Here is a 110,466-nt window from a genome sequence, read left to right as displayed (position 1 = left end):
GGGGGGGGAAGGACGAGGAGGGGGAAGAAAAAAATAGTTCACAAAAATAAACATCAAAGGATGTAGAAAAATCTAGTTCTTGACATGCAGAGAGAGAGAGAGAAAAGGGGGGACACACTAAAATACAACAGAACCAAAATACCATTGTGCCAAACCACATGAGGATGTAGAAGAGTAACAATGTTTGCTGAAAAGCACACAGTAATAATGTATAGTGTTTAGTGCCAACCACAGCCTGAGGCTGTGTGTTAAAAATGCTCAAGTCCATACTTGTGAGAGCACCATGTGTGTGCGTACACACACTTGTGTAAGGTTTCTCTATAGGAGTGTTCAATAGTGGGTGTGAGGGGCCACAGACCAGCACACAAAGACACGCGGAAGATGGAGGCGTTCCAAGCCCCAGAGATCCAGAGGTCTCCCTCAGAGTGCAGACACCAGGGACACTGCCGCTTAATCGGCTCTACTAAAGATGTATAGCGGCTGATGCAACCAAATTTATCAAAAAACGTAAAAATCGGTCCGATATGTCATTCTATCGTCCATGTGTAATGTTTGGCTTATCTGTTTTGAAATCTCGGATTTTTCTTAGTGTCTGATGTTGGAACCACTGGTTTGAAAACTATAAAGTCAAAGCGTTCCTGTAAATAATTATAAAACAAAGGATTTCCACACACAGCTTATACAGAAATGTTCTTTGCTCTGATCATCATTGTACAGAAGTGTTAATACCAAGGTTGTCTCATTTGTCAAAACTTTCATATGATTTACTTCAAATAAACCATGAATTTGTGACTCCTGACTGAATTTCTGAGTGAAAAAAATTAAATCAATTAATTAAATCTGAGCTCCTAAAAAATTAAAGCCAATAAATTTGAGCTCCAGACTCCTTTGTGGGTCTCCATTTAATTTATCTTCATTTCTCAAAAGAAGGCGACGTGATGGAAAGTGTTATTGCAGAAATATTTATTGAAATAAATATGGCATGGATACAGATTGATATAATATCACATAAATACTGAATTTAGGCAATGTTTTTTAAAACTCCATTTAAATGTGTAGGAATTAAGATTTGTTTTAATCCAATTGGCTCATTCTCACTAAAAACACCATAGAGACACTTTTCTATTAAAACTTTCTGTTAGTAGACAGACAGACATGTCATGGGTCACACCTTAAGAGTAGTACACGCTGCTTTTAGCTGAAGGTTTTACCGTTCTCATGCTGAATCGAGGGTAAGGTGTTCACATCTACTGATGTACCAACAGCAATCATATACTGTCAACATGTAATATTTACAGTCTCAGAAAACAGCAAATAAAAGCTTCGGATATATTGTGTAAAGATATCTTGATATATAAAATTTAAAGGACTTAAAGAAATACTTATTAGCTTTAGGAGTAAATCCAACCTCTACTATGCCGCCAAAGCCTAACGCCACAATGGAACGGTCTACTCTAAGATCTTTTTTTATTGTAAAAGAGTCATGCTACTATCCACACACCGATTTAAATGTCATTCTGTACAAGGAACAAGGAAAATTAAGTAATATTTAGAGTTAGGAGTCTGTTTTTATTTCCTGTGGCAAATTGTTAAGACTGCATATGATAAGAGTTTGGAGAAAATGCTTCACACTGCTCATCGTTTTAGTGTAAATATGCACGCGACAGGGGACTAAAATCTCAGATGGACTGTGATGGCTTCATGAAGAGCCGAACAAGGAATGCACAGTTAGATCCACAAATATTTTCTTTCTGAAATATTTGAACACGAACCCCCTCAAAAAAACAGAAAAGAAACAAAATATTCTCTTACAGCTTTAAAAGTACACAGTATTTTCAGTGCATGCACCACTTCAAGATGGCTTGTCACCTTCTTTCTTCAGACGGCTAAAGAAATATGAATATATAATTAAAAATACATGAATGTGACAAAAAAGCTTAGATTTTGGCTCCAAAATCAGATGAATCTCTCACCTGTAATAATCTTCTGGATTTGACAGAGGGCCTCCGTGCAGGTGGTGCCCATGCAGCCACTGCTGCTCCAGCGCCATCCTCTGCAGCTCTGCAGACTGAGCGTGCATGGCCTGGAGCTGATGCGAGGCAGACATTTGAGGAATTGGACCCTGCAGCTCTCGCGGGTACGCGGCTCCTGTGGAAAGAAGACATGTTGAACTTAAACCTGCTTAAACGCACACGAGGACACGTGGAGAGATGAGATCACAAACCAAAGAGTGGGTGGCGCAACATCTCATGATCGTGAGGAAGATCGGCGAGCAAGGGGTTTGGGATTGGCCCGGTGGGGAAGGGGAATCGGGCCAGTCGTGGTCCTGTTGCTAGGGGATCTACTAGAGGATGAGGGCTCGAACCTGAGAGAAGATGTGAAATCAGTACAAATATGTTTAAAATATTTTAGTGAGCTACTGCTGACCAAAGAGCTTCACCTTGACTGAGAGGGTCCTGTTGGTGGAGGTGCAGGTGGGAGTGAATGTGGGAGTGTTGGTGATGATGAGGAGTTACGTTGAGCATCTGTAGTCGAGCAGCTGGGTCTGTGGCTACAGACACCATCCTCTCTGCGTGAAGCCGCTCTGCAGTGAGCCGTTCAGCGTAACTCAGCTCTGGGCGAAGCTGGGGACCTGCCAGGGCAAGCCTCTCTCGCTCCAGATGACTCAGACCAGGGTGAAAGGGCACAAAGGGGTGAGAGGGGCCAGGTATGTGGGGCAGTCCCAGCGCCCCTTGTCTCACAAAATGCTCCATGGGGTTGGCCGATGAGTGCAATGCTTCCAGATCTGGGGGTTTGACCTCGAAGCCGGGCTTCATCCTCTCGCGGAGCTCTCGGTCGCGGAGGTTCCTCAGCTCACGCTCCCTAAGGCTGGGCTCAACGCTGTACAGGCCAGGCATGTGGTAGGCCAGCAGGGGGTCTCCAGGGCTCAGAGACACGTAGAAAGGATGGTTGCGGTTGCCAGGGGACATGACATGGGGGTGCGCATAGTCGTTCAGGGTGCGAATGGCTGGGGTGTCTGGACCAATATAGGGTGGCACGGCTGCGACGGTGGCAGGCGGCGGCTCAAAGGACAGGCGTCCGTGGACCTGAGCCACCATTTGAACCTCACTCATCCGACTGTCGTGAGAAGAGCTGGAGGCTCTCTGCTGGGAGAGGACAACAACATTAGACAAACTACAAAAGATCAATCAAAAATATAAAAAATAAAGTGTTACACTGACAGAGTTTCTATCGGCATCCCGTTCACGGTCTCTCTCCCTGTCCCTCTCCCTCTCTTGCTCTTGGCGAGCGTTTTGCTCTGCCTCCCTCCTGGACCGTTCTATGGCCTCCTCCCTTTTCTTGGCCAGCTTGGAGGACGACAGAGGGGTGAAGAAAAAGTCTGTCCTCGCACACGAGTTGTAGCCACGATCCAAATGTTTGATAAACCTGAAAGAATCAGACATGCTGTTGTAAACACAAATGCTGAAGGGACTGGAAGAACATGGCTTAATATTTAAACCCAAATCTTATATCCAGATTTATATAGGTGTAAATCACAGTAATTAAACAGGCCATAAGCAGAACAAAAACAAGATCACAGATTCTAAAACTCCAGCTGGACGTAAACATGCACATGAGGAAATTTACTAAGCAGGAGTAACTTCTACTGAACACCAGGATCAGAGCACTCAGCCGCTTTCAACCATCCTCAACGTGCAGCTGAGTTATTGATCAGTTAATGCACTTCTCAGAAAACACGCTAAAACAAACATTTAGGATTAGAATACATTTTAAATGGAGACGAATAGTAATAACTACAGCCAGTCAATAAAGGACCTAAAGGTCTTAACCCTCTCAGGCTCAAAATAAGTTTTGATAAAAGGACGAACAACTAAATTCTTCAGGGGTACTTCTGAGTTAAAAAATGCTCATGAAATACGTATGTGGAGTAACCAGGTAGGTAGGTTTTAACAGTTGCACATCTGCAACACCTGCCTCCAGAGGATTATGAAATGCTCACAATATTTAAGTGATTTATCCCACCATCATATGTGAAGTTGAGTGGAGACACAAAATATGTGCTGCTGCCAAAAGTCTTAATTAGTCTCAACTGTTCCAAAACTTGGCTTTTTATGGTTTTTAACACATTCCTCAAATAATAATAAAACATGTTCATTTCTTTTTTCAAATAAGATGCTATTGTTTTTTATTACTGAATGCAACCGTGGTGTTAAACGCACCGTGCTGACTGACTGGCGTGGCACGCCATGTTGACCACCGTGGGTTCTGGTGAGGGACTCCGGGGAGGAGGCGGTGGGCTCTCAGCTTCTTCCACCTCATCTGGCGGCTCCTCCTTAATCTGAACTTGTGACCCTCCTGCAGCGGTGCTGGGTGAGGCTCTGAGAGGAAGAGTTTGGAAGGACGCCTGCAGGCTCGGGATGGGACCACCAGCAGAAGGTGTTACGGAGGTGAGGGGGAAGGTGGCTGCAGCTGCTGGGTGGGACGGGGCCGTGCTTTTACCGGGAGGATTCTGCAGCTGGGGAGGGACTGGAGGTTGGGTTTGAAGAGAATGTGCAGGAAGAGGATGAGGCATGAGCTGGAGAGGAGGAGGAGGGGCACCTGGGGGATGCTGGTTAGGCAGAGTTTTGAGGGGCTTTAAAGCAGGAGGAGGGGGCAGATTAGAGGGCATCTGAGGGAAAGGAGCTGCAGACGGGTGAGGAAGCTGCTTGTGTGAAGGCGGAATGGGGGTGGTGGGAGGGGGCTTGACTTGGGGGACAGTAAGAGGAGGCTGAGCCTCTCTGAAGAAGGGCAGAGAACGCTGGGAGGATTGAGGTGGTGGTTCGTTGGACTGTGGGGGCGGTGCTGAGCTGAGAGGAGGTGAGATCTGAAATGCAGGAGAGAGAGGAGTGTCCTGCACCGGTGCTGCTGGTGGAGCCCGTGGCCCAGGCAGGGCCTGAACCACTGGCTGCACTCGACTGTTAGAGCCTGCAGATGGACCGGACGGAGGGGGGTCAAGAGAGGATGGAGGAGGGCTCCGAGGTGGGTCAGCTGAGGGGATGCTTTCTGATGGCTGAGGAGTGATGGGGGGACCCTGAGAGGGGAGGGTCTGCAGGACTGGTGTGTCAGAGGGGGCAGCTGGTTCTAATGGGATCCCGTTCGGCTGAGAAAAAGAGTCGGAGTCGCTCTCGTTGCCCTGCTGGGGGCTGGAAATGCTGGGGGAGGAGCTGCGGTTGTCCTGATCAATGTCTTTGGTGTCGCTGCCGTCATCCTGAGCGCTGCGGCTTTCTGAAGAGCTTTCCTCCTCTGCCTCCCCCTCGTACCGGGAGCTCAGTGGATCCTGGAGGAACACAAACCGGGTTTTAGATAGCCAAAACTTTTACGTAGCTTAAGTGGTCGGTTCTGTCACCTGTGTTTTGGGCCTTTTAGGTGTGATCTTTTCAGGCTCATCAGGCTCCAGAGCAGGACTTTCTCGTACACGTTTTGTTGTTTTTGGCGCCGCCACTTCCTCCTTTATCCTCTACACGAAAAAGCATAATCACAGAGGGATTAACGACTACAATGACTGCATTGTTACTTGCTGATGTGGCAGATTTTCGTAAGTGCCTGTATCGTAACACAATTTATTAGAGTGAGTTTCACAAAAGAAAACAATGTCCAGTCAGATATGATTTAAGATCAGTAAACAGCGTCATTACTGCTAACATTGTGTTGCATTTATTTAAGGTAGTTAAATTATCTGGGAGTTTTCAAAGCAATGACTCGTATTTACCTTATTTGCTCTCCTTGAGGATTCGTTTTTGTCTGTAGATCTGGACGCCATCCCACTTGTGAAGGACAGGTGATCCTCATTGTTTGGGGGGCCTGTGAACCTCCTGAGGCCACTTCTTAAAGATGACATTTGCTTTAAAAATAAATAAAAAGTCACCAAAATGACTAAAAACTAACTACAGTGATCAGATCAGTTCCACGTGTTTGTCTTTTACGTAATTCTTATAAAAATGTGCTTGGTGCATATATTTTACTGCAAATGCATGACTAATAGAAGAGAACAGTGAAACGTGACGTGCAGCCTTACAGGTGCTTTGCTCTGTCGAGTCCTCATGCCGTGCTTGTTGTTCACCTCCTCCTCTGCTTTAACAGGTTTGAACATGAATGACGAGGTGGCAGATTTTGGAGCTGGCGGCAAACATCCATGTTTGTTTTCATAAGTGCGGCAAGTCGTGCAGAGCAAAGGATAGTCTCTCCCGCCCTGGTGCCAGTCCTTAGAGGCTGTTAAAGGAACACCGTCATAAGTAGAGGTTTCAAAGTTCAGTTTGAAGCTCCTCGTTTGGCTAAATAAACCAAAACTCACTCGTTGTTCTACAGTAGCTGCAGCTCTTTACTTCCTGTTCACTGTCCTCACTGTCCAGATCGTCCTCGCTGGCAGAACTTGCCTCCACTGAAGAAGAGAAATGTCACTTTAGACTAGAAGAGACCCCATCTGACACAAGTATTGTTTCTTTTTTTTTTTTGCTTTTTCTTCAATAAAACATCTTAAGAATCTCACCTGAATAATTTCGAGACGGTGCACTGACAGGAGCCGCTGCAGATCGCGTCTTGGCTTTGCGAGACGACGGCTGCCGACGCTGTTGTCGGTACGCTCTCGTTCCTGCAGCCTCTGGAGTTTTCTTCCAGTGGTAGTAAAAAGTGATTAGCTCCCCCTGATAAAAGCACACATTTATTAATTAATTAAAGCCATTGTCGACATTTAAAAAGCATGAAAAAAAAAGAAAACCAAACAACTTTTGCACGCACCGTCTTCTTGCTAGGCAGAAAGTCTTTTCGAATTCGGAAGAAATTCTTCCCATATTGTCTCAGGCCTTTGATGAAGCGTTTCTGTTAGAAAAACAGGAAATCCATTTTTAAAATGTATTTTTTGTGTGTTTATATGTAAACACTTCCACATGCCACCTTAGAATGCACAACCCTAAGTCTCACCACATCCTCCTCTGACCAACATTTTTCAATAAGTTTTGGGAGTGGCCTCTTGACCAGACGCTGTAGAGCTTTTGCTGCATCATAGTGGCTTGCATGGAGCTAAAGTTAAGAGGAGAGAGAAACAAAGATGTCTTCTTATTTCTTATCCAATCATGTTATTTTTGTAGTATTAGTTGCACAATCCAGGTTGTGCTCCGCACCATGTTGAGAGCGTTAAGGGTGGTGTCATCCCGAGAGGCTGCCAAACATCCGTCTTCTGTGGCTCCACCATCACACATTCCTGCAAATGCCGCCATGCTCCTATAAAAAAAAAATAAAACCAACATATCATTGTTTTTCAAGCAAATTAACACAGAATAAAGTGAAACTTTGATTAATATGATTTGAATTCAAATGTTTTTTCAGCAGAGAAGCAGCATTTATGCTCACCACACAACCAGAACCCGACTACACTGACCTGGCTGCTCTGAGGTACATGAGGAGGTCACAGTCGTTGACTCCAGGTGTCCACATGAGCTCCTCATTCTCCACCTGAGCCTGTGGTCCAGGCGCAGGTCGAAGCTGTAACTCTGGGAGTTTGGCCTGCAAAAAATAAAAGAAAAAGAAAAAAAGGTTAAAAAAAAAGTGAAGGTAATAATCACATGAAAATAACATTTAGCAGCTGTGAAGTAAACTGAAAATTCTAAAAGGTCAAATGCCCAAAATAGCATGTGTAATCATATCAGGGTCCTCTAAGGAGGAGTTTCTTATCACAGCCCAAAGATGTTTGAATAAAGTTTTTTCATTTAGTCTTTCCATAGTTTAATCTTTTTGGTGTCACAATAATTCTGAGATTTGCAGTTTTGTGTACAAAACCTTAAGTCTTCATAGGGGTTTGAATGAAGGCAACTGGACCTCTTTGGTTTCTATTGATCAAGACCATTTATAGATAAGAGTTGGTGCCTTGAAAGCAAAATAAAGAAACTAGAACTGGAAACTTTTGAACAGTTCCAGCTGATATTGAGGTTTATGAGGCTTGTTTACTAATCACCCAGTTTCTGTGATGAGTTACATTTTTCAAGTAGAACATTTTTATAACACTAAAGATGTACCTGATGACTTGGCCCCACTCTTATCTCGCCTTGTGTGCTGTTCAGGCTCCTGTAATCATTAAAACGTGTAAATATCAATCTAAAAAAATAAGTTACATTAAACTCAAGAGAATGTGGTAACACAGATGTAACACGAGCTACCAAAGCTAACGGCGTATATGTTTGAGCATCTTCCCGAATCAGCTTCCCTCCCATCTCCATGCACTGATTTCAGCAGGACGAGGTCCCGCCCCTTCACTCCTCTCAGCCAATCACCGCCCTCTGTTTCTAATATTACATGAATGAAATCCGACTCCACAGCGGTCGCAAAACACTGTCAATCAATCATACACAAGCTGCAAATTTCTACGGTCACCATTACAGAACAGATTTGGCTGCCTAACAGGTTGACAGCGGCGTCAGCAAAGGACTTGCCCCACGTAGTTAACCGCAGCTAAAGTACGCAACCAATAATAAATACCGATGTTAGCGTGCACAAATGAGCCACACAGATACAGTCTCGCCCCAAGAAGGGGGTCATTTATTTAACAGTCGACTTATTAAACATGTTTACTTTTAGTGTTTAATAACACCGTTTGAGTTACAAATGTACAAAAAAGCGCTGGTTATTTATGTTGGTTACAGCGAGCAGGAAGGCACAGGAGCTGCTAGCTGCTAACCAGGCATATCACCGTAGCTTGTTAGCCACACACGAACTTCGTGACCACTGACACTCCGACTAATGCGCACAAACGGCTCTTAAAGTACCGCTGGCAAACACCGAAAAGCTCATTCGGCACAAATGGACAGCAAATACATCGTGCGGGACAAGTAAACGAAGTTACCTGCGCGGACTGAACAGGTCGTCCATGTCAAAGGATGTTTGGTTGTAGCTTGTTGACACTACAGCGGCGCAGTGGGCGATACACACACAGCAACTATGCGAATCCCCTATTACATGGCTATTCAAAATGGAGGCGGTGTAGTGTTTTTTTTCTCCTCAGTGCGGTGACCTCAGCAGCAGCAACCACAGCTCATCCCTCAGATGTGTCTGGATGTACATAACTGAGCATGTGCCGCGGATCATCACACACACACACGCGCGCACACGGAAGCTCCTTGATCAGTTATGCCGCTTCTGCTGCTGCTCCGTCGGCCATGAATCAAACTGGGAACCACACTGCTGCGGTCATTTACACGCGCGCGTACACACACACATTTGGTAGGCACTTGTCAGGATTGAACTGACAACGCACATATACAGGTCCTTCTAAAAAAATTAGCATAGCGTGATAAAGTTCATTATTGTCTGTAATGTACTGATAAACATTAGACTTCCATATATATTAGATTCATTACACACAACTGTTCAAGCCTTTTATTGTTTCTAATATTGATGATTTTGGCATACAGCTCATGAAAACACAAAATTCCTAACTCAGCAAATTAGCATATCATGAAAATGTTCTCTAAATGAGCTATTAACTCATCTGAGTCAACTAATTAACTCTAAACACCTGCAAAAGATCCCTGAGGCTTTTAAAAACTCCCAGCCTGGTTCATTACTCAAAACCGCAATCATCGGTAAGACTGCTGACCTGACTGCTGTCCAGAAGGCCATCATTGACACCCTCAAGCAAGAGGGTAAGACACAGAAAGAAATTTCTGAATGAATAGGCTGTTCCCAGAGTGCTGTATCAAGGCACCTCAGTGGGAAGTCTGTGGGAAGGAAAAAGTGTGGCAGAAAACGTTGCACAACGAGAAGAGGTGACCGGACCCTGAGGAAGATTGTGGAGAAGGACCGATTCCAGACCTTGGGGTACCTGCAGAAACAGTGGACTAAGTCTGGAGTAGAAACATCCAGAGCCACCGTGTACAGGCGTGTGCAGGAAATGGGCTACAGTTGCCGCATTCCCCAGGCCAAGCCACTTTAGAACCAGAAACAGCGACAGAAGTGCCTGACCTGGGCTACAGAGAAGCAGCACTGGACTGTTGCTCAGTGGTCCAAAGTACTTTTTTCAGATGAAAGCAAATTTTGCATGTCATTCGGAAATCAAGGTGCCAGAGTCTGGAGGAAGACTGGGCAGAGGGAAATGCCAAAATGCCTGAAGTCCAGTGTCAAGTACCCACAGTCAGTGATGTCTGGGGTGCCATGTCAGCTGCTGGTGTTGGTCCACTGTGTTTTATCAAGGGCATGGTCAATGCAGCTAGCTATCAGGAGATTTTGGAGCACTTCATGCTTCCATCTGCTGAAAAGCTTTATGGAGATGAAGATTTCATTTTTCTGCACAACCTGGCACCTGCTCACAGTGCCAAAACCACTGGTAAATGGTTTACTGACCATGGTTTTACTGTGCTCAATGGGCCTGCCAACTCTCCTGACCTGAAACCCATAGAGAATCTGTGGGATTTTGTGAAGAAAGAGTTGAGAGACGCAAGACCCAACACTCTGGATGAGCTTAAGGCCGCTTTCGAAGCATCCTGGGCCTCCATAACACCTCAGCAGTGCCACAGGCTGATTGCCTCCATGCCACGCCGCATTGAAGCAGTCATTTCTACAAAAGGATTCCCGACCAAGTATTGAGTGCATAACTGAACATAATTATTTGAAGGTTGACTTTTTTTGTATTAAAAAGACTTTTCTGTTATTGGTCGGATGAAAATGCTAATTTTTTTAGATAGGAATTTTGGGTTTTCATGAGCTGTATGTATGCCAAAATCATCAACATTATAAACAATAAAAGGCTTGAACTACTTCAGTTGTGTGTAATAAATCTAATATATATGAAAGTCTAATGTTTATCAGTACATTACAGACAATAATGAACTTAATCACGATATGCAATTTTTTAGAAGTACCTGTATAAGGTAGATTTGCATTCAGAAAGAATCATTAATAACATTATATAAATTTTGATATGTTTATCATCCCATTGTTAGTTGTAAATGCACCTTTTTTATTTCAAGTCTATAACATTTAAATATGCACTTTGAGGAGAGGAGCTAAAGGGGTCAAGATGTTTGTAGTAAAAAAGAAACAACTTCAGATAATGGCTTTTTTTTCTTTCCAAGTCAGAACAGCTCTCTGGATGATGCCCACATATGATAGTAAGCAGATCCCCCTCCAGCACAACTCATATCACTAGTTTAATCGTGGTACAACATTAATCTACAGTGTTTGCAATGTTAGCACGTTTAGAATAGACTTTATTGATCCCACAGTGGGAAAATTCACTTGTTACAGCAACACCATATATATATGAAATTTAAATTTAATAGGGTAAAACCCAGTGCATTTAACATAATGCTGCACTTTAGAAAATGGGTTGAAATATAACATGATGGTGGAGCTGGGTTCCGACTATCGGCTTGTGGAGCTCTCGGGAGACCGTTGTTTTCCACCCGGTACTCCCCTTCCCGCAGCTCGGCGCATCTCTGTCTGATCGCGGCTCCTGCTTGATGCACGGGCTGACAGCTTGTGGAGCTCTGGGATGGAAACCTTTCCACCCGGTTCTCCCCAGCGGCAGCTCTGCGCACCTCAGATCGCAGCGGCGCTTGTCTGCTGTGCGGCTGCCGGCTTGTGGAGGTCTCGGAGACCTCTGTGTTCCACCCGGTTTTACCCAGCGGTCAGCCCGGCGTATCTCTGACTCAGAAGCTCTGGTGTTGTGCACAGTTAACTCCGGTTGTAACTAGGTTGCTATCTCCGTTAGCTTAGCTCCCACCTCCGCCTTAGCTTTGGGTTAGCCAGGGTTAGCTTCAGGTTAGCTTGTAGCTAGTTGACCGGGTGTCGTCAGTTGATCCCAGCCTTACAGCCCCACCCTCAGCTCCTCCTCTCTTCCCTTTTATGGAGGTGTCTGGGCTTGACGGAACCTGTGACACGGTCAAAATGGCGGTGGTGGCCACCTCCCATTTGGCCTCAATAACATAATATTGGAGCCTATGGAAAGGAGATGTCCAGTATATTTATGTCAATGGTTCCGACTATCGGCTTGTGGAGCTCTCGGTAGACCTCTGTTTTCCACCCGGTTCTCCCCGCAGCTCGGCGCATCTCTGTCTGATCGCTGCTCCTGACTGCTGCGCGGGCTTTCGGCTTGTGGAGCTCTGGATGGAAACCGATGTTTTCCACCCGTTTCTCCCCTCCCCGCAGCTCGGCGCATCTCTGTCTGATCGCGGCTCCTGACTGCTGCGCGGGCTGTCGGCTTGTGGAACTCTGGATGGAAACCAATGTTTTCCACCCGGTTCTCCCCTCCCCGCAGCTCGGCACATCTCTGTCTGATCGCGGCTTCTGTCTGCTGCGCGGGCTGCCGGCTTGTGGAGCTCTGGGATGGAAACCTTTCCACCCGGTTCTCCCCAGCGGCAGCTCTGCGCATCTCAGATCGCAGTGGCGCTTGTCTGTTGTGCGGCTGCCGGCTTGTGGAGCTCTCGGGAGACCTCTGTGTTCCACCCGGTTTTACCCAGTGGTCAGCCCGGTGTATCTCTGACTCAGAAGCTCTGGTGTTGTGCACAGTTAACTCCGGTTGTAGCTAGGTTGCTACCTCCGTTAGTTTAGCTCCCACCTCTGCGTTAGCTTTGGGTTAGCTTGTAGCTAGTTCGGCCGGGTGTCGTCAGTTGATCCCAGCCTTACAGCCCCATTCTCAGCTCCACCTCTCTTCCCTTTTATGGAATTGTCTGGGCTTGACGGAACCTGTGACCAGCGCTGGACTGACCATAGGGCATAGGGCAACTGCCCGCTGGGCCGACCCTTTCATCTTTTATGGGCCGGTGTCTGTTTTTTTTTTTTGTTTTTTTTCCTGGCCTCTAGTTGTTGCGGACAACTTGTCCGCGCCGCCCCACGCGACGCCTCGTAAAAGTTGGTGGATTGGCCAATTGGTAATAATACACTCTGGGCTGGACCAATAGCCAGAGGTCTGATGCACCCGCCAGTTGTTTGTGAATCTCAGTAAACAGACAGACGAGCTTTACAAAATGGAGAACAAAAAACGGAAAGGAGGAGCGGAGAAAATTCGACTAAAAAAGAAACTGGCCCTTCAGGCTGATGCTGGCACATGTGTTAAAATCTCACAGTTGTTTGGTAGTGAAGGTTCAAGTAAAATCAATTTAGGAAGTGATGGAGCCTCAGCCCAGCGACAGGTTGGAGAAGAAAAGAGGGAGGAGGAGAAACCCGAGCCGGTGTTGTGCCATAAATTGACTCGCTGCCAAAAAATGATTAGCCACCGCGGGATCGCGCACGGTTAGGTAATTGCATTTCTAGACAAAATTCCCCAGGATTTCGCCCTAAAACTCAGCATATCTAGCAGACATTCAGAAAGCAAAGATAACCTCTTCCGGTACTTAAATAGATGTTTATCGCGGATATTAGTGTGGCAGTGTTTGTGGCACCCTGCGCGGGAACACGAGGACGTGCTTGTGGAAAGAGGGAGGAAGATGTGGCAGTGTGGTGAGCATCCACAATGTCCCGATTGATCATGCGCCCTGTCTACTTGGCCAAGGAGATGTCCCTTTGGCTGACTGGTTAGAGCGTTTGACTCTCACTCGGGAGTCTGGGGATCGAATCCCGCCCGGGCACTCGTTTCTGCACCTTGCCACATTAGTTTTTCCAGTTCGGAAGTTGTTTTAAGTGTTGCTATTTGTCTTTAACGTTCACAATGAGGATATATTAATCCTTTTTGCAATATTTGCGATTGAAAGATGGTTTGTGCCACAAACTCTGTGGTAAGAACTGGCTTTCTTTATGTTACAGCTTTGATACTAAAAAAAATAAATAAACAATGTAAAATGGCACCCTGTATTGAATGTAAACGTTGTATAAATGGAAATAAACAATTCTCCAGCAATTTAATTTTTTCCCCTTCCTTTCTTTAGTCCACTTGACATGGAGCCACAGTTAACTAGTTTGGGGCACATTTTTACTTGAAAAAAAGTATTTAAAATGATCAAGCTTTGGCTTTAATGACACTGTGTAGGTTACTATCTATACATTACGTTGCTCTATTTAAAAGTAACAAGATAAAAGCACTTCAGCACATAAAATTAAGATTGTCACTTGCCAAATAGACTACACCCTCCCGTTTACCTATAAGAAATGCCTCAAAATATCTTTAAATTCTTTATTGATGATTTAATTGTAGACAACTAAAATGGCATTTTACTTGCCAAAAAGTGATTGAATTGTTAAGATTTTCATGGAGGCTAAAATTGACCAAATAAGGGTTTTATGTATTATCTGTTGATGTTACTGTACTCATACTGCCTACTGTATCATCATAAACACCCCAAAAATGGCAACAAAAAAAAAAGAAAAAAAAAAGATAATTTCCATTGCCAAAAATTGATTACAGTGTCCTGGTCACCTGTAAAGGGTTACATTTACCTAAATATTACTTTATTTATTATCTCTTGATGTTATTAGTGCCATCACAGGATGCTGGGTGTCTTTCACATTCATAAACACCTCAAAAATGGCAACAAATGATCATTTCCCTTGCCAAAAATTGATTACAGTGTCCTGGTCACGTGTAAAGGGTTAAATTGACCTAAATATTACCTTATTTATTATGATGCTGGGTGTGTTCCACAATCATATTCGAATAAACATGAAAATATTCTGTCCGAATATCTGTTTCTTGTTATAAATATAACAGCTAGAAGGATTTACAGTTAAAATAGGAGAAGCACGTGACTCCCCAGGAAGGGTCGTAACACCACTTGCCTCATGCACATAAGTGAACAAAACAAAGCAGCATGGAGACACTCCGTCTCCAACCACCTCTCAGGCAGCAGCCTGCACTCCCAAGTTCTACACGTCACCAGAACATAAACAACCGCAACACAATAAAAGCAGTGTTATACAAAATGGAAGGCCTGTAGTGTTTATTCTCTTACAGTAACAACTTATCAACTTTTTGGAGGAATTTATTTGAGAATTTTTTGGTTTTTAGTAATTGTGCAATAGAAAAGTAATCGCTAGATTAATCATCTAAATAGTCATTAGAATAGTCGACTATTCGATAAAATAATCATCAGAATAATCGTTTTAAAAATAATCAGTTACCCCCAACCCTACTTTTTAGAATACCAGGATAGGAAGGATGGTGTAGGTTTACGTTTATTAGATTGATACATAAATACTACCAATAAGAAAGTGTACGTTGGTGTGTGTCAGAAACAGTGTAAGGCTTAATGTCTTTTCCAAAAAAAAAAAACAGGTGATGGGCCGGTCTCCAGTCAAAATGCCCGGGCTGAATTTTTGTCCCAGTCCAGCCCTGCCTGTGACACGGTCAAAATGGCGGTGGTGGCCACCTCCCATTTATCTTCAAAAATGTGATATTGGAGCCTATGGAAACCCATTGTCCAATATTTATCCGTCGATGCTCTACACTGAAGTTCCCTGTGCTGTGCTCTCTCTCCTCTCCTGAGTTTCACTGATGATCCTCACTTCCTGGGTGTGGACCTATGACTCGTCATCGGATTCTGCTCCTCCTGATGGGTGTTGCGGCTCGTAGGACCTGGACGTCCATTTGTTCCGGCATGGCTGCTGGGATACTTTGCTCGCTGGGACCTGACCTGCCTGCTGCTCTTTCCCGCACTGAATCACGATAAGTGCAATTACAAAGATCAATATACTATTTTGGAAGTATTTGTTTGTATTATGTAAAGAAAGAGACATGGAGCTTGTTGAACCGACAACTGTATTTTTTTCTATTTATTCTAGAACTGGCGCCAACACAAAGAATCTAACCACTTCCCCACTGGGTCGTACCACTCTACATCTGAGGAGAGGGGAAACAAGGGCGCTACTATTTCCTTAACATGACATCTTACAGTATTCCCTACCGGTGTATATATAAGTTTTGCTCCTGCTTTGAATGATTACCTCCACGTGGAATACATGAAGAATTAAAGGAACTAAAACTTAATAAATGCAAATTTCCTACAGCAGCTTTAATCTGCTGTCTCATTTAATTTCACTGCCAGACAATTTCTCCCCTTGTTCTGATCACAATGTCCGCTAATCGGAGATCTGAAAAAGTTTCTACATTTTGTCAGACGCCAGAAAGATTCAATTGATGACAAACAATATTTTTAAAGTGTTCAAAATGCAGCTTTGAATTCAACGGGTACTGCACACCAGTTCATGTCCACCCGGGTGTGATTGTCATCAGCTGAACTCCCTTGTCTTGGTTAGGGTTAGGGTTTCCGTTTTTTATTTGGGCACTTATTTTACTACCAAGTACTGATAGGCAGTTAATGTCTCAAATTGAGGGATTTCTCTAAAACCCTTTCCCTATCAGCCACTAAATGTGACACAGTTTATAGTTCAAATTATTTTAATCACCAGATACCAGAAATTAAATATTTGGGTCGTGTCCAATGTTTTGATGTACGAATTATGAAACCTTCAACCTTAATCATTTAACAATTATTCTCATTCGTCTTTGTGTGTGAATGTAACAAATTTCAACAAATATTGTTTGTAACACTGAATAATGTGCAAATTATTTATTACTTGTTCACCTCAGTGTACAGAACAAATAAGTAAATTACAATTTTGAGAAGCCGTTCAAATTATATTTTCCATTTTCATTTTCTAGTTATAACCTTCAGGCCTCAATTGATAAGACCTTATTAGCTCAGAGCACAGCTGCGGATGTTTTGATTTTCATGTAGGCCTTGCCTCGTCTGTCTCACATTTTCAACCCTTTTTTTCTCTCTACCGCACTGTGCTCCCTCGCAGCATAATACATTTGTGACACGTCAGCGGTTTTCAAAAACACGCCTTCCATCAATTCTCTGATAATTTTCAGATCTTTTCCACACATACTCAATCAACACTTTCATCCATATTTACTCAAAAGGTATGTTGTGAGTTATATTTCCCCCCATACATAGATACCACGCGTAGAACGCTTTCCATACTGTCATTTATCCAGTCGACATTTTAAACAGACAACATCCAACACAACAAACAACAACAACAAGATAACCAGAACAACATTTCTATTCAAGGCAAATTTTACATCCATGGACCTACTTGACTGTACGACATGGCTAATTTCACACCCATGGACCTACTGCACAGTACTGCACGGATCCTGTTCCAAAAACCAATCTAACCTCTTAGTTATCACACCAGGGTTGAATTTATATTTCGGCAAAAACGCTCAAAAACCCAAGCCAATTCAGTATTCCCGGAATCTGTTTATCTTTCTCTCTGACCACACAACCATGAATGACAACTCAAGTTGTGTTTGTATTAGAGGCTAAACGCTCAAAAGCCAGGCCACCTCTCACTTAGGTCACCCCTCAGTTATCACCCTGGTCCATTCTCTACCAAAATAGCATTCCAGGAATCTGTTTGCATTTATATTTTCCGGCAAAATGCTCAAAACCCGAATTTAGCCCCTGGTCACCTAGGATTTTCTCTCAGTACCACAAGACAAAGCTACAAAAAGACAACAACAAACTTGTCTCACCGAATCTCTCTCCACTCATGGCTTGAGTAGTTCGTGGGTCTGCCGTCAAGGCCTCACCGACACCCCAGCAAACTCAGCACTGGAGGAGATTAGGTTGTCGACAGTCCTCCGGCATCGGCTCTTGGCGACGCGAGGTGATGGGACCCCGGCTCTCGAAGGAACAAATAATGTCATGGATTTTCTCTATATGTTTATCAATAACCCATTACCTATAGTGAAGAGAGAAGGAGACAATGAGCAGACAAGTCAAACAGTTATAGCTGTGGCAAGATGCTGAAGCAATTGCCTCGAATATCTGTTCACAAGGTTTATTTATAGGGAGAGGTAAGAGGTAGAGAGTCAGTGTGTGTGTGTGTGTGTGTGTGTGTGTGTGTGTGTGTGTGTGTGTGTGACAAGAATGTGTGTGTATGAGTAAGTGAGCATGCAGAGAGCAATGCATTACATCCAGTTGATTGAGTGCATGATCAGGAATTAATAAACATAGATTTTTCCATAACAATGTATAAAAGAGAATTAAAGACAGATGCATCGCTTCTGTCAGTGCGCCCCAGGGCAGCTGTGGCTTCATCGTAGCTTATCCCCACCAGCGTGTGAATGTGTGTGTGAATGGGTGAATGACTGATTGGGAGCAACCCCTTGGGGGGGGGGGGTCCAGGACTCTAGAGGGCGCCATATCAGATACAGGCCATTTACGTCAGTGATTGATCATTAATTTTCAATATGCATAAAATATATTTCAGCTTTAGAGTTTAGAAAGTTCAAAATATACTGGCGTTGCCGTTTTATAATGTTTCTATATAACTAGCTTTTTTACTATTTAATTTGGTTTCACTTTCAATAGTCCACTATGTTTACGTTTATTTATTTGGCAGATGCTTTTATCCAAAGCGACATACAATTTTTAACCTATAGGGCATGTTGTGATCTGTGGGAGAAACCAGAGTACCTGTGGAGGAAACCCACGCAGGCATTGGGAGAACATGCAACACCACGCAAAAAGGCTACAGCTGAGTTTCAAACCTGCAACCTTCTTGCTACAAGGCAACAGTGCTAACAACAGCACCACCATGCAGCCATACAAATACAGACAAATATGTCAAATGAGAGGTGATTGTGATTGGGGCAGTAGGTTAGTAATTTCTCAATTTGCAAATATGTAAATAACGATTTTGCTGTAAAGTTTGGCTGGATTAAACCTTACATGAAGACACTGTGATTTATACCCAAGAAAGCAGCTCACCTTATATTAATTTGTTCATCTCCTTTAAGCCCCTTGAGATGTCTAAGCTGCAGCTGCTAACTTCTTGGAGTCTGTTAAAACCTGGATGGCTGGGAACTTCTACAGCTGAATGAAGATAAGACTGAGATCCTCATCTGTGCCCCAGACAAGCTGGTTCCCAAAGTCAGAGACTGTCTTGTGGTCAGCTTGCTTCTCACACCAAACCTTCTGTCAGGAATCTTGGTGTGACCTTTGGCCCAGCTCTCACCCTGGATTCTCATGTCAGTTCTCTTGTTCGCTCTTCCTTCTTAGAATACTGCAAGAGGCCGGTTATGGCTTGACCTTCATCACTACCTTCTCCTTATTCAGCTCTTTCTACCTATTTCACTCTGGAAATCCACTCTCTCATTAATTTTCTCTTTCCTTTTCCTCACATTTTTATCACAATTTATTTGTCTCATTTTTATAATATTTTTAATAATTTATTTACTTAATTATTTTCTTAATTTATGTTCATGTGAAGTGCCTTGGGTTTTTTTATCTTGAGAGTTGCTACATAAAATTGTTTCTTCTTCTTTTTTCTAATTTTATGTTTTTAATACAGCCACTCAGATGAACATTTACCACATTAACTGGGTTGTTATTTATATATTGATTTTGTACCATTGTACAAAGGTCTAAAATGCACAATGGAAATAAGGATTTAATCATTCACGTCAAAGAATGCAATGAACAAAGTGCAAGGCGTGTCTGTGTTTAACCAGCAGGGGCGATAGACCTCTTACATACTCTTGTTCCCACAAGTTCTTCTGCTGTTATTACCAGTAGAAGAAGAATTCTCCAGTGAAACGGATTGAATGAATCCATACGGTTGATAAAAACCACACATTTAAAGCTTAATTTATAAGTTTTTCTGGAGTTTATAGCTAGAATTTGGCGTGATAATGTCGGGGATACCTCCAGACACATGGCAGCCCACCACTGTGGCTTTGGAGACGACGTAAGTTATCATTAAAACTAGGAATGCTAACTTTGTTAGCTTCCTCTGTCTGTCTGAGGTCGTTTTTAATTGATCGATTTCGTTTTTGTCTGTAACACAACAGTAAGTGAACAGCAGTTCACGTTGAATGCTATCATTTGTGGCTGATTCAGAGCTGTTGTTTACGTCGTCTGGGTAATGGTAGAAACTGTGTTGCAGGATGGGCACGGTTGTGGTGGAGCTTTACTGGAGTCATGCTCCAAAAACCTGTAAGAACTTCGCCGAACTCTCCAGAAGAGGCTACTACAACAACACGAGGTTTCACCGGATAATCAAAGACTTCATGGTGCAGGGTGGAGACCCGACAGGAACAGGTGCGTTTAGAAGCTGCTGGGACCATCTTCTCAGTACCGTGTATGCATATGCGTGTATGTATAAATAGGAGTTCATTTTACATTCACTGAAACACAAACAATATCAGATCCTCATTTTGTCATTCATGCCCCAATTAAAATGACAATAATCTAGAATGTTGACACACTTTTATTGGTGCTACTATAAATGTTGATAGTTTTTCTTTGTAATAATGGTTAGTTTATCCCAGTAATGTTAAGACATCAAATATTTTTGGTACATGCAGTATTAGATCCAGTGCTGTTCAACATCTCCTGAATTTCTTTTATAGGTGGCATAAGATTCTAATCAAATCACCACCAGACAGATGCACAAGTTTATATTGCACTCCCATATTGCATTGATATGGATCAGTTAATCAGCTAAATGGCCTGCATTTGTATAACACCTTCTTAGGGTTCTACAACCCCCCAAGACGCTTCACACACACATTCATATGCTAGTGTCCTGGGGTCTGACCACAACCAGCAGGTTAAGTGTCTTGGTCAAGGACACAACAGCAGTCGGGATCAAACCTGCAACCTTCCGATTACTGAACAACCTGCTCTACCTCCTGAGCTACTGCTGCCCCTCAGCTACAGCTAAAGCATTGGTATTTGTTCCCTTTGTTTAGGTCGAGGTGGTGCCTCCATTTATGGTAAACAGTTTGAAGATGAGCTGCACCCGGAGCTGAAGTTCACAGGTATTCACAGAGAAAGGTGTTGGCAGAGGAAAACACAGCTGTTATATTTGTTAATGGTGAAAGTTAAACAGGGAAGGAAAAAAAAGCTAATTTAAAGTTTTCTTCCCTTTTATTCATGTGTTAGGAGCAGGGATTCTTGCGATGGCCAACGCCGGACCGGACACCAATGGGAGTCAGTTCTTTCTCACACTGGGACCCGCTCAGTGGTTGGATGGGAAGCACAGTATATTTGGAAGAGTGTGTCAGGGGATTGGAGTGTTGAACCGGATCGGATTAGTGGAAACAAACAGTCAAGATCGTCCAGCTGATGACATCAAAATTGTCAGAGCCACTGTACCCATGTAGACACGTACAAAAATAATTTGTAATTTTTTGTATACATTTTGAAATAAATATGCGAGAAATATCTGAAGTTGTATTTTATGTTCTGTTGTTTTGTTTCTGGATCACAACAGTGAAACTTTCTCATGCTACTGCTGCAAATGATGTTTATTTCATGTTTTTCACTGAATTCCTTTCATTTAAAAACTGTCTGACTTCATTGGCTGGCTTATGTACACTATCATTAAATTTACCAGGCTTTTTATTTAATTTTGTTAACAACTTGCCATTACGGATGTTTCATTTCAAGAGGAATCATCTTTTGAGGACAGTAAACAATGCTCAGTCTCACTCATCTTACCCATACAAATGCACAGTAATCATACTCAGTGTTTGATTATGTCACTCTAAAGTATATAGTTGGGGACACGAGTGTTTATTTTTCTACAAAGGTTTCAGCAGAGCAGAGTGTCACTGTAAGTCAAAATCTACTTGAATCAAAATTTATTTATAAAGCGCTTTTCATACCAAAAGCAGCTCAAAGAGCTGTAGAAAAAAAAAGTAATACAATATCCCCACTGAAACAAGTACACCCCCACGCACACACTTTAAAATATTGCTAAACAAACCTCATTTAGCACATCAAAACAGCTTTAAGGTAACCAAGAGCAAATCTTTAAGGGATTAACTAATATTATTAGTCTTTACATCCTTAACTCTTGGCCACAGCTCAGAGCTCACATACCTGGCCTTTATCTGTACTAATAAGAATGATATGCTGTAATGCCTTGTCTTGTAGAATTTCTTTGGGTCAAGTGTCCCAATAAACCTGTGCACACACCGAAGCCTTGCTCTGCATAGGTCACATTATTTATGCAAAAATGTCCATGATCCTTTATTTGTCATCGTTGTAACTAGCCACTGTAATGCCTGAAAATTTTTGATCTTTTTCTCAATTCTCAAAAAATGTTCCACCTGCAAAATGCTTGTTGCTGCAGCCAAAGCTTTGATCAGTCAAATTTCAAATAGGTTAGATTGTTTTTAAGTAGAATGTCTAGAGCAGGGCTCAGATTAAACATCTCAGCTAAATAAATCATCTAACAAACACTTCAAATTTATCTACTGGAGAAACTTTAGTATTTAAAAAGGAATCCTCATTGTCTTCTGTATGTATTTTAGTGTGAATTAAAAAAAGAAAGCCATTACACAAAAACCATTATCAATGTGTGCATTAATAAAAAAAATACTGTCCAGAACTTTATAGAAGCAAGCAGAAAGTTAAAAGGTTCCATATACAAGCACCACTTACAGATCTGTAAACAGATCTGTTTTGCAATAATGAAGAAATGTTCTCAAGGCATCATCACACCAAAAAGTATGCATAGGTATTTGACAACTAAATAATTAAAGTCTTAGGCTCAGATTAGCCACATTTGTTAAAGGTTAAATCCAAACACTCATCTACAACCCTGCAAGAAGATGCCAGATTTGATCCATCTCAATCCCAATGTGTCAAGCTGTTTGACACAGACAGCAGGCATATGTAAAAGAGATTAAAATCATGGTATAACATGATTGTTATGCTTTTGTTGAGTTGTTACACCCTGCATAGATAAACACCCAACAGCCCAAGTGTTGCAGTGAAAAGCATAGAGCCCTTGCAGATAGACACGCCATCATTTACCAATAAAACATGAGCTAATTAGGGGAATTCCTGATCTATGAGTCTACATCTTATATAATGAAATGATCAGAACTGCACAATAGGTCATTTTGCTCGTCGTTACGAACATGCAGGAAAGAGTTGACCTTTGCCCTTTCCTTCACTGTCACTGGAAGGTCATCTGCTGGCCGGGAGCTGGTCTTAAGTCGCTGGAAAAACAATCACTTTCATAATTGCAATCGTTTTAACATTGAAGGCTTTGTTTATCTCACTGACCTGCCAAAGAGAGACCAAAGCTGTTCTTTGGTCAGCTTGAAGATTATGTTGATTGGGATCATAGAAAGGGACAACATGGCCAGAAACCAGCCAAATCCGTAAGCCCAGTGAGGATACACGTAAGTGTTGTTGAACTTCAATGGGGTGCATCTCAGCAGCAGAAAGAAAAGGGTTCCCTTGAAAAAGGAGACAAAGCATGACACATATAAATAGAATCAAAGTGAAGGAAAATATTCAGAATCACTTCAGAGGCTTACCGTGCAGATTCTTGACTGGTACCAGGCAGCGGGAACACATCACACCGGTTTTAGCAAATCTCCATTGGCTCCCCATCCATCTCCGGATAGAGTTTAAGATCCTGGTTTTTGTGTTTAAATCCCTCAATAACTTAGCACCTGGCTACTTGTCTGAGCTCATTCACCCATATGTCCCTACAAGATCCCTCCGATCAGCTGACCAACACCTCCTACATGTCCCTAGCTCTCGCTGTAAGTCCCGCGGGGAGCGCGCCTTTTCAGTTTGTGCACCGAAGCTCTGGAACCACTTGCCCCTCCCGATCAGACTCTCTTCCTCTCTTTCCCTTTTTAAGTCTTGTTTAAAAACTCACTTTTATTCTCTGGCTTTTAATTCTGTCTAACTTATTCCCTTTCTCCTTTTCTTTTCGAGTTGGATTACTTGATTTTAATGGATTTAGTTTTTATTTTTGATTGTTTTTATTGTGTGTTTTTGTTCAGCACTTTGGTCGGCTCTCATGCCGTGTTTAAATGTGCTATATAAATAAAATTGGTATGGTATGGTATAAGAGGTGTGACATTGAGCCAGCAGTACTTGAGTAGCGGCAAAGGTTTGTAACCAATCATGTCCTCAGTGTTGTCACAGAATCGTCCGGCTCCTAGAAGAAAAGCATCAAGGACACTAAAGATGAGGAGCAATCTGCTGCACTGTCTTCTTTACCAGAAAAGGACTGGCATGTCACAGTCCTGTCTTCGAGTGATGGATCAGAGATGTGGCAAAGTTTCAGTGATGTACAAATCAGTTGACAAAAGTGGAAATTTGCGTTTCCTGCACTCAAAACCGATATAGTAAATGGAAAAAATGCAGAGAGATGTTCTATGATAGAGCAGTTGGTAACATGGTTGACTAGCAGCAAAAAGGTTGCAGGTTTGACTCCCAGCTGTGGCTTTTCTGCGAGGAGCTGGCAAGTTCTCCTTGAGCATGTGGGGGGTAATTCCAGGTGCTATGGTTTCCTCCCACAGACCAAAAACATACATGTTGGGTTAACTGGAGGCTTTTGCCTCTAGACTGCACATTCCTGTACAAGTGTGTGAGAGTGTATACCAATTCTCAAGTGAGGACCTTGCCCCCTCCAACTCTGCACCCTTCATCTGCACCGATGCAGGCTCTGGTAAGGGGTAATACCCACAATTTTAAGAAGAAGGCAGAGAAATGCATTGAGTACCATTTGAAAAAATATATATTTTTGAGTGGAAACAATCAAGTGTTTCTCTGTTGGAAAGATGCATTACATCTTGGTCTAAAGATATGAACTGATAGCGGTACCTGGGTGCATTGTCAGACAACATGCCAGCAATTTAATCACTTGTTTAAATATCATTCAGTTCTCAAACAGCAAAGTGGCACGACCAGTGACCAGCATCCCTCATTTAGAAAGTCATGGAGATACGATGCAGTGGTGCAGGTGGATGACACGACGCTCACTGTCCCAATTCTGCAGTTATTTGCATACTTGTTTACTGGACTGTCAAAGAGAGGACCGTAGGCCGCAGTGTGGGTTTCGAAACTAGGCCTAAATTTTCCCAGTGAATGAGAGAGTGGGTGTTAGTCTCTGTGTGTCCCTGTGATAGACTGAAGACCTGTCCAGTTTGACCCTCTGTCTCTTGCCTGATGACTGCTGGAGTTAAGCCCCAGCTTCCTGCGACCCTGCTGAGTGGCTAAGACAAAGTCTGAGTGCACCTCATGCATTTTCCCAGACCAAATACCTGACTGCGCATGCCTTTATACCTGAATTGATTAGCTAGAAAATAAAAATGAACAGAGCAAATACAGATAGCTTTCGTGTTCCAGTGATGAAGATGAACGTGCATGTTGCATCTTACCATATATCCATCCAATAATCACACACCGAAAGATTGCCATCAGAAGAAGAGTGGGACCACTGCAAACGCAGTGATCAAAGATCTGCAGAATGTACGCTCCCGCCTGAATGATAGTGCACATCAGAATTAGAATGTGTCCCTGTGCATTTCATCTTTTTGAATGTTCTTTCAAAAGATGACAATTTTGATGTCACTCGGCATATATAAATTGAAAATGTCAAAACTCGCCATTCACATGGTATTTTATGGCATAAACTATAAAGCAACATTCAAAATCCTGTAAAACGTCTATGAGATAACTGACCTGTGTGACCAAAAACAGGCCAAAGGCAAAGCTAACAGCACAGATTTGCATCAGACAGAGCTCCCTCCGGTATGCTTTTCTGATCTGGGAAGGACAGAGGTCTGATAAGGAGGTCATGATGCTTTCAGTCCCTGCAAACTGGAGAATAACACAAAAAGAGATGAGCGTACATATTATTAGTTAACCTCAAGAAAACAAATGTGTTATATTATTTAGAAGGATAGAAGCAGGTTATGCTGACCTGACTATCAATACCCAACAAGATGATCATGGAAAAGAAACACACAGACCAGACCTGTGGCCAGGGCAGCAGAGTTGCAGCTTGTGGGTAAACTATGAAGACAAGACCTGGACCTGCAAAATAAACATTAATGTAAGAAAGTAAGCAGCTTTTTTTAGAGCTGATTACACAAATATCTAACTAGTTTTTATTGTGTGAGTTAAAAAAAAATATTTGAAGAAAAAGAGAAATTCCTAGTCTCCGTGAAACATCTGTACCTGATTCAGCCACAGTAGAAATGTCGATGCCTTGTTGTTGAGAAGCAACATGTTTTCTTTAAAGAGTGTTCATGCAGGACTGTAATGTAATCTGTGTTAAACATGAATTTGTTTGTTACCCTCAGGAGGTGTCCTCTGTGGCAGCCGTCTTGAACCAGCTAAAGAGGAAGCCCACCTCTAATGCTGCCTTTTTATAGTAAAATGCCTGAGTGGAGAACTTTTAAAGAAAAGCATAGAATGAATTATTTGTAAATTTGTGATTTACATGTAGACTAATTATTGAATAGCTGAAGGTGGTATGAATGTTAACTTTCTTTTCTTCTGTGAAAGGCTGAGGTGATTGGCTGACCTGAATTGGAGGGGGGGTCGGAGGGTATATAGGTGGACTGCTGGGTGTGGCAAGAGATCTATCTCTGAAAGTGACTGAGACTGGAAGAGAGATGGATGGGTGGCCATTTTGAAGATGGCTGGATTCTCTGTATTTTTTTTGACCAGACGAAATTAAACTGGTTTTCCTTGTTCATCAACCAAGTCATCATGTCTCTTTTGTCCTCACTACACTTCACTGTGTAACACTTGTTTTAACTACATGTAGCCCAGAATTGAGAAAATGGCAAATCCAGACATGAAGCTGGTCCCGCTGTTCAGCAAGCAGAGATAGGAGTCCCTGAAATCAGAATAGGAGAAAGTTCATGTTTATTGAATTAAGACATAAAATTGTCTGGTATGACTGCGATAAAGACATCAAGCTGCAATTAAAATAATTTTACTTAGAGACAAGTAGCTTTTACTCTCTTCTGCCCAAACTTGATATCCTATAAAATCTTATTTATCATTTTCACTTATGAACAACGAATTTTGAAGGTTCAGTCAACTCAGTGGACTGGAATCAAACCGAAACAAGGCAAGAATAAAGCAAACACGTTTTTGAGAATGTACTGCACTGGTTGACTAAGGGCCTTTTGAGAATTTATCTCAAATTAAATATTTTCAGAGGCGGTTTGTTCAGTTTTTCTCTTCCCCGATGGCAACAGCTCAAAAAGGCAACAACTAGGATGTGATGAGTCCTGTGAGGTATTTAGGGTTTTTGTTCTGCGATCGGGAAGTGTTGATTAGTTCCAGGGAGGGTACAGTTGATCATTTTCCCCACTGCCCTGATGACCCCCTTGGGGCACTTCCCTTTCTGAAGAAGGTCTAACCTTGAAGAATGATTGGGAGCTGTGCCCACCTTTAAAGAGCTACTCTTATTTTTGAAAAAGTTAAATAAAACAATGCTGAAAAAACAAAGCTGTGGAGAATAGAATAGGAAACTGGAATCTTCACATGGGCTGAAGTTCAAACTCCTCTGTAGATGGCAACCAATCTGGCCATTGAAAGGCCAGAAGATGCCAGAACCGAGAGTAGAGAAGAACGTCTGTTTTCTCCTTAGCAGAACAGCGCCTAAAGAAGATATAAAAATACTTCCGAGATCGAGAGCTATCCTTTTAGAAGATTGGGAAGACAACCAGTTCTGGAAGAAGTGGAGTCAGTTTGCTGGACAACCAAATTTGTCTTTAAGATGGAAAGACAAAGAATTAGTCCCGTGCGACCTTCCTGGCTAAGGTTTTTTCAAGTTTGGGCTGAGGAAAGTAGAAAGAACTTCATAGGTGATAACTAGAAGCATCTTCTTGGTTAATCAGTGAGATTCATCGTCCTCTGTGTGCATTTGAGGCTAAGGCTTTGAGTGGGAGAGACCAATCCTGATCATCAAGAGCTCCTATCCAGCGTGGTTTAGTTGTTTCCTCTCTGCAGAAACTAAATAATAACACACTGGTTAAAATCAGACGTGTTGAAGCAAAGACACCCCCTAAAAATCAGAAGTAGACACTCCCATAAACCATTGACAATTGGAGGTGTTTCAGGTCTAATTAAAAGCTTCCTCTGGTGTCCCAGATTTTACTATTTCTATTATATTTGTTATGGAAAAATTTATGTTTATTAATTCTTGATCATGGACTCAATCAACTGAATGTAAATGTATTGCTCTATGCCTCTCTGCATGCTCACTCATTCAGACACACACACACACACACACATACACACACACACACACACACACACACACACACACACACACACACACACACACACACACACACACACACACACACACTCCCTCTCTATAAGTAAACTCTGTAACCGGATGTTCGGTGCATTTTGCCTTGTGCATCTGCCACAGTTATAACTGTTTGACTTGTTGTCTCCCTTTTCTCTCCGACTATAGGAAATGGGTTATTGATAAACATATTGATGAAATCAATGACAATATTGTAGCATATCTTCCTCTCCTAGTGGTGACCCCTGTGTTTGCAAGTTAAGTAGAAGAAAGGTAAGTCCAGTTAGGACAGCTGGTTGTGGTATAGTTAACCAGGTAGACACTCAAAACACATACAAGTAGCTAACTCTAGTCATTTTAACATCTCAGAAAGTCTAAGTATTGGATATCCCTCTCAGAACCTCCTAGACACCAAAGGGGGATGTAACACATACATTGGAATATTTAATTTTTTTACCCCTAAATCCTGATAGATCTGCTCAGATATTTTACGAGGATAAAGCCCCTTGAGATGAAACATCTGGTTTTTGAGAGGGACCTCCTTAACATACAACAGAAAATTAGAAAACCAGTAGAACAGATAAGTATTCGAGAGAAATATATAAATAAACTTAGATAAATAATCAAGATAAAAAACTAGATAGATAAATAAAGATATGATATGCGCTCTCTTCGCTCAGCTAACCAAGATTTGCTCATCGTCACAAAAACAAGAGTGAAAGCCAGATGTGATGTGGCCTTTTCTGTCCTAGCTCCGAAACAATGGAGCAGGCTCCCACTTGTTGTCAAACAATCCCCATCTCTGCAGGTCTTTGAGTCGTTTGAAGACTGATTTTTATCGCTTGGCTTTTATGTAATAAGGATTTTTAGAATTTTAGTCTTTTATCGTATCTGTTTTGTTATTTTAGTTACTCTTTTATGCAGTTTTAATCTGTCTTGTAGTCTCTTTGCTCTTTTGTTGTTTTGATGTTATGTTTCAGCACCTTGGGCTTCTGTAAAGGCAGTGGAAGGTGCTATACAAATAAGATTTGATTGATTGATTGATTGATTGATGATTGATTGATTGATTGATTGATTGATTGATTGATTGATTGATTGATTGATTGATTGACTATATGTATAAATAAAAATTTTCCATTTTCTTTTTTTTTTATTTTACACAGTTTAGGCAAGGCAGCTTTATTTGTATAGCACATTTGAAACACAAAAGCAATTCTTTACAGAAGCAAGAACAGCAAACACAGTAAATCAAACAAAGAAATGTAGATATTTTAGATTCAACAAACATTTAAAAGGCATAGTCAAAAGGGATGCAGTTACAGTGCAGAAAGTGCAGCATAAGAAGCATTTATTCAAAGGCTGATGATTACACGAAGGTTTTTAATTTTGATTTAAACTGCCTGCGTCCTCCTTGCTGATGACACTGTCCCATGTGTGATCCAATGTGAATACTCTATTTTCTCTGTTCATGGTTTTGTGTCCATGTCTCCTTATTTCTATCATTTCTTTGATTCACCTTTTTTATTTTTGTTTTTCTGTTTGTGATCTTTGTGCTGTCCTAGTCCATCATAAGATTTTCTCTTGTGCAGCGGTATGTTCCAGCTGATTTCTTTATTGTACTGTCTGCTTCTTGTCTGGCTGCTCTTGTGTGTCTTCGACTTGTCCATAATGAATGTTGGTCTAACATGACACCAACTGCTTGAAAATTTATTTTACCCTTTGTCTGAGCTTGATTTCATTCCTTTACCCCAAAGTGAACTTGATCAACTACTGAGTGTACACAGGTCTCTCCGACCACCACCAGCAGGCACGGCAGGTTAAGTGTCTTGCCCAAGGACACAACAGCAGCATTCTCTAGTCGGAGTCGAGATCGAAGTCGCTCTACCTCCTGAACTACTGCTGTTCCCTACATAATTTAACAGGTCTAGGACTAAATCACAGTTTGCATGTTCTCCCTACGGACGCATGGGTTTTCTCCGGGTACTCCGACGTCCTCCCGCAGGCCAAAAACATGATTATCAGGTTAATTGTCTGTCTAAATTGTCCTTAGGTGTGAGTGTGTGTGTCTGTGTGTCATGTTTGTCTCTGTGTTGCCCTGCAATGGACTGGCAACCTGTCTGGGGTGTACCCTGCCTGTTTGCCTGTTGACTGCTGGAGATAGGCACCAGATCCCCCGCGATCCTGCATGGACAAGCGGGTTCAGATGATGGATGGATGAGACTAAATCACTTACTCTAAAACCAACAATGGTTGGATGTCGTCTCGGCTGCCTCGCTTCTCTTGTTGTGATGGGCAGCCGGTATGCCAGGCGCTGGGTTCAGCCTCTGTCAGTGCGCCCCAGGACAGCTGTGGCTACATCAAAGCTCATCACCATCAATGTGTGAATGTGTGTGTGAATTGATGAATGATACACTGTAGTGTCAAGCACTATACAAGTGAGGGTCATTTATCATTCAAATAATTCCACTCAGGCTGCTCTGAGTTGTTTGTCTTTTTTACTGGTCCACAAAGCTGCTTCAGTTTCTGTGGCAACAAAATCAACAGCGTTTGATCACCTGAGATCCTCCCGATTTCACCGTTCTGTCAGCAGGTAAACACACAGGAAATATGGATTCCTATAGGATCAAAATAATGCTCCTTCATGTTTTTACACAATGCTCTGATTTTCCTCCTCTAACCCTGAAATGAACTCAGACATTGAACAGAAAGCATCTTGAGTGGATTTTCTAGTGAGATTTGGTGCAGATAGTATTTTCTCTTTTGAGATGAATATCATGATCCCTTAGTTCCTGCTGGTTTATAGAAAGATTTAGTGTGAGTTATTTTGCCAGCCATAACTTAAAGTTGAATTAGTGTTTTACCAGCGTCAGCATACTGAACATCAGAGTAATCTAACCGATAATTATCAGTATTTTATTAGCCTGTGTGTGTGTGTGTGTGTGTGTGTGTGTGTGTGTGTGTGTGTGTGTGTGTGTGTGTGTGTGTGTGTGTGTGTGTGTGTGTGTGTGTGCGTGCGTGTGTGCGTGTGTGTGTGAGAGAGAGAGAGAGAGAGAAAGAGAGAGAGAGAGAGAGAGAGAGAGAGAGAGAGAGAGAGAGAGAGAGAGAGAGAGAGAGAGAGAGAGAGAGAGAGAGAGAGAGAAAGAGAGAGGTTCAGCAATATCAGATAAGGAGAAACAGTCGGCTGCTACCACTTCAACTTTAGGACAAACTACTACAGTCCCAAAAAGAAAAACACCATTCGAAGTCACGGACAAAAAAGATGTTTGGACCTAAAAATGGCAACTGATGTTTAACACATTCTCATATCCTTTGGCAAATATGGGTTTCCGGTTCTGGTGGATGCAGATTCAGGGAAGATACCCGAGGGGAGGGGTGTATGTTCTGTAACCGTATTTGTGTTCAAAACCTAGCTTGTTTGCAGATTTGCCATATCAGCTGTAAAAACAGAGCGATTATGTGATCAGCAGCACTTCCTGACTTTCCCTTCACCCAGCAGCATCGTGTTCAGACTTCATCACCCAGATCAGACAGCAGCTGCTTAAACAGGAAAAATTTAACTTTCTCTTATCTGTTTGATCCTCCTCTCTGCCTAACTGGGAATTTGAATGAAAAATAAAAGTGGTGTCTGGCCCTCAGGGAAACTAACATCTTTATCTGGATTTTGTACCTTCAACACTTCTCACGCTCAAAAAAAAAAAAAACTTGCTTGAACTATTATTCCACCTTAAACTGCCATCACACTTTCATTTGTGAAGTTGTTCTTTTAATTAAAAAACGAACAGTTAATCTTCATGATTTTTCTTCATAAATTATTGATTGTTATCAAGTCACAGTATTTAGTGTTGTAAATAATCTAATAACACAATGTTGATAGTGGTTTAAAAGTTTAATAATGTTTGCGTGAACTGCTGTGAACTTTTTGAGGTTAGAGTTGTTTCAAGACTTCAAAAACACTTTATAACAAAGGCACTACATCTGAGATTATTGCACTTCATCAGCAGAGATATTTGAGTTGAAACTTATGCAGCAAATGGTCTGTATTTGTATAGCATCTTCTAAGGGTTCTACAACCCCCAAGGCGCTGCACAACACACCCATTCACACACTGGTGGGGATGATGAGCTACGATGTAGCCACAGCTGCCCTGGGGCACACTGACAGCTGACCACTGGCGCCACCAGTCCCTCCAACCAACACCAGCAAGCAAGGAGCATTAACTGTCTTGCCCAAAGACACAACAGCAGCATTCTCTGGTCGGAGCCGGGATCAAACCTGCAAACTTCTGATTACTGGACAACCCGCTCTACCTCCTGAGCTACTGCTGTCCCAAGTGGGAAACTGGAAAGCTCAGATGATCAGATTTCCACTCTTTAAAAAATAAATATAAAGCTTTAGCTTCACATTCACGAGCCAGTGCATAGCCCAGAAGTAGCCTAAAACTCTGATTTATTTGTCAAAAGATGAAATTTAATTCTCAAGTCACAAAAAATAAAAGAGCTTTTCACTTATCACATTAAAAAATGGTTGTTTTTTTTATTTAATTTGTTTAAAAGAATTTAATTTTATTGTTGACATGATTAAGTCTAATTTATCAAAATAGTCTTAAGGCTTTTTGTGACTTTGGGGAAAAAAACTGTATCTTTCTTAATGAAGAATCGCTGAAATCTGAAATGGAAACACTTTGCTCAGTTAAAAAACTTTTTTTTTTTACACTTTCTAAATAAAGGACACTGTTAGAGACACGGCCTGTTTTTATAGCTTCATTTTAATATTAGAATTACATGTACATTTACATTTTGCTGGACAAATCCACAGTCTATAGTTGATAAAATCCAGGATAAAATTCACCAAATGTCTGGCTCATTTTTTTTGGATGAAGCAGAGTTCAGATAAACACACAAATTTTTGTGTGGAATGATTGAAGAAGAACATGACCCAAATGTTTTTTTTTCTGAGTCCAAAAAAATAAAGTAGATCTACTCCCCCCCCCCTATGGTACATGATAAGACCACCACTGTCTGCAATTATAAGCCATGGATGGACATAGAAACGTACAACAAATATCTTGAAGAATTTTTTTTTTTCAAAAACAAGGCAAAAACTTTAAAGTTTTCTCGCTTTCAACAAAAATATTGAGCATGATTAAACTTCCGGCTGTGAATTCAAATTTTTACATCAGCAGTGAGTCACTCGAGTCTCTCATAAAAGGTTACCTCCATGTCCTCTCAGGTAACTGATTTTATCATGCTCAGGCATATTTGGCACTCATTCGATTCATAAATTCATTTAATAATAATAGTCACAAAGATTTAATTCCCAACTGCACATAAATACACAAAATCTGTCACAAAAAGAAAAAAATGTACAGCTTAGGCCCGTACATACACATCACCCTCTGGTGGCAAATTGCAGCCTGTAGCAGAAAAAAAATGAATAAAAAGTAAAATACACGTAATAACATGAGATATTACAGATTTCTGATGCTTTCAGTATTTGACAGATTTATCTCACAGCATGAACAGCAAGTTGAGGTTTTACATTACATTACATGGCAGATTCTATAGCAGATATTTCTTTTTTTAGAAAGTATGCACAAAATCACAGAAGTGATGAATAAAACCCAGTAATGCTGCTGCTGATGGTGATGATGACGATGACGTAACTGCTGGCCTTGCCTTTCTGTTCTCACTGCGGTCTGAAAATCTGACCTACTGCACATCCTGGTTTTCATCTTAAATGCTGATCAGATAAAAACAGGAAAAGTTCCCGCTAAAACAAATCACCTCTACATTCTAAATCGTGATGAGAACAAAAGTCAGCTGATGAGAAATCAGATTGTCGTGAGTTCTGTATGACAGAAAGCTAAATGAAACACAAAAAGCAGCACACTCATGAGTTTGGCTTTTTAAAAACACACCGTGTTCTTTCTCATCAGGTCTTGTAGATGCTGGTTCATTCTGTGTTGTTCACCAGATTTTACAAAAATTGCTTATTTGTCATCTTGCTGAGAGTAAGAAAAGAAAACCACCAACTCTGTCTTTGCCAAAAGTTTCCAAAATTTAAAATTTCAGCCATTTGAAAGTGTGTTTCTGAAGAAATAACTGCTGTCTAGCCTAGTACATAAATGGCCTCTGTTGAGAGAAATAACTTTTAGTGGACTGATGCGCTAGCAGCTAGTACGCGCCGTTCTAACGCCTCATTTACACCGAGTGTGGGATGAATGCGGTCTGGTTTTCGTACAGCTTCCAGATACTGTCATTTACATCAACTGCGGATCGTGTACAGAATGTCTTCGGAAATTTGAGCCTGCAGTTCACCCAAGTTCACGCTAGAAATGTGACATAATACGTTTAAAGGTATACCAACATGAACCATCAAACGCTGAGAAATGATATCCCTGTCATTAATTATAAAGAAAGCTGGAAGAAATGCAACAGGGGTTTTATTTTGAAATACACTGGATGCACCTTGTTGAACCGCATCTCACTTCCTGTCAGGCTTGGAATTTCTTTCACTTCATGAAAATCTGCATAAGGTGTCCAGACAAAATGCAAAAACTTTATAGATCTCCACATAAGGATCTGCAACGCACCACAGCCGGCATGAACGCTCTGACTGGACTCAAAGAATTTTGTTCTTTGTGAAAACAGGACCGCATTCATTCCGTATTTATAGATGCGGTGTAATTATTTAATTTTTTTGCTCCAGACTCCATTTAAACACATCTTGGTTTCATCATCTATTATATTTCTGGATGTTCGAAATTTTCAATTTCAATTATTATCGGCCGATATTAGCATTAAAAGGAAATATCCAAACTTATCTGCATCGGTCTTTACTCTTAGAATGACACAACTTTACCATAACATGCACATAACATACATCAAATTCTTCAGTTACTTCTCCTCTCATTAAAAATGTCAAAATATGACAGATCCATTATTTAATTTTTGAGATAGTTTTGTTTGGCACAACTGGCGTAACTATAATTGAAGTAGTAGCCATTTCTTGCACATTTTTTGGTATATTGGATTTGGGTAAAAAGCTAACGTAGAACATACCTAATTATGGTTTTATGAATCATTTTATTGCATTTGAGTTTATTGTTTTGCTTTTGTTCTACTTGGTGATTTTCCACATTCTGAAAACCGGAATTTTAAATGATTTAAACCAAAGTCGACTTGTTTCTAAGATTTCAATGCACTTCATGCAGTTGTTATTTATTGCCATCCATTTATGCCTTACATCAATAACAGGATAGTTTATGTTTATTAATATTCAAACTTTGGGCAAAGGGAATAATGAGAGCAGAGGTCACCAGCCTTTTTGAAGCTGTATGCTACTCATGGGTACAGAGCCATATGAAAGGCTACCTGTTTGATACAATCCCTCAACTATGACCTTTGAACTAGAATAAATCAATTCAACTTTATACATAATAATAGCATTTTAATGCATTTAGAAAAAATTTTGACAATTTCAAATCAAATATGGTTAAAAAATTACAGAAAATAAAACTCTGGTCAGTGCTGGTCAGAGATGAGTTGCGATATTTTTAGAAGATGGAATACCGATTCCGACAAACGGCTCTTGGTTGAATGGCTTCCTTCAAAGAGCCGCAAGTCCTACCACTCATAAATAGCCAATGCAATTTGCCCTGAAGTAGGGCTGGACGACACGGCCTGAAATTAATATCATTTAAACAATTGCCCCTCGGGATGATTAAAGTTTTTTTTTATTGAATTGAATTTGAATTGATATATTGCGGATTTCACCTCAATAACGATTATTAGACGATAACTACAGGAATGCGCAGAAACAAGGGTTGTCCACTAGATCGGGATGTTGCACGTATTACGTTGAGTCACATTTTTACGCGACTCAAGGTGGTCCAGCTTCTTAAAGGGACATGAACGTTGCCAACCTACACACATCTTTTCATTGTTTTATTATCAAATTTATTGACATGGGCAAAATGATCCCAATAAGAGTCAGAAATTTCGATAACAATAAATTTTCGATTTATTGCCCAGCCCTACCCTGAAGGGAAACATTTTAGTTCCACCAAAAGGCCCAAACATCTGATTTGAAATAACAATTCATTAAATGTAAACATAGGTTGTTTCATTTTCCCCGATTCTATTTGTTTCTTCAAACATGTAAAGTTTTTGCTTCCAAAGGCCAGAAAAAAAGATTTGCGCCTGCATCCCTGAAGGGACATAAGCTCATATTGCACAGACAAGAGATTGAGAGGTGCCCGTTTAAAACTCCCAGCAAGATGAAGAACAAAACTGTTATAAATTAAAGAACACATTTAAATCAGCAATTGGCACATTTTTTTAAACATCCTCCCCAAACTTCAAACCTTCACCACACATAGATTTTTTGCCCTGCCCTCATAAGTAGCAATTAAAATATTTAACCAGTTTTAATATGCAAGGCACAGTGAAAAAATTCTCTAAATATACTAGATGCGGTAAACACAGAGCAAGCCCTTGGTGGGTTTTTATATCTTTTGGTTTGAACCACTCCTTCAGTGAAGGAGAAGTTAATGACCGGAGTTGTTATCGGGACTTGTGGCTACTTGCAGGTCACATCTCAGCTGAAATAATCACAACCTCATCAACACCTGTGTGAAATGGGCCTCGAGCATAAACACTGAATCAATTCATCGAGTCACAATGCGGTTCGTCTCAGCTCAGGTGGGATGAGATCACAAAGCTGCTGAGGAACTGAGTGGTCCAGCTATTTAATGTTTGTTTATTCTGATTATAAGTCAGTAAACACAGGAGAAGCTGGTAAAAAACTGGCCTGGTAGCGTGAGGTCACTGCTCATTAAAACCACTCTTAAATCACTTTAAAGACACATGTCACTACTCAATGATTCCTTTTAGATACATCAACACTTCTTCAAAAGATAGAACAAAATCTCATTCAAGCATTGTCGATGGCTATTATGGCACTGCTGATGACAATTTAAGATCAAGAGAACTGGCATTTTTATTTTCTTGATCTCCATGAGAGTTCAAAAATAAACATCTGTAAAAGTAGGATTCACAGGTGAATTAATACATCACAGCTCTATATTTTACCATTTCACATATTGGTCCACGTTTATATCAACAAGAGGGTTCTCCTGTTATTGCAAACATGTAAACAATCCTCCATCATATAGGTGGCGACGGTTAGCTGCAAGATGACCTTTTCTTAAAGAAGACTTTTCAAAATGTATGATACTAAAGATATTTGATTTTTCAAGGCATTTTATGTAATTTTGAGACTGATTCACACTAAACTTTTGAAAGTTCAACATTTGTTCATTAAATGCAACTAAATGATAGCTACAGTAAAGTCTAAGCCTTTAACTAATTGGACTCTTAAAGAATTTTCCAAATTGTCTCCAAATATGAAACCAGAATATCTTCATGTATTTGTAGTTTGGGCCTGCTAGTTAGATTTTCTTATATTATTTTAAACTTGTATTTTATGTTAAAAATTCTGGATTTCTGCAGTTTGACTATTTGACTACCATCTGTATTTCAGCGATGAGTTCAAGAAAAGCCAGTTTTCAATTCCTTAGACATCTAAAAGTTTATTATATATTTCACCCCCACAGTGAAATTCTGTCCTAATTTTCTAATTATCTCAATAAGGATATTTGAAACATTAAGTTAAACATATTATATTAACAAAGAGTATTTTTCAACATGAAACTAAGTTTTTGCAGGTTTTCAATCAAGAATTTGTTTTGAAATGGGAATTTTTTTAATCAAATCAACATTGTAGAACCTGTAGGGATTTTTTTGTGAATAATTAAAGTGGTACTTTACTCATAGTTTTAATACATTTTGCAGTGGTCTGTAGTAGGTATTAATGCTTTGTAAGTTACTGCGGGTAAAGCTCCGGTGCGCCTGTTTCAGTAACTAGAAGTGAGCTAGGTCAAAGCGGAGCTGAACACTGCAGGAGATCTTTTTTTGAAGTCCTAATTCCTGAAATTTGGACATCTCGTCTTGAATTGGCCAACAGCAACATGATTCTACCACTAACTGATTTCTCTACAACACTGATGTTCTATCTCCACAAATAACACAAGCCTGAAGGAGTTGCTAATGCTAATGGTTAGCTTTTAGTTGAGATGTTGTCTGCTGTTTCCTGGATGCTAAACCAACAACAGCCTTCCCCGTCGTGAGTCAAGATGGGTGAGTCCATGAATAAGTGACAGTGTGATGTAGATCTGTCAAGATTTTCAAATCCTAGAGTTTCCCCAACTGTTTTCTATCAGAAGCTAAATCAGGAGATAGGTGTAGGAGACTATTTTCATGCTCAAACTGCATGATAGTCAGAGTGACGGATTATAATTAGAAATAATAAAAATATATATTTTTAAGTGAAGTACCACTTTAAAGTACCACTTTAAATAAAACCCAACCCTTCACCTAGAAACTGTGAATCAGCATTTTTGCCACATGAATGGTTCATTTAAAAGTGAAAAGGATCAACTTGAGCTAAACGCCACGTCTGCATCTGGAGGCTAACTCGGCAGAGAACCTTAATCAACTGTTCCTCCTTGGCTGGCTACAAACATCAACGTGAGTGCTGAGTAAATGAATCATGAACTACTTTAATTCTCCAAACGAATTAAAGGTGAAGAAAAAAATCTCAATGGAGCAAAATTTGAATCAATTGAAACATCATCTGAAATGTTCCCACACTTCTGCCACTGAGAAAGTAAAAGGAGAAGACGACAGCCATACTATCTCTAACAACATGATAAAAAGTCTGACATCACATTGTTTTTCATTTTAACAAGAACCTGTGGCTTCCTGGGGCTACTCTTGGTATATACAATTAGCAGCAAAAATACCACCTAAACCAGGATAATCAAACTGAAAGATTATAGTTTTTTTACATTTCCCTTCACAATGGCAAGAAATGTAGATGAGGTGGAATGTGCAGTTTCTTATTTAGTTTGTATTACTCTTAAAAAGTAGTTTATTTGTAATGTTTTCTACTTTAAGTTAGTCCCTCCCACTCCATCTTGTGCCATTCCTCCCCACCCACCCCTCTCGCAAAAAAATGAAGATAAAAATAAAAAAAAACATATGGCACATTTAAATTTTATTCATCCTTCTGTTAGCAATTAGATTTTGGCACTTAAAATACAAATCTGATCTATTTTGTTTTCCAAAAATATATAATTAAGCACGAGAATAACAGTAAAACACCAATGTCCAGTGATGATTTGAGGTGAAATTTTGGTCTCCATGTTACCAACTAGACTACAAAACGCTGGTCATCGTATGGAGGAAATTTCAACTAAAACACTCTTCTTCAAAGATAATGAATAAATAAATATGAAATAAATAAATAAATATATATCTTAATGAGAAAAGCTCATATAAATTCATCTTGTGATGTCATGCCCTAAAGAGAGTTCAGATCTTTTGAAGCAATTTGGAGTTTTCCCCCTTCCAGGAATTACGATGGTTTAGAAATTCGTAAGAGAGATAATCTTACACTGTGCTGTGATAGAAAGTAGGCAGTACGTTTTTTTTTTGTTTTTTGCTAAGTCCACCTTCATCCTGTAGAGCCCCAATAAATTAAGTGCCGCTCAGCATTAGCCAATAGCGTGAGACATACATGTCAGTCACAGAGCATGCACGTGTTTGTGGAAGTACCTAGACTGATACAGAGTTGGTCACATTTCCTATAAAAATGTTAATATTTTCTAAATAATAAATGAAAATAAATAACGTGTGAATAATAATTGTAAAATAATGTGTTTTTGCTCTAATGGCCGACTAAAAGTGTGCATTCACAAACGAGAGGCGTTGCTTCCAGCTGTAGTCACGGAAGTAGGAAGAGGGGCTTAAGGTTTAATACACTTTCTGCCACTAGATGGCGACCTGTGGAAAAAAAAGGCTGTGGATACAAGATTACATACAATCAATATCCCACCTACCATAGATAACTAGAGGTAGACCGATATTTACCATTTTTTAATACATCGGCCAATATTTGTCCTTAGTAAAGCTGGTTTAGAGTCAGGCACATCCTCGGGCAGCCTGGTGCTGTTGCACAATTTAATTTGCATGTAGTTTTACGTTCACTAAGAACATCTGCATAGGAAATACACTAAATTAACTTTATTTAGGTGTCTGACGTTAACACTGAGCAATGCACAAAGTTAAAATTTAACATTTAGGTTCATTCAGAGTTCAAAAACTGATTCAGCTCCAGAGATTGTGACATTTTAGCATGAAAATAAGGAGGAAATGTCTAGATACTGGCCATTAAAATCGGCAGCATAAATCGGCCATCGACTGCGTACGTCTCCTAAATATTGACATTGGTATCGGCAATAGAAAAATCAATATCCGTTGATCTCTACTCTGAACAATCTCAAATTGGAGAAATGGTTTTGCTTTTACCAAGCTGGCACAAATGGAGCTTAGGTTGAATATTAATATGGGCTTCAAATAGTCTGAACTCTCTCTTTAATGTCACTATCTGCAGTTATCTTCCATAAGATCATTTCTATCACTTTTTTCTACAAAAAAGAAGATTTGGCCCCGTGTTTTTTTTTCCCATGATAAAAAAAAAAAAAAGAGTCATCCTGTGACTCCAGCGGTGTAGGAGTGATGACGAAGTGGCCCGGTGTCCAAAAGTGCAACGTGACAAGCATGAATCTACATCCTCGCAGGTCTGGGGTGATCTGTAAGGAGGTGATAAAATGCTATGATTCTCAGTTTCTACATGTTGACGGAACACATCCAAAGCAAATTTTATCCACATGTTCTACCTTTTGTTTTTTAACACAGTTAAGGAAAATACTCCAAAGATCTCAAACTGTTAAATTCACTTAATCTCATTTTTCTTCCCTCAAACTCAGATCAGATCCAATAATGCAATTCGATACAATTCCATTGGATTGTGTGCAAAATGCTCTTTAGGTATACAGTAACAAATATACAAGCCACAACATTAGACTTAAGTGCTTGTGATGAGGTATGAACACTGGCCTTTTACCTGGGAGGAATCGTTAACGTTCTTTCACACCAACAGCTACGCATCTGCAATGAGGAATGCATCTCTAACGTTTGAAGTTAGAAAACAAAATATGAATGGGTGTAAACTTCTAATACCACATGGCGATGATTGCTTTCACTAACAAAACAAAAACAAAGGTGTTTCCTCTCCGTTGGATCAGCGTCCAGCATCAAGTGTCATAAACAATGAAACTTAATGCTGTCAAGAGAGTTCACACCAAACACCCGATCAGCAAAAACTAAAAAACAAACAAAAAGGAAAATCCCGGCAAATTCCCCTTGGAGATTTCTCATTTAAATTCCTCTGCCCAAATCGTTTCCAATTAGGTACCTGTAGCGTTTAGTCGGGCTGACGGTTGAGTGGATGGAGGAAGGTGGAGGATCCAGTGTGCTAACATGAGGATTAGCCTTCACCCATCTTCGTCGTGCCCCTTTCAGTTTGAATCTACAGAGGCAGGTCTGTGCTGTTGTGGCGAGTCTTTCTGGAAGTTCCATCGTCCCTGGGCAGCGCTTTCTGCAGGTTGGACATAGCGGCCGTCTTCTTCAGGTCGATGACAGCGTAGCATTCGCTGCGTCGGGGTGCCTGTGGGCCACACTTTTTGGGTGGCAGGCGCTGGTGCTGTGGCTGGGCACCCCCGCTGCTGAGGGCTTGGCGCGTAGGTTCCCCCTCCAGATCCACCTGGATGTAATTCAGCTGCCGTGACGGAGGCATGAGGCCGTGATCGCAGCCTGCGACCCCTGAACGCGATCGTCTGCGGAAATCAAAGCTAAATATTCGCCCCCCACTGTCCGGTCGACACTGCCGCGGGTGAGGGGGGCAGGCGTGTCGATGTCGGGGGGGCTGGACCTGCTCTGTGTTCACATAGTTCTGAAGGGCATCCCGGTGAATACCCCGGCTGTCCTGGTGGTACCCGTTAGGGGTCCCTGGGCCTTCTGAAAACTCATATTCATCAAAGTCTTCCTCTTCTTCTTCATAGTCATCCTCATCCTGGTCTTCATCATCCTCCTCCTGCTCGTCATCCCGATGCAAAGCGCTGTACTCCCACACGGGCGGCAGAGAGGGCAAGTTCTCGTAGTTCAGAAGAGTGGTCCGACGATGACCTCCACCCATGCCCCTTTCGCAGGCGTAGCCCTGCGGGGGAAGAGACGTGGGGCCGTGGGCGTGGGCGTGCAGGAGGGAGTGTGAGTGACTGTCCCCAGTGCTGCTGCTGCTGCTTGAACCCACCGACTGCGACACGCTGCTGGGGCTCAGCCGCTGCTTCCGGCTGCACCGCAGGCCGTTGATGTTCTCATAGGTGAGTTCGCCGCTCTGGCAGCTGTCCGACTGCTCGTGGCTCGGGTGCCGATGCAGATGGTGATGGAAATGGTGATAGGAGTGAGAGTTGCACAGGTGCATAGAGGGCTCGTCTCCCTCCGTCTCTGAGCCTGTTGCACCCTCTGCTGGCTGAAGATTGTGAGGATTGTGCCCATGCCTCTCCCTCTCCAGCAGATGGCGTTGTGCTGGAGTGGGGCCCAGCATGAATTTCACTTCCTGTGAGGATGGCTGTAGGAACACCTGAGGATCTTGACGCTCCTCAAGCGGACAGCATCGCAGGCTAGACTGAGGATTCCCTTGGCCGCCGACAGGCATGGCTCCCCGTGTTGTTTCAGGCAAAGTGCTGGGCCGCACCTCCGGCAGAGAGTGCACACAGTGACGCATGGACAGGTCCCCCTCCATACTCACAGTATTTACATAGGTGTGAGTCTGTTAGGACAAATAGAGACAGTTTCTCAAGCTGTGGTCCTCCACAGAAACAGAAAAATAAAAAGGGACATAAAAAGCTCTCACCTGGTCTTCCAAACCCATGAGGCTGTGCCCATGATCATCAGAAAGAGACTGCTGGGAGGGATCACCTCTGATTGGATAACCTGGGTATCCGTTGGGAAAAGACTGGACAGGAAAGGCTGGAGCTGAAGAGATGATGCACAAACACAGCAAGAGGGATCAGAATTTTATCAATTGTGGATCCCAGTCAGTTGAAATCCATCTTCACTCCTAAATGACCACCTCATTAAGATGAAAAACAATTACAACTTGGAAAATTACTGAAGACATTTTAAAAGGGACCTGGACGCTGGGACAGGATAGCGGCAATGAGTTATAGAGGCCCAAAATTATGTTTTTTTGGGTTGACGTTGGAGTGATCATCCCAAAATCATGACCTACCACACTTCCCACAGCCAAGCCAGTCATCTTGATGTATCATTTGTGTGGGTGCATGCTCCAAATTGAGAGATTATTTCCTCCGGCCTAAGATGCTGCTAACGAAATACTTGGGGCCCCGTCTCTGTCCGAAATTGAGAAAAATTTCTCAAATTAAGTATTTTTTTTACTTATAATACCGCCATGGTAAAACAAAAAACGTAGAGAAACAATGGCATACTTCCCACGGATGAGCCCCTCATTTTTATGTATAATTTGTGGGCGTGCACTCTGCCGTTCGAGCTGCATTAATGTCCACGGAAGAAGGAGAATAAAGAGAACAAATCCTCCGGTGAATAACAATAACGGCTTTGCTGGAAGAGCAGCAGGTCCCTTAATTAGTTCCTAAATGATCTAACTAGTCTGGTTTTATATGACAGGCCCAAAAAACATCACAATCAACTAAACTAAGAAAAGAAACAGTAGAAAAAAATTGTTTCCAACAAACCGCTCTCAGATAGGGCAACTCTGTGCTGACCACACACACACACACACACACACACACACACACACACACACACACACACACACACACACACACACACACACACACACACACACACACACACACACACACACACACACACACACACACACACACACACCACAAATTGATAAAATTAGTGTTTCATCAATCCAAACTAAGGAATTTCTAGTATTTTCAATATTAAAGCACTAAAGAAAACCAGGAGTCAGAGGATGTCTGATTTAACGTGTAAACTGGCAGGATGTCATTTACTTCCACCACTTGGGGGCAGTAGAGTGTGTTAGTCAGTTTTGGAAACCTTTTAACAAACTGTCTACACTTGGGAGTCAGCTGCCTTGAGTACTATTAATCCAACGTGTGACTTAATTTCTATTTTCACCATTTTAAGGAGGAAAATATTTGGCTCTTTATCAGTAAATGTCCTACAAACAAAAATTACTGGCTAATGCAAATTCATCTAGCTTGTAAGTCCATCAAAATCTGTGAATAAAACATTTGTTGCTCCATTAATTGATATTATGAACTTTGTAAAACTACAATCCTGAATTAAACACAGCATATTACAAACACGTTTACTCTTTCTGTTATAACGGCACTTTGTTTTGGCTCCTGTAGTGTTGCTCGGTCAGTGAGCAGAAAACTACAAGTAACTGTCATTTGGAGGGAACTTTAAACTTTTGTTCCACTTATTTGTTCAACTTTTCTGTTTACTGCAAAAACCTTAACATAACTTGTGAAGGAAATAATACTCATGCAGAACATTCTCCAAAAATCTAACTAGAAATCAAGATAAATGTAGGCAAAGAAAATGCAAATGTTTGACAGTGAAACAACAATAGTGATATTTAATCTAAATTTGTTGTGTTGTTAAGTCAGATTTGGGATTACATATTGTTTTTAATATTCGTGTCTAGTTTGACACCTAGCAGAACAAGGGTTGGGAGTAGGGTTTATAATTTTTCATACGTCGTCCTTGGTCGGTTCGCAGGCAGCTCGGAGCTGCTGCCAAATTTTCTTTAAATGTTAATTTTTTTCCCTGAAAAACAGCTTGATAAATACATGAAAAAAATGTTGTCATTCGACATTTCTTTATATTTCCTTGTTTTTAAAGTTTAATACTTGGTCTGTTATTTGATTTGTTTGATGAACTTTGGTGAAATGTTTGATTTTAATACGATGCACAAAATTAAGATTCAACAGTTGGATTAGGATTCAAAACCGGCTCTGGGTTCAGAAATGTGGTGCATCAGCTGCTTTCAGTGACGTAAACTGGAAACCATCTAGATATCGGACAAGAAAATTGGTATCAGTATCTGCAATTGTTTTGATAAGCTTCTGCAATGTCCGAAGATTTACTTCTTCTTTGCTGACAAAACCAGCATAGACCGGCATAGGTGTTACCAGAATATGTTGGATTTTGGTGCTGGTTTAGCTGATGCAAGATGGAATACTAGTCTAGCATCCCATCTCCAGAATCTAATGCAGGACCAGCACAAAACTCAACATATACTGGTGAAACCTAAGCTGTATTTTTCCAGCAGAGCATCCAGTGTTGCAGTAATGTCTCACCAAGATCTTGCATTGATGATGGTAGAGTCTGACCACTGCACAAAGCCTTCTCCAGCACATCTCAAAGATTCTCAATGGGGTTAAGGTCCGGACTCTGTGGTGGCCAATCTATGCGTGAAAATGATGTCTCATGCTCCCTGAACCACTCTTTCACTATATGAGTCTGAGTAATCCTGGAATATGCCCGTGCCATCAGAGAGGATGGAAAAACCTGGTCATTCAGGATATTCAGGTAGTCAGCTGTGCTCATTCTTGGAGCACATCCTGTTGCTGAACCTAGACCTGACCACCTGCAGCAATCCCAGATCATAGCACTGCCCCCACAGGCTTGTACAGTAGACACTAGGCATGATGGGTGCATCACTTCCTCTGCCTCTCTTCTTACCCTGATGCACCATCACTCTGGAACAGGGTCCGTCTGGACTCAGACCAGGTTTTAATAAAGCGTTGGACAGTTCTTAACCCAGTTTTAGTGGTTTCTGCATCTCCTTAAATGTTTTCTCTGCTTGATGCCAATGATCTGTCCCTTCTCCAACAGACTTAACACCTTTTCCACGACCACCAGATGTGTCTTTCCACATGGCTGTTAATGAAATGAAAAGCAGCTCATTGCACCAGTTTGGGTTAAATAACTTGTTGCCAGCTGAATGATAATCACCCATGCAGTAATTATCCAATAGGAGGCTCCTACCTGTTAGCTTAGTTATATCCAGGTGGTGACTTTTTCATCTATATTTAACCATAACTAACTTGGATTCATGTGTATCATTATTATTATTATTATTATTAGGCATTATTATTAGGGATGCATGATAAATCAGCATCAACAACAGTATCGGCTGATGTTAAACATATCACATATGCATCGGTTCGATTAGTAGAACTGAGCTGATATTAAAGACTGATGTTTATTTCCATCTTGTTGCTGTTTGTGTATCTGTTTCGGAAAGGGGGAGGGGTGGTGCAGGAAGTCTTTGGTCAAGTGACAGTGATGGTGATCATCTCAGAACCGTCAGTGTGTGTGTGTGTGTGTGTGTGTGTGTGTGTGTGTGTGTGTGTGTGTGTGTGTGTGTGTGTGTGTGTGTGTATATAAGTGTAATTACAAATAATAGTATTAGTAAATATCAGTTATCGGCCATAATGGAAATATTATCAGATATATTGCCCCAAACTTTTATTGTTGGTGCATCCCTGATTACTATTATTAATACTACCTAATGAAGTAGCTTCTGCTAAGCCTTCATCCTACTGTTTGCTGATGAGGATGCTAAATCATCCTCACGACTGAACAGGGCATTCTCACTTAAACCTGTGTCCAAAAACAACTCCTTCTGTTGCATTTCCAGCTGTAGCTGCTGCGTTTCTCTCAATGGGTTTTCTGTGACTCACTGTTGGGAGTCTGCGGTGTGCGAGACATTTCCATCTCTGGTGTATGACCACTGCGACTCATCATCATCGATTCCTCCACCACGTTGATGCTGTTACACTGCATCAGCTCCTGGAGAAGATTGAAGATCTCCTCCGCTCGGGAACACTTGAATGCAAAGATTCCTAGTGATTGAAATGCAAAAAATAGACAACATGAGAAGATAAACCAGATGTGCATCAAAGATCCTAAAGATCTGTTGCAAGAAGCACAGCGCGCTAAAAGTTGGACCCCGACCAGATGTTAAATAATCGGAGAAGCAGAGAAAATCCTGCCCACCCTGCCCCGTCTGACAGCGACGCCCGCTCTCAAAAGAAAACAGGTTGGAGTCGTATCCGTAGCGACGCAGGCAGAGGTATGGCCACCGGATGGCATCTCTCTTCCGTGTGTGGAGGATGAGCTCAGTTTGTGTGAGCTCCATAATCCCAGAGCCCAGCTCGTTGCCCTCATCATCCACATTGATGACCTGGAAAAAAAACAAGAAACAGAACTTTTTTAAGGCCTACTAAACGATAGATCAGTGTTAAATGGGACATTGTCATGTGTAAAGACAGATGTCTCTAGATTCCTTAAAGCATCATTGTTTAGATGATTCAAATGAATTGTTGAACAGTAAAAAAAAAAAATGTTCACACAGTTTTGCACAGACTTATTAACACCTTCACATCTTATCTGCTGAGAAGTTCCCACTCCATGGGTGCTCCTCTCAGATCTCTTTATAACAGTGAGCTGTAAAATGAACCTGATCATTTTCATGAGGCAACGATGCTTAGTTTTATTTTATAAAACTGGCTGACATCAAATATATAAGGAGTATAAATATATATCAATATATAATGACTATAAATGTTGGAAAAAATGGTTTAGAATCACATTTGCTCCAAATCAGCTGATTATTGAAAACAGTTTTTCTTTTTACTTGGTGATCATGTTTCTTTTAATCTGTGGTGAGACAAGTAGGGGGTTATTGACCTTGGGTTTGAAGAGACTGTTGCAGATTAATAACTTTATATTTGGTGTGGATTATTGACCTTACATTTTATCAGATCAGTGTGTGTGTGTGTGTGTGTGTGTGTGTGTGTGTGTGTGTGTGTGTGTGTGTGTGTGTGTGTGTGTGTGTGTGTGTGTGTTACACTGTAGTGTAAAGCGCTTTGGAGTCCTTACTCTTGAGAGGGGCTATACAAGTGCGGGTCATTTATCATTTAAGAGAGTACTGCAGATTATTCATCTTAAATCTGATTAGATAGTTGCAGATTATTGACCTTACATTCCATGATAATATTGAACACTATTCACCCTAAATTTGGTGAGATGGTTGCAAATTAGTCACCTCAAATTAGATGAAATTGTTGACAATTTTTTATCTTAAATTTGGAGGGATCGTTGCAGAGTCTGCACCTTAAATTTCATTAGATTGTTGCAGATTATTTTCCATAGATTTAGTGAGAGGGTCACAGATTATTCGCCTAAAATATTTTGAGTTTGTTGCAGATTATTCACCTTACATTTGGTGTGATTGTTGCAGCTTATTTGTCTTAAATTTAGGGAACAGGTCACAAATTTTTCATCTTAAATTTAGTCAATTTATTGCAGATTATGCACCTTAAATCTGAATACATTGATACAGATTTTTCATGTTAAATTTGGTAAAATTGCTGTAGATTATTCACTTTAAATTTGGTGAGATTATTGCAGATTATTGACTTTAAATTTAGTAAAATGGTTGTGATTAAACTGTTACAGATTAGTCACCATGAATTATGGTGAGATTGTTGCAGATTGTTTGCCTTAAATTCAGTAAGTGGGTCGCAAATTTTTCACCTTAAATTTGGTGAAATTGTTGCATGTGAATCTCCTTAAATTTTGTGAGACATTTGCAGATTATAAACCTCATATATATTGAGACGGTCACAGATTAAATCACCTTAAACTTGGTAAGATGGTTGTCTCGGATGGGGTCTCTGTACAGACAGCTCCAGCAGCTCCCCATAGTTTCAGCAGACCAGCTGAAACCTGTTGAGAACAAAGTTCCCACACAGTTCTGCACAAAAACCCTCAATTGAAAGCTACATATGTACATACATGCAGCACGGACATAAACAACACTTCTAAACATTCACTCTGATACATCTTACTCAGTCCAGGCCATCAGTGTGAAGGGATTCACGCCTCAATCCCAGGATCGTCTGCTGGGCAGCAGCTTCATGAGCTGGTTCGTTTGCTGGACTGACATCTTCAGGGCAAGATGGACCATATGTTCCCTGAAACAGAAGACATGTCATTCATCTCAAACACAGCAAAAATTCATCAAACAGACACTTGAGCACCTTGGATCAGTAACGATAAAGTCTTTCATTCTGTTTCTGATTCCTGTAAAATAATCTAAATCACTGAAATATATTATATTTTAACTTTAAAGCATTCAACATTTAGATTTTTTTAAGCCATAATTACTACATTTACAAATTCTAAGCATCTTCGTTAGCCCAAATAGCTGAAGCAGATATTGAGAGGTCCCAGAATTGATACAAACCTCAAAGTTACCAGAATAAAAATTGAGCCGTATGTTTTGTGAGTCATTATAGATACACACACACATACGCATGCTTTTCCATCATAAACCATCATGTGTCTACACTGTGTTCCAGAAAAGACACAACTAGGGATTCTACTATGAATTTAGTTTGCAAATTTCCCTTTAAGGTGCATTACCTGGAGATGAAATCCATCCGAAACTGAAGTCAGGGTGAACATTTGAAGGAAACCTTCAAAACCCACAAAAATCTCAGATCTATAAAACGACTGGCTGCTGAGAAAGTACAGTGAGTTCCATGCAAAGTTACGGAGTGAAACCACGGCTCCTCCAGCTGTGAGGCCATCAGATCACAAACCCAAACAATCTGTCCAGTGTGGTCTTCATGGGACAACAAACCCAATGGTTTTTATCAGCACCAGCACCAGTGCATTTCTAGTGCGTTTGCGTGTGTGTGAGCGCTAACCCGGGCCTCCACATCTGACTGACTGGAGACACCCGGGCTCAGCAGCAAACTACAGCTGCTTTCTATACCAACGAGCAGGCTGGCGCGCTAAGCTACATCCACCCTGCAGCCGCGGACTGGCCGTGCTTTCTCCTCCTCTAAGGAGCAAATAACAGCTGGTATTTTTATTCCCTGCCAATTAGCCGACCCGACTCGGAACCCCCCTACAAACAGACCCAAAGCTGCATCTAAAGCCTAAACCAGCACACTGACTCCACGCTCCACACACACCACGACACGGTTCAATGACTTTTTGTTCCTATGGTGTGAGGCTACAGGCACACACGGTAGAGAAGAACGACAGCGACGGGTTGCTACTCACACGTCTGGCACGGATTTTTATTTATTTTTTTATGAGCCCTAATGCGAAACGAGCATTAAGGCTGCGGTAAATTGTCGGCGGCCGCTGCAGCTGCTGGTAGCGGGATGTGGCACAGGCAAGTCAGAGACTCCGGTAAATGATGCGCTGACAGCGGCAAAGATGTTATTTTTCTCCTTCCTCTTAACGCCCCCCCTCTCCCCACTGCAGCACGGGCCTCTGCCTGTATGACATTTCCCAAGCAGCAGCTGGGGTGAGAGTTCACAGCCAGACAACGAGGCAGAGAGGAGCGACAAGAAGGTAAGGAGCGCTGGAGGACCGCGGAGGAAAGGTGTGTCTGCCTGGCAGACACGGAGGAGGGGCGTAAAAACCCTCATGAGCTGGTGCGCCTCTGCCTACAATGAGATTCATTCTTCCTTACATTTACTTTTTTAAATACACGAATGTGCAAAAAAACTGAACCTTTTCCCGAGTTCCTCATGTTTTGCTCCAAGCAGTGTTTAACTTTTATACTAAAATAGAAGACTTTATTTATTTTTTCATTTGAGTTTATGAGTGAACTTTAACTTTGTACTTTTCTAAATCCAATTTTATTTGTCTTTTAAATTTACTTTTTTAATCTACCTTTATGTTTTTTCCTTGCACCTGGAAAGCACACTGAAATGTGTATGAAATGTGCTTTGTTAATAAAGCTGCCTTGCTTTTTAAGGGGTCATGATCATTTTTTCTTCAGGTTTTTTGAAAGTGATGCGGGCGTTGTACCGGATTGTCGTGGTGAAGAGAGAGCTGAGTCAGAAGGCAAAGCTCTCGATTTACCGGTCGATCGACGATCCTACCCTCAACTATGGTCATGAGCTTTGGGTAGTGACCGAAAGAACGAGATAGCGGTTACAAGCGGCCAAAATGAGTTTTCTCCGCAGAGTGGCTGGGCTCTCCGTTAGAGATAGGGTGAGAAGCACAGTCATCTGGGAGGGGCTCGGAGTAGATTCGCTGTTCCTCCACATCGAGAGGAGCCAGTTGAGGTGGCTCGGGCATCTGGTCAGAATGCCTCCTGGACACCTCCCTGGTGGTGGTTAAAAAATGTGTTAAGTAGTATTGCAAACTAATTATTTGCATTTTATCTTCAAGAAAACTTTAAACTGCCACATGCAGAACTGGATGTTAAGAGACAGATCTGCATCATGAAGTGCACTAGTTAAAACATTTCTTTACATTTCTATTGTTAGATTTGTCAAACTTGTGTTCTGACAAAAACTGTTTGAGGTGAAAAAGAGAGAGAAAGATGACCTATTGAGCCTACTTGTGGCTTGTGTTGTATTTGATCTTTAAAGTTAGCATATGAAAAAATCGAGACATATTTTAGCTTTAGTGGAAAACGGTGAAATTAACTCGTATTTACGTTTCAAACGACTTGCACGTGAGAGGCGGGAACTATCTTGAGCTTTGTGTAACCTTTGCTTTATGTCACGTTTCCGGTTGTTGCGAAATTACAAGGAAATTTCAAATGTTTCGACCGAGCAGCAAGCAGTTAGATGGCTAGTTGTATTGTTTGACTGTCGGACTGCTGCAGCGTGTTAATACCCAAAAGTGAGTGAATAATACTCTCAATTCTAACCTCCAAACGCCAGTCAAATTGTCTCTGCGTGACCAATCGATGGTTAGCACTCAGTGACGTCACGTAGTTTGGTTCTGGTTCAGACTGGGAGTGTCGGAGGAATGACCACTCCGATAAGACTGCCCTGCCCTTTAAAAAACTTATATCACCTCATTATCAGCATGCCAGAGAACCACTAAGTGTGTGAAGCTTTCGTTTCTTGAACTAAAGGTTTTAACGACTTTACTTGCGCTACGTGACGCAGACAGCTGAAAGGAAAGGTAAGAATGAAGCTACGTCCACTTGACCTTAGGCACACGCGAACCGAAAGTGTTAAGCTAACCCTTTTTCCGCAAAAAATTGATCTAACTCTTTTCTGTGTAATAAACTACTTTCTTGCGTTTAGTTTCCTCCAATGGCAATACATTTACACGTTAGCTAGCTGTTTTTCGTTCTGCCACAACAAGAACCTGTGACAAAATACCGAACTTTGCGTGGAGAGTTTAAAGTTCCTACAGTTATTTTGCATGTTAACGCCTCTTGGAATACAAACATGTTTACCGTGAAATAAACTCTTAGCAAAATGCGCACGTCTTTTAAATTCATGTTTGCACGTAGTGAGTCTAATAAACAATAGGAATACCTTTTTACCTTAAATAGATATTCTTGATTTTTACGACACAACCTGCAGCCCCGAAATGGATTATGGATTAAAGTAACATTTCATTGTTTAGTTCTTTTCTAATGTAGTTGAAGATTTGTTTTTACCTTTTTTTAGCTGCTAAGTTTCGGCTAACGCTGTAGCACTCGGAGCACATTAAATTAACATCCCTTTAAATGTTATTTGATAAACCAAAAAGATGAATAGGGCGCAGTCCTCAGATTATTTAATCTCGTCAGCAATCACGAGTTTCAAAATAAAAGCATACATAGCTCAAGACTCCTAAATTCAGACATTAAACTCATAAATGTTTAACACAATCTGCCCCAAGATTACCTAATGTATTACTTCATTTTTATTTTTGATATATTTCTGATTCAAAATTGTGTTTGAGAAACTTGGTAAACAATGAAGTAGCATTTTTGCTTTATATCTTCATTTTTTGCCACCAAAAAGGAAACATTTACACTAAAACAGAATTTAAAATGTTCAGAAATTCTCATGTATAATTTTGGGCAACACAAATGCTTTTTTTATCAACAGAGAATTGCTAAAATAAATATTAAAATTTTCAATTAGAAATAGCTTATTTACCTACACACATTTCTCAGAAAAAAAACCCGTTTTATAATGCATTATCTTGGATCTTTTTTTTAATGTCTGCATCTGTAACTCATCTGACAATGTTATTCACCAAAGTTCTTCATGTACAGAGAGATGAGGTTTAGTAGAATGATTAACCAACCTGCTCTCATCTCAGACCATGTGGCTGCCTCTGATTGGGATGACCGCCCTCCCACACATTGGAGGAATCTATGGGGGTTTCATTACACGCAAACAGGTGAAGACGTGGTACACCACCCTGAACAAACCCTCGTGGCGCCCCCCAAACGCAGCCTTTCCGGTGGTGTGGACATGTCTGTACACAGGGATGGGGTAAGAGCCACACGGACAGACTCCGACCACCTTTGTTCCTTAAGCTAATGGATTATTTTTGGACTCTGTCTTCCAGTTATGGTTCCTACCTGATCTGGAAAGAACTTGGAGGTTTCACTGAGGATGCACTGGTTCCACTGGGGCTGTATGGGCTGCAGTTGGCTCTGAACTGGGCATGGACTCCTATTTTCTTTGGAGCGCACAAGATAAAATGGGCAAGTTGAACCTTTTACATTTGATTAAGGATTGAGAAATGCAAAAAAAAAAAAGTTACTTTTGAGTGTTAATTTCCATTAGATGCCCTTTTTCTATTAAATGTAGGCAATGGTCGAGATTGTGTTCCTGACTGGGACTGTTGGAGCCACCATGGTGTCTTGGTATTCTATCAGCCGCACCGCCACTCTGCTCCTGGCCCCTTATCTGTCCTGGCTCTGCCTCGCCACCACCCTCAACTACTGCATATGGAGGGACAACCCTGAGACAAAAGAAGAGTAGTGGACATATCTGTGCTTCAGCTATTAAAACTCTGATTACAGTCAATATTCTGTTTATAAATCCTCGCTCAGAAGCTTTCCTATTTCTAGATTCAGCTGATATCAAAAGATCGGACCTATGATTGTTTGTGTTTTTGTTAGCTAATGCGACACAAGCGACTCAGAAATGACTTGTTTCTGTTGTTTTATTTTTTTTATTGTTAAAGCTAAAGGTGCAATAGGAGGTGGCTTTCTTGCTTTTCGAACAGCTACTTCTTTTGAAAACGTAGAAATCTAAGATCCAACCCTGGTCAGAGCAGCAGTTTGATGTAAGGAATATGAGCTGGTCCTTAAACATAGGACGTTCACAATGATTGACAAAAGATTTGATTTAGTGGTTGGCATCAGTATGTGAAGAGCACTTCAAGCAATATCAATTCAAATTCAAAAATACTTTATTAATCCCAGAGGGAAATTGATATAGCAAAAAACTCCAGAAAAAATCTCCTACCCCACCTTTAGCTACAAATTCACACATTAAATTTGCATAATTAACAGATTAGCGAATAATCATGTTTTGGGCGACATGTTGAAGTGAACATTCTTTTGTATTTGAGCTTTTTTAATGAAAAATCTCCCAGATGTGAATTTATTGTTCTTTTAATTATTATTCACATTTTTCACATTAAAAAAATTGACCACAAAACCTGAAAACATTTATTCTTGATAGGACTGACAGATCTATAATTTAATTCCTGTTTCACTTTTTAAAAAAATCTAGATTTATCAGATGTTTCAGTCATGAAGCAAAGTAATTAAATGTAGCAACTCAAATTTGAGTAAATATCTTAAACATGCCTTTGATCCTAATCTAGTGCAGAATTTTTGGAGGGCAACAACGAAACAACCCACCAGCCACCAGTAGTGCACAGGTCCTCCACCAGAGGGCACATCAAGTAGCATCTATTATGTATTTTAAAGCTTAAAATACTGTTTTTATGTGTCTTAATTACTCATCACTTAAACATACTAAAGATATTAAGTCATAATTCAATGTCTCTGCATTTTATGGCAAAATGTTTAAACTTCAGATCTTCACTCTGCTGAGAAGACAAGCTGAAGTAGATGCTCTCTGCTTCTGGAAGGACCACAGGCTGGGAGATCCGAGTGTGTCTGCAGCTTTTTCTTCAGGGGCCCTGAAGGGGTCAGCCAGTCCTCTCTGCATGATTCTGGCCAAAAACACAACTCTTCATCTTCCGTGGTGACGTTGCAGCCTTGTTGAAACACGGTGCATAACTCCAAGCCTCTGGAAAGGAGGATGCTACACCCTGATGTTTGAGCCACTTACAAACCTTTAATAAAATCTCTGAAATTATGACTTTCCTTTTGAACAAAATCACAAACTTGCATCATTTAACTCTGTTTTCTCACTCCACACAAAACTAAACAAGTGAAGAAAAAGTAATGGTTGTTCAAATACATCCAAGATACTGAATCGTGTAGCTTGTCTTTATATTTTGGTTTTAAATTATTTGACAATTCTATCATTTAAGTGATGATATTTACCTGTCAGCCATTTAAAAACATATCATGTTTCATTAAAATGAGACCGAAAATTACAAATGCACTTTGGTCTTAGTTCCACATAAACAGAAGCTCATGTTTACTTTGACTTCACATTTTCTGTTTTTGGTAAACAAAACAATAGAAAAGTTGCTAAACAACACGACAACTTTGTCAAACAAAAACGTTTTTAGATTCACATCAAGAGCAAAAGCACTAAGACACAGTTTTGCTTCATAACCAAATTGAAAAAGTTCATTTTTGCTAACGGTGAACTTAGAACTTGCAAATTAGCTAAACTGGGTGCCAGCACTACTCAATGTCTGAGCTGCTCTGGGTCCTGGCACTCATCCATGTAATTAATTCTGTCTTTTTCTTTTACCTGTAAATTATTATTTTATCTGTGTATATTTTTAATTTGTGCCCTCGTGTTTGTTGTTGTGCCATTTAATGCTAATTGTAAAGCACATTGAATTGCTTGTGTTTAAAATGTGCTAGATAACTAAAGCTGCCTTGCCTAAAGGGGACATATCACACCTAACTCACCTTTTGCATCCTTTTGTGCAGCCATCTCTGGTGTCAAAATATGGGAATCGGGAAGTAATTCCTGTTTTATTAAAATCACATTGTTGATAAATTTGGCAAATCAGAATTCGACACATTTGAGGGCTTTACCAAAATATATCTCAGAAGCCACTCCTTCCATCAGATACAAAGGTGGTTAACTCTGTGTAAATGAGACTATTTTAAAACTTAATGTGAAGCGAATGTTAAACATTAATAATCTTATTATAACGTGTATGAATATAGATGTTGATTAAAGCACAGATTATTCAAACATTTGATTTAGAAGAAGAAAATATCATTTCTATAGCACCTCTCAAGATAAAAATCACGAGGCGCTTCAGTTTATCATCATGTTCATTCAGCACATTTGATTATTTCAAATTATAAGTCACATAGGAACTTCGAGGAGTCGTCGTCGTCGTCTTCCTCCACTTATCCGGGTCCGGGTCGCGGGGGCAGCATCCCAACTAGGGAGCTCCAGGCCGTCCTCTCCCCGGCCACCTCCACCAGCTCCTCCGGCAGGACCCCAAGGCGTTCCCGGACCAGATTGGAGATGTAACTTCTCCAACGTGTCCTGGGTCGACCCGGGGGCCTTCTGCCGGCAGGACATGCCCGAAACACCTCCCCGGGGAGGCGTCCAGGAGGCATCCTGACCAGATGCCCAAACCACCTCAACTGGCTCCTTTCGATCCGGAGGAGCAGCGGTTCTACTCCGAGTCCCTCCCGAATGTCCGAGCTCCTCACCCTATCTCTAAGGCTGAGCCCGGCCACCCTACGGAGGAAACTCATTTCGGCCGCTTGTATCCGCGATCTCGTTCTTTCGGTCATTACCCAAAGCTCATGACCATAGGTGAGGATTGGGACGTAGATCGACCGGTAAATCGAGAGCCTGGCTTTCTGGCTCAGCTCCCTCTTCCCCACGACAGATCGGCTCAGCGTCCGCATCACTGCAGACGCCGAACCAATCCGCCTGTCGATCTCCCGATCCCTCCTACCCTCACTCGTGAACAAGACCCCGAGATACTTAAACTCCTCCACTTGAGGTAGGACCTCTCCCCCGACCCGGAGGTGGCAAGCCACCCTTTTCGAGGAGGTTGACCTTTATTCATAGTGAGGATGCAGCAGTCTGGCTTCTGCATGAGGCCTTGAACAAAGATGTTATGGCTTCTTTGGCTAGTAACAAGAACTGGGGCAGAACTTACTGGATTTGGAGGCCAGACAGATGGTGTGTTTGTGTCTACAAATGAAAGGTTACTTTCTGGTCAATTTGTTGGTGAAAACTTGACCACTGGTACGTTACACACACACATCACTTAAATGAATGATTGACTAACAGGCATCTGCACTTGATGTCCTACTGAGGAGCAGGAGAAAGGGGGTGGGGGTGGTCACATGGACCAGGGTTGGGGAAACCCTGCAGAATGCCATCATGATTTAAAATCATGCATTGTACGGAAGGTTCCTCTGCTCAAGTCATCACATGTCCAGGCCCGTCTGAAGTTTGCCAATGACCATCTGGATGATCCAGAGGAGGAAGTCATGCGGTCTGATGAGACCAAAACGTAACTTTTTGGTCTAAATTCCACCCGCCATATTTGAAGGAAAAAGAAGGATGAGTTGCATCCCAAGTATACCAATCCTACAGTGAAGCATGGGGGTGGAAGCATCATGCTTTTAGGTGCTTTTCTGCTAATGGGACAGAACTGCCCTGCATTAAGGGAAGGATGAATGGGACCATGAGCTAAAACCTCCTTCCCTCAGTCAGAGCATTAACTCATTCACTGCCATTGACGACAAAAGTCATCATTTTAAATCCACTGCCAATGAACGCCCACACAGAATTTCTATACTGTGTGGGCGTTGGAATGAGCCCCCGCACTGTGAGAACAAACATTCCAGGTCTAAAGCCAATCTTCATCCACGTTTGTCACACGTCACGTGATCAGGAAGCAGAAAATCCATGTGTTAGGAGATCATTTTGGACCGTTGCTGTAAAAAAAGTGAGGCGCGAACCGGAAATCTTCTGCCGATCACAATTCAACAACGGATTATGAAAGAACGGATAACGCTCGAAACACGCGGATTCTTCCTGATGTAAGAGGTGAGTCTACTCTTTGTTTTGGTTGCTTTGGTAGTTTTGGCGTTGACGTCATCCTAGCGCGCAACGTGGGTCTTAGAAAAAAAAGGAAAAACGTTGAAAAACGCTGGCAGTGAAGGGCTTTACTGATCAGGAAACAGCTGGCAGTGAATAAGTTAAAGATGGTTGTGGCTGGGTCTTCCAACATGACAATGACCCAAAACACAAAGTCAGGATAACCAAGGAGTGGCTCCGTGAGAAGCATATCAAGGTCCTGGAGTGGCCTGGCCAGTCTCCAGATCTAAATCCATTACAAAATCTTTGGAGGGAGCTGAAACTCTACGGTGCACATCGACTGCCCGAAAATCTGACAGATCTAGAGGAGATCTGTGTGGAGGAGTGGGACAAAATACCTGTTGCAGTGTGAAAAAGCCTGGCCAAGAACTACAGGAAACGTTTGACCTCTGTGATTGCAACAAAGACTTCTGTACCAAATATTAACATGATTTTCTCACCATGTGTTCAAAATCATGTTGCGTTCAGCGACCTCCCTATATTCCGTCTTGGTTGGAGAGGTGTCTGATGCCAGTATATTCTAGCTTCAGCTTTCCTACTATAAATGTCAAAATCCTCCCCAGGGTGCTGCGGCAAATCCCGTTTTGAAAACGCTATGGTCCTATAAAAACAGCTTAAGTGGAAGAACTCGCAAAATCACAGGGTGTTCAAATACTTATGTTCCTCACTGTATGTGCCTAAAACAGGCCATCTCAAAAAGTTCCCATTTGTGATGTCACAAGCGGATACAGTAAAATATAATCACCTCTCAAACAGAGAACTGAGCTGCTGAAGGAGTAGTGATTCTACCCTGAGCTCCTCCCAAATATCAGAGCTTCTCAGGTTATTGCAGCCTGAGTGGGGGATGGGGGGGGGGGGGGCAGCTCCACCTTGTTTTCTTAAAGTGACAGAGCACTGAAACAGCTCACTCTGGAAGGTACTAAAAATGTCAAGAATAGAACTGCTGAGATCGCTTTATGTGAGAGATTTTATGTAAAGAACTTCATGAACATGTTTGATGTTAACCATGAATTATAACTTAAGAACATTTTCAGAGCGCCTGTATGAAATCGTTAACAGAGAAGGAATATTGAACATTAACCAGAGGAAACCCTTTAAAGTGACCAATTTTAAACTTAAAGTTGGAGTCTTTCATTTGTTTCTCTTTGTAGATGATCTTTCCTGGAACTGTTATAATTCAGATTGTCTGCAGGTGATTGCTTTTGCATCACCTCATCCTAAAGATGCTCACCCAGATAAACCTGAGGTATTTTAGATCAGCAGAGCTTAGAGAATCCATCACTGTTCACAACACCAGGAGGGGTGAATGGCTGACAGCACTTCACCACAACGACCGCTCACTTTCACATCAGCCAGGTGATCTGCTCTGGTAGGCCCGATGTTCACGATGGCGATGGGCATCTTTCTGTCACTCGTTGCCAGTAAAAACCTGTACCCTGAATAAACCTGATGAATATCAAGGACATTTACATTAAAAAGACCCAAACAGTACTGTAAATCAGTGTTAATGACTTTTTTTTCCTACCTGCAATGACGATCCCACAACCAGCAAAGCGTCTGACTCTGCCAGTCTGTCGTGCACAAACAGCACAGTCTCTCTGTTTACCGTATCTCCGAAAAAGGTCACTTCTGGCTTCAGTATCCCCCCACACTGCTCACAGGAGGGGACTCTGAAGTTTAAAACCTGCTCATCCTCTAAGAAGACATCTCCATCTGGAGCTACAACGCCTGCTTGGGCACTCCACTCCGGGTTTAACAAGACAAACCGCTTCTGGAGATCCTCCCTAGCTGTGATGGCACCACAGCCCAAACACACCACCCTAAAAGAAAAATCTTTTAATTTCATAAATTTTGATTCCTAAACACTCAAATTGACAGATAAGAAACCCATAATAATGACATTTATAGGGTCTCATTGTGTGATTGATGAGTGCTGCAGGAACCTCGTATCTTACTTTAACAGCCTTGCGTCATCTCACTGGGGATCAGGTGTGTTCTCACCTGTGCGAGCATCCGTGGAGCTCTGTGAGCCGTTTTTGTCCCGCCTTGGAGTGAAGCGCGTCCACGTTCTGCGTCACCAGCCAGTGCAGGACCCCTCGCTGCTCCCAGCGCCTCAGCGCCCAGTGGGCCGAGTTCGGCTGGTGGGAAGAAAACTGGGGCCACCCGACAAAGTTCCTGGCCCAGTACCGCTGGCGGGACTTCGCGCTGCGGATGAACTCTGCGTGCTGCATGGGTCTCCTATCGGTGCGGGCGTACAGCCCGACACCCTGCGAGCGGTAGTCAGGAATGCCCGACTCGGTAGACAGACCAGCTCCGGTGATGACAAACAGGCGGCGGGCTCGGGTCAAGAAGTCCCGTAGCAACTCAAGAGAGTGGGCGTCCGTGGTGCTGCAGGCGGGGACGAAGTTTGGTTTACCCGCAGGGACCGAAGAGGCTGTCCTCACTGGGGACGGAGAGGGGTGAGGCGCAACCACCCGCCACAGTAGTCTCATCTACAGCGACACAAACACAGATCAAATCTACTTGAACGCAGACTTATCTGAGAAAGAAAAGTATAAATTCATAGCAGTAAAGCAGAATTTTTTACTTAAACATACTTTTAAAAGGTATTAATGACGAAGCTTAGTTCCGAAAACTACAGAGTGCTAGCAACTGAACACCGGCTAATACGGTAAACAAAGGAAGGAACTATTTTAAGGTAACACCAAACGCAGCCGCGTTGGATTATGGGATTTGCAGTCTGCTATAGATTTCTGCTATGGTTCTCGACCGGAAAAGGGTGGCTTGCCAACTCCGGGTCAGGGGAGAGGTCCTACCTCAAGTGGAGGAGTTTAAGTATCTCGGGGTCTTGTTCACGAGTGAGGGTAGGAGGGATCAGGAGATCGACAGGTGGATTGGTTCAGCATCTGCAGTGATGTGGACGCTGAGCCGATCTGTCATGGTGAAGAGGGAGCTGAGCCAGAAAGCCAGGCTCTCGATTTACCGGTCGATCTACGTCCCAATCCTCACCTATGGTCATGAGCTTTGGGTAATGACCGAAAGAACGAGATTGCGGATACAAGCGGCCAAAATGAGTTTCCTCCATAGGGTGGCCGGGCTCAGCCTTAGAGATAGGGTGAGGAGCTCGGACATTCGGGAGGGACTCGGAGTAGACCCGCTGCTCCTCCGGATCAAAAGGAGTCAGTTGAGGTGGTTTGGGCATCTGGTCAGGATGCCTCCTGGACACCTCCCTGTGGAGGTGTTTCGGGCATGTCCTGCCGGCAGGAGGCCCCCGGGTCGACCCAGGACACATTGGAGAGGTTACATCTGCATTCTGGTCCGGGAACGCCTTGGGGTCCTGCCGGAGGAGCTGGTGGAGAAGGCCGGGGAGAGGACGGTCTGGAGCTCCCTAGTTGGGATGCTGCCCCCGCGACCCGGACCCGGATAAGCGGAGGAAGACGACGACGACGCTATACATTTCCCATTTCTAGCGCCAATAAACTGTATAATACTTAATAAAACTCTTTATTCATTAGAGGTTGGAGACATGTTTACACCCTAAATTCTAGAATTTTATGTTGGTGCAGAAAATGTATATCCTATTGATTTGTTTCTTAAATATTATTATATTATTGTATTTTGAAGTTGGCCAGAGTAACTAATTTTATTTCTAACAAAGTATGTTAATGATCATTTTCTGATAGATATGATTGAGACGTGGATTTATAAAAAGTCTAGTAAAATAGTTTTAGGGGTGTCTTGAGAACTGCTAACTTTGGAAACCAAATTGTCTCTAATACATTAAACCTAATTTTTTGTGTAAAAAATAGAGTAAATATAAAGTAAAATGTTTTTTTAATAATTTAAAAAATCTGTAGAAGTTTAAGATTTCTTGCTTTGCAACCTTTTTTCTCTTACTGGAAACAATAAAACTAAGATATGATTTAAGTAGGATACTCAAATGTTTGTTGAATCAAACATTACTGATGCTTACAGTTATTGCTTTGAAAAGATCTGCAGCAAATTAATGCATTTTCTCTGAACACTCTTAAGTATTAAAAAAGACAGAAACAAATAAAATAGCTGTAAAGATTTGGTTTCAGATTTTAATTGTTTAAAAACTACAATTTTTTTTCCTAAACAGACCCAAATTTCACGCATGCCATGTTACTTATGAAGGCATTTCAATGGTTTAATCTGAAAACAGAAGCATGGCCTTTTTCAGTTCAGTTCTTGATTCGTGATGGTTTCCAGTCCACGGAACAAGAGTTGAATAACTGAGAAGTTCAGAGAAAATGTGTGTTTTTTTTCTCCATTAGAATGCGCTGCACACATCCTTGTTACAAAACTCCAAAATATCTGTGGTGCAGAAAACAGGGAAAAAAATTGGGCTACATTAGAAACCTGAGATGTGCATAAATCAGCAGAAGTGTGTTTATCACTGGTCCTACCGGAGTGTGTGCAATTAAAGACATTTTCCACATGGGAGTAAAACGCCTCTCCAAGGATGGTGCGGTACTCCATGTGGCTCGTGTGAACAAAGCACCTTGTTGCGTCTTTAAACAGAAGGTCACTTTCTCCGTACTGATGAGATTCAAACAGCTTGAACTCAGAGTTTGGGTTGGCTCCCAGTGTTTCCTGTTGCATAAAAATGGTTCCAAGAACAAATATACATAAAAAAACATTGATTCTCAGATGCTGCAAAGTATATGTGAGTCATTTTTATTTGATGAATGCTTGATAACAATGCTAGGGTGTGTTTGTAAGTAGTACCTAATGAATTAATTATAGCTCATAAAGGAGCAGCTGACCTGTGACTTAATCAGGAAGTTGTAGATTCGTGCAGCAAGCACCGGCCGCGTCATGATGGTGTTTGGAGGGACGGCTCCCAGGTTACAACTTTCCCACTCTGAAAGAGCAGCACGGCGCCCGTCAGCACACAGCAGCTCAAAATCAGATGACGTCCAGCCCTCCGCCCAACCGCTGGAACTCAAACCTGAAGGAAAAACCAACACAAACACACATGATCAGCTCTCCTTTTGTTAGTCAACCCCACAATAAGATGTATAGGTGAATATCTCACTGAGGATGTTAGTGTGGAGGCTGTGCTGCTCCAGGAACGCCACTTCTCCGTAACTCTTCCCACTTGGATCTCCAACAAGACACCTAAATACCAATGACACGAGTAACACAGCTCATTAGTCCTCACTAACTTAACGATTAGCTCCATAAAGAGATTCCCATTTCTCCATCCGACTGGTTGAAGGTGGAATTACAACAGTAGTAAACACCTCAGCCTGGTGCAGCTAATGCTAACAACAAGCTAACACTAACTAGAGCCAGCAGGTACTAAAATAAGCCAAAAATTGAAAAATAAAAACCACACTGTTGGACAAAAATATCATTAATTACAAGTCCAGTATCAACAAAGCCAGGTCATCATCAGTCTGTGATTTCATAGCCTCCTTTAACTCCCTCAGTGTAGTTTGCACCAATATTCACTCTGGTTTTAGCTCTTTGATTTGCCTCCAAAGAGACTAATCTGAAAACTGAAAAAGCTAACTGCTAGCCTTTATTTTAGCTAGTGACAGAGTAAACAGCTAACAGCAGTTAGGCAGATAAAGAGCTTCACCCAGTGAACCTACCCATCCCAAAATACTGTTAAGTGCGGTTCCTGGTCAGGAGAACGCTGTAGAGTGCTGCCATATCTGAAGTTTCTACCTTAAGAATCAATGAAACCCACTTTGAAAGCAACAGCTTAAGGCATTAAGGACTCTTCAGTAGGGATGAAAGAAAATATTGATATGGCAATATATTGTGCTATTTTCCCCTGCAATATTATATCGATATTCAAAAGCCGTGTATCTATTATTTCGAAGAATTTACATGCAAACATTTGTGTATTTTCTTTTCTTTAGTTGCAATTCAAACGCCAAACGCTAGTTGGCAGCAGTGTGCAATAGGTTTTGTTTCCACCATTGAAATGTATATCCCTCTATTATGGTTCAGATACCTCATGTTAAACAGTTAAGTATAACTGTGTATTAATTTTACCTATAATAAATTCAGTCTGACTGAATGTATCAGAAATATATTGCAATATATCACATCGTTTCCCCTGTATCGTGATACGTATCGTATCGCCATAATTTCACCAATACATATCCCTACTCTTCAGTGTTGCTTTAAATCACCAAAGAAAAGGAAACATCCTTACCTCAATGCCCCCATGTTGCCATAGTAACGCTCATTGTGGTTGTCAGAGCAGCGTTTGGTGGCAGCCTCCCCTGTTCCTCCCATACACACTTTGCACAGATTCCCCTGAGATCCAGGGAGACAGCCCTTCCAGAACACCTCATCGAACACTATCATAAATAAAACGTGTCACGTTTGATAAAACTGTAAATCCAAGACAAAACAACGAGGAGACACTGAAGTTTTAGCTGTGATTTTTTTTGGGGGACAAACTTGAACGTTTGGATCTACCTTGGTTTGGATCGCAGGAGGCGCTGTTGTTGTGCTCCAAGCTTAGTGTGTGTGTGTAGGGCAGCAGCCAGCCTGCAGGGCTGTATAGGTGGCTGTGACATGAGCGGCGGCCTCCCAGATTCCCCATAAATATGTTCCTGCTGGAGTGCTTTGCTACAGCCACGCCTGCCACAGAGGGGAAAACTGAGAAGAAGAAGAAGAAAATATCATTTCTATAGCACCTCTCAAGATAAAAATCACGAGGCGCTTCACAAAAACAAAAAATGTAAAAATATAAAAAAAGCATTTAGAAAATGTTTAAAAATATATTTAAAATGAGCAAAAAATAGGCAATTGTGATTAAAAAATGTAAAGAAAGAGAGAGCGTAAATAGGAAAGAGGGAAATCAGTGGATCCTGAGGAAGGTGGAATAGGTGGGAAGAGCAGAATAAAGGGAGAGTGGTGAAGAAGGTCATACAAAAGCTAGCTTGAACAAGTGAGTCTTCAGCTGCTTTTTAAAGGAGACCACTGAGTCCACTGATCTCAGGCTCAGAGGGAGAGAGTTCCAGAGTCTGGGGGCCACAGCAGCAAATAATCTGTCACCTTTGGTCTTTAGCCTGGTGCTGCACAACCACTAGGCTTTCATCACTGGACCTCAGGGACCTGCTGGGGGTGTAGGGACTGAGGAGATCACCAATGTAAGATGGTGCTTGTCCATGTAAGGCCCTATAGACCAGAACCAGGATCTTGAAATGAACCCTGGAGTTGACTGGCAGCCAGTGAAGCTGGAGGAGAAGCGAGGTGATGTGGGTGTGTTTGGAGGACTTGGTCAGAAGCCGAGCACAGGCATTCTGAACCACCTGTAGATGGTTCAGGGAGGTTCTGCTCAGACACGTGAAAAGAGAGTTACAGTAGTCTAAGCATGAGGAGATGAAGGTGTGGATAACTGTCTCAAGTTCAGAGCAGGACAGAATGGGACTCAGCTTAGCAATGTTCCTGAGATGGAAGAAGGAAGAGTGAACAAGAGAAATTACATGAGAATCCAGGGTGAGAGCTGGGTCAAAGGTCACACCAAGATTCCGGACAGAGGGTTTGGTGTGAGAAGCAAGCTGACCAAGAGAGTCTCTGACTTTGGGAACCAGCTTGTCTGGGGCACAGATGAGGATCTCAGTCTTATCTTCATTAAGCTGTAGAAAGCTCCCAGCCATCCAGGTTTTGATCATCGACATATAAATATTGGACAATGGGTTTCCATAGACTCCAATAACAAGTTTTTGAAGATAAATGGGAGGTGGCCACCACCGCCATTTTGACCGTGTCACAGGTTCCGTCAAGCCCAGACAATTCCACAAAAGGGAAGAGAGGTAGAGCTGAGGGTGGGGCTGTAAGGCTGGGATCAACTGATGACACCCGGTCGAACTAGCTACAAGCTAACCTGAAGCTAACCCAAAGCTAACGCGGAGGTGGGAGCTAAGCTAACGGAGGTAGCAACCTAGCTACAACCGGAGTTAACTGTGCACAACACCAGAGCTTCTGAGTCAGAGATATGCCGGGCTGACCGCTGGGTAAAACCGGGTGGAACACAGAGGTCTCCCGAGAGCTCCACAAGCCGGCAGCTGCACAGCAGACAAGCGCCACTGCGATCTGAGATGCGCAGAGCTGCCGCTGGGGAGAACCGGGTGGAAAGGTTTCCATCCCAGAGCTCCACAAGCCGGCAGCCCGCGCAGCAATCAGGAGCCGCGATCAGACAGAGATACGCAGAGCTGCGGGGAGGGGAGAACCGGGTGGAAAACAGAGGTCTCCCGAGAGCTCCACAAGCCGATAGTCAGAACCCAGCTCCACCAACATGTTATATTTCAACCCATTTTCTAAAGTGCAGCATTATGTTAAATGCACTGGGTTTTACCCTATTACATTTAAATCTCATGGTTAAACAGTACATGTTAAAATCTAAGCTCAGCTCGGCAGTGACCTAAAATACATAAATATAATTTTACTTACCGAAAAAAATGAAGTGGAGACTCCTTGGACCAATTAATGCCACAGCAATGCATTTTGTCCAACAATTGCACAAAAAATATCCAAAAAAGAATACACAAACACAGAGACTCAAAATCCCGGAACAGTTTCCAAGCCAGACCGAGGCTCTACTGAGGCCTTTCCACGGAGCTAGCTCTGTGGTCACGTGGGTCTGATGCTCATTAATTATACAGAATTTTAGGCTTTTAATACACTTAAACAGAAGAGTGAGAAAATAATTCACCCCCCTCAGAGTTGTCATGAGTGTAAACTAGATAATTTAAACAAAAAACATTTCGAACCAGGCTGTAAACGTGTTAATTTCTGCTGTGAAATTGGTATTTTTAACATGGGAGTCAATGAGGATTTGCTCGCTTCTGACACCAGCCCCCAGCGGATGAGGGTGGAACTGCAATTGTTGTCACTTCTGCGTTGGCCTCAATTTTTCACCCGCATTGTAGGGGCTTGGTTTTGAAAGTCTAAGCAGGTGTATAACAGCTGCAGCTTAGACATCTCATGGGGCTTAAAGGAGATGTACAGTTGGATGTCATCTACATAAAGATGGTAGGAGATTCCTTTGAAGGAGCTCAGAATGTGCTGAAGAGGAAGCAGATAGAGGAGGAATAGCAGAGGCCCCAGCACAGAACCTTGTGGGACACCCTGGGTAAGGGAAGTGGTGGAGGACCTAAACTTGGAGACGGCCACAGAAAAGGAGCGCTCAGAAAGATAAGAGGAGAACCACTCCAGAGCAGTTCCTGATAGGCCTACCCAGTCTCTCAGCCTCTCCAGTAGCAGGTGATTGTCAACAGTGTCAAAGGCTGCAGTCAGGTCCAACAGGACCAGAACAAAACAGTCCCCTGCATCACTGTGAGTCAGAAGGTCATTAGAGACCCTAAGAAGAGCTATTTCAGTAGAATGAACTCTACGAAAACCTGACTGGAAGCTATCATAGATGTTATGTTCAACAAGAGCAGCTGTGAGTTGTTTAGCCACAACCTTTTCCAAGATCTTGAAGATGAACGGAAGTTTAGAGATGAGGAGACAGACGCAACGATCCCATCAGCAGCACAAAAAAACAGTCAGTTCAGCGATTTACCGACTGTTTTCACCTCACCGTCTGTCTCCACGTGAGCTGATCCTTCCGCTGGAGCACAGGTTCTTCCTCAGAGAAGCAAAGACAGAATAATAATTATTAAATCTGAACAGAATGAGATTTTCCACATATCGGATTGATTATATTGGACTTATTTTCAAAAATGAACTTGTTTTTATTTATTTTTTGGGAACCAATTTAAAGGTCTCCATAAATCTTTGATCTTCAGACATTTTTCTTGTTGAGTTCATCCGCACGTGATTTTAGAAGCTGGTCTTTCATCATGACTCCTAGAATAATATGAAATTAAATCCATTCTGATCATACCATAATACTCTGTTACCACGGGGATGAGACCACATTTCCCTGCAACGTATGAGTGTGTTGCGTCCAGTGAGACGGCATCCACCTCGTCCTTCTGTGGCAAAGAGAATGGTAGTTACAGCATGAGGTCTCACGAAATGATTCAAAATTGGAATCCTGGACGACTCACTTTGATTCTCTTAATGCAGTCACGCATCGACACACCCCTGACACACACCAGAGGGTCTGACTTTATGCTGAGGGCCCATTGCTCACACTTCTTCTGCTCAGCATGGCTGATGCAGCACCATCGCACAACACTGTCCTCCAGGGAGCTTCCTTCAAACGCAGCACAAATTCACGTACAGTCACACATTCTGTTTGTTTTTAAAAGTTAAGAACGAGCACAAGCACCTTCATGGCCAAGGCCTTTAAGAAGAGCAACATAATCCAGCCCCAACACCTGGCTGACATCCACGTCGTCAGGCAGGACAACCAGTTTGTCTGTCATGTCTCTAAAGAGAAGGTCGTTTTCTCCAAAAGAGGTTGAGTTGAAGAGCTGAAAGTGTTGTCTCCGTTTTCCATTTCGTCCAAAAAGCAACTTGAAATAAGTAAATAAAAAAACAACTCAATCAGAAAATTTGCAACTATGGACAGTAAGATTATAAAGTAAAACGAAATTCACATTTGCAAGCAGAGCTGGCCCAAGGCATACACAAATTAAGGAACTGCTTGGGGTCTCCAAACAGCACAAAGATGACTTGAGAAAAATACAAACTAAATTAAATTACACAAAGAAAACATGTTAAAATATTATTTTCATTTTTGTCATTTGGTTTTATGGTGTAGTGATTGCACATTTTACACATTTAGTCCAAATTTTAAAAGCAAGACAGTAAACCTAACTTGTTTAGGTTGTTCAGCATTTGTCTGCTGATGTCACTTTCAAATAGTTGAATTAATATACCACATTTAAATAGCACTGTGTAATGTAACGACATGGCCTGATTTTGAGATCCCACAGGTCATATGTGTTAAGTAAAAACTGATATTATTATTGAATTGATATTAATGTCTTGACTGCTATAACATCTGGTGCCTTATTGACAATGTTTAAACACAGCTTCATCCTGTTGACAGTCACCACCAGTCTCCACAAGGAGGATTGACCCTGCCTCAGAACAGACCTTTATCAGTAACACTCTCATGAGAAAGTGTAGAAACTGCTTTGTTGATTTAGAGTGTGCACCTGGGCTGAGAGTCCCTTCACTAGCCGCTTCCCGCCTGAAAGTCTACGTAATAGCTTAAGGAATGTGAATTGTGTGTGTGTGTGCTTGTGTTTTCAATAAATGCTGTCAGAGGACGGAAGTCCGTTGAGAGAACGAACTGGTTTCAGTCTTGGTGTGTACTGATTTTTCTCTCCACTTCGCAAAGTCTAAATTGATTGTTTATCATTGGTATCGGTGTTGATTGATTGATTACTTTAACCCCCTGTGCATTAAACTTTCCTTAAGGTAATCCTGGATTGATAAAATTACCTAACAATATGCAAAGCCACGTCAATTTACCCTGGCTATCAAACATCCTATGTATATTTTCCCCTGACAGGAGTCTGGGAGTCTATACGTAGACCCCATCGACATATAAATATTGGAAAATGGGTTTCCATAGGCTCCAATAAAACATTTTTGAAGATAAATGGGAGGTGGCCATCACCGCCATTTTGACCGTGTCACAGGTTCCGTCAAGCCCAGACAATTCCACAAAAGGGAAGAGAGGTAGAGCTGAGGGTGGGGCTGTAAGGCTGGGATCAACTGATGACACCCGGTCGAACTAGCTACAAGCTAACCTGATGCTAACCCAAAGCTAACGCGGAGGTGGGAGCTAAGCTAACAGAGGTAGCAACCTAGCTACAACCGGAGTTAACTGTGCACAACACCAGAGCTTCTGAGTCAGAGATACGCCGGGCTGACCACTGGGTAAAACCGGGTGGAACACAGAGGTCTCCCGAGAGCTCCACAAGCCGGCAGCTGCACAGCAGACAAGCGCCACTGCGATCTGAGATGCGCAGAGCTGCCACTGGGGAGAACCGGGTGGAAAGGTTTCCATCCCAGAGTTCCACAAGCCGTCAGCCCGCGCAGCAGACAGAAGCCGCGATCAGACAGAGATGCGCCGAGCTACGGGGAGGGGAGAAATGGGTGTAAAACATCGGTCTCCCGAGAGCTCCACAAGCTGATAGTCGGAACCCAGCTCCACCAACATGTTATATTTCAACCCATTTTCTAAAGTGCAGCGTTATGTTAAATGCACTGGGTTTTACCCTATTACATTTAAATTTAATGGTTAAACGGTACATGTTAACATCTAAGCTCAGCTCGGCAGTGACCTAAAATACATAAATATAATTTTACTTAACAAAAAAAATGAAGTGGAGACTCCTTGGTCGCTCTATTAGTGCAATTAATGCCACAGCAAGTCATTTTGTCCAACAATTGCACAAATAAAATCCAAAAAATAATACACAAACACAGACTCAAAATCCCGGAACAGTTTCCAGGCCAGACCAAGGCTCTACTGAGGCCTTTCCACGGAGATAGCTCTGTGGTCACATGGGTCTGATGCTCATTAATTATACAGAATTTTAGGCTTTTAATACACTTAAACAGAAGAGTGAGAAAAAAATTCTCCCCCCTCAGAGTTGTCATGAGTGTAAACTAGATCATTTAAACCAAAAACATGTTTTGGTACCAGGCTGTTAACATGTTTATTTCTGCTGTGAAATTGGTATTTTTAACATGGGAGTCAATGAGGATTTGCTCGCTTCTGACACCAGCCCCCAGCGGATGAGGGTGGAACTGCAATTATTGTCACTTCCGCGTTGGCCTCAATTTTTCACCCTCGTTGTGGGGGCTTGGTAGACCCTTTAATCAGAGCCTACTTCCTCACACCAGCTGGCGTGCAGAGATAATAAAGAAATAAACAATAACATTTTTTTCCTCCAAGGTCCATCACAGAAACTCTCTCAAATAAACTCCTTAATTCCAGATGGAAGAAGAAAAGAAAATTTTTATAATTTAAAAAGAATCATTGAGTGAACTTTTGTTATTGCTATTGATAGTAATTATAAATAATGAAATGTTCATTAATCTGTGCTCAATGATTGTTTTAGTATGTTTACTTGACAAGATCATAACATTTGCACTCAGAGTAAGGTTAAGTTAATGCATGACTCATAAGGTAACCCTTTGCCTACATTTAGAGTCTCCATCACAGAGTGTGTGTTTCTGATCCTTGGTAATACCCTCAAATGTGCCAACCTGTGGTTGGCTAGTCAATCATAATATCCTCAGACTAGTCAACTCTGGGTTGGCTAACCAACATAACATCAATTCCTAAAAACCGGATCACTCTGGTTTTCCAGCAGTTCGAACAGGCAACATTTCGAGAGTTCTAGAGAACTTCAGACCGGCCATCTTTAGCCTCTTTAACCAGAAGGATTTTGACACGTCGTCAAAACCTTAAACCTTTTTTTTTTTCGCACCTGCGAAGCTGAACAAGATAGTTTTCCTGCAGAAAAGCTGATATGTTTAAACTCCTTAAGAGTTCCAAGATGCTCGGTTTTATCCAACTGTTGTTACCTGGAGCATGATCCTGGACTGACCTGGTCATACTAGGAGTTGGTCTATGGACTCCGGTACAGGGGCCTCCGACCCCCCTCCTGACATCTCAGATCCGAAGGGTGTCGCCACTTGGGTACGTGGAACACAGTGAGATAGCGTCTGTATGCAGTTTTGATAATAATAACTTTAGCTTATTTACAAACCAAATTCCTTTATATCCAGAACTCAGCTTTCTCGTGATTCTGACTCTGAATACCCTATATTCATACATAGGTTCCAGACACCCATCTCTTAGTTTGCATCCACTCACAGTAAATAATAGTTTAAACAAGCTTAATTGTTTGTAAAATAAATTCTTATTTTGCTTATAAACCTGCCTGTTTCTTGAATCAAACCGAAGTCCCTGAATAAACAAAGAATCCTAGAATCTTCTGCCTAATCATCTTAAGACCAAGCAGGGGATAATCTATATTTATATAGATTGCCACAGCTATTGGTCCCAAGTAGTGTTAATAATAAATAAATAGCTTAAAGCAATTGATTTAATCCAATTTACCCTCTATTATCATTACAACTGCATGTGGAAATGCACTACCAGGATTTCTGTTGAGGGAAATTGATTTAAAAAAATGTTTTCAGAAAAAACTCCAAATATTTTTATTTTCTCAAACATAATGTCAAGCTAAACTTCTTCTGAAGTGAGCTGTATTTCAAATTTTAAGAATGTATTTTGTTATGTTTGGGCTTTTGAGAATTGAATTGAGATTTTTCTACACTGCAATATTATGTTGAAATTAGTTTGTGTGTGTGTGTGTGGGGGGGGGGGGGGGGGTGTCATGTATGAATGATGTGCACAATATGTGTACATATATAAAATGTAATAACTGTATGAGATGAGACCCCAGGAAGAATAGCGGCTGTTTGTCAGCAGCTAATGGGGATCTTAATAAACAAACAAACAAACAAAATTAATTTGAGCATTTTTGTTGGTTCGCTACTCCTGTAAAATGAATAGCCATCATAACACTGGTATGATGTAAGCTGCTTACAAATGAAGCTAATGATAGTGGGTATGTTACATAGAGTAGTCGAGGAAGGATGAATCATCTGGTGTTGACCTGTTGGTTTGGGGGGGGGGGGGGGCAAAGGAAATCCTGTTTAGGGCCCCAGAAATGCTTGGGCCGGCCCTCTTTGCAAGCAAAATTAGAAGAAAGAAATAACTGCGCACTCACCTGGATGGTGGTTATGAACTTACGGACAACTTTACGGAAATTGTATCTGGTGATCACCCCCCCTCCGGGACCACAACCCAGGTTACAGCTTCTGTAGTGACTCAGAGGAGCATTGGTCCCATCCGGACAAAGTAACCTGAGCTGGTCTTGCTCACTAGCTGGAAAAAACAGACAGCCTGTGTGAGATGCAGCACATGTTGGTTTAACTTCTGACTGGACATTAAAAGCAAGATTCCAAATTTATCCAGCTTTTTATTTAAGTAAGGTTGATTAGAAAACAAATGTGCACATATTTGTAGACAATCTAGATGTCCTGCATCTGTTTTCAGTCCCCAACACAAGCCTAATATGGATTTCCATTCTATATGGTTTGAAATAACATTTTACTCTAACATTTAATCCTCATTTATGGCCCTAAGTTACTTTAATTTATTTTTAAAAAGGTATACAAGCTAAAAAAAAAGTTACCAATACTAAATAAGATGTATCCTGGCTATTAATTGCTTGCAAGAATAAATACTTTTACCCCTTTTGAACTTTTTCTGATTAGGAGTTATCCAAGCAACTCCTGCAGCAGAATAAACAGAACACAAGTAGCACGATTTACTTTACCCTCAACACTTTCGAGAGCTAAATGGTCCACAAATGCAACATCCCCAGCCCCGCTTCGGAGGCACCTGTGATGGACCAGAGAATGGTTAAACTCAAATCAAGGAAAGGTTCTGATACTCTGCTGGTGCTGACCTCAGGGCACCCTGGTTGTTGTAGAAAGGCTCGCTGTGTGATGTCTCACAGAAGTAATTCTTCTTACGAATGAAAGATTTATGCCCTCGACACAGAGCACACAGATCAGGTGCCACGGCAGCAGCTCCAGGAACACAGCTCGCATTAAAAAAGGCACTGATGTCTGAGCGAGAAGAATGAACACTAAGAAAGATCAGATCACAAAAATGAGAACAAATCCCTGCTGTTTGGTGAGAGGCGTGTCATTACCCTGGCTGAGAGGACGCTCTTTGGACCAACTCAGGTAGTTTCTGGATAGCAGAAAGCCAAGTGGGAGGCTCCATCCAGCTGTCCACCGAAGCCCACTGTGACAGCTCCTGTGTCCCTGCAGGGAGCGAATGTCCATACTGCTGTCTGTCACCACAGCTACAGACAGAACGCACCCTCCTGGGTGTAAAAAAACACAACGACCTTTCTCAGATCTCAGGAAGGAAGAGGAGGAGGCATCATGACATTTCAGGAATCAAACCCACCTTCACTGTACATTTCCTTAGCGACGGCAACCAGATCAAACTGCTTCACCGCAGAATAAACTTCTCCTGCATCCAGTGTCACGATGTCAGCACGATTCGCCTGAAACGATCACAGGAGAGAAACACCAGATGTATCTATTGAGTATAAACTCGGTTATGTTCCTTTAAAGGAGAAATAATACTTTTTTCTTAAGTTATAATAGTTCTATGGTCCATCCTAAACATGTCCACGAAGTTCTTTGCGCAAATGAACCAGTTTTATTCTTTAAAATGTCAGTACCTTCCAGAGTGTGCCGTTTCAGGGCTCTGTCACTTTAAGAAAACAAGCTGGAGCTGGCCACACCCACCCATCTCCTCACTCACGCTGCTATAAGCCGAGAAGCTCAGATATCTGAGAGGGGCTCAGAGAAAAGCAGCTGCTCCTCCAGCAGCAGCTCTCTTGCAAGTTATAGGCGGCTCTATGCTAATTTATCATTTGTGACATCACTCTGAGAGTGAACATCTTGTTTTACCAAAGACCTAAAATCTGATTAAGAAAAACGTTCAAAAAGCAGATTTTGTTTTCCAGTAACACCCTTTCAGTAATCCATTTTTCTTAACAGAATGTTGTGCTTAGATGTTAACTGGAGGATGCAAAAAATAAACGTTTAAATGACCAAGATCCTCCAGCAAAGGGCAGAAATAAAGGATCCGAGATGAAGAGGTAGAGGTCACTGCTGGGGTTCAAGCAATAAAGAGGTAATTTGTGTTTAATCAGCAATAGATTCTCCCATATTAATTGCTTCTTAGAAATCTGGTGTCACTTTCATCACTGATTTCCTTTCTTATGTATAAAATAGATTTCACAAGTCTATCTTTTGTTATATTTCATATTTTCCCCACTTGGAGTCTTGAAACTCTCATTCAACATTTGCTCACTTTGATTTTGTTGATGCAGTCGGTCGTGCTGGACGCTCGTACACACGAGAGTCTGGCAAAAGCAGCAACAGCAGCTGGCGGCAGCACAGCAACCAGAGATTTGGCCAGCTCTGCACACTTCCTCTGTTCAGCATCTGAAACGGTGCACCACCGCGTCTTCTTGGCTGTCAGGCGAGGGAAGTGTTTACTAGTCCACACAAGGCATGTGACGAGCATTTTTTTTAAAAAAAAAGAGTAAATGGTCACTTTTAAGCAGCTTTGTGCAAAAGGAGAATGCTGTTTTTAGAAAAACTGTAATGTTTTAATAAAGTTCTGGTGAAAAAAAGAGACCACAAAATCTGCAATACAAATATCACTCTGAACAATGATGTCACAATGAGGCTTAACCTTAATGTATATATTAATGTCGATGGGCTTAACAAACAAACAAAAAAAAAACGATGCAGCGACACTCACCCCTGATGCAGCAGACACTGATAAACAGTAAAATCTTACATAATCCTCTCATTTTAGGCTTCTGTGGATCCAATGATTCAGATAAAACAGCAGCAGATAGAAGTTCTCTTCTTAAAGTCTGAAGCACCTGATTTTCTCACGCGGCTTCTCCAGAATATCTGAAGCTCTGGTTCGTACGGAGAAGAAGGCTTATTGTGTAACGGCAACTCCTCTGAAAAGTCACTTTTTGCACACATATGGAAAATATTTAACACCATCTGCCACAAGGAGGACCCACATCCAATATTTTACAAATTACACTTTGAAGTACTTTAATGTGTTTTTCATATATGATGAAGAATTTCAGGACTTTTTTAGTTTTATTTAACTAGAATATTGGGTTGATTTACCTAAAATAGCTAATAAGGATGAAAACTGCAAGAATTAAAGGGTCTGCAAAAAAACAAAAACCACAACATTTTAGCTAAATATGTTGTTTGGTTGTGCTTTAGCTTGTCTTTAGAGAAGTGGACGAACGGTCCAAAGTGAGTTAAATGAACATTTCTTGTTTCCTTTTTCATTCCCAGCAGACAGAGTGAACTCCTGAAGCATGGAGAAGCGACTGTAGATGTTGTATTTTCTCTGCATGAAGAAGCATCGTTGGTTTCCTTCGGTCCAGCTCAGTGGAGAGGATTTTGATGCGCTCCTCCAGCTGTCGGATCACAAACATTATCTGTGTCATCAGCTTTTAGGTCTGCTAAAGGTCATCAGTCAAGCAAAATACTTTTTATTTTTGCAGCAGCTTATTTTTAAAGTTGCAACAAGGATGCGTTTAGGACTCAAATGCATCACTTTTGTATGTATTTGGAAGAAGTTTTTTTGTTTTACCTCATTCAACTCTTCACCAACTGCATTCGTTTCCGGTTGTTCTTCCTCTGCGCTTGTCTGCAGCCAGCTCTTTAACACGTTTTTCAGCTTTCGCCATGCTCTAGAAAAAAACACACAGAGTCAAACATCGGTCTCTACACAGACAGCCAGCGATGATGACGAGGTGATTTTTACCGAAGCTGCTTCCTGCTCTGCTGGAAGCTCCTCATGTCCTGCTGAATGCTGAGAAGCTCTCGTGTCAGAGCCGATTCATCATCCACACAAGGATTCTCACATGCTCTTCTGACGGTTCTCATATTTGAGTCTTGGCAAAACAGAGGCATAATTAAATAAACAGTTTGTCATTTGAGGCTTTTTAAAACTACTCCAAGCTAGAAAGGCATTGAGAAAGAAAAAACGTACCTGGACAAGCTGATGGGCGGAAATTGACAGGAGGGGTTGGATGATAAAAACGCATGAGTAGAGTCTCTTCAGGACTAGAGGAGCTGGACTGGTCCAACTTAGAAAGAATTTAAATAAGTGAGAAACTTGTGCAAATATGATGATATGTGCTAGAGGTTAAAGGTGTGGAACACTGAGAAACCATATTAAAAATCGTATTTCTGATTATGATTGGTCACTGAGTTTTTCATGCAGGTTGAACATGAAACACCCATCTCCTGCATCAGCTTCTAATAGAAAACAGATGGTGAAAAGCCTGACAGATCTATGTCACACTTTCACGGACTCACCCATCTTGACTCACGACGGGGAAGGCTGTTGTCGTTTAGCGTCCAAGGAACAGCAGAGAACATCCCGACTAGCACAAGCTAATCGTTAGCATTAGCAACTTCGCCACATGGCAGAAGCTCCTTCAGGCTTGTGTTATTTGTGGAGGTAGAACATCACCGTTGCAAGTCAGTGGTATCGTTGCTGTTAGCCAATCTGAGGCGAGGAGTTCAAATATCAGGAAATAAGATTCTAAAACCTGCCATCTGAAGCTCAGCTGTGAGTGGGTCACTTCTAGTTCCTGGAAATGGTGCACTGTTGTTTATGCCGCTGAGCAGGACTTACAAGGCATTCATTCCTACTAGAGACCAATGCAAATGTATTGATTAAAAGAGTGTTCCACACCTTTAAAATTAGATATACCAGTTACTTTATTTTGAGTCCCTGAGGTCATGAAGGCAGAAGGAGGCAGAAGAATGTCTCGGTTTTGGTTTTCCAAGGTTGAGTCGGCTGCATATGTTTCAGTAGATACAAGTGGACTCTGATGCGAGTCTCTGTGTGAAGGAGAAATAAACTTTAAAGGGTGTCACAGCTGAATCAGACAAAAAGATAAAAAATGAATGTTTAACCCAGGGGTGTATAATATCATGCACGTAAAATCAAATAAAACCTGCAGAAATGAGCCTAGCAGGAATTTCACAGAAAGAAAATGTGAGAACTGCACTCACCGCCTGAGAGCTCCATCTTCCTGCTCCTCTGAGTCAGATGTAAGAACGCGGCCAAATGCAGGCTCGGTCAGACAGAAGGTCACACTCTTTTTCGGAGGTTGGGCCTGTTGCTCTTTTGGCGGTTTGCACAGAGCCTGTTGCTTCCACCTCATGGCACAACGTTTAACGACACTCTGCAGATGCTGTGATCTCTGCAGGACGCAGGCAGGCTGCATGAAACAACACTCAGTTCTGGTCTCATCAAACACACACACACACATCACCTACTTGTTCTTGGCTGAACTGCGTTAGGCTCGTTGTGAGATCGTTCATGTGCGCTGCGTATGTGAGGTTACACGACACACCCTCCCGCAGCAGCTGGGCTCTGTACACCTGAGCAGCTCTGGCTGCCTGCTCTCGATTGCTGCGCTGCTCTGAGACCCACAGCCTCCACACACACAGCACCTGCAGCAAGTTCACGAACATCAGGACACAGTGGGTGCTGGGAGGCAGGTTTCGGCAGGGCATTCACGTGGAGGCAGGTGCTACCTTGGCCTGAAGGGTGAGGGACCAGTGCCAGAGAGCTTGTTCCATCTGGTTAGCTTCTCGCCGCCTGTGCTGCAGCTGTTAGCGGCACAAAGAGTCGTGGCTAGTTGGGAGTGCACTAAATCATATCACATGTGGTGCTGTGGGGAAGCTCGGGAAATTTCAGATTCTTCTGCATCCTCCTGAGATCATGTGTAAAGCAGCTCCACATTTACAGTTAGAGGGATTGGGAAATATGTTTGTTTGTTTATTTATATGAGAAACAAAAAGACTCCTCCTTGAACTGTCACCTTATCGTGGTGGAGGAGTTTGAGTGCCCTAATGATCCTAGGAGCTATGTTGCCTGGGGCACTTAGTGCCCCTGGTAGGGTCTCCCATGACAAATTGGTCTTAGGTGAAGGGTGAGACAAAGAACGGTTCGAAGGATCTTTCATGGCGGTGAAAACGAAGAGTCGGAGTACCCGGCCCGGAGGGTTACCGGGGTCCCACCCTGGAGCCAGGCCTGGGGTTGGGGCCCGTGAGCGAGCGCCTGGTGGCCGGGCTTTCGCCCATGGGGCCCGGCCGGGCCCAGCCCGAACCGGATACATGGGCTCGTCCAACTGTGGACCCACCACCCGCAGGAGGAACATGAAGGGTCCGGTGCAATGTGAATCGGGTGGCAGACCAAGGCGGGAGCCTTGGCGGTCCAATCCCCGGACAAGGAAACTAGTTTTTGGGACATGGAACGTCACCTCGCTGGCGGGGAAGGAGCCGGAGCTTGTGGCAGAGGTTGAGCGGTACCGGCTAGATATAGTCGGACTCACCTCGACACATTGCATTGGCTCTGGAACCCGAGACCTGGAGAGGGGTTGGACACTCTACTTTGCTGGAGTTGCTCCGGGTGAGAGGCGGAGGGCTGGGGTTGGCTTTTTGTTAGCCCCGAGACTCTCTGCCTGTGTGTTGGGGTTTACCCCGGGGGACAAGAGGGTAGCTTCCTTGCGCCTTCGGGTCGGGGAACGGGTCCTGACTGTTGTTTGTGCGTATGGGCCAAATATCAGTTCAGAGTACCCACCCTTTTTGGAGTCCCTGGGACGAGTGCTAGATAGTGCTCCATCAGGGGACTCCATTGTCCTGCTGGGGGACTTCAATGCTCACGTGGGCAATGACAGCTTGACCTGGAGGGGTGTGATTGGGAGGAACGGCCCACCTGATCAGAACTCGAGCGGTGTTTTGTTATTGGACTTCTGTGCAAGCCGCAGTTTGGCCATAACGAACACCATGTTCGAACATAAGGATGCCCACCGGTACACTTGGTACCAGGGCAGCCTAGGTCACAGGTCGATGATAGATTTTGTAGTCGTATCATCTGACCTGCGACCGTATGTTTTGGACACCCGAGTGAAGAGAGGGGCGGAGCTGTCAACTGATCACCACCTGGTGGTGAGTTGGATCAGATGGCAAGGGAACATGCCGCGTAGACCTGGCAGACCCAAACGCATAGTGAGGGTCTGCTGGGAACGCCTGGCAGAAGAACCTGTCAAGACGGTCTTCAACTCCCACCTCCGGCAGAGCTTTGACCACGTCCCGAGAGCAGTGGGGGACATTGAGTCCGAGTGGGCCTTGTTCCACTCTGCGATTGTCGAGGCGGCTGTTGCTAGCTGTGGTCGTAAGGTGGCCGGTGCCAGTCGTGGTGGCAACCCCCGTACCCGCTGGTGGACACCAGAGGTTCGGGGAGCCGTCAGGCTGAAGAAGGAGGCCTACAGGGCGTGGCTGGTCTGTGGGTCTCCGGAGGCAGCAGACAGGTACCGGATAGCCAAGCGGGGTGCAGCAGTGGCAGTTGCCGAGGCAAAATCTCGGGCGTGGGAGGAGTTTGGTGAGGCCATGGAGAAAGACTATCGATCGGCTCCAAAGAGGTTCTGGCAAACTGTCCGGCGCCTCAGGAGAGGAAGGCAGCAACTCGCTCACACTGTTTACAGTGGGGATGGGGAGCTGCTGACGTCAACTGAGGCTATAGTCGGACGGTGGAAGGAATACTTTGAGGAGCTCCTCAATCCCACCAATGCGCATTCCGAGGAGGAACCAGAGCTGGGAGGCCTGGGGATGGACTGTCCGATCTCGGGGGCAGAAGTTGCTGAGGTAGTCAAACAACTACACAGCGGCGGAGCCCCGGGGGCGGATGAGGTTCGTCCTGGGTATCTCAAGGCTATGGATGTTGTAGGGCTGTCATGGTTGACACGTCTCTACAACATTGCGTGGTCATCGGGGGCAGTTCCTAGGGAGTGGCAGACCGGGGTGGTGGTCCCCATCTTTAAGAAGGGTGACCTGAGGGTGTGTTCCAACTATAGGGGGATCACACTCCTCAGCCTCCCTGGAAAGGTCTACTCCAAGGTACTGGAGAGGAGGGTCCGATCGATAGTTGAATCTCAGATAGAGGAGGAGCAATGTGGTTTTCGTCCTGGCCGTGGAACTGTGGACCAGCTCTATACCCTTGCAAGGGTGATGGAGGGGGCATGGGAGTTTGCCCAACCAATCCACGTGCTTTGTGGATTTGGAGAAGGCTTATGACCGTGTCCCCAGGGGCACCCTGTGGGGGACGCTCCAGGAGTATGGGGTGGGTGGCTTTCTGTTAAGGGCCATTCAGTCCCTGTACCAGAGGAACGTGAATTTGGTCCGCATAGCCGGTAGTAAGTCGGACCTGTTCCCAGTGAGGGTTGGACTCCGCCAGGGCTGCCCTTTGTCACCGGTTCTGTTCATCACATTTATGGACAGAATTTCTAGACGCAGCCGTGGTGTTGAGTGTGTCGAGTTTGGTGGCAGGAGAATCTCGTCTCTGCTTTTTGCGGATGATGTGGTCCTCCTAGCTTCATCCAGCTCTGACCTTCAGCTCTTGCTGGGTAGGTTCGCGGCCGAATGTGAAGCGGCTGGGATGAGGATCAGCACCTCCAAATCTGAGACCATGGTTCTCGACCGGAAAAGGGTGGCTTGCCACCTCCGGGTCGGGGGAGAGGTCCTACCTCAAGTGGAGGAGTTTAAGTATCTCGGGGTCTTGTTCACGAGTGAGGGTAGGAGGGATCGGGAGATCGACAGGCGGATTGGTTCGGCGTCTGCAGTGATGCGGACGCTGAGCCGATCTGTCGTGGGGAAGAGGGAGCTGAGCCAGAAAGCCAGGCTCTCGATTTACCGGTCGATCTACGTCCCAATCCTCACCTATGGTCATGAGCTTTGGGTAATGACCGAAAGAACGAGATCGCGGATACAAGCGGCCGAAATGAGTTTCCTCCGTAGGGTGGCCGGGCTCAGCCTTAGAGATAGGGTGAGGAGCTCGGACATTCGGGAGGGACTCGGAGTAGAACCGCTGCTCCTCCGGATCGAAAGGAGCCAGTTGAGGTGGTTTGGGCATCTGGTCAGGATGCCTCCTGGACGCCTCCCTGGGGAGGTGTTTCGGGCATGTCCTGCCGGCAGAAGGCCCCCGGGTCGACCCAGGACACGTTGGAGAAGTTACATCTCCAATCTGGTCCGGGAACGCCTTGGGGTCCTGCCGGAGGAGCTGGTGGACAAGGCCGGGGAGAGGACGGCCTGGAGCTCCCTAGTTGGGATGCTGCCCCCGCGACCCGGACCCGGATAAGCGGAGGAAGACGAGAGACGAGACGAGAAACAAAAAGACCATACAATCACAAGTCTTGATCTTAGACTAAATAGAGAGATTAGAAAAAAGAAGATGGAACAAAACTAAGCTTTAAGCTTCCCAAACTTAAACTTTCAGGGTCTCACCTCAAAATCTGCCCGTTCTAATTTTATTTTTTAACCTTTTACAAAATTTCTGTTTATTTTAACCACAGAGTTCAAAATGTAACAAAAAACCCATCACCTAACCTTTATTTTCCACAGCTCAAAGAACTTCTGGTACATCTTTAGCCTCAGCAGCAGAAGACCTTGCCGTTTCATCACCTGAGGGGCGTAAACACTTATGAGTTCTCCTGCTGCGGCCCAACAGTTAAACAGATAAAGAGAGGAACCTTTTTTCTCCGCTGCTGTTGGTGAAACTTGTTCCAGGCTGTAAGAGTTTTACAGACCAGTTTGGAGTTGTGATGCTGTGCGGCTCTCTCCATGTTCCTCCTCTGCCTCCGGGCCTCTCTGGTTCGTTTCCTCCAGTGTCTGAAAGAGTGCAGCAGGAGCGCTACACGCAGGAAACGTCCCAGAAGAAACAACCCAGAAAGTTTAACCTCCTGTTTCATTTTTTAAAACAAAGTTGTGTGTTGTGCTTCGATTTTAATAACAGAAAAGATATAAAAATGGAGACCTTGATTTATGACCTGTTGAGTCTGACTGACTGCTGCCCTCTGCTGGCGCTGCTTCAACACTGCACCAGCTGTTGCTTCTCTCCAAGTGAGGAAGACCTTCACATGTTTAGCACAAAGAAAAGCTGTCAGCAAAGAAAAAATGACCACGATACTTCTGGGAATGAAGATCCTTCAAAACCTTCAGCTGAAGAGATCTCTGAAGGTGGTTCTGGGCTCGGCGCTCGGCCACCTGAGCCTCACCCAGCAGCGCCGCTTTTTCTCTCCATGTGTTTAAAACCTTCCTGGAGACACATGAGTGAAACTGATGATGCTGATGCAAACATGTGTTTTCTTAGAAAAGTATCAGATATTAAAGGTTAAAGGATAAAATAATTTGTGTTTATTACCTGAGAAAACGGCGAGTTTTCAGACTGTAAACTTCGTCCGCTTGTTCGTCCACCTGAGTCACCAGGATGTGATGTTTCTGGGAATAAAATAATCCAGATGAACGATTTTAAATTTGCCTTTTGTTTTAAATCTTGTGGTTAAATGAAACCTGATTCACCTTCCAGGCCTCAAAGAAGCGTTTGAGGAGTCTGACTTCATGGTAACTTTGGATTTCTTTCATCTTGCATCTCTTCTTTCTCTGGATTTGTACAAACTGATCACACACACACACACACAAACACGCACTTTCAAACATTAAGTTTTTTTTTCTTAATTCAAATTTTAAACAGCACCTTTTTCCATTTCTCTACAGCCCATCTCACGCAGCACAAGTCACCATGACGACAGGCCTGCTGCTCTCGGTCTCTCCTGAAATAAAACAAACCAACAAGTTTAGGAGTACAAACAGATTCATCCCTTAAGTTCGATGCACAAATCAACCAAGTTGTGCGATAGTGTGTTTTTTATTTGCGTCGACTGGCCAGAATCAAGCCCGTTGTCCAGAGTTAATCTAGAGTCTATCGCCCATGCTTTTATTCTGTTTAGGCTTGACTACTGCAACGCATTGGAATAGCAGTAGCTCAGGAAGTAGAGCAGGTTGTCCAGTAATTGGAAGGTTGCGGGTTCGACCCCAACTCCCACCAGAGATTGCTGCTGTTGTGTCTTTGGGCAAGAAACTTAACCCGCCTTGCCTGCTAGTGGTGCCAGCGTTCGGCAGCCTCGCCTCTGTCTGTGCACCCCAGGGCAGCTGTGGCTACCTCGTAGCTCATCCCCACCAGTGTGTGACTGGGTGAATGACTGACTGTGTTGTGAAGCACCTTGAGAGTTTGTAGAACCCTAAGAAGGCGATATACAAATACAGATCATTTACGGCCTGAGACAGAGCGCAGTTGCTCGCTTGCAGTTGGTCCGCTAGGTTTGTGATGGGCACTAGGTGTAGGGAGCATATCACTCCTGTGTTGGCATCCCTTCAGTGGCTTCCGGTGAAATACAAGGCCACATTTAAAGTCTTATTACTGACATACAAGGCCCTACAAGGATTGGCTCCAGGATCCTGCGTGGACATGCCCTATCGTGGGCCCTTCGATTGGCTGACAGAGAGCTGTTCTGTGGTTCCTCTTTCCAAGTGCAGGTCACGGAGGGACCATGATTGTTCGGTGCTAGCTCCTACACTTTGAAACCAGTTGCCTTTGGTGGTCGGTCAGTCACCTTCAGATCCACTTTTACACAAGGCATTCCAGCAATAGCAAACTCTTCAGTATTGTTGCCTGGCTTCTTATTCCTTTAGCTGCATTTTATTATTTTTTCTTTTTAATGTTTCTTTGATAGTTTTTGTGATTATGTCACATTTTATCTGATGGTTTTTATATTATGTTGTATTGATGTGTTCAGCACCTTGGGTGTCCGCCTCAGTCATGGAAGGGGCTGAATAAATGAAATGAAACCACCCTAACAAATAGTCTCAGATGGATCAAAAGGCTCGACGACGCTCATTTGGCCTCACCTGTCTCGTATCTTACAGCTGTTACTCTTCCACTGCGCCACCCCGTCACTGAGGAGTCTGTGAACGTCCAGGTGACGCCCAGCCTCCTCCTTCTCTGCCTCTTCCATGTGCTGCCTCGTGAGCCGTCTCCATCGAGCCCAGGCGCTCTGCAGGTGATGCTGCTCGGCGTGGAGAACTGTCTGGAAACACAATGCGACGAGCCTGATCAGCAGCTTGCTGCTGAATCAGATGTAGCTTTTATCTGCTCGTGGCGTACCATCCGCTCTGAGAGCATCTCCTCTTTGTGTGTCTCTAACTGTCTCCACCAGGTGTCCATCACCCAGATGGTCACACGCTGGCTGAGGACACAAAATCTAGTCAAGTTGGAAAAAAAATAATCACGGTTTACTGTTGTTTTGGAGTTCATGAACCACCTCACCGGTCAAAAGCCTCAGCTACATGTCTTCTCTGTTCTTGATGAGTCAGCTCCACCCATGACTTGAAATATTCAGATAAAATGCGCTCAGAAAACCACACGTCTGCACGACTCTCCATTCTCTGTCAAGAAACAAAAATATGCACATGCATATTTTAATTTACCCCTACATTGTGATAGTTTTTATTTTAGTGAGTCATCACGTTTTCACTTAGCATTAACACAAATATCTCATGAACCACAAAATAGACTAACATAAAAACTGCTAGTTTTACAGGTTAAATTTGTTTTGGTGACAAAACATGTGAGGCTTTATATAAAAAGTTATTTCATTGACATTATTTTAACTGTCTCCATAAAATTAAGCATCTCTAAGTGAAATTATGTCTAGTTCTAGTGACTTATCGTATTACTTCAGTAATTTTATGGTGATAAAACCGGACATATGTGATATTAGTATCTGGCAGGTAAACGTCTAGAAATACCTGCATATGTCTCTGTTCAGCAAGTTTCTTTCTCCAGATGTGAAAAAAGCTCCTCAGCAGAGAAATCCTGCAAAGAGAAAATACTTTTACACCCAAAACATTTTTTAAATCATTATTTTTCATTTAAGAAACAAAAGAACTTCACCGGTAGTTGATCTGAGCCTTCTCAGTTAGGGGTTGATAATTCTCATCTTCAGCCTCCTCCAGGCGCTCCTTCCACTGTTCCCAATGTTTTCCCATCATCTGTAATAAAACAAAAACACGAGCCCATCAGATGTTTCCAGATTTGAACTGAACAGCTGTAACTGATGTTGGTGTGTGGATCAGTTACTGTTTGTTGACAGTGTTGGACAGCCACGTTGTTGTTCACTCGGTGGGTTTTGTTCCGCGTGACGTTGAGAGAAAATCCCCCCAATGCTGCACACTGCAACAAAACCAAAATGAACAATAATCACGACCTTTTCCTTTTACCTCATCCTTCTATTTTCTCACCAATAAACGACGCTGAAAATGTTGACGTGCCTACTGGTTTCTCTCTGCTTCTTCTCTGCACAATTCCACGTCTGACATTACAAACACTTCAAGAATAATTTTGTAAATTTTTTGAACCAACTTCCGCGCGTTTGTTTAGGTTTTTCTTGTCACGTGACCTCTAATAGGGGTCTGTTTCTTTTCCATAGTTAAAGCGCACGAGCTGGCCTAGAAATGAGGGGCGGGTGCTCCTGTTTCTTTGGTACAGTGTAATGAAATATAAGATCGGATATTATTGGATTCGGTACAGATTTTAAGTGTCTCTATTCGAAAGTAAGACTTTTTTCCACTTAGGGTAACACAGACCAGCCACCCTCAGTAAACCAGATGATTATTGTCTTTTATAAGCCCTGCTGAGAAGACATAAATGGTGCGCACCCACTCGGAAAAAGTAGCTAGAGCGATATTTTGATCTCGACGCTCCATATATCTACAAAGCGGTTATACAGGCTAAATTTCTAAAGAAATCTTCAAGCTGATCTATACATATTTCTCATAAAACTCTTCACCAAACAGCAACTTAAATGTGCTTATTTATCTCATGACAGAAGCAAGAAAGAAAAACACGGGGTTTACAAAGGCATGGCATATACATTTACCTTGACCGCCCGAAAAGGCGGGCTCCATAGATTTCCCTGAATGTCTCGAGAAACCACTCCGCAGAATCATAAATCAAGCAAACCCTAAAGTTTTAAATAGGTGGCCTAAATATTGCCTGTTTGTGTTGTAAATTGGTTAAAAATGTTTTTTCCCCAAATAAATAAACACGTTTCACGTGATAATTAAAAAAACATTTCTTGAACCCGCATACATTACAAATATTTGTTTATGTACCAAAATGCAATACTGTCAACACACAATGCATTTATTTTATCATTAATATATTTTTTTAATTCTACAAAGGCGCGATGGGCACAATGTAATCTCTCCCAGGACCTTCTTAAAGCGGTGATTGTAAGAAAAAAATTGCTGCTACGATTTAGAAAACAGAGAAAGACCATACATTATTTTAAGAATATACAGGCTCCACGTAACTTAATATGTTATTTGAACCTGATCTATTTTTTCAGTTTACCTTACAATAGTGTGTTTACTAAAACCAGTACAAAACTCAACCGGTTTAGGATTTGGTAACCGCTGGGTGGGTTTTATCCCCATTCCCCAGCTGGTTAGGTAGCTAGCGAAAGGTGCTAACAGGCTAGCTGGCTAACTAACGTTAACTGCAGCTGGGAAGGAAGCAGACAGCGTTTAACTCATTTTCACAGTAAGTTGTTAGTGTGTCCTTTAAGCTTTTTTTAATGGCTGGTACTGTTTTTACGTGCAACTTAAGTTTGTGGTAACAGAGTTCGTTTGTTGCTGTTTTTTAGTTTTGTGCTAATTATGTTAGCTTAAATTTCTTTCGATTAAGATATTTTCTCGAGAATGTGTTGTTCAAAGAAACGTTTTACTCAAGCTGAGGATTTATAAGCTGCCTTTTAGCATCTACGTGCTACACAAACCTGGTCAAACATCGCCAGCGCTTTGTAATTTACTTTAATTGACACGCCGTGTCTAGTCCCAGCTATTTCTGATTGTGATTAATTAAGTCTGATTGGCAAACGGCATGGGCTTGAACCTGACATTTAAAAGTTTTGCTAACTTTAATTCCGATAATTTGAAAGTTGTGTGTTGGACTCTTAAGTCAGTTTTATGCTTGCACTTTTTAAATAGCGTTTTGGGCATGTTTATGAGAAATACGCCTTGTTCCTAAATTTTAAGACGAAATCGTTAAATTACTGACACTAGAGAGTAGCCACACAACTGCGTTGCTTTATAAGGATTTCTGAAATTAAAAGTAGCTAACTTTGTTCCAACAGGACAAGATTATTATTGGACAACATAGTTTGATTGTCTGTATTCAGTCATGGAGAAGGATGCAAATGAAGAACAGAATGGTGATGCTGCTGTGAATCAGCAAAGGAAACCAGCATTCAGATACACAAAGGTGATTAGTTAAAAAAAATAATTGTTTCTTTGTTTGGCCACAATCCCTTAAATTAATGTAACTATTTCTGTTCACAGGAAGAGCTTCTGGAAATAAAGGAACTACCAGTGTCCAATGAAAGACCTGAATGCCTCTCTGAGAAATATGACAGGTATTTTTTTTATTTTTAAGTTTTGTATCAAATTCTTAACAAGGTTTAAAAGGGAATGAAATCCAGTTATATCATAGAATTGTCTGCAGATTATCTCAATAAGTGAACAGAAAGTACAGAAACATTCTGCAGTGGAAGCAGCCTTGTCAGATAAGCTGATTTAGAAAGTTTTTCATTACCTTCAGATACTAGGTAGAATAGATCTGTTTAAGAAAAGATTGTGAACCCTGTTGGTTTGTGCTCGTTTAAATTAAGCAGGTTTTGAGTTTTACACTTCAGTTGCCTTTTTGTTAAATGAGGAGTAAAAAAGTCCATTTTGTTTGTTTTTTTAAAGAATATTCAAAAACCATTTCATTAAACGGTTCTTTATGGATCAAATGTGTTGTAACTGTTACAGTTCTTAAACATTCTACTGAAAGTTGCATCTGAGATTAGGGGTTGTATGAACTAGTCGACTTCACTGCTCTGTAGTGACTTTTTATGCCTGTCATCGACTAGTCGCTGTCACGTGATAATGACTGACAAGATGCAGTCCTCCAGCAGGTGATGAGCCCCTGCGTCGGGAGGCGGAGGCAACGCGCTGTGCCAGAGTGTCGGTACTGACACTGGCGGTAAAACAGACATTTAACCAAACTGTGACCTTTTCCCTTGTGCAATTTTACCTTCCCCTCACCCCCATCCTAATCTTAACCAGTTTGCGCATGCAAAGCTCTGATCGTTGACGCGCTCCAGACATCTGCATCCTGAGCACCGCCAAATCAGGTGTCACCACCTCAAAAACAAATTAAACACGCGATCGTTCATGTCGGCTCATTTCCTTTCATGTTTTCTGTCTGTTATTTGTGCCTGATGCGTTTCGCTGCTGCGGAGCGAGGCTCTTCACCTGTTTTGTTCTCCGGTGACGCACCCCCAAGATTCCAGTATCTCCGCTCCGGCACGAACCCCGCAGCAAAAACGGTCCTGTTGTAGTCAGCCGGCGAGCAGTGGCACTCCGCTGTTTTTGTGGTCGGTAGATCTTTTAGAACTGCAGTTCAAAGGTAACTCATAAGGTGAATATATATGAACCCAGGTAGCAGTTTTTCTTTAGGATTGAGAGGAGATGCAGGAAGATAATAAACAGACAGGACAGAAAAATAGTCAAATAAAAACAAGTTTGTTTTTGTACCTGGTGGTTGCAACAAACAGACACCATTGAAGGTAATCAGAAGTGAGGAACAGAAAATGAAATAATTATTTTAATGTTAAGAGCAGCAGGAAAGGCTGCAGGCGCATCAGTGAGTTTGCGGCTGCTGCGCAGGGGGAGGGGGGAGAGGACTGAAGTAGGATGCAGAAACTACCATTGTTAAAAGAGATGTGTTAACTTAGAAAATGTGGGCGCAATTTTAATTGTCAAAAACTCCAGCGAATCTACCGACCCCCCCCCCCCCCCACGCTTCGGGTGTATGACATCAACAACTAGTCGAAGTCGACTCGATTTTCATTACTTGACTGTCGACTTTAAAAAAAAATTAAGTCATGCAAACCCTATCTGAGATAAACTACAAAAATGTTGTCCAACTGCTGGTGTGTGCATGTGTGTGTTCAAGCATGTGTGTATTCAAGCTAAATAGCAATACTGCACAAGTAGGACATAACAAATTATCAGGCTTTTGTATTTTTTCTTATTACAAGAGGGACTCGCTGACCTGGTCTTTAGGTGATTGCAAGTATCCTGTCATGGTAGTTTTTTTTTTTTTTTTTTACATTTTGTGAGAAGTGGGGCCTTTTTTTTTTTTAAATTTTTTGGTAATGTTTTGGGGTTCTGATGATCAATTCCAAGAAAGACAAGTAAAATATTCAGTTCGTGGTTTGTATTGGTACTTGAAATTAAGAGATTGCATTTTAATGTGGCATTCAAGGTACCTGAGGTACATGGATGCGATACTGCTGCTGAATTTCCCGTGTTTTACTGCAATTGAGATCTAGCTTTATGTATTCTGTGTAGCAGGGTCACTGGACTTAAGAAAAAAATATATGAACATCCTAAACACACCATTGTTTGCAATACGGCCTAAGACATGATAAATTGTAGTTTGCATGTTGATCTGATGGCCATGCACACACCTGGTTTAGACGATGAAAGTTGAAACAGTTAAAATTTGAACTTTTATGGAACGTATAGAGGAAAATAGGGATTTCTAATATCACAATATTCATGAATAAAACTGCAATTGCATGTTTCTTTCTAGCGTATTGCTCTAGTTCCCAGTCTTATTTCATCGCAGCCACACTAAATTTGAAATTTTTCAAAAACATTATTGATTTTACCAAAAAGAATTTAGATGTGTAATTATTTGCAGCCCAGCAGCTGTTTTGCATTAAAATTAAGAAATCAACAGGCGACTGGTGCTCCCTTACTTCATTTTGAATAAAAAATGTTCAATCTTGCCGTGTGTGGCGGCTTTGTTCTGTGGTCTGTATGTTTTGATGACTAATGCAAACGTATAGTAACATTGTGGTGCTTTTTTTTTTCTTCACTTTAACATTAGCCTTGTGTCCTAAAACAGATTAGTGGCAATTGAGCCAAAAAAAATGGACAGAACCAAATGATTCACAGCATATAATCAGATAAAGTCTTTGTAGTATTTCTAATTATCAACACTTAAAAGTGTTGCATGCATGAAGGGTCTTGAATTTTCTATTCTTGGTATGCCTTTAGTTTTCAAACTAATACATTCCCACAATATTTCTCATTTTTAATGTTTGTTTTATTTAGTGATGGTGTCTGGGACCCAGAGAAATGGCATGCATCCTTGTACCCCATCTCAGAGCGAAGCTCTCCAGTAGAAGGATTTAAGAAGGACTACGGCGATGAACGGGTTCCTTTAAAGAGAAGAGTCCCAGGTAAATGTTTTCCTCTTCATTTCAGATGACTGAGAATTTGGGTTTAAAAAGTTTCCTTTAGTGTGAAAGACAAGTCCCGACAGTTGGAAGTTGTTGCGCTGTAGACTGAAACATGGTTTCTCTGGAAAAATAAAAAGTAAATGGTAGTATTTGTACTTAAACTGTGAACTTGAGTTTCTTGTTTTAAAATTTAAAAACTTTTTTTAGATCCTCGTGAGCGGTTAAAGGAGGACGACTTAGATGTCGTACTCAGCCCACAGAGACGTAGTTTTGGAGGTGGATGTCAAGGCAATGCAGCACCTGCACCACCTGCTACCCACTCCCGTCGACCCCCCAGCCCACTGGAAAACAAGGAAAATGAGTCTCTTCGTCTCGGAGGAACTCGCAGAATTGGCAGTGGACGAATTATTGCTTCCCGTGCCTTTGAGAGAGAAGCCCGTGCAGAAAAGGAGCGAGAACGGGAGAGAGACTTTAAGGATAAAAGATTCCGGGTGGGTTTTATTTACTAGTTCATCAGAACAGCATTCTCTGTAGTGGGATGAAAAGATTTAAATTCATTACAGCTTCTGTAATATTGTTTTTATGTGTTAATGTTTTTAAGAATTTGCTTTGCATTTTTGTTGAAGTGGTGCTGTGTTTGTCCCTTGCAGAGAGATTTTAGTGACAAGCGTGTGTTTAGTGAAAGGAGAAGAAATGACTCGTATGCAGAGGAGGAGCCGGAGTGGTTCTCAGCAGGTCCCACCAGCCAGTCGGAGACCATAGAGCTCATCGGATTTGATGACAAAATTCTGGAGGAAGATAAACGCAGGTCCAAGCGGTCAAGAAAGAGAGTGGACTCTGTTAAAGAAGGCACGTTGAAGCTTTTTTCTGTTTATATTCGGGTTATGTTCTGTTTGGTATTTAAGCTTTTCCTTAAAGTCCTTTTAAATTTGATCTTTTTATTTATTTCAATGTAGCGATTGAATGTAATGGTGGACTAGCTGAGGAGCAGGATGTTGGTTTACAGTCCACAGCTGATCAGGAGGTCCCTCATCCTGATGTTCTACCAGAGCAATCAGCTGGAGAGTTTGACTTCAATGAGTTCTTCAACCTGGAGAAAACCATGCCAGGGCTAGCTTCTGTAAGTACTGGGGTGCACAGTTTAAGGTGATGTCACAAAATGGGTGTCATGACATACTTCTACCACCTTCCATTATATCTTTTTCCTGTTATGTGCTATCATAAGGTCCCAAGCCAGACTTGCAGGAATTTTTGTAGTTTGAGAAAACATTTTAGAAAATTTTAAGTTTTATTCTGATCTGGTCTACCCATGTCACTAGTATACTTTACACATAAACTAGCCATTTTGATAAGTGCACACACATAATGTCAGAACAAGATTACTGCTGCACTGGCTTGATCTCATTGATTTTTAGTGGTGAGTAGTACTGTCACTAAAATGGTGCACTTGGATCAGTTTTCTGCTCTGGACTATGGCATGGGGGTCCAACGGGGATCAGACATCCAAATTTATGCCCATCATACCCGCTTTAGACCCTGGTACTCTCTGAAGAGTCAACTAAACCAGACTTGAAGCTAAAGCTGGTTTGTGGTGTTGAATCAGTACAATGTCAGACTGCTGTGCATTCAGTGACCACTTAGAATCTTCTGGCACATTTTGTGCTAAATTGGTGGAAAACTCTCCAAACGTAAGTGCCAACTCTTGTTCTTGCACTTTATTGATTTTTGTATCCCAGTTTGTCTCACAGGGTTTTGTTTCTGTCTTCCAGATGATAGAAGATGTTCTGGGAGAGGGCCCTTCGTCATCTAGCCGCTTCAGTCAGTTTTTCAACAGAAACTTGAGCCCATCGGGAAGCCGATCCAGCAGTCTGAGGTCCACTCCTCATGAGGAGCTGGAGAGACTTGGAGGCAAGTGATTTGATTTCTCCAGCCTGACTTCTTCACATATTTAATCTAGGGCACAGACTTATTGTAAGACTGGACACAAAACATTGAATAAGATGCCCTGCATTATATTTATGCTTTGAATATGGAAAGAGCTTACGTTAACTCAAAGACAAATTGCGCTGCTCCTTCATTGAATTGACAGAATTTGAAGTCCCAATTCTTGCTAAACGGAAAGGGGCTTAAACTGTCTGAAATCTTGAACTGTTGTGCTTCTCTGAAGGGCCTGAGCCATGTTGCACAGCTTCCAACCAAGGCTCTGCCTTATATTTCACACCTATTCCATCATCAGACTGCAAGGAGAAAGTGGACATTCTGGACCTGCTGCACAAGGCCAAAGTAGACCTGAAGCCCCTTATGTCAACCATCTCGGTCAACAAAGCACGACTACGCGAAAGCAGTGAGTAGCAGCTGTTGGAAATCATGCACCTTCTTCCACTATTAAAATATTATGTGCCTATTTTGTGCTCACTTTCTTTTTTTTTCCATCAATATTTCTCACACACTTTAGAAAGAGCTGAAACCAGGCTATCGTATTACATTTATTATTTTAAACTTACCAGACCTGGGTGCATGGATCCAGGAATTCAGATTGGAGTAATAAAGTATGTGGAGTTGGTAGCATCTTGTGTGGTTGGGTTTAACCAACTTTGTAATATTTTCATTTAAAAATGAAAAGTGTGTAATTCGTCCTAATATACATTTTACACGAAGGTTTTCTTGGAGGTGGTCTTCTTGAAATGTGATAATTCCCCATTTCTAGCCTGTACATATCTCTTGTCTCACTCAGATGTGGTGCTTTCACTGGAGGAAGTGGAGGGGGGGATGAAGGGAATGAAGCTGGGCTCAGAACCACCTGTCCAGAAGGTGGCCCCTCCCCAGAGAGGGAACGGCACTCCCTTTATGGCTGAGCATTTAGAGGAGGTTTTAACTGGTGGCCCCACCTGTCGGCCACGCTCGCGTGATACAGACATGTCAGCCTTTAATAAACTAGTCAGCAGCATGAAGGCAAGTGGAACTCTACCAACCCACCCCAAACTCAATACCAACAATGTAAGTATCCCTCCTATTAAGCGTGTGTGTTGTCCCAGCTGTATGCTGGTTAAGCTTTGCTGCTTTGCATGCTGCAATCGACTCTGATGGTGACAATTTGAATAAACTGAAATATGGTGGGCATAAATTTGCATACCTGTCCTGTGGGCTCTGGGATGTGTGTACTTTTAAATATTTTGGAAATTGTCCTTTGTGCAAGTCTGTGTAGATAAATTGGATCAATTCAGAAAAGAAAATAACCATGTCATGGTCACTAATGAAGCATTATTGGGAATTTTATAAAACAGGATTTACAGAATGGTCAGCTTGCATGAGGGATGTTTCACCTACACGTGTATCTCTAAAAGCCTGCTGTGTTTGGAACGTGTAAGCCAAGTTGATCTAATTTAAAAAAAAATAGATTTTAGATCCGATAAGTTTACCCTTCCACACACTAACAAGGCTTGCTAAGGTGGAAATTGGGGACATGGTGTTTGTTTTTATTTATTTATAAACAAATTAAAGTTGCATTGCACTTCAGTTTTTTCTTCTTCTGCACAATTCAGCAACCTTCAGATCAAAGTGTGGTGGCACTGTCTGATGCTCATGTACCTGCTCAGCAGCAACAGAAAAACATCTTCCAGGTGAGTATGTCGATATGAATTCACCCTGTTCCAAAACGCTAACTGCTGCATGCTAATGGTGTTGGCGTCTGAACAGAGGAGAAACTGTTGAGCAACAGATGCTCGTTAATCTGTGGCACCGTTGGCTGCCTCCAGTTTAAGGTGGAGATGCATTTTTATACTTTCAGTTCCAAAATATAGGGGAAAAAAATGGGATTGTAGGCCACCTGAAATGGAAACACCTGTTGACCTGATTTTTAACCTTAATTCCTAAAGTCAATATGTAGAAATGTGTTAACATCAGTACCAGAACAATGTAACCAGTTGAGTGAAGTTTCTCTAATTTAAGCTGGTACATCTTTTTTGCGATAATCACGAGGAACACTTGTTTTGTGATGGCTTTGTAAAATATGAAGGGTGACTACAAATCTATTTCAGGAACTGCTGGGAGTTCGCAGTAGCTCCCCACCATGTCTGGGTGGTCTGTTGGGCAACTCTGAAGCTGCAGGGTCTGGTGCTACCCTACACAGCCTCCTACACAAGGGCCCTTCACCCCCTCTTTTCCCACAGAGGGCACCTTCACCTGACTACTTTAATCGGTTGCCACCTTCTGCAGGTAATGGAACAGCAGAAATTTACTGCAGAATACATGAATCTTTAAAGGGTAAAACTGGAATTAAGGTTCTACAGATTTCTAAGACCATTGATGTGTCATGAACGTAACATGCGAAGAGTGTTGGTGTGTTGGATAAATTGTTCTTCTGATCTTACCTCAAGGATATGTTGTTGGTCCTCAGTCGATGCTGCCGGAACAGTTAACTGATGTACACAGGTCAATCAGTCCTGCACAGCAACAGGTAACTTCACTTTGTGTTCAAGGAACTGCTGGCAGAAATCTGTGTTTTCATGTAGAATAATTTTCATTTAGGATAAAGAAAGAAAACATTTTTTTATTTAACGTCTCAAGATAAAATCACAAGGTGCTTCACAAGGAAAATTGTGATTTATTTTATTTTTAATGAAAGGAAAGAAAAAAAAATGAATAAATCCTCATCATGCTATAGTTTTATTTAGATGTTGACATACTTGGATTTAAGTGCTTTATTCCCATAAAGATTATTTACTTTGTGTGAATGGAAAATCACTGCACTGCTTAGTTCTTTTAAAACAGTTGTTCTTTACCTTCTGTGTTCTAAAAGAACCGAGCAATCGAAGCTGATAAATTACACAGAATGAACATACAGAAGATGTTTGAAGAAAATCGCTGTTTTGTACAGATTTTCAGTTATTAAAGGCGTAGTTCACTGAAAACCCTTTTTATTTTATTTTTTTGTTTATTTTTTTTAATCGTATTTTGGATTATAATCTGAGTTTTTCATGCAGGCTGAATGTGAAAATAGGTGTAGGAGACTATCATTCTCATTCTTTCCACTGGAAATGTATTGATTTAAACAAGTTTTCAACACCTTTTAAGGGTTTTTGCCGTACTGCTTAGATTGACTTTGTATGAAGCACTTGTGGGTTTTTTGTTGTTTTGTGAAAAGTAGCTTTATCTAATGTTATCCAGATGAGGGTTCTCTCTCTACCTGTGAATCACGCTGACCTGGAAGCCCTGGCACTCCAGCATGACCTCGCTGTCAATGTCCACCCTTCGTTTCAGTCCAGCTACAACAAGCACCCACAGGACCGGTCTTTTAGAAACAGGCAAGTATTGGTTTATGAACGCAGCCTGTAGCAAGGAACTGTTAAATGTGATCAATGCCTTTTGGGATTAAAATTTGTTTCTAAAGGATGTTGACTTCAGTCTAATTGTCTGCAGTGTTTTTTTTTTTTTCCATGTCTAAGATGAACTTGGCATAAACATTGCAAATATGTATTTTATGCTTATGGTGTATTTGATATATGCGACCCACGTTAGATGTGACGTGTGTGTGTTTTAATAGGCCACAGCGTGTTAATCGTTCCCCTGGACCTCAGCCTGCTGGAAGAAACTCTCCAGGAAATGCCGTCACCAGCATGGTGAGAGAAAACGTTTTTTTTTTTGTTTTTTTTCTGGAGTTATTCTGTAAAGCCAGTTTTTCCTTCTCCACATGATTCTGACCCACCCAATTGCAGTTGTCTCCATCATTCACTCCCACATCTGTGATTCGGAAGATGTACGCAACGAAAGAGAAAAGCAAAGATGAGCCACCAGGTCGCTCTGAGACTAAAGAGGAGGCAACAGTAAACTCACGTGATGGTACGGTTGTACATATCTGTTTGATATTGATGACCGAATGCATAAACACCATTTTTGTATTCTGTACTTACAGGCAGCAGCTCTCCAAATATATTTATGGACTCAATGGAAGGAAATGTTACACAGTCAGGAGGAGCAAAGTCCAGCTCTCAAACCTTGCTAAGCAAGGACCAGGAACGCCTCAGGCCCAGCTCTGCAGCAACCCACATGCCCACTATGGTGCAGCCAGGACCATCATCTTTCCCTCATTCCGTCTTCCCAGTGCCACTTGTTCCCATGGTGCGCCCAGCCCCCCAGCTCCCCCCTAATGTAGTTCAGCGAATGTTGGCCCAGGGAATCCAGCCCCAGCAGATTGGACCTGCACTAATGCAAGCAGGTTGGTGTCTTGTGATGTCTGGACATTACTTTTGTTTTTATCATGCCATTAAATAATTTTGACTTGTAACCTTTTATGTTTGGGTTGTGTAATTGTATCAAAAGGTATATTTCCACCTCATGTTGACCTTGCACAACTTCAAGGATTGACTCCTGCACTGCTAGGACAACCCCTGTACCCATTAGGTGCGACAGGACATCCACTTCTACCTCCCAGAGCCAATAATCCAATGCCACTAGCGGTTTTACAGCAGAGACCAGGTAAGTTGTGTTACCATGTGGTAGCAGCAGTATATGATCCTCAAAGGTTACTACAGAATATCTTATTTAATCCTTTTTTAATTGTTGTTTTCAGTACATCCCAGCGCACCAGGCTCTCAGTTACAGACCCAAGGCCCTCACCGGACAAATGGCTCTCAGCGACACAGAGGAAGTCCCCCTCCAGGCCTCGCTAAGTGGTTTGGGTCAGAAGTACTTGAACAGCCGCTGCCCTCTATGCCAGCTAAAGTAATCAGTGTAGATGAATTGGAGTTTCGGCCATAAGAAGATAAATGCTTTGCTGGAAAGTAAGAATATTTTTGTCCCTCTGCCTAGCTCCACCTTCTGGTTACCATAAAATGTGAACTTTATTTTGAAAGACAGTGCTGCACCATGGGACATTCTAACTATGCCATGCTTTGTTTTCAGAAGGCAGGTGGAGATTTATTTTGCCAGCCGAGTGGGGATTTATTTTTTTTGTATTAGACAGTAAATATTGTAAAGGCTTAATTGTACAGATTATAGTAACGAGTCTTATTCTGTGTATATAGTGTTTTTCTTTTTTTTGTCTTTTCTTGGGAATATGAAGCTGTTGTACTCGGAGACAGTCACCAGGTGCAGATAGCATTCCTTTGTGGTGTCTACCTTAACTGCCTCCTGCCCCAACAAGAAGAAAGCACCACTGTAAATCAGATGTGTAGGGTAGGTTAGTTCAGTGCACACTCCACCTTCCTTTGATTTAGTGGCCCTTCTCCCAACAGGTTCAGCATAGCGAGACACAACTGGAGGATGCAGTAAACTGGTTGTGCCTTTTTTTTTTTTGTTTGTTTTGTTCCCCGACTATATCCTCTCCAATTCTGTGTCATTAGGGAGGGGTCACATTGTTCACAGTATCATCTGAGGGTGGTTGGGGTTCAGTCTGTGCTATGAAGTTATAAAAAGCACAAATGGAATTGATAAATAAAAACCTTGAATAAAATGTTTTGTTGTTTACTCTTGGCTGGCTGGTTGACTGGACCTAATAGACTAAAAATTGTCATACAGTTGACCCAATCGTGCCTTTTTTATAGTCAAAGGCTTAGATTTGTATACAATCCTAGAGTTTGACTTAACCAATCAAAATAACAGAAAATTTTAAACCTGTAGACTTGAGTTTTAAGGAGCAACTTCCTAGTTAAAATTGGGTCATTTACAACATATTGCAGATATCTTAAATGTATATTTGTATTTTATAAGCTTACATCTCTATAAATAATCTCCCAGTACATGATTTTAAAATTTGTTGCAAAAAAATGGCTTTGAGCTGACTTGTTGCACATCTTGCTGGAATTGCACATTACTGCTGAGATGACGAAATGTGACATGGCGCAAAAATTTAACTTTCATAGCTCCTAATGTGAAATTTCTGAGTGGAATTATTTAAAACCCAACTGTTTCTCATGCCTGAGGATGTCAAAGATCCAAACAAAAGTTTGGATGTTTAGATTTCATAACCTTTCCTCAAAACCCCACTTCAAAATAACTAAACGAGAATTTTAGTTTTAAATCTAATAAAGCATGGCTTGTACGGTAAATCTGCATTAATAAGATGCTGTGTTTAGGCCCTATAATTAATTAAATGTTGAAGTGGGCTAGGGTGAAGTTAAACACTCTTGGACATTATTTTCCAGGTGATTTTAATATGTAGATTTTTCAGATTTCACCGGAAGTGACTTGTTTCTCGTGCGTTTTGATCAGATTAGATTAAATTTGAGTGCGCGTGAAGAGAAAAGCGGGCGGGGGGGAGGGGCTTTACACAGAGGCAGGAAGAGACATCTGCGTGGGTAATGTTGAGCCATTATACCATTAAATCCCCTGCTGGAGTCGAGATACCCTCGCTAGTGACAGCCGTCAGTACAGGATATTACTAAAACAAACAATGCGTGTACTGTCAACAGGAGCGTCCTCAAAACAAGAACGACCCCCCACCCGTCAAGAAAGCAGGGTTAAAGTTCACAGGAAGCTGGGGGGCTGCCATTTTCCCCCTGCTGCTGCTAACGTTTAACAGTAGATGCTAAAACGACGGGAGGGGCAGCTAGTTTGTTTGTTTTTCTTTAGCTACGCACAATCTGCCATTTCTCCGACCTTGCCGCTAACAACCATTTGTTATTTGATGAATTTGGTATGGAGAAGGTAGCGGAGCCGTCTTGGACTTCTTCGTACACCTACCAGGTGAGCAAGCACAGTGCGGAGATGCTACACAACCTCAACATTCAGAGGAAAGATGGAGGCAGGTTCTGCGACGTGATCTTACGCGTCGGCGAGGAGAGCTTCCCCGCTCACAAAGCGGTGCTAGCGGCGTGCAGCGAGTACTTTGAGTCGGTATTCGGCCGCCAGGCTGAGGGCGACGGAGAGAACAAGGAGCTCGAGATGCACACAATCAGCCCCAAAGTTTTTAAAGACATCTTGGACTTTGCATACACCTCCAGGATTGTGGTTCGACTGGAGTGTTTTCCAGAGCTGATGACAGCTGCCAAGTTTCTGCTGATGCGGTCAGTTATTGAAATATGCCAGGAGGTAATCAAGCAGTCAAACGTTCAAATCCTGGTCCCGACCGCCCGGGGAGGAGACGCCAGCCTCTTTCAGCCAGCGGGAGTCACGGAGCTGGCTTTCCAGGTGGCTCAGCAGGATGTAATCAACGGAACGGGTTTATTATTAAACGGACAAAGCTTTGCTAACAGCACACAGATGCATGTGGACGTAGGTGAGGGCACGACCGCCGTGTTGTTGGACAGCGGCGAATCGTCGGTACCGATACTGGAGCCCGTCGATGGACTTTCTGTCTCCACATCTATGGAACTAACGGGGAACACGTTTCATCACGACTCCGGATCCCCTGGATCGAAAAGGGGGAGAGGGAGACCAAAGAAAGCCGATGGAAACTTGGAGCCTGTCCACCTTAATCACAGCGCCCAGAAGGATAACGGGTTGTTGTTTCCCTGCGGGGCCTGCAGCAAAGCGTTCACGGAGGCGTCGCGTTTGAAGAATCACGAAGCGCAGCACGGAGCCTCCACCGGAGGCTTAAACGGCCTCGGGGACAGCCTGTCGGGACCAGGTGGTTTGTCCTTACTGTCGCATACTGGTCTGTTGGAAAACGGGGTGCAATTACCTGGAGGGATGTCGGTCGATAACCGCAAACGGGAGCGGACCAGGCGACATGTGGGTTGTGACATTTGCGGGAAAGTTTTCCGAGACGTGTACCACCTGAACCGACACAAGCTCTCCCATTCAGGGGAGAAGCCGTATGCGTGCCCCGTGTGTGGGCTACGGTTCAAACGTAAGGACCGGATGTCATACCACGTTCGGTCCCACGACGGCTCAGTCGGCAAACCATATGTGTGTCAAAGCTGTGGTAAAGGTTTCTCAAGGTGAGTGGACCATTCAGCAGCTGTTGTGTTTGGGTTTTATGTTAACGTGTAATGTACGAGTTTGACAGAAGTTTCACTGACAGTAAAACAAAGTTTAATTAAAGAGTTAAATGTGTCTACAAACATTACATTAGATTTAATTAGTTTTGTCAGACAGCGTTTTTAACTCACTTCCGCCCCCTACTGGTGTGGGTGTTCAAACAAATTGTCAATTCTATCCAAATGATCATGTAATGCTAGTTTTATGATCATTTTCTTTTATTAGCACTTTTATGCATATCTAAGAAATTTGATATGTCATTTTTATTTTATGATGAAAGAGCCGATTGTCTTTTAATAGACCAAATATGTTATATGTTATTCTATCGCAGCTCATTTTTGTTCATTTTACATTCGTGTAGAACAAATAAAACATTTTTCACATGAGCAAAATTTCACAAATCTTCTGAAGAGTCTACGTTTGAGAAATTAAATTTTTTTCATTTCCTCATTTTGCCTTTTTGCCTTTTGGAAATCATTTTTGGTGTTTTTGCTCACAAATCAATCAAAAGCTAAAATGCTGAAAAATATTTAACAAAGTGACCTGACATAATTTTGTTGGAATTAAGCCTAGTCCACCATGATTCAAGTTTAATTACTTAAGTATGAGGGTTTATGGATCAGATTAAGCCACAGTTGGACCAACATGTGCTGCTGTTCAGTCAGGATCTCAAACTGGTTTTGCCCCTTTTTCCCATCATCTTAAAGGCCTGACCACCTCAACGGACACATTAAACAAGTGCATACAACAGAAAGACCCCACAAGTGCCAGGTAACTTTTAAAATGCAGTCTTTCATTGTAGAAAAATAAACAGCGTTTTTAGCAGTGATTAAGTGTTAAAACATGGCTTTCTTTATTTCAGATTTGCAATGCCTCCTTTGCTACACGAGACCGCCTTCGATCACACCTTGCATGCCATGAGGATAAAATTCCCTGCAAAGTTTGTGGCAAGTTCTTGCGGGCTGCCTACATGACGGACCACCTCAAGAAACACAGCGAAGGAACTCACAATTACTGTGGCATTTGCAATAAAGGTAATCCTTACCTGAACATTTCTGAAATTTGGAAATCACTTCTACATCGTGTGGGTATTTACCGTGCTGAACTTGTAAATAGTTGTAAAATGTACATTTTCTGATGCATCTGTGGTTTGACATTGCTAAAATGATTGGAATCTTGATATTAACCTTAAGGAAAAATACATTGTTTTGCAGAAACTTGGTACTTTTTCTTGTTGCATGAGGAAAAAGTTCAAACTTCTTGTTCCCTTTTGTTCGAGCCCAGCTGGGGATTATAAGAAAATATGAATTTGCTGCTTTTATAAAATTTCTTTGGACAAAATTGTTTTATATTTAGAATCACGCAAGACCACTCATCTTGAATAATCTATAAAAAAAATCTGTTTAAAACAATTGGTAAATGTTTATGTAGGTCGGTTGTTTCCTCAAGTTTAGATGCAGCTCAAACTTCCTATTACTGTAGTAAGTAGGGATGTTCCGATGGCGTTTTTGCTCCCGATTCTGAATCATTTTGATTTTAAGAGTCTGCCGATACCAAGTCCTGATCCGATAGTTTAGAAATGCATTAGGAAAAAAAGAAGACACTAGAGTTGTCATTTTAATCATTAATACGTTTCTGTATTTATGTAATTTCTTTAGTTGTTTTGCCATAAAACATCACTTGTTTAGGTAGTACATTAATCAGAAACATGTCAACATTCAGAATATAAATAAAAGTAGCTTTGTCGCTCGTATTGCTAATTGTTTACTCGGTGTGCGGCTGTTTTCAGCAACAGGGATGGCAATGCACATAACTGTCAGCAGCAGAGTAACTTTTTTTCTACAAAACACCTGTAGAGCTGCTGCGTCTGTAGAGATAGGGCAAATCCAGTTTTTCCTTCCGATTTAAAGAAAATCACTCTCGGACCGATTTCCGATCACGTGATCAGATCGGAGCATCCCTAATAGAAAGTCTTTTTGTGTTGGCAGAAGTAGGTATGTTCATTTTTAAAGTTCTTATAATTAAGACTTGCATATGTTAATGCTTGCATATGTTAATGCTTGCATATGTTAATGCATTAGATGTGCAGCTATAGTAACTATGACAACTGTTCTAGGTCAAGTAGGTGAATGTTGATCAACTGAACAAATAAACTCAGTTCTAGTAACCATTTAACATTTGACTGAGGAATAATCATTCTTGACTATTTTCAACTGAAATAAAACCATTGAATGGACCAACAGTAGAGCCTAAATATGAGAGGAGCACTGAAATAGACATCTGATGTTACTAGTACAATCATGAGGCAGAAGCTGACTAATTGTTTTTATTTTTCACTAAAGGAACAGAACAAATGTTATGTTGAGTCCATGTTGAGCAAAATTTCCTTAAAGTTGTTAATAGTTAAACTGTTTAAAGGCTGAACAAGGTGGAGAAAGAAGGAAGGTGAGCAGCTCAACAGTCTGAACCTAGCAGGTGTGATTGGGGTGAATCTGGGATGCTTTTAACATAAGCTGAACCAAATCGAGTTCAAGGTAGTCGGTTGTCAAAGACAGTCTTGCTGCGATACACACCAGTTTTATGGCTCATTTATCCTTAAACGTTGTGTTCTTGCTCTTAGTTTTTGACTGGTTCTAATTGTAGTCATTCTTTAATATAAGTCCAGTCCATACAGTTAAAGAACTGGTCGAACATGAAATGGCACGTTTGTTTCAGGACGCCTCTCTCAGCCAAGGCTTTGAGTGTGTCAAGCAAATGCCTTGTTCTTTGTTCTTCTGGCCTCAGGTTTCTCCACCGCATCCTACCTTAAGGTGCATATAAAGACACATCACGGCTCACCACTACCCCCCTCTGCATCAATGCACACCTTCCTTGAGCCAAGGGGGGAGCTGCAGATGCACAACGGCACCCTTTACCACATGGGACGCCAGTGCTCAGTGGAAGGCAAGCAGCCGTTCGGCCCATCCCAAGTGCTTATGCTTCTGGCTGTCATTTGCTCTGCTGCCACATCAATATAGGCAACACAGCTTTAATAACTGCTTTGTCTTTAAGTATTTGTTGATGCAATTTAATTTTCAAAGAGCTGCACATGTCTGTGAGGATATTCTCAGAAGAACTAGATTTTATTGCCCACTGAAAAATTAGAAACATTGAGTGGTTCAGCTTTTAGTGTAAATATCGTCTTTCCTTACAGTAAGGGTTATAAGGAGACAGTTAATAGCTGCGTTTCCACCAGACAAGTTCCAGGACATTTCTGGGAGGTGGGCAGGAAAATACTCCGGCTCGGTTCTTTCGGCCGTTGTGTCTCCATACATATTTGGCCCATTTAGGAATCTGCTAAGACAGCCAGCATATCGCGACCATTTCAGAAGTGAGTGATGTTACTGACCAGCACCAAAATGTCCCCAAAGCCATAGACGTCAATATTATTATTATTATTATTATTATTATTGTTGTGAACTTGGTCTTTAAAGCAGTGTCAGTGAAGCTCATTTTCTCTTCCTTTCATTATGCTTCACCAGCAACTATTCTATCATACCAATGCCTGTTGGTGGAGACATCTGCCGATGTAATTCTTTACTGAGGTACAACCAATCAGCATTAGTTAACCACCAGTCCCATCATCCAGTGATTCTACCAGGTCATTTTCTAAATTCATACCCAGCCCAGTGAATCGGAGACAAGTTGTGTACCATGACAATCTGGTAAAGTTATCTGTAAACTGGTCAATTGCATGTTTTTAATTAATGGTAAGCATTGAGGTTGCAAAGAAGCAATAGGCTAACAATGCTCCAGCTCTTAAATAGATGTACAAACATTCTATCTTGACTGGTTCAGTGTCCTGTTAGGAGAGCAGGAAGGTTTCTACAAAATAAGAGTTGCTCCATTTCCGTGTAGTTTATTTAGTAGTTTAAAGCGAATGTGTGGCTCTTTGCTCCCCATAAAAATGAGTTACACAATATTGTGATTGAGAGCAAATCAGACATTTGGATTTACTTTGACATTTTTAAGTGATGTCATTTTAATACTTTTTGTCACTTCTGCCCGTGTGTTCGCCTGTTCAGCATGACTGTGGCTGTTTAATAGTCTGTTTCTGCTTGGCTGCATCATCAGCAGCTGTTCAGCTGTGTACAGTGATGCATGATTGTCTTGTGTGCTCTGTTTGCCTTGCATCTGTACCAGTTTGAGGCTGCTTTCAGGTCGATCAATACAAGTTGGGCATAAGGTGTATTTCTCGTGAGAAAAGTAGTACTGAAACAAATTTTATCTGCTGTCTGATGGTGGAACGAAACAACATTTTTCGTGTTTGCTGGCTTTTCATAGAAACAAGATGTTTTTCTTTTTAGAAATTTTGTTTTTCCTTCAGTATGATGGATTTTAGAGTAGTCAAAATAGACTAGTTTTTAAGTCATTTAGTAATAAAATCTATGTATTAAGGAACAAGGATTTTACTGATGACATTTGGTGTTTTGGGACTCCACAAGCTTCTTCAGACTACTGTAAACAAAGGGGGATTCAATGGTCAAATAAGCTTCCAACATCCAAACTGGAAAGTCTTGTCAGTTTGAAAAAAAACTCCATAATTAATATATCAGGTGATGGTTGCTATTAACACAATGCATTTTTGTGATGGTTAAAACCTCAATGCAAATAAACATTCAAGTCCTTTGCACCATGCAGTTCGGAGTAGGTATTGCAGCTACAGTAGCCCACATGCACCATAAAGCAATATATCATTGAGGCGGTGCTCACATATCTGTGAGGATCATTACACTAGCATCTGTGACCGCGAGGGTTGGGGGTAGATGCTTGGCCTGGTAGGAGGCCAATCAAGAACTAGTCGCTTGCCAGGCTTATAAAGCACTGGGGGAAACCCTCTGAGGACTGTATAAAGGTGGTGTGGGTTATCTGCGCTGCCGCAGACTTCCTTATAGCTTGGACAGAATTTGCTTCTTATCGTGACTGAAGCTGTGTTAAGACTTTTTTGACAAGCCACTCCTAAAGGTGGCTGTCCTCAACAGTCCCCATGTACTGTCTGGTGCTCTGCATCTCTCCAGTTTGCCATCTCCGCTAGTTTTGTTTACAAAAGTGAAATTTAGTGCCCATGTTTACTTTGATTTTCCGTATAGTAGCCAGCCGAGGCTCAGTGGTAATTCACACGTGATCATGACACTACCCTCTGTTGCGCCAAGGCGTAATACTCATTCACAAGTCTCGCGTTGCAGTAATTATACCACCAAGTTTAGCAACATGGAAAATTGCCACATTGCCTTGCCACCACAGCACTTTCATAAGGTCCACTGTGGCAGTATTATCCTGTGCCTAGCCAGCACAGTAAGTCTCATGAAAGCAGCTTATGTAGAATGGGTCTGATCAGTCATTTGCAGCAATTGTCTTCTCGCTCCAGTGCCGTTGGTCACTCATCTTCCTCTCCCCCGCGGCCGTGCGCACACTGCTGAAGTTGTTAAAAAAAAAAAACTTCCAGCTTTCAATCTAGCCATCACATGTAGTTGGAGCAGGGTAGGAACCCAAGGGGAAGTAGCATAACTTTTACAAACCAGCAAGGCTGCCACGGAGAGAACTGGCACCTTCCCTTCATAATGTTTAGAGTGAGGATAACTTTAATGTGAGAGTTGAAATTCAAAATGTGGAGCATAATCTCTTGTATGTCCCTAAACAACTGCGGTATTTAAAGATGGTGCATGGCTATGGGGCGTTGACCACCGCTTACGTGTACAAAAATGTAAAATTTTAAGCTAATAGGTGTATTTAGAATATACTTTGGTTAGAAATATTAATGAAAAAGGACACATTTTTGAAAGGATACACAGACTTTGATGGTAAGCAAGTAAACATATTACATATTCTGCCTTTTATCCAAAAAGGTTGGTTGTGGTGATTTTGCCACACAAAAGCACTACAGTTTGGGTTTTCTCCATCATGGTAAATGAAGTGTGGAAGCACCAATTTCCTTAACCAATAGTGACTGAGAGGAACTGGAAAGAATTGAGATTTCTATTTGAATAGATTTGTTTTTTCTAAGAACTGACCAAATTAAATTTAAACCACATTCACCAGGAAAATGTAGATACAACACCATTTCTTAAAGGAAGGCATATTGCGGACCACCTTTCTTGTTTGTTTTTAACCAAGATCATCTTAAATGGAGTTTTGGTAATTTTTTAGTAACGCCTAATCTCACAAGTTCTCACTCAGATGTGTTGTTCATGACTCAACTACAACATCCAATTTTAGCTCTCTGTAAAATTTGTTACGCGTTAATCAACTTTGTGTTTGTTGATGTACCGGTAGATTAGCTGTGGTGGCCATCTTGAATCAGGTTGACTCACAACAGTGAATTGCTGATTGTACATTAAGTTCTTCTTGAGAGTTCCATTAAAATCCACCCAGGTGCTTGAGTGAGTGTAGTATTTAAGCATGGATTCACCTGATTGGGTGTTTGTTCCCACAGTATTTCTGATGGTGGGAAACAAAGGCAGCTCTGTCAGTATGGTTTCCAGCAGCTTATCTGTCTACTTCCTGCATGTTGCTGACACTTGGTTCTTTTCCAGCCTGATCATTCAGCCCTCTCCATGTCACTCCAGGTCTGTTTCAGGTCAGTGCGGTCTTGCTCGAGGATCCATGGGGACTTACTGTTTGGATGACACACAGTAGAAGTCTCAGTGGACTCGGGGCAAACGGACTGCAACAAATGATCTTTTGGTTAATAGATGCTTGCTACAGTTTGAAATGATTCATTTCTTTTTAAAGTAGAATCTTACACCATAATGTATTTATCATATTTATTATGTCCTTGTCTGGTATGAGTGCAAATGTATACTTTTTGGTTTTGCAGATTACAGCTTATTTGGGTAATCATTTAATTAGTGCCTCTTTCTGACCTCTCTTTCTCCTCTTTCTTCCTGTTTTCACCTCAGATGGGCAAGAAAATTCTGGGAAATGTCCCCATCTGGAGTCGGAGGAATCGGATACTTCATTAAGGGAATTGTCCAACGTAGATGAGCTTAAATCTCCACACAAATCTGAAGGACCAGAGCTTCAGATGACCTCTTTAGGCTGCAATGGCGCTTCTTCTGGGCCCCTGGGATCCCCAGAGGGCTCTAAAGCCAAGTCAGACCCTGAAAAGAAGTTTATCTGCGGGATCTGTGGTCAGGCCTTTCGTACTAAGTCCTACCTCAACAAGCACCAGCACAGAGTTCACAAAGTACAGAGGGCCCATGGGGTGTCAGGGTCAAGCTTAAGTGATGTGGCCCCCTCCCTGACCTCTCCCTTCTCCCCTCAACAGAACATGTCTCTCCTCGAGTCCTTCGGCTTTCAGATAGTCCAGTCTGCTTTTGCCTCTTCACTTGTGGACACCGAAGCGGGTCAAAGCGGAATGGACTTCGGAGGGAAGTAACCAGTTCTTTAGCTTCTTGATGTTAGGACAAAGCCAGGTAACCCACAGAAGATTCTGTATTTGGGAAGTACTTTGCCTCAAATTTTGGACACATTAGTTTATTTCTGTTTACCATGTTGCTTAAAGTGTATGCAATGATTTTTGTTCCAAAAACCTGCCATTTGGTTTGTTTCTTCAAAGGATTAAAGGCGTGTGCTTTGTGTTTAAATATTTATTTAAAAGAAATGACCTGAAGGTGTCATTTGATTTAGTTGATGTCAATCCTTTGAACTTTATCGTTTCTGATTCTGTGATGAGTTGAAGCATTCACAGCAGCTCAAATGCGATGACTTATTTACTTTCATTAAAATAAATTATTTTTCACCCATTGTAATCTTTAGTGAGGGTCTGCTGTTAATGCCTGGCAGAAGACCGTCAAAATGGTCTTCAACTCCCATCTTCAACAGAGTTTTCACTACATCCCTAGGGCAGCTGGGGACAATTGTTAAAGTGGATGGTGCTAGCTGCTGCTGTATGGTTGCTGATGCCAATCATGGCAGTACCATTTGGACTCACTGGTGAACACAAGGGTTAAGGAAGCTGCCATGCAACAGAAGGTAACCTACAGGTTATGACAGATCTGTAGGTCTTTAGAGGCTGCACATGGGTACCTGAGGGCCAAGTGGTGTACAGCAGTACTAGCTACTGATGAAAGGGAACCTGATGAGGTTGTAGAGGGACTGTTGCTCAACTCCAAGGAAATTCTGAGAAATTGTCCCGCACCTCAGATGGGGAGGGCAACTACAGTGGGGGCATGGAACTGCTCAACACATTGGTAGAAAGAAGGTCCTCAATTTCACCTACATGTATTCCAATGAGAAACCAGAGCTGAGAGATCTGGAGATGGATTGACCGATCTCTGTCAGAAGAAGAAATTGAAAGTCAGTGCTGAAGCAGAGATCTAGGGGTTGACGAGATCTGTCCGGGTTATCTCGAGGCTTTTTGTGTTGTAGAGGACAGTCTTGGATGACCCACCTCTTAAACTTAAGTCTCCTCCCGTTCTGGATGTCTCATGGGTCCCCATACAAAAGAATGCAAGTGGATGGAGCTATAAAAGCTATTTTCTAATCCACTCCTCCTTAAGCCCTGAATCCTACACATGTTGGACTTCAGTTTAAATGAAAACAAATTGAGTTTCAAATATGTCATGCAATTTAAGATTGAATTGTAAGTAAAATGACCACAAATCAGATGTCACATATGTCACTGCAGAATGTCTTGTCCCCCAATGTAGCTGATACTTAAGACATAGCCAGATTTATAGTAGTTTTTTTCCATCTTTAATGCTCCTTCTGTGAACCTGGAAGAAAGATTTGAAGTTCGCTAAACTAATCTTCTCTTCGTGCCTGGCTCCATGATGTCAATTTGGTGAGACAAACATTTGTAGTCCTACACGTCTTTTCACACAAAACCTAAGATAACTTTTGCCACCATTAGAAAACAAGCTCAGTCAGCATCCAAATGTTACTATAAAATACACAGACATCATATGTAAAACACATGGCGCATATCCAACAGGATTAAAAAATAGCCCCATTGACTTGCATTCATTTTTCCTTTTATTCTGAGGACCCATGGTCCAGAAGTTGATGGGTGTGACTTAGGCTCCCTATTGCGTGGTCTTGTGGGCGCTGCCCATTGAATTGCAGACAAGTCTTTTAGTTCCCATTTTTAAGAAAAATGAGATTGTGTGTTCTGACTACAGAGGGATCACATCCCTCATTCTCCTTGGAAAAGTATACTCCAAGGTACTTGGGAGCAGGGTTCAGTCAGTCGTCTCGGATTGAAGTGGAGCAATTCAATTTTTGTCCTGGCCGTACAACCAGCTCTTTACCCTTGTTAAGGTGCTAGAGGAGTTTTGGTAGTTTGCCCAACCAGTCCACGTTTAGTGGTTCTGGAGAACGCTTATGACCCTATGCATAGAGGCATTTTGTGAGGGGTACTCGGGGTGTAAGGGGTGGATGGCCATTTGTTAAGGTCTAATCAGTCCCTGTACCAAGTAGTGTCAGTGTGGTCCTGATAGCCAGCAGTAAGTTGGACCTTTCTGCTGGTGAGAGATCGGACCACTAGGGCTGTTCATAACCTTTCATGGACATAATTTGTAGATGCAGCTGTGGGGT

General features: G+C 42.1%; 9 protein-coding genes across 17 annotated transcripts; 4 read left to right on the top strand and 5 right to left on the bottom strand.

The window, feature by feature from the left end:
• Positions 1-1,803: 1,803 nt before the first annotated feature.
• On the bottom strand, positions 1,804-9,059 carry rereb (arginine-glutamic acid dipeptide (RE) repeats b). 2 transcript variants are annotated; one of them, XM_015958832.3, is made up of 17 exons: positions 8,873-9,059; positions 8,049-8,097; positions 7,415-7,539; positions 7,158-7,257; positions 6,958-7,056; positions 6,775-6,855; positions 6,527-6,680; positions 6,332-6,418; positions 6,056-6,249; positions 5,750-5,881; positions 5,387-5,497; positions 4,221-5,317; positions 3,222-3,426; positions 2,441-3,146; positions 2,225-2,365; positions 1,974-2,148; positions 1,804-1,886 (listed from the first exon to the last, which is right to left on the bottom strand). In XM_015958832.3, exons 1-17 carry the CDS (start codon positions 8,896-8,898, stop codon positions 1,853-1,855), a joined length of 3,516 nt encoding a protein of 1,171 aa, XP_015814318.3. In that variant the 5' UTR covers positions 8,899-9,059; the 3' UTR covers positions 1,804-1,852. The 2 variants fall into 2 exon arrangements, with proteins under 2 accessions (XP_015814318.3, XP_015814319.3); XM_015958833.3 differs by having other exon boundaries at positions 2,441-3,143.
• Positions 9,060-19,539: 10,480 nt separating this feature from the next.
• Positions 19,540-21,200, top strand: ppil1 (peptidylprolyl isomerase (cyclophilin)-like 1). Its single transcript, XM_015958834.3, has 4 exons — positions 19,540-19,719; positions 19,918-20,072; positions 20,726-20,794; positions 20,919-21,200. The coding sequence occupies exons 1-4, from the start codon at positions 19,664-19,666 to the stop codon at positions 21,137-21,139; spliced, it is 501 nt and encodes a 166-aa protein (XP_015814320.1). The 5' UTR covers positions 19,540-19,663; the 3' UTR covers positions 21,140-21,200.
• Positions 21,201-41,414: 20,214 nt separating this feature from the next.
• Positions 41,415-49,690, bottom strand: frs3 (fibroblast growth factor receptor substrate 3). Its single transcript, XM_015958835.3, has 7 exons — positions 49,554-49,690; positions 48,977-49,102; positions 48,766-48,854; positions 47,121-47,307; positions 46,805-46,966; positions 42,946-43,067; positions 41,415-42,861 (listed from the first exon to the last, which is right to left on the bottom strand). The coding sequence occupies exons 3-7, from the start codon at positions 48,829-48,831 to the stop codon at positions 41,563-41,565; spliced, it is 1,836 nt and encodes a 611-aa protein (XP_015814321.1). The 5' UTR covers positions 48,832-48,854; positions 48,977-49,102; positions 49,554-49,690; the 3' UTR covers positions 41,415-41,562.
• A 2,183-nt stretch (positions 49,691-51,873) lies between these two features.
• tspo (translocator protein) lies at positions 51,874-54,568 on the top strand. The gene is made up of 4 exons (XM_015958836.3): positions 51,874-52,073; positions 53,214-53,389; positions 53,466-53,604; positions 53,711-54,568. Exons 2-4 carry the CDS (start codon positions 53,217-53,219, stop codon positions 53,882-53,884), a joined length of 486 nt encoding a protein of 161 aa, XP_015814322.1. The 5' UTR covers positions 51,874-52,073; positions 53,214-53,216; the 3' UTR covers positions 53,885-54,568.
• A 4,639-nt stretch (positions 54,569-59,207) lies between these two features.
• On the bottom strand, positions 59,208-60,834 carry sirt4 (sirtuin 4). Of its 2 annotated transcripts, XM_015958842.3 has the most exons (4): positions 60,742-60,834; positions 60,146-60,636; positions 59,670-59,964; positions 59,208-59,590 (listed from the first exon to the last, which is right to left on the bottom strand). In XM_015958842.3, the coding sequence occupies exons 2-4, from the start codon at positions 60,634-60,636 to the stop codon at positions 59,423-59,425; spliced, it is 954 nt and encodes a 317-aa protein (XP_015814328.3). In that variant the 5' UTR covers positions 60,742-60,834; the 3' UTR covers positions 59,208-59,422. The 2 variants fall into 2 exon arrangements, with proteins under 2 accessions (XP_015814328.3, XP_070405502.1); XM_070549401.1 differs by having other exon boundaries at positions 60,146-60,791.
• Positions 60,835-62,186: 1,352 nt separating this feature from the next.
• Positions 62,187-75,763, bottom strand: sxph (saxiphilin). Of its 2 annotated transcripts, XM_015958840.3 has the most exons (17): positions 75,486-75,763; positions 75,030-75,193; positions 74,112-74,211; positions 73,849-74,025; positions 73,600-73,762; positions 73,468-73,532; positions 72,856-73,013; positions 68,418-68,604; positions 68,194-68,342; positions 68,028-68,118; positions 67,722-67,769; positions 64,610-64,792; positions 64,341-64,488; positions 63,207-63,289; positions 62,935-63,119; positions 62,575-62,761; positions 62,228-62,482 (listed from the first exon to the last, which is right to left on the bottom strand). In XM_015958840.3, exons 1-17 carry the CDS (start codon positions 75,535-75,537, stop codon positions 62,439-62,441), a joined length of 2,184 nt encoding a protein of 727 aa, XP_015814326.3. In that variant the 5' UTR covers positions 75,538-75,763; the 3' UTR covers positions 62,228-62,438. The 2 variants fall into 2 exon arrangements, with proteins under 2 accessions (XP_070405499.1, XP_015814326.3); XM_070549398.1 differs by lacking the exon at positions 75,486-75,763 and having other exon boundaries at positions 62,187-62,761; positions 75,030-75,354.
• Positions 75,764-75,894: 131 nt separating this feature from the next.
• On the bottom strand, positions 75,895-86,647 carry sfi1 (SFI1 centrin binding protein). 3 transcript variants are annotated; one of them, XM_015958841.3, is made up of 22 exons: positions 86,554-86,647; positions 85,755-85,847; positions 85,569-85,666; positions 85,424-85,490; positions 84,942-85,060; positions 84,780-84,861; positions 84,524-84,702; positions 83,313-83,388; positions 83,138-83,233; positions 82,980-83,056; positions 82,772-82,874; positions 82,593-82,689; positions 82,309-82,469; positions 82,166-82,240; positions 78,317-78,391; positions 78,056-78,232; positions 77,789-77,979; positions 77,491-77,614; positions 76,755-76,851; positions 76,527-76,656; positions 76,353-76,452; positions 75,895-76,176 (listed from the first exon to the last, which is right to left on the bottom strand). In XM_015958841.3, the coding sequence occupies exons 3-22, from the start codon at positions 85,664-85,666 to the stop codon at positions 76,042-76,044; spliced, it is 2,259 nt and encodes a 752-aa protein (XP_015814327.3). In that variant the 5' UTR covers positions 85,755-85,847; positions 86,554-86,647; the 3' UTR covers positions 75,895-76,041. The 3 variants fall into 3 exon arrangements, with proteins under 3 accessions (XP_015814327.3, XP_070405500.1, XP_054586722.2); XM_070549399.1 differs by lacking the exon at positions 86,554-86,647 and adding an exon at positions 85,946-86,080; XM_054730747.2 differs by lacking the exon at positions 86,554-86,647 and adding an exon at positions 85,916-86,049.
• Positions 86,648-87,026: 379 nt separating this feature from the next.
• eif4enif1 (eukaryotic translation initiation factor 4E nuclear import factor 1) lies at positions 87,027-97,896 on the top strand. 2 transcript variants are annotated; one of them, XM_015958845.3, is made up of 19 exons: positions 87,027-87,218; positions 87,811-87,938; positions 88,016-88,089; positions 90,845-90,972; positions 91,180-91,463; positions 91,623-91,821; positions 91,929-92,092; positions 92,742-92,880; positions 93,209-93,316; positions 93,707-93,969; positions 94,515-94,592; positions 95,010-95,187; positions 95,349-95,428; positions 96,139-96,275; positions 96,515-96,590; positions 96,687-96,810; positions 96,884-97,186; positions 97,291-97,446; positions 97,541-97,896. In XM_015958845.3, the coding sequence occupies exons 2-19, from the start codon at positions 87,858-87,860 to the stop codon at positions 97,726-97,728; spliced, it is 2,760 nt and encodes a 919-aa protein (XP_015814331.3). In that variant the 5' UTR covers positions 87,027-87,218; positions 87,811-87,857; the 3' UTR covers positions 97,729-97,896. The 2 variants fall into 2 exon arrangements, with proteins under 2 accessions (XP_015814331.3, XP_015814330.3); XM_015958844.3 differs by having other exon boundaries at positions 93,140-93,316.
• A 1,568-nt stretch (positions 97,897-99,464) lies between these two features.
• Positions 99,465-108,527, top strand: patz1 (POZ/BTB and AT hook containing zinc finger 1). Of its 3 annotated transcripts, XM_054730764.2 has the most exons (6): positions 99,465-100,850; positions 101,598-101,661; positions 101,753-101,924; positions 103,675-103,833; positions 107,829-108,115; positions 108,197-108,527. In XM_054730764.2, the coding sequence occupies exons 1-6, from the start codon at positions 99,607-99,609 to the stop codon at positions 108,305-108,307; spliced, it is 2,037 nt and encodes a 678-aa protein (XP_054586739.2). In that variant the 5' UTR covers positions 99,465-99,606; the 3' UTR covers positions 108,308-108,527. The 3 variants fall into 3 exon arrangements, with proteins under 3 accessions (XP_054586739.2, XP_015814332.3, XP_015814333.3); XM_015958846.3 differs by having other exon boundaries at positions 107,829-108,527; XM_015958847.3 differs by lacking the exon at positions 103,675-103,833 and having other exon boundaries at positions 107,829-108,527.
• Positions 108,528-110,466: the final 1,939 nt, after the last annotated feature.

Source organism: Nothobranchius furzeri, chromosome 3 (genome assembly GCF_043380555.1).
Source record: "Nothobranchius furzeri strain GRZ-AD chromosome 3, NfurGRZ-RIMD1, whole genome shotgun sequence".
Lineage (NCBI taxonomy): Eukaryota > Metazoa > Chordata > Actinopteri > Cyprinodontiformes > Nothobranchiidae > Nothobranchius > Nothobranchius furzeri.
The sequence above is the reverse complement of the archived record's forward strand: the minus strand, read 5'-3'. Positions and strand labels throughout refer to the sequence as shown.

Bases quoted from the DNA above. Each gene is read 5' to 3' on its own strand.
- rereb (XM_015958832.3), bottom strand. From the start codon at position 8,898: ATGGACGACCTGTTCAGTCCGCGCAG. The intron at 7,258-7,414 runs GTCAGTGTAGTC...TTTTTTTTATAG, and splicing joins ATGTACCTCAGAGCAGCCAG to GAGCATGGCGGCATTTGCAG. The intron at 6,681-6,774 runs GTGCGTGCAAAA...TGCTTTTATCAG, and splicing joins TTCTGCCTAGCAAGAAGACG to GGGGAGCTAATCACTTTTTA.
- ppil1 (XM_015958834.3), top strand. From the start codon at position 19,664: ATGTCGGGGATACCTCCAGACACATGGCAGCCCACCACTGTGGCTTTG. The intron at 19,720-19,917 runs GTAAGTTATCAT...ACTGTGTTGCAG, and splicing joins ACTGTGGCTTTGGAGACGAC to GATGGGCACGGTTGTGGTGG. The intron at 20,795-20,918 runs GTATTCACAGAG...TTCATGTGTTAG, and splicing joins CCCGGAGCTGAAGTTCACAG to GAGCAGGGATTCTTGCGATG.
- frs3 (XM_015958835.3), bottom strand. From the start codon at position 48,831: ATGGGGAGCTGCTGGAGCTGTCTGTACAGAGACCCCATCCGAGACAAC. The intron at 46,967-47,120 runs GTGGGCAGGATT...TTCAATCACTAG, and splicing joins TCGCTGTCAGACGGGGCAGG to GAATCTTTGCATTCAAGTGT. The intron at 42,862-42,945 runs GTGAGAGCTTTT...TTGTCCTAACAG, and splicing joins TCATGGGTTTGGAAGACCAG to ACTCACACCTATGTAAATAC.
- tspo (XM_015958836.3), top strand. From the start codon at position 53,217: ATGTGGCTGCCTCTGATTGGGATGACCGCCCTCCCACACATTGGAGGA. The intron at 53,390-53,465 runs GTAAGAGCCACA...TCTGTCTTCCAG, and splicing joins TGTCTGTACACAGGGATGGG to TTATGGTTCCTACCTGATCT. The intron at 53,605-53,710 runs GCAAGTTGAACC...TATTAAATGTAG, and splicing joins GAGCGCACAAGATAAAATGG to GCAATGGTCGAGATTGTGTT.
- sirt4 (XM_015958842.3), bottom strand. From the start codon at position 60,636: ATGAGACTACTGTGGCGGGTGGTTGCGCCTCACCCCTCTCCGTCCCCA. The intron at 59,965-60,145 runs GTGAGAACACAC...TTTTTCTTTTAG, and splicing joins CTCCACGGATGCTCGCACAG to GGTGGTGTGTTTGGGCTGTG. The intron at 59,591-59,669 runs GTAGGAAAAAAA...GATATTCATCAG, and splicing joins TTGTGGGATCGTCATTGCAG to GTTTATTCAGGGTACAGGTT.
- sxph (XM_070549398.1), bottom strand. From the start codon at position 75,245: ATGCTCGTCACATGCCTTGTGTGGACTAGTAAACACTTCCCTCGCCTG. The intron at 68,605-72,855 runs GTGAGTGCGCAG...ACTTATTTCAAG, and splicing joins AGTTCATAACCACCATCCAG to TTGCTTTTTGGACGAAATGG. The intron at 68,343-68,417 runs GTGCTTGTGCTC...CTGCGTTTGAAG, and splicing joins TAAAGGCCTTGGCCATGAAG to GAAGCTCCCTGGAGGACAGT.
- sfi1 (XM_015958841.3), bottom strand. From the start codon at position 85,666: ATGATGGGAAAACATTGGGAACAGTGGAAGGAGCGCCTGGAGGAGGCT. The intron at 83,057-83,137 runs GTGAATCAGGTT...TTTTATTCCCAG, and splicing joins GCTTCTTTGAGGCCTGGAAG to AAACATCACATCCTGGTGAC. The intron at 76,453-76,526 runs GTAAAAATCACC...GTTTTTTTCTAG, and splicing joins CAGAGCAGGAAGCAGCTTCG to AGCATGGCGAAAGCTGAAAA.
- eif4enif1 (XM_015958844.3), top strand. From the start codon at position 87,858: ATGGAGAAGGATGCAAATGAAGAACAGAATGGTGATGCTGCTGTGAAT. The intron at 91,822-91,928 runs GCACGTTGAAGC...ATTTCAATGTAG, and splicing joins AGTGGACTCTGTTAAAGAAG to CGATTGAATGTAATGGTGGA. The intron at 92,093-92,741 runs GTAAGTACTGGG...TCTGTCTTCCAG, and splicing joins CCATGCCAGGGCTAGCTTCT to ATGATAGAAGATGTTCTGGG.
- patz1 (XM_015958846.3), top strand. From the start codon at position 99,607: ATGGAGAAGGTAGCGGAGCCGTCTTGGACTTCTTCGTACACCTACCAG. The intron at 101,662-101,752 runs GTAACTTTTAAA...TCTTTATTTCAG, and splicing joins AAAGACCCCACAAGTGCCAG to ATTTGCAATGCCTCCTTTGC. The intron at 101,925-103,674 runs GTAATCCTTACC...TTCTGGCCTCAG, and splicing joins CTGTGGCATTTGCAATAAAG to GTTTCTCCACCGCATCCTAC.